Here is a 144,179-nt window from a genome sequence, read left to right as displayed (position 1 = left end):
GCACCATCTCGGCTCACTGCAAGCTCCGCCCCCCCGGGTTCACGCCATTCTCCTGCCTCAGCCTCCCGAGCAGCTGGGACTACAGGCGCCCGCCACCGCGTCCGGCTAATTTTCTTGTATTTTTAGTAGAGACGGGGTTTCACCTTGTTAGCCAGGATGGTCTCGATCTCTTGACCTCGTGATCCTCCCGCCTCGGCCTCCCAAAGTGCTGGAATTACAGGCTTGAGCCACCGCGCCCGGTTGGCAATTCTTGAATTACAATCACTTTTGAAAGAGGGACTAGGTTAAGTGAAAAGATCCCATAGGTATGAAGTGGTTGAGTCTGTATTCAAACACAGTTTATCTCTGTCTAACTTGAAAATCTTTACTCTTCCCAAAATGGCAAATGAAAGAAGAAGAAGACAGATTCATAAGCCAAGATGATGTCAAAGACAAAGAATCACATAGGTTTACAAATATTTAGACAGTAAGCAAAAGCAAAATTTTCTGGACTTTGAAAAGTAGAGATGAGTAGAAAGATCTTGACTCTAAGGCAGGAGCAGAAACGAATCACTGGAGGATTTTTGTGGATAGAAGTCACACAGTAGGATTAGTGTTTGGAAGGAACTATTATGGTTACAACTTACTGAATACCTATGAAATCCTAAGAATTTTCAAATATTATTTAATATAATAACTTTATGAAATAGTTTAATCTCACTTGAGGCTCAGAAATTTTAAGTAATTTGCTAGTGCTTTCATGGTTGGTAAAGAGTATATCCAGAACTTAAGATTCTGATCTAACTGGAAAGTTCATGTTCTTGCCTTCCTTGCTAATAAATGTTATAGGGATATAGATCAGATCAGACAACACTGCCAGATTGAGAGTGATGGAGGCTGGGCAAAGTGACAGCAGCTGGCAGCAACAGCCAATATCAATTTCATTTCACATGAGGGGACATAAAGAAACTCATAGTTTTTCTGGTTGGCTCTTTCTTTATTTTCCTTGAAAAGGCTATAGATGGTATAGTCTGAATTCTCTGAATTTTCTAGCAGTATGTGGGAATGCTTGAGCTCATCTTTTTTTTTTTTTTTTAACGTGAGCTTGGCACATGATCAAGAAATGTGGTTTTTAAATGTTTGGGGGAAGGAATTACATCAAAATTGAGAAGTGTTAAAGCTTCAATCGGGTCTTGAGAGATAGAAGATGTTTAAATGAGATGTGATGAGAAAATGGATGACTTAAAAGTAATTAGCACATATGGATATTTAGAAGGGGAAAGAAGTCTAGGGCAAGAGTTAGAATATATGTGGTTTAGCCTAGTCTATGACACTTCCTAGAAATTACATCCTGAAATTAATTCTTTCGAGCTATCTTTTCTCAGACACGAAATTCAAGAAAAAATATTTCACAGAGCTGTTAGAGTTATGAATAATTGAGTTGAAAACATTGTATGGTATCTGGGACTAATATTAATGACAAACTTTTTTGGACCGGGCAACATCCACAATTTTAAATACATTCTAGGTATTTAAATTTTTAAATGTTAGGAAGACAAGAAAATAAAAAACAAAATCCTTATCAACAAAAATTTGTTATCTTTGGATACTCTTAGGTATTGTGGTTACAGAAATGTATAAGACATTGAATCTGCACTGTTAGATACATAGCCATGAAAAGAAAAAGCAGTTCATAATTTAGTAATTAAAATATTGTATTAAATGAGTGATCTAGTTGACATGTTTCCTAGAGGAGGTTTGAGGAGAGAATGGTTCCTGAAGCCTGGTGGAGAGAGAACTTTCCTTGTAGCAGATGAAACTGCTCTACTGCAACGTTAAGGGAGTAGGCAGATTCCTCAGTTGATACTCTGCTCTTGTAATAACATTGCATCATAAAATCGGGAAGAAAATCAACTAGTCTTTCTCCCTCATTCCACAGATAGGGAAACTGAGGCTGAGAGAGTGCAATTTTCATATGATCTAACTTTTTTTGATGATAAAATCAGTACTCAATTCTAAATTTACCTGACTTCTGGATCATTGTGCTTGCCACTTCTTCCCTTTCTACAGGTAATTGTTTCCCTGGAAGACTGCTGAAAGAGTGAGCTGTATTATGTTCATATCACAGTTTATGTCCATGCAGTGTGATTTAAAGTTTGAGTTGTCAGTCTCAAATACCTTTTAGAACAAGGTGGGGTGGAAATAAATTAGTAAGTGAGCGTAAACAGACATGAGTAGTCCTGGATAAAATGACATTCTTTAAATCTAAGGGAATCCTATGGGATGAATCACACCTCATGCTATTCACAATTTAATTTGCCCTGGGAGAGTCTGATGAATTTTAGGGACAATGTTGTTTAATTTTTAAAAAGGAGGTGATGGCACTTGGAATGAAGAGGAAAGAAGACAATCATTCATTGAATACTTTTTATTTGCCAATTACTGGGCTAAATTCTGTTTAACTTTAATTCTCAAATTATTTTATGAAAACAATGTCATTATTTCTCCTTCCATATCAATGATATGCCAAAGTGATATGCCACTCTTAAGTGGAGAAGGTAGACTCTAAATCATGTACCCTCTCCTCTGCACTGGTTTGCTTTGCACAGTCTCCAGATTGGATGGGATGTTAGGTTTCCTCATTTATAAACAGTAATGATACTAACTTTCTCATCTGTTTCTCACATTGGAACAAGTGAAGCAGCCTTATTATCCAAATGGGCTAAAGATAGAGTATTTTGAAAAATATTACCTTATTGTTTTCAGTTAGAAATGGGGGATCACAGACATTTAGGACTTTAAGCTGGAAGGGTCATGATGGCAAGGCTTTGTGGGCAAACCTTTTGGGGATTGAAGCCGGTCTGTGCTACTCCTTAGTATCATGGTTTGGGGTAAGAATTTTATCCCTCCAAGCCTCAGTTTCTAATGTTAAAACGGGGAAATGATACTTCATAGGTTTTGCCATTGAAAGTAATGGCAAACACTGCAATTACTTTTGCACCAACTTAGTAGTGTGTTGGTACCAAGGAGAAGAGATTTTACCCAAGCTACTTCTAGTAATGGGAATATATTGTGAGATAACATATGGCAATAAGAAAGAAAAACCCTAGAGGGAAAATGGGATATATATATACACATACTATGGAATACTATTCATTCATAAATAAGAAGGAAATTCTGACATTCTACAACATGGATAATCATTGAGGGCTTTATATTAAGTGAAATAAGCCAGTCATAGAGACAAATACTGCATTATTCTACTTATGTGAGGTATATAAAGTAGCTGAACTCATGGAAACATACAGTTTGGTGGTTGCCTGGTGTGGAGGGGATTGGGAAATAGAAAGTTACTGTTCATTGGGTATAGCATTTCAGTGATGCAAGTTGAAAAAGTTCTAGAGATCAGGTGTACAACAGTGTTTAGAGTTAACAATACTGTACTGTACACTTAAAATTTTGTTAAGAAGGTAGATCCCATGTTATGTTTTTTTCTACGACAATAAAAAGATGGAGGAAGAAGAGCAAGAAGAGGAGGAGGAGGAGGTAAAGAAGGAAGAGGAGGAAGAGGAGAGGGAGAAATCCTAGGGCAACTCTGGAATGGCTTTGCAAAATAGATCAAATAAATGGAAGACTGATAATATGCTTAAGGACCTACAAAGCTGAGGTACCAGAACATTTTTATACAGGTTTTGATATTTCATTATAATTAGAGTATAGTCATAAAGGGAAAACACAAGTGTGTTAGGCTGCTGAACACATGTTTTAGTGTTTAGTGATTCACAATTTTGAATTCCATATTTTGTTGAGGGATGTGTCAATATAATCACAATACTTAGGATTTCTGCCTTCCTCTCTGGGAGCAATGGATTTTTTTCTATACATTTTACTATCTCTTCTGACTCTACTATTCTCCTGGCCTTGGCTATCTTCCCTTCCTTCTCCTCCTCTCTCTTCTCCTCCCCTCTCCTTCCCCTCCCTTTTCTTTTCGACTGAGTCTTGCTCTGTTGTCCAGGCTGGAGTGCAGTGGCGTGATCTTAGCTCACTGCAACCTCCGCCTCCCAGGTTCAAGCAATTCTCCTACTTCAGGCTCCCTAGTAGCAGGGATTACAGGCACCCACCACTATGCCTGGCTAAGTTTTGTACTTTTAGTATAGACGGAGCTTCACCATGTTGGGCAGGCTGGTCTTGAACTCCTGACGTCAAGTGATCCACCTGCCTCAGCCTCCCAAAGTGCTGGGATTACAGGCACAAGCCACTGCACCCTTGGCTATCTTTTTGTCTTATTTCTTTTTTTTTCTTATTGCCAGTTTGTTGATTTTCTCCATATTATACTACTCAAATTCTAGTGGGGTAGAGAGGTGTTGTTTAGTTAAAATAATATCCATTGCCTTATTCATCAGAAGGCTTTGTGCAGCCTACGGATAGACTGCCCTTGGACTAGGTATCCACCCAAGTGCAATTAGTGGCTATTCATCCTCACGCTCAAAAAACAGCCCAGAGCTTCTTTTCATCAAATAAATCAGGTAAGGTAATTTCCCATAGACTTGTCATGTCAGGCATCATAGAAGATAAAACTACCATTGTCATTACTTGAAATTAGAAGTCTTTTGGTTGATTTTCTACAGTGAAGAAAGAATATCTGTCATGAGAGGAAATGTAATTTGTCTAAGACTAGATGAGTTGCAGCCAAACTTATAGTACAGGTTCTCTGGATTTTCAATTTCAATGTTTCTCCTACACCAGGTATTATGAGCATGTTAATCAGCCTTGTTAAAAAATAAAAATAACAACAAAAACAAAACTAGCCAGAGTCAAACACTTTTTCTGAGCAGAACCAGTCTATTATTACATTTCTCATAGCAACTGTTACCACCAATGAATGTTTGAGCAGATAGATAAAAAAGATAAGTATAGATGGATATAAATATATATATATAGATTTATAGATATGTTTAAAAAGCACAAGTTTGCAGTATTCTTTTAAAGCAACTTTGATACATTTTTGTTTTACTTTTTTCAAATTATTATTTGTACAGCTGGACTAATTTCCAGTAAAACTGTTTACTGCAGTTGCATTTTGAAATGTAGTTTGTGTTACCTTTTACCAAACTTTTAATAAAGCTATATCCTTCCACTGATTACATTTTCTAATTTATGGAGGTAAGGTATGAAGAGTTTACTCCTCAATTTGGCATGCAAGAATTTGGCCATGCTCAGTAAATATTCAAAGCAGAATAGTTAGCCAAGATGTTTATTTTGATATAACATTAGCCCAGCATATTAACTTCCTATAAAGAAGAGATTTGCTAACAGAAAATATCAGATAGAAAAGCCATGAGAAATAAAGCAGGATCAGCCTTAATGATCCATGTATTGTTTCCTTTGCATTTTGGACTCACATTTTTTATAAGCGTGTCTATCATTATTTTTATTCACCTTTGTTACAGTCTAAACTCTGCAATATCACTTTCACCACAACTATTCTCCTTGGAGACTTACCCACATATCTGTGTCCAGATCATTCATCTCTTAAGGTTTCTGTCAAATTTTATTTGTCCTATATGGTTTTTTTAAATCTGTCAGCGAAGAGTAAATCCCCCCAGTCCAAATTCCCATGGGACTTTATTTTTTGGCAGTTATAACTTTTCACTTCAAAGTAGGTTATATTGAGGATATGCCTTCTCCATCTTATTATATTGTAAGCTCCTTTAGGGCAAGGCTTGTATCTGATTCATCTCGAGTAACTCCCACAGCACTTTGAAAGTGATGCTAAAAAGTTACTGAATCAGTGAATGAGTAAGGGTTTTTGATAGAGGAAATGAAAAATGAGAAGTGGATTTTAAAAATGAAGAAAGGGGCAGCAGGTCTGAATAATGGGTTCAGTGTAGAAAGATACAATTTTTTATAACGTGAGAAATATTCAGCTGATATATGACATACGTCAGAGCAATTGAATACAGGAGAAAATGTGGCAGGGAGAAAGTGTTCACAATTGTCATTACTGTGATTTTTAAACTCTTTATATGCCTTTTTTCTTTCTCATTTTCACCAGTTAATCAATATATCAATAAATATGAACATACCTCTTTGCATGTCCTTATTGTGCTAGATCCTGGATAAACACTGATGATTTAAAAAGTTATGTTCCTTGAACTTGTGATAAAGGAGGAGGCTGGCTGAAGCACCCTGTTCTCATCTCTGCTTGAACGCATAACACTTCTATTTATTATGTATATTATGGTTATATTCAAGGAGTTATTTGAGCACATTTTATTGTTTAAACATGAAATTAGATATATTAAAGGCACAAACATTGTAAGTCTCAAAGAAAGACCGGAAGACAACTAGAAAGGTTCTAAATGATCAAGTAGAGAGGAAGTGAGGAATGTAAGTCTTGGAACCCAAGTTTGAGATAGACCATGGTTGTAAGCCTTGTTCCAAGGCTTACATTTCTAAAGAGTCAGTAATACAAATAAAGCCCTAAAATGTGACAAACTGTGAGTCTCTGAGTAGCTTGTTAAAGTTTTAGCATAGGTGGGAAGCCATTCAAAGAAGAAAAGATAGGGTTTAGAAATTAGATCTCAGAGAAATTAAGCTGTAGAGATGCTAGAAGACATAATCGGAAAACTTAGAGGAGACAGGTAGAAAGACCAAGGTGAAAAATCCAGTGCTCAACATCTTTGAAATGGTCCTATCTCTGGCTGAAAATGGGTAATTGATGGATTCAATATTTTTTGAGGGGCATTCTGCACTCACTAGAGTAAGGATTTGATTTTTAAAATCAGAGATGAAAAACTGGCCAATCTAGCAGATTTTTCAAAAATAAGTGTTGGCTGGGCCCAGTGGCTCATGTCTGTAATCTCAGCACTTTGGAAGACCAAGGTGGTTGAATCACGAGGTCAGGAGTCTGAAACCAGCCTGGCCAACATAGTGAAACCCTGTGTCTACTGACAATACAAAAATTAGCCAGGCATGGTGGCAGGCGCCTGTAGTCCCAGCTACACAGGAGGCTGAGGCGAGAGAATCGCTTAAATCCAGGAGGCAGAGGATGCAGTGAGCCAAGATGGTGCCACTGCACTCTAGCTTGGGCTGCAAAACTAGACTCCATCTCAAAAAAAAAAAAAAAAAAGTGTTACTTGGCTTTTTCCATCCATACCTACATCCCCTCTAAGTAACATATCAGTGTCCCTTACAGAATTGACTGTCCAATCACCAAGATAATTAACAAAGCTTTGAAGCTAATTCTGGTTATTAAGCAGAGAAACGAGTTTCTTTGCTCACCTCTCTATCAACATTTCAAATGCGATGATTTTTCTTTTCGGGGATAAGGGTTTGTCCTGAATATTGTAGGGTGTTTAGCAGCATCCCTGGCCACTGTCCACCAGATCCCATAGCACCTCCCCAGTTGTGACAACCAAAAATGTCTCTAGACATTGTCAGATGTTCCCTGAAGGGCAAAATTGCCGCTAGCTGAGAGGCACTAAAGTGGAGCAAAGCTAATAAAAATGCGAACTGGAGGTTAAACCCATGACATAAAATGCTGTATATGAGATGAGTGTGTTTGTCCTCTGGAATTCAGGGTGATGAAAGAAGAGTTAATCCCCAAAATCAGGCATGAGTGGAAGATTGAAAAAGAAGCTGTGGTTTGGGAAAACCACCTAGGACTGGGAGTCAGGAGAACATGAATGAGTTCCAGTTCTGCCACTTTCTAGCTATTCTTGAATCAATGACTTACCCTTGCCAGAGCTTCTTAATAAAATGAAAGGATTTAAATATTCTCTACTAGAATATACTACGGCCCATTCTAGATCAAAGGCTATGGTAAGTTTGTGATTCTTCATAAATCTATACTTGGTTCTTTGGGTATTGAACTCTCTCTAGAACTATGCTCTCAAGAAGGCTGAGTATGTTTTCTTGTGAGAGCCCAACTAACAGGTTTTCTGCTTTTCATTTTTCCTTGTCTCACAAGGCTTATTCCTATATCCATCCTCACTGCTCAATGAGAAATGGAGGTAGAAAGTGTGATCTGGCAAAGGCAACTATTTTGCCCTAAAATGATAGTCATTTTTCCCCTTGGAGAACAGGCCTTAGGCTAAACAGTTTCCCTGGAGTAAGCACTATTTTTCTGAGCTCGGAAATATAACCTAAACAGGCAAGGAATCAAGAGTAAACTTCATGGGAATTGTAGAGCCCAGATCTCTACATATGCCTCTCTTAGAAAATGGACGTCAGATGATATTCACTATTTCCTCCATAAGTAGGCTGCCATTTTCCCATTGCATCACAGCTCTAAGGTGAGAGATTACTTTGACTCCCTAGCTTTATTTTCCAGTTCAGCTTCACGCATACCAGCTAATTAGGCAATATGACAACAGGGTGGAGCGATACTTGTATTCTGGATGTCTCCACACCCACAGATTTGGCCTGGTGCCACTGCCAGCCACCCTCAGAGCAGTGGCATCTTACAATGCAACCACGCCCAGACACCAGCAAATTGTACTTTTTAAAGATTCATGTGAATTAAAAATTGTATATTATTAATGAATCTGTAGGCAAAAAAGAAGTGTCAGCTCTTTCTTCCCTCTTCTCATCCTCTACCTTTTTTGAGATTTACAGATACAATGAGCTAGCCGTGTAGGTGAGTATACCTGATGAAGGCAGGAGTTGAGGCGGCTTGACCCTCACAATGCCAATTTGGACTAACCCAGGTTTTTGGCATATCAGGATCATGGGCTAGCTTTTGCTTGGCACCTTATAGCTTGTGGAGTATGTTCATTTACAGTGTAATTGTATTTTCATGACAAAACTGATATATGGGTGGCATTATTATTTATATTTTATAAATAAGAAAAATGGGCTCAGATGTAAATAAACGTGTCAAAAATCACACACAAGTTGAGGGGCCCAGTTTTGACCCCCAAATCTCATTATTTTGTCACTCTTTTCATAGCTATTTTCTATGTAACTTAATGGTGGAATGTTCTGGTCTAAGATGTCATCAATTAATTCTGTATATATTGAGGGCTATTATGTTCCAGGTACTGCTACCTGAAGAGGCAATATTTTTATTACATTGGCTGATATACTCGACAAGTACGGTTTAATTGTCTGCCTTCTTTTTGTCTCCTTGTTCCATTTCCCAGTGTGCCTCACCTCATGAGTAATTTAGGAATGTAATCTGTGCTCACAATCTTGCTCCAGCTAAATGTGAGGGCTGGAATTAAAACACAGACTTTCTAACTCCATAACAAATATTATTTCAAATACAGTCATGACCTTGCTAGAAAGTTAGAGAAATAAGAGGGATTGATAACAGCATGAAAGGACATTTTTTTTTTTCAATAAGACATTTTTTCTCTTTAAGGAAGAGAAGGTGTTTGAATATTTAAGAGCTTAAAATGAGCTGTTTGATTTTCTGAACTATTTGAAAAGGTGTCATTTTTTCATGACTCAAATGACCTGTCAATCCTTCCAGCCATGTGTGGCTATTGTTCATTGAAGGTGAACCAATTCCTTCCAAAGACGTCACCATTTGTAGTATAATACACTGTCCAAAGGAAGGGGCACTAACAAGTAAATGATTTCTCTACCCTGGAGGTAACTAATTTGTACCCTTAAAATGAGACATGTTTTTTGGCACTTCCCACAAAATATTCAGCATTTCAAGAAACTTAGAGGTGAATTGCCTCACTATGATCTCTAGTTCGATATAATCTACAGTCTAACAATTAAAAGACTTCTAATAATAGCTAACATTGAGCATTCCCCATGTGCCAAGTATCATCTAAAGGCTTTACAACATGAATGAATTAACTTGATCTTTGTGGCAATCATGATTACCACCTCTCAGTTTAGTGGTGAAGAAATTGAGATAGAGGGTTTAGGGAAATTGTCTATCCTCACACAGCAAAGAAGGCAGAATTTGACCCCGGTAACATTGCTCCAAAGTCACGCACTGAACTTCTGAATTATGCTTCCTTCTCAAGAAGGCTTGGCTATGTATAGCTTGACTGTTACCCATAATAGTTACTTCAGCTCTGTAATGTAATCATCCCAATCTGCTCAACGGTCCTATCAAGTGGATGATACTCATGGTGATTTGCCTGAGGTCAAAGTGTTAACTTGTCACACATTTCCAAAATGTCACTAATCTATGTATGGTGCAGACTGGAGAAGTGATCTCTGTTGACGCACTGTCTGGGTCAGTCTGGAGAAGACAGTCCAGGAAAATCCTGAAATACAGTCATACCTCAGAATAGACCAGGATTGATTTTCAGGACCCCCGCACATACCAAAATCTGCAGATTCTCAAGTCCTATAGTTACCCTACTGAATTTGATGTGATAAGTCAGTACTTGGTATAGGCCGGTTTTATATCCTTCAAATACTGTATTTGCAGATATGCCTTTCGGTGAAAAAATTCTGTGTATAAATATCCTGTGCAGTTCAAACCCAGGTTGTTCAAAAGTCAACTGTACTTTACTTTGGAATTATGGTGTGTGTGTTTTAAAAGGATAACTATCACCCTTACTCTCCGTCAAAATAAATCATGATGTTTGTAGTTGAATCATATCAGAGAAAGGTGGCATTGAGGATGTAGGCTGCTTATTTTTAAACTTGAAATAACTAGGAAATGCACTCTATTTGATTTAGCCCTCCTATGTTCATCTGTAAATTAAAGGAAAGAGGTGTGCTGGATGAATTTCAATATTCTATCCAGCCCAAAATATATATATTCACTAAGTTAAAGACAGCATTTTTGTTCTTAAAAATAATACTTAATTTGTGCAGAAAATTTATCAGGCAAGAAAAGTAGGAAGAGAAACATTTAAAAAGTTGTAAGTAATTCCACCCATCAGAGATAACAAATGTTAAGATTTTTTGAAAACCCGTTTCTGTCTCCCTTAATACAGACATATATAATGCTTTAAAAATAGTATGAAATGAATATGAATTTTTTTCTAAAGTTAGGTTTACTGAGACACATTTTATAAAAGCAAAATTTACAATTTGGGTGTGCAGTTACATGACTTTTGGTAGACATAATCACTTATGCAACCACCGGCAGTGAAGATACAGAGTAGTTTCATTACCCCCAAAGCTGCCATGCATACCGTTGTAGTCAGTCCCCTCCCCTGATCTCCAGCAAATGGCAAAAACTGTTCTGATTTCTGCCCCTAAAATTTTGTCCATTTACAAATATCCTATAAATGGAATCCTAAAGTATGTAACATTTTATTTCAGGCTTCTTTCACTTAGAATAATTCTTTTGAAGTTCATCTGTGTTGTAGCAGGTATAGTATTTCTTTTTTAAAATTCTTGAGTAGAAATTCATCATGTAGATGTGCCAGTTGGTTGACCTATTCATCAGTTGATGTACATTTGGCTTGTTTACAGTGTTTGGTGATTATGAATCAGGTCATTATAAATATTCTCTTATGGGTTTTATATAGACATATGTTTTAATTTCTCTTCAATAAATAACTAGGAGTTAGATTGCTAGGTCATACAGTAAGTGTAGGTAGGATTTTAAAATATTCTTTTGTAAAAACTTGTTTTAAAAATATTTTACTTCATAATTTTAAAAAATATTTGTTGTAAAAAAGATTTACAGGAATTTGGAAGATGGTACAGCAATGTTCTGTGTACACTTTACCCAGTTTCCTCCAACAGTTAAGTCTTTTTTTCTTTAGATTTTCTTTATTTCTAATTCATTTGACTCACAAAACAAATTGGTGCTACCTACAGCAGTTACAGTAGTATTATTCATACTACACAGAAGAAACTGTGGGTCATTGATAATATCAAAGTCTCATTCACTTACATTGAACTTCCAGAATCTTCTGTGCCAACTGCCTAAAATACTAAAAATGTAGAATACTACAAGTTAAAAATGAATACTTCGATAGGCATAAATGACCAAAGTAAAAACAAGATTTATAGAGAGTCAATTAATTAAAAATCTTCCACAAAGAGAAGCCCACAGCAACATGGGTTAACTGACAAATTCTATTAAATATTTAGTGAAGAATTGATGCTAACTCTTCACAGACCCTTCCAAAAAATAGAGGAACACTATTGGGAACACCTACCAATTGATTCTGTGAGGCTAGTATTACCCTAATACTAAAGCCAGACAAAAGCATCACAAGTAGACAAGTATGAATAAATATCCCTGATAAACACACACAGAGAAATCCTTAAAAATACTAGTGAAATGAGTCTAGTAACATATAAAAATGACTGTACACCATGACCAAAAATATTATTTCATGAATGCAATGTTGACTTAACTTCCAAAAACCAATCAATTTAATACACAGAACTAATAGGATAAAGAACAACAACAACAACAAAAACAAAAACAACAAAAAGATCTCTTCAATAGACACAAAAGAGTGTTTGACCAATCCAACACCCATTCATGATTAATTTCTCTGGAAATTAGGAATACAAAGACACTTCTTACATCTGCTAAAGGGAGTTTATAAAAAACCTATAGTTAATACTATAATGGTGTAATACTGGATGTTTTGTCTTGACATTTGAGAAGAAGACAATAATGTCTACTCTACTATTATTTACAATAAAACTAGAGTTTTTTTGGAAATTACATAAGAAACATAAAAAGAAGCGGTTACTATTGTTTTTAATTGCAGATGACATATAAAAGTTTATAAGAAATTCACTAACACCCACTAGAACCCAGAAATGAGTATAACAGCATCACCAGATACACGACTGATATACAAAATTCAACCATGTCATCTGCAGAGGCAATTTCACTTCCTCTGTTCCTATTTGAATACCCTTTCTTTCTTTCTCTTGCTGATCTTTGACAAACCTGACAAAAACAAGAAATGGGGAAAGGATTCCCAATTTAATACGTGGTACAGGGAAAACTGACTAGCCATATGCAGAAAGCTGAAACTGGACCGCTTCCTTACACCTTATATCAAAATTAACTCAAGATAGATTAAAGACTTAAATATAAAACCTAAAACCATAAAAACTCTAGAAGAAAACTTAGGCAGTACCACTCATGACCATGCCCAGTCATGGGCAAAGACTTCATGACTAAAACACCAAAAGCAGTTGCAACAGAAGCCAAAATTGAGGAATGGGATTTAATTAAACTAAAGAGCTTCTGCACAGCAAAAGAAACTATCATCAGTGTGAACAGGCAACCTACAGAATATGATAACATTTTTCCAATCTATCCATCTGACAAAGGTCTAATATCAAGAATCTACAAAGAAACAAATTTACAAGGAAAAAAATAACAAACAACTCCATCATGAACAGACACTTCTCAAAGGAAGACATTTATGTGGCCGGCAAACATGAAAAAAAGCTAATCATCACGGGTCATTAGAGAAATGCAAATCAAAACCACAATGAGATGCCATCTCACGCCAGTTAGAATGGCGATCATTAAAAAATCAGGAAACAACAGACGCCGCTGAGGACGTGGAGAAATAGACACTTTTACACTGTTGGTGGAAGTGTAAATTAGTTCAACCATTGTGGAAGACAGTGTGGTGATTCCTCAAGGATCTAGAACCAGAAACACCATTTGACCCAGCAACTCCATTACTGGGTATATACCCAAAGGATTATAAATCATTCTCCTGTAAAGACACAGACACAAGTATGTTTATTGCAGTGCTATTCACAATAGCAAAGACTTGGAACCAATCCAAATGACCCTCAATGACAGATCAGATAAAGAAAATGTGGCACATACATACCATGGAACACTATGCAGCCATAAGAAAGGATGAGTTCATGTCCTTTGCAGGGACATGGATGAAGCTGAAAATCATCATTCTCAGCAAACTAGCTCAGGAACAGAAAACTTAACACTGCTATGTTCTCACTCATAAGTGGGAGCTGAACAATGAGAACACAGAAACAGAAAACCAAACACCACACGTTCTCACTCATAAGTGGGAGATGAACAATGAGAACACGTGAACACAGGGAGGGGAATAACACACACTGGGGCTTGTCAGGTTGTGGGTGTTGGGGGCAAGGGGAGGGAGAGCATTAGTACAAATACCTAATGCATGTGGGACTTAAAACCTAGATGACAGGTTGATGGGTCCAGCAAACCACCATGGCACATGTACCTATGTAACAAACCTGCATGTTCTGCACATGTATCACAGAATGTAAAGTTTAATAAAATTTTTTTAAAAAATACAAAAATTAGCTGGGTGTGGTGGTGCACACCTGTGATCTCAGCTACTCAGGAGGCTGAGACACAAGAATCACTTGAACCTGGGAGGTGGAGGTTGCAGTGAGCCAAGAACATGCCCACTGCACCCCAGCCTGGGCAACAGAATGAGACTCTGTCTCAAAAAAAAATTGTATAGTTTAAAATCCACTTATTCTATCATAGAACCAGATAGCAGCAGCTTGTTTAAAGGATCTGTAAGTATAAGCTCTAATTTTTCTGCCATCTCCAGATAAACACTTGCTTTATTTCTAGTCAGATTTTACTATTAGACAGCTGTACCTTTCAATGGAGTCATACCTGTCTCTAATTTCAATCAGGTTCTACCCATGCTTTCTTGGGTTATATGAAGTAGAACTAACTGTTGTTGTTTTCTGCTTGATCCTAAAGAATTTCAAGCCTTTCCTGAGTGTTCAAAATGCCAATGGGTAAAAGTTCGGGATTAAAGTTGATTATAAACAGATTCTATGAATTCTCTATATATTATGTGAATACTTTGTTTTCATCAAGGAAAACATTCTCTCATCCAATTTTTGTAACTCTTGACTATCTCTCATTTATTATGTACAAACCATTTAGAATTGGAGTGTCCTCTCCATGAAATGATTCTTTATCATCACGAAATGATTCTCTTCATTCCTGGTGATATTCTTTGCTCTGGAATCTACTTTGTCTGATATTAACATAGGCATTCAAGCTATTTTTTAAATTTGTGTTAGTATCATATACTTTCTCCCATTCTTTTACTTTTAAACTATTTTTGTATTTATATTTAAAGTATGTCTCTTTAGGCAGCAAATAGTTTGGGCTTCCTTTTTAAAAAATCTAATCTGTCAATCTCTATCTTTTAATTTGCATATATAACCTATATTTATGTATAATATATTTACACAAAGTATATTCTTACATTTAATATATACATAATTTACGTAAAACAGATTTACATATTACATAATCCATATGGTCAGATTTGCATCTACCATCTTATTTTTACCAGTTGTTTTCTAATTTTATCACCTGTTTTCTATTTTTACTACTTTTTTTTTTTTTTCTGAGACAGAATCTGACTCTTTTGCCCAAGCTGTAGTGCAGTGGCATGATCCTGGCTCATGGTAGCCTCGACCTCTCTAGGCTCAGGTGATCCTCCTACCTCAGCCTCCCAAATTACTGGGACTACAGGCAGGCACCACCATTCCTGGCTAATTGTTCTATCTTTTGTAGAGACGCGATTTCACCATGATGCTCAGGCTGGTACCATCTGTTTTAATTCACCTTTCTTCTTTTCTGCTTTCTCTTGGATGAATCAAGTGTTATTATTGTGTCATTGTGTCTTCTTTTGTTAATTTACTAACTATAAATCTTTGGTTGTTGTTATTATTGTTTAAACAGTTGGTTATTTTTAAAAGAGATTTAAATAATAAAAAAACTTATGTTTATCCATGCAGCTACTCCTTTTAGTGATTTCCTTTCCTTTGCATAGATTCATATTTCTATCTAATATATTTTTTCTTCTGGTTGCTTGAAAAATCTTCCTTTAACATTTCTTCCAGTGCAGGTCTGCAGTAAGTGCTGAATTCTTTTAACTCTTTTATGTAAAATAGTCTTTATTTCACACTCACTTTCAAAAGTTGATTTCATGGGACATAGAATTCTAGCTGATAGTTTTTTGCTTCAGTCACTTAAAAATATTGCTTCATGTCCTTTTCACCTAACATTTTTTAAAAATCTGGTATTATCTTACTTTTGATTCCTTTGTATGTAACGGGATTTCTCCCTCACCTCTCTCAGCCATCTACCAGCTGATTTTAAGACTTTTTGTCTCAATATTTTTGAACAATTTGATAATGGTGTGCCTTGATATAGTTTACACACACACACACACACATTGTGCTTAGGATTCTTTGAAATTCTTGGACCTGTTTATAGTTTGAACAAATTTTGGCTGTTATTACTTCTAACTTTTTTTTTACTTCCCTAGGCCAACTTTCAGGGACTATAATTATATTAGTCTGCTTACCGTTATCCCACAGTTTGCTGTTGCTCTTTTTTTTTCTGTTTCATTTTGGATAGTTACTATTGTATACCTTCAAGTTTATTAATCTTTTCTTCAACAAGGTCAAATTTATTGTTAATTACATTTATTATATTTTTAATTTCAGATTCAGTTTAATTTGTTTTGTTTTTATGTCTTCCTTGTCTCTGCTTTACATTTTTGAATTTATGAAACAGTTATAATAACTCTTTTAATGTTCTTATGTATAATTCTAACATCCGTAACAGTTTTGAGTCATTTATCCTACTTATGGATCATATTTCCTTGCTTCTTGGTATGTCTAGTAATTTTAGACTGAATGCCAGACATTGCTAATTTTACATTATTGAGTAGTGAATGCTTTTTGTATTTCTATAAATATAGAGTTTTGTCCTGGAACACAGATAAGTTACTTGGAAACCATATAATCTTTTTGGGTCTTGCTGTTAAATGTTTTAAAGTAGAACCGATGGCTAATTATCCCCTACCACTCAGCCGCAGCCTGGTCTTCCAGGAATCAGAGCTGTCTCCTCAACACAGAGTCTGTGAGCCTGTGCCTGAGCTTCTTCTCCATGCTCTAAGGCTTAGACATTTTCTCAGGCCAGTAAACTGGAGCAATTTTAGAGTTTACCGTGTTTGTTTACTATCTCATGGATGACTTTTCTTCAAAAGACTGATGTCCACAATCTTGAAAATTGTTGTTTAATATATTTTATATTTGTATTTGTTGTTGTTGTTGTTTGTTTGCTGCAGGCAGGAGGGTAACCCCAGTCCTTGTCACTTTATTTTGGCTAGAAGAATACATCCAGACAGTTTGTTCCTACGGATTTTGCTTCTTATTACGGGATTATTTTCCTATTTCTTTGTATGTCTGGTATTGTTAAATTTTCTGCTAGACATTGTGATTTACTTTGTTAGGTGATTGATATTTTTTGTATTCCTGTAAATATCCTTGAACTTTATTCTGGGACACAATTAAGTTACTTGGAAATAGTTTGCTTATCTCAAGCTTGTTTTTAAGCTTTGTTAGGTGGAAGCAGAATAGGCTTTGAGGTTAATTTTGCCCCACTACTGGGGCAACATATTTCTCTAATCTGTAAATGAATGGCAAGGTTTTTCTTTCCGACTGATAGGAACGCAAGTTATCTCCTGTCATATGTTAAGTTCTGGATATCGTTCCCTCTAATCCTTAGAGTGATTCTTTCTGCAGCCTGGAATACTTTTCTCTCATACATTTACTTGTCAGTACTCAATTGAAGATTCTAAATAAACTATGTGTCACAAATCTCCAAAGGTTTCTCTCTGAATCTTTCCCTTCTTGTTAGCATGCCATGGGAATATTACCTCCTTTGGTCTCCCAGACCCTCAGCTTTGTATGATCATCTCAGGGAAGTTTCTGGGAGCTACCTGGATTCTCCCTCTCTGTACTACAACCTGGCAACTTTCTCCGGGCAATGAACTGTGGCAATGTAGGAATCACTTGGTTTGTTTCCCCTCTCCCAAGAATCACTCCACTGTACTATATCATGTCCAATGTCAAAAACAATTGCTTTTGCTTTTAATTTTTTCTCATGGCTTCATGTGAAAGAATAATCTTTTTTCTGTTATTCCATTTATGTCAGAAGCAGAAATCATACTTATAATTTAAAAATAAACTGGTGTATTCCTTAACCCACACCTCAATTTGTGTTTCTGTTTTCAAGATATAAAGCAGGCATATTAACATTCTCATTTCCCCAATTAAAGCCTTCACATTATTTGATTCCTAACAAAATTATAAAAGCTATGTCTTCAAGCATCTTTAACATTGTTAAGAAAGGTGAAGGACATAGGGAAAAGGCAGAATGTTGATTTAATAGACTTCTATCTGATTCTAATTATCACTACTTACTATTTGTGTCTACGGGGAAGTTCCTGTATCTCTCTAAATTTCAGTAAATTGAGAATGGTAATAATGATACATGTCCAACCTATTCTACAGGCTGATCATGAGGACAAATTAGAATGCATACAGAAAAACACTGATAATTTGTAAGCATTTTACATATATTAATATTTATCTTCATCAACCAAGACTAGTTTAAGTTCCTTTTTCTCTTTCAATGCATTGATGTCTTTCAATTCTCTTTATTTTTCTAAAGACATACCTCTCCTTTGGACTCACTCCATATTTTCCTTTTCTTTCATATCCTAATGTCACTGAGTAGGTGTTTAAAACTCTGTTGAATAAGAAAGACCAGGAAAAAAATATATATCAGAACATGAGTCAGGAGGCCTGAGTTCCTGTCTCAGCTCTTCCATTCATGGCTAATAGATTTGAGATAAATTAGTCAATCATGCAGATCTTTAAACTTCTCATCCATGAAATGGAAATAACACCTTCTCTCCTTAACTTAAAGGTGAGGATCAACTATAAAAATAAATAGAATATAAATATTTATATATTAACACACACATATTGTGTGCAAATTGGTATTATACAAGTTATCCTATACGCACTGTTCTATAATAAATTATACAATATTGTTCTATAATAATATAATAAACAAATGCTGTTAGTAATTCTAGTAACTGTAAGAAATACTTAAATAATTTTCTATACAGTTTTTAAGTACTTTCCCCAGCAGCATAACTAGTATTTTTTTAATCTAGAAGAGACAGAAAAATAGTGCCTATACTGTAGATAAAAGATAGTTATTACTTTTTCCAGGGTTTTTTATGTGGATGACAAATAAATGTCCACTATGTATAGTTTCTTGCTTAGAAATGTTAAAATTAAAATTTGTCCTCTCAGAGATCAGAGATTCTATCGTGTTTTCTTTTTCCAGAAATTTAACACTGGGCTCTAGCACAGTGCCAGGCAAATGCAGGCATTTAGTTAATATTTGTCATGTTCATGTGGAGACCATTATGGAGCTTATCTGGAATACCACAACAATTTCTCAACTTTGGGTTTGGATTTTTAAATTTTTAAGTTGTATTTTAGTAAGTTGGTCCCATGCCTGAGAATTCCCTGATTTTAGAGTTATTACTCATTCACTTCCTCCTTTTTTTTTCTGTCTAATGAATCAAAGTTGTGGTGTGACACAATGGTTAGTGCTGTTTAACTTGGCACATTCTTAATTTTTAAACCATAAGACCTGGATTTGAATCTCAGCTTGACCTCTTACAAGCCATGTGGCCTGCTGTGAGTCACTAAGCCTCTCTATGTTTTTGTTACCTTCCTTTTAAACCAGCCTTCTTTCTTAAAGCAACTGAGATGAAATAAAACAGTAATTGTGGAAATTTGTTGTAGATTATAAAGCTGAATTAAGCTTTTAGGTTGTTTTATAGTCCTTCATTTATTCCTTTCATTAAAAATATCATTTATATAATTGGAGAGATAGAAAAGTCAACTGACAATTGCAAGACTGTGTCATGAGTGCAAGATATGGAAGTAGTAATGGCACCGGGTACGGAGGGGCAAAGAGTAAGAACACTCTATGAAGGGTCAGGAAGGGAGCCCCTGGGAACACACAGTCTAAGCTGAATCCTACAAACAGAGATACACAAGTAAAGAAGGAAAAGATCATCCTACAAAACAGAGAAGCAGTATGTGAATGCTTTAGAAGTGGGAAACATTATCAAGTAAACATTTTTGGTGGATGGTATTTGGGTTAAAGCAAGAGAAGTCAGGAAGTCTGTCTAGCTCTGTTACACACATTGTTGAAGGACATCAAAATGTGTGCATTAAAGCCCTTGAGAGTAAAAAAGATAAAATCTATACAAAGGAGCCAGCTGAGTGATAACAAATGCAATATGTGAACTCCAACCTGAAAGTTTGTTAACCAGTTGGTTTTCTACTTTATCTAATGGCAAAGATTATTTCTTTGACCAAACTTAATCAGATTCCTCTGAACCCTCTTTTTGACTAGGCCTTAACCTTGGGAACTGCAAACCTATGAGAACTGCAAATTCCTAGCCCATATGATGTTGTCTACCCCCTTTTGTACTGAGAGGCTTGAACAAATGTTACCACAGTTTATAATACCTCAAGAACATGTTCTTGATGACCCAGCCCCTGCTTAAGCTCCTGTCTAAAAAGCTCAATGCTACTTAAATAATTTACTGTTTACCTGACTGTAGACCCATGACCTCCCATTTCTTAGAGCATTTACTTTAGAAAACTTGCAGTTGTAAATTAGCACAATTTAAAACACAAATGGCCTAACCACAATGACCAACCTCCCCTGCCACCCTTTTGGTACTTTTCCTTTAGCACATGATATGGTTTGGGTCTGTGTCTCCACCACATCTCATGTTGTAGCTCCCATAATTCCCATGTATTGTGGGAGGGACCCAGTGGGAGATGACCGAATCATGGGGGCAAGTCTTTCCAGTGTTGTTCTTGTGATAGTGAATAAGTCTCACAAGATCTGATGGTTATAGAAGTGGGAGTTTCCCTGCACAAGCTCTCTTTGCCTGCTGCCATCCATGGAGCAAGATGTGACTTGCTCCTTCTTGCCTTCCGCCATGATTGTGAAACCTCCCTAGTCATGTGGAACTGTAAATCCAATAAACGTTTTTCTTTTCTAAATTGCCCAGTCTTGGGTATGTCTTTACCAGCAGCATGAAAATGGACTAATACAGTAAATTGGTACCAGGAGTGGGGTGTTTCTGAAAAGATATCCAAACCTGTGGAAGCAACTTTAGAACTTGGTAACAGGCAGAGGTTGGAACAGTTTGGATGGCCCAGAAGAAGACAGGAAAATGTGGGAAAGTTTGGAATTCCCTAGAGACTAGTTGAATGGCCTCGACAAAAATGCTGATAGTGATGTGAATGATAAGGTTCAGGCTGACGTGCTCTCAGATGGAGATGAGGAACTTGTTGGGAACTGGAGCAAAGATGACTCTTGTTATGTTTTAACAAAGAGACTGGTGGCATTTTGCCCCACCTTAGAGATTTGTGGAACTTTAAACTTCAGAGAGATGATTTAGGGTGTCTGGCAGAAGAAATTTCTAAGCAGCAGAACATTCAAGAGATAACTTGGGTTATCACATAGCAGCCTGGCTATGTGATTAAAAAAAAAAAGAAAATCCATTTTATGAGAAGAAATTCAAGCCAGTTGCAGAAATTTGCATAAGTAACAAGGAGCCTGATGTTAATCCTCAAGACAATGGGAAAATGTCTCCAAGGCATATCAGAGGCTTTTGTGGCAGCCCCTCCCATTACAGGCCCAGAGGTTTAAGATGAAGAACTGTTTCTATAGGCCAGGCTTAGGGTCTCTGTGCTGTGTGCAGTCTAGGGACTTGGTGCCCTGCATTGCAACCACTCCAGTGGCTGAAAGGGGCCATGGCTTAGGCTATGGCTTCCAAGGGTACAAGCCTCAAGCCTTGACAGCTTCCATGTGGTGTTGAGCCTGTGAGTGCACAGAAGTCAAGAACCGAGGTTTGAAAACCTCTGCCTAGATTTCAGAAGATGTATGGAAATGCCTGGATACCCAGGCAGAAGTTTGCTGTAGGGGCAAGGTCCTCATGGAGAACCTCTGCTAGGGCAGTACAGAAGAGAAATGTGGAGTGGGAGCCCCCATGCAGAGTCCCTACTGGGGCACCACCTGGTGGAGCTGTTAGAAGAGAGCCATCATCCTCCAGACCCGAGAATAGCAGATCCACAGGTAGCTTGCACCATATGCCTGGGAAAGCCACAAACACTCAATGCCAGCCTGTGAAGGCAGCTCGGAGGGAGAGTGTATCCTGCAAAGCCACAGAGGTTGAGTTGCCCAAGACCATGGGAACCCACCTCTTGCATCAGCATGATTTGATATGAGGCATAGATTCAAAGAATATCATTTTGGAGCTTTAAGATATGACTGCTCTACTGAATTTTGGACTTGCATGTGATCTGTAGCCCCTTTATTTTGGCCAATATCTCCCATTTGGATCAGCTGTTTTGACGCAATGTCTGTACCCCCATTGTATCTAGAAAGTAACTAACTTGCTTTTGATTTTACAGGATCATAGGTGGAAGGGACTTGGCTTGTCTCAAGGCGTGGACTTTTGAGTTAATGCTGAAATGAGTTGAGACTTTGAGGCACTGTTGGGAAGGCATGATCGGGTTTGAAATGTGAAGATATGAGATTTGGGAGGGGCCAGGGTGGAATAATGTAGTTTGGCTCCGTGTTCTCACACAAATCTCATCTTGTAGCTCCCATAATTCTCATGTGTTGTGAGAGACCTGGTGAAAGATGATTGAATCATGGAGGCAGGTCTTTTCTGTGATGTTCTCATGATAGTGAATGAGTCTCATGAGATCTGATTGTTTCAAAAATGGGAGTTTCTCTGCACAATCTCTCTTTGCCTGCTGCCATCCACATAAGATGTGACTTGCTCCTCCTTGCCTTCCACCATGATCGTGAGGCCCCCCAGCCATGTGGAACTATAAGTCCAGTAAACCTCTTTCTTTTGTAAATTGCCCAGTCTCTGGTATGTCTTTATCAGCAGCATGAAAACGAATGAATACAGCACACCTCAGCATTAAAAAAGCATCTTGCCTTTGGTTTTAGAAGAATTGAGCTTGGTTTATACTGGAGTTTATTCCTCTATTGGAATAGCCCAGATAAAGTGAGTCTTGCCAGTTTTAATACATTTTCAGCTCTGTTTCTCTTTGACACTACTCTACAGGATCATAAGTTTAATGTAACGGTTACTTAAAGAGAAAGGAGCTTACATAAGACTGCATTCTCAACCATATAACTGTGTCTATACATTTTTACACAGTTTGCTTATGAATGGGTCAATACATATGGTGAGTGTATTGTTTGCTAGGGCTGCCATCACAAAATACCACAGACTGGGTGACTTAAACAACATAAATTTATTACATTTTCACATTTCTGGAGATTGGAATTTCAAGATCAAAGTGATAGCAAGTTGGGTTTTCTCTGAAGCTTCCTTCATGGTTTATAATAGGCAACTTCCCACTGTGTCTTCATGTGGTATTTCCTGTGTGTGTGCGTCACTAGTGTCTCTTTTGTGTGTCCAAATTTCCTCTTCTAGTAAGGACATCAATCAATTTGGTCTAAGACGTAACCTTATAAGCTCATTTTAACTTCACCACTTTTACTTATCTCCAAATATAGGCACATCCTGAGATAGTGGCGTTTAAGGCTTCAACATATAAATTTTGGGCTGACAGAGTTTAGCTCTTAACGCTGAGTACCTGAGATACGTTAGTTACAGTTGTAGGTAATGTGGTTACTACAGTGTGTAGTGTTTAAGAGGTTGGGCTCTGGAGTTTGAATGCCTTTATTACGTTGACTGTCATCTTTTGCAAGATCACTGCTTACAAGCTGTATGACCTTGGAAAAGTTATAGAATCTCATCAAACCTCAATTTCTTTACCTGTAAGAATAAAATGATACTTAATCTTTATATTTATTGCTGTACCTAACTGCATGAAAAGTGTTAGCAAATTTTATGTCTTTACAATTTTTTTTTTTTTTGAGATGGAGTCTTTCTCTGTCACCCAGACTGGAGTACAGTGGTGTGATCTTGGCTCACTGCAAGCTCTGCCTCCCGGATTCAAGCCATTCTCCTGCCTCAGTAGCTGTGTCTACAGGCACCTGCCACCACGCCTGGCTAATTTTATTATTTTTAGTAGAGATGGGTTTTTTTTTAGTACAGACAGAGTTTCACCATGTTAGACAGGATGGTCTTGATCTCCTGACCTCGTGATCTGCCTGCCTCAGCCTCCCAAAGTGCTGGGATTACAGGCGTGAGCCACTGCGCCCGGCCTGCAAGTTCTTTTATAAAGATAGATTATCTTTTTCTAACTTTGCTTATAAATCTAACAGTTTCATTCTTGCTTACTGTAAACACACACACACACACACACACACACACACATTACACATATAAAATTTGCAATGCTCTTTTGCTAAAATTAGGTAGACTCTTAGCTATTTCAGAATTAATTCGTTATGATTTATTGAAAGACTGTAGTTCCTCAAACCTCTGTTTTCTATTGTCAGGATAAATCTTAGGAGACTTTAAAATGCACTAAATTTTTAAATGATAAACAGTGTGGGGCCATGGGTCAGGGGTTCAATTAATATCAACTGTAGGGAGAAGCTGATTGTTGTTTCTAAAATAAAATATAAACCATATGAAAATGTTAGTACAATTAAAAATTAAACATTGAAACTCCTGTCTTCTTAATCCTAATCTAATAAAAGCAATAATTATGTCTATAAATAGCAGGGTCTATATACTTAGTAAACAAACAATGCCCATCCCATTCTATTATTAGATAAAATGAGATGCCTATCTCTATAGTTTCTTAGTCTTTCCAGACAAACAGAAAGGAATTCCCACAGAGGGAGTGAAGTTAGTTGACAATGGAACATTACCAGACAAGAAGGTGAGTAAAGGCTGTTTTCCAGTTAGTGTCTTTTACAAAGTAGAATATAGACATGTTAAATTGATGGGGGAAAATACTAGAATTATAGAAAAGGAAATTTAAAAATAAGCAAAATGAAAAAGAAATTATTTCATCGTTTAAGATATATTAGAATATATAAATTCTGCTCATGGTCGCAACATACCTCTTTCTGCCCAAGTGATTGTGTGTGTGTGTTTGTGTGTGTGTGCATACACAGGGCTGTATCTAGTTAAAGCACTATAATGTCTGGATTCTCTTTGAACTGTATAAAAGTCTGTGAGATGGCCATGGGGAAACTCAGAGAAATTAAAGTTATAAAAAGTGAGAAAGTGTCAAGGCTGAGATGACCATCCCAGCTAGCTCCTACTGCAGGTTTCTTTTGTGACACCAATTTTGGCAGGTAAAGAAAAGATAATAACACCTAATTGGCTGCCTCACAACACTGCATAAACAAATCAAAAGAGCTAATGAATGGCAGGTTGTTTTGAAAGCTGTGGAAGGTGATCTAATCATAAAAGAGTATAGTTATTTATTAACTCTTATAATCATCAAGGATCCCTCTGTATAGAAAAAGAGAAGACTTTAAGAATGATATGGTAACTTTATATTTTGGAAAAAACCTTTGTTTGTAGTAACATTACTGATCTACAACAATTTTTATAATTTTCTCATTTCCTCCCCCCATATCAGTATCCTTCAGATTCTGGCCAACCTTATAAATGTGTAAAATTGTAAAGTTCATAGTTTTTATCATCTAAGCCCACTCCTTTCTAATGAGAGGAAGAAAGTTTCTACATGTTTGATGAATAATTGAAAGAGTTAAAAACAAGGATGATATTTTGAGTTAGAAGAATACCCTGATAACCTAACTCTGACCCAAACCCGAGTTCTCCAAAACTTCAATCCCATTCATTTAAATTTAATATTCATGGTGATTTTCAGGAATGAGGAGTGATTAACAAAGCATGCGATGAATCACCTCTGGATTTACAACATTCCTAAAATGAAATGGAGGAAAAGCCCTAATGAAATGAACCAGCTGATGGGTACTTCCAATTTGGGGGGTACTCACTGAATCTTCTTTTTACTACTTTCCCCATTTGGAAAATGTATCAGTTTCAAACTTTTTATTTGTCATTTCAGAAATGGCTGGCATCACTGAGGAGCTCTTTTCCAGTAAGAAGGAAACCAATGTCTTCAATGTTTCCTCATAGTAGAGATTCCTAAGACAGGCAATCATCTTTTGGTTCTTCTGTTCCACCCTAGTACCACTTCCACTCCTGGGAATATTCTCCATTTGGGCTAGACTAGGGATCACTAGAGCATAATACACAGTCATTGATTCCATTTTAAGGCATCAAACTGTTTTACCATCAATAACAAAATATATGGTTGGGACACATTTAGTATGGTCTGACAGGGCAGATGAAAGATAAAAAATTAGTATTGATATGTTAATATTTAGAAAAGGCTTTTAGAGAAAGAGACAAAAAATCAGTGCTGGTTGAAACAGAGCAATGGTTTTGGTAAGTTTTAACAGGTAATGTTTTGGTTTGTTTAGGCATTATGGTTTAAAATACAATTAAAAGGGAAAAAGTGAACATATATCTTTGTAGTTTAATTTCACCTCAAAATGTGTTTGGGTAGTTATTCTACGCTGAGTAAATGTAAATCTATGGGTGAAATCCACCATCAACAGATGTTGACTTTTCTTGGTATCTTAAAAATTATCTAGTACAACCACATTATTATAATTATGTAAAAATCATTAACTATCAAGCTTATCACATAAACTTGATATTTGTTCTAAGCACCTCTCGCTCTCTCTCACACACACACATGCATTATATATATGATTTATCTCTAATCCTCTTAACACTAGTACAATGTAGGTGTTATTATTTTTATTTTGCATATTAGGAAAATGAGGCTTAGAGAAAATAAGTGACTTGTCCAAGGCAACATGGCTAACAAGTCAAGATTTGGACCCAGATCTACCTTGCTTCAAAGCTGGGTTCATTTCTATCCCTACATAGTTGAAAAGACTACATAGAATAGAAACAGATTTCTGAAACCCTGTCTCATTCTCTTTCCATTAAGCTATGATGGACTTTGATTTTCTAACCTGTAACAGTCATGGAATTTGAACTCACTCTCCATGGTCAGTAATTTTACTCTTCCATTGGAAAGGAGCCAAGTTACAACAATAGTGCAGACCTTGAAACCAATGATTATATATATGTGTGTGTGTGTGTGTGTGTGTGTGTATATATATATATATATTTCTTTTTTTTAAGATGGAGTTTCTCTCTGTCATCCAAGCTGGAGTGCAGTGGTGTGATCTCGACTCACGCACCCTCCGCCTCCCAGGTTCAAGTGATTCTCCTGCCTCAACCTCCAGAGTAGCTAGGACTACAGGTGTGCACCACCAAGCTCATCTAATTTTTGTATTTTGTATTTTAATAGAGATGGGGTTTCACCATCTTGGCCAGGATGGTCTCGATCTCCTGACCTCGTGATCCACCCGCCTCTGCCTCCTAAAGTGCTGGGATTACAGGTGTGATCCACTGTGCCTGGCCCAATGATTATATTTTTATAGGAAATAATTTCATGATAGAAAAAAGAAAGGACATATTATCTCACTGTGATAAATCTCATAATATTGGCATACTCCCTAAGTTGGGCAACCTTGATCAGTTTTCTGGAACCATCATAAAAAGGCCTTTAATTGATAAAATCTTGAACTTTTCTTCTGTGGATGTGAAGACCCTGAGAAATACTGGAATGAAACAATTTGGCTCTGGTTTCAGTCATCTTCACATGTTTCTTCAGGTGCTTTCTTAAGCTATTGGGGCAAAATAAGCTGGTAGAAAAAAAGGTATTACTTGTAGGATGAAAGAAGGAATTAAGGAGAAGAAACTTTCTCTAGAAAAATATCACATTTACATATTTATAATTGTTAACAACTTTTTTCTTCTTTTCTTTTTGGGAGACTAAATAATGGGACGATACAGGAAGAAATCTAATTTAGAGAAAACTGAGCCAAATTTTTCAAACAGTAATATGGGTAATCATGGTAATCACGGCCTATGGAAAGTTAAACTGAGTCTCCAGTGTTTATGATTATGATGTTTGGCTGGAATATAAAATAAGGCTCCAGAATATAAAATATCCTGCAGATTGAGAAATTTTAAAAGTAGTTACATGCAAGTTTTATTTTTCCAACGTTTCTGCCTTTTCTAATGTCTAAGAGTGAAGCGGTGTACAGAGAGGAAAGAATGCTGTATGTGTGGTTTGCTTAAAAGTGCTGGATGCCTCCTCTGCCTGCTCCAACTAAACTGTCTGCTTATGAGAAAGCCATTGCTCCTCTGAGTTCCTGCCTCCCCATATATTCAACATTAGAACTTTGCTAGGTTATGTTTTAGTGTCGTTCAACTCTAACATATATATGAATCTGTGACACTGAACTCAGACACTTCAGAACATCTACAAATGAAAGGCACAGGAACCCTGGGTTTCTCTAGATGTGGAAATCTTTATATCTATACCTGACTGGTAGGACAACCAATCTGTCTTCTTTTCCTCTCTCTTCCCACTTATGAAGGGAGTCCAGTCAAAAACATGTTTATCTACAAGGTAGTATATCTGGTATTTCTGAGAAATTCAGTTCTTATATAGGATTATAGAATATTCAACTTTGAGTAGGGTCTGTGGACTCAATCCATTGCGTTCTGGGGGTGGTACCGTGAAAGCACATTACTACTTTAGAAATAGATATTCTCTGTTCAAACCTGACACCCTGTCGGGATCCTAAAGGATAGAAGCTAAAGTGGTGTGGTAGATGAGTCCCATGACCTTGAACAACTGGTTTTATGTGGGTGTCGCCAGTGCTTTATAAAAGTAAACTGCATCTCCCCGAGTTCAGTCATACTGCACCAGCTGAGCAATGCACGGAGTGGACCTGTAGGCAACTTGCATCATCTTCAACATGAAGATAGCCACAGTGTCAGTGCTTCTGCCCTTGGCTCTTTGCCTCATACAAGGTGAGCAATTTGTGTGTAATCTAAGCTTCTTGCCACACAACTCAAAGCCCTGGGGAAGGGACTTTTCTCCCCCTACTCCTGCCAAAAAACGTTTATGTATGTATATATAATCCTGAAATATCTTGCCAGACACAGAGTTCTGAAGATTTATATATGTGGCTTTATAATTATGTTGTTATCTTTAGAAATGGCAAGTAGTTTGAGATCATCTGAATTTTTTAACCATGAGAAATTCTTCCATTAATTCTTTAATTCTGAAAACTGAATAGATTCTTCTTCATCTTCCTCTTACTAAATGTATCAATTCAGAGTACATATACTTATCTACATAATAGACATTTAAAACTTAATTGTAAATAATATATGTATTTTAATGTTATAGGCATAAATGAAATATTTTTTAAAATTCAGTCATCTGTTCTTATTTTAAAGCAATAGAATCTTCTAGCTTATTTTAGTCTTGTGTTTTCAAGTGCTAAATGGGTTGAAAGCATTTCTTCCAAAGAGTGAGGGACTTTTGTGGGAGGTGGAGGGTAGATTTTTATATTTGCTATTTAACCCTAGGAGAACACAAATTTCCTAGACTTATGTTGCTCTGAAACATTAAAATTTTAAAAAAGAGAAATTCAGAGATAATCTGAAATCATATACAAATAATGCCCACTTTCCTAAAATAGGTGTGTAGGTACAAAAGAGCCTATGTTAATGAGAGAGTATAATAGCCTGTGATCTTAATCTTACCTTCTGTCAGATCTCTAACTTTTGTAGCTGTAATAAGGAGGTAGAGCTGCCAGAATTCAGAAAATTAAATTGTATGTATATATCCTATAAATGTAATCCTATATTATAGTTTCAGTTGAAACTATAATATGGTTTCAAAATTATAATTGGTACAGTATTTTGCATGTATGTTATGTTGCAATTTTAAAAGGGAGGCTGCCATTTATTGCTCCAAAAGGACCTTTTGAAGATGAGTGATTTTGATGGGGTTAGAATTCACATAAATATTATTTTCCAAAGTAATTGTAACTTTCTGAGTGATTAGACCTTTGTGAGCATATATACTAATCTCCTGGTCCAGCGCCCTTCTTTTATTTGCCATGGTAAATCTTAATGTGTTCAAAAACAATTTGTGGTTTTACAACATATTGTCATTAAAGCAATCAGGACACTACATTAAATGAATTGTTTTGTTTATTAAATATTGTACATTTCCTTAACTTTGGTTTCTATATTTTCATCCCAGATGCTGCCAGTGAGAATGAAGATCAGGTTAGTCCTGCTTTTTCTGTTCATTGAATTCATTCCAAGATTCCCAAAGAAAAATGGTTTGTGACCAACACCTTCATGTTAATAATACAAACGTATTATACTGGTAGGTGCTAATAGCTTTTGTTAAAAACACAGAAACAGACTTTTATGAATCAAGACATGAATCTTTCTCTCTCTCTCTCTCCCCTTCTTCCTCTCTCTCTCTCTCTCTCATACACACACACACACACATGCACACACACACAGACACACACATGCCCAACGTATTAATGATGATGGATATCTGCAAGAGGCAATTTATCACGTTAAATGAGCACTTTAACATTTCATAAACAAAAAATAAATCAACTGGAAAACTACTGTTGTTCCATTTAACATCTGAACAAGCCATGATACACCACATAGGAAGCTAAAATAAATTTTCTAGTAATCATTATGCAAAAGAGGGTGCTCTGTGTCTTAAATATAGTTAGTGTATATAGTTCATCTAATAAATATTTATTGAGCATCTATTAGATGTCAGACCCTGTTTGAGATGCTGGTGATATTTTTAAGTAAACAAAATAAATGAAATTCCTGCCCTGAAAAATTACATTTTAGTGTAGGAAGACAGACAAATTTATAAGTAGCTTAGCAAAACATATGGTACATTAAATAATGACAAATGTTAGAAGAAAAATAAATCAGGAGGCATAATAGGATACCAAAGAATGGAGGTGGTATCCATTCTCATAAGGATAATCAGGGAAGTTCTCTCTGGAGAGACAGTATTAAAATAGGGATCTGAAGGTCATAAGGGAATGAACCATGAAGGTATTTGCAGTTTACAGCAGACCAGACAGAAGCACCTGTGAGCACAGAGGCCCTGATGCAAGAAGGTGCTTTACCAACTCTTAAAACTCTTTTGTTTGATCAATTAAAAAATAATTTTCTACTAAAAGTTAAATTTTTTCATCTATTTGAAAGCGAAGATGACCAATTACTCTCTCCCACACATTTTATATATTTATATACACACACACTGCTATGCATGCTCTTTCAGCACTTAAAACACAATTTTAAATGTTTTGCTGAATATGTGTCAAAATTTGCTGTATCTCTGGCCATGAACATTAAAGGAATAAAAATGTGAAACAGCTATTCTTTACGTTGAAACTCTGAGAACCATGGTTACAATACTCTCTTGACGTATTTTGTTGCAATTATTTGTTTTCTTAAAGAAACTTCTTACATGAGTGTTCTAGATAATTTTATCATGCTCTCTACTATTTCATCTAAGTTTACTGATTAAGGAGAAGTCCAGAAAGTGCAGTAGAGTAGAAAATAAGCTAGACTTTTGGGAAGCAGAGAGTATGCTCACTTGGATGTTTTATCCTGGAAAAAAGAAGGATGTTATATAAGTATCACTGTGTATAAAACCATCATTTTCTTTTTCAGAGTCCGTGATGATGGTTGGTGATTTGTGGCAGATACTGGGACTTTTACACTGATATTTTTCATAGCATTAACCTCCATTTCACTGAAAACCATTTTAAAAACAAATTTAGTGACTTCTTATATTTGGTATTAAAGGCAAGAACACAAAGAAGTAATTATTTATTTGGAAGCCTTTCTAATCAGGGTTTTCGGATACTGTGTCAGAAATGAAAACTATTGATGTAGTCTTTTTTATGATGCTGAGATTTGGTTATTTTCCAAGTTTAGTAGCTTGGGTTCTTTTCAGCATGATAAAAGCATGTTAAATGTCATAAACATGAACCTAAACAGCAGGGAAAAGCACTGCAGCAATCTGCAAGGATCTTAAGCATGCTTAAATTTGTCATCACCTAAGAGTCATTCTTCAGGCAAAAGCAAGCTGGTCAGTGCTCTAACACTGAGATAGGGCAATGGCACTCCTGGAGGGTTTTATTGTAATAGCTGGAGGTGGACAATAGAAGACTGCAAATTAGGCCTCAGCCAGTGAGGGAAACAGGAAGAACTTGGCCCTAGAGGGCTCCAGTTTTCCTGGGACATGCTGAGAAAAAGAGAATAATGGCAAAAGTAACAAAACAAAACAAAAACAGGACAGGGACTGGAAGTTACCCTGCAGGTAAACAGTTGCTGAAAAGTCATCTACTCAACTCAAGAGGGCTTTTGGTCTAAATATGCTTCTGTTTCAACCCTCTCTATTGTGGCCATTGAAAGGATATTCCATTTTGCTCAGAGAAAAACTCAACTGCTGCTTTCCATTTTTATGGTCTTTTCCTGTTTCCCAAGAGAATACATTTGATAATTTCATAACTCAGGAAAATAGCACTGAATCTCATCTTAACTAATTAATCACTGTGAACAAGTTTCTTAACCTATTATTTGGGCCTCTGATACTCAGTTTGTAAGAAAGGGAGTCTTTCTAGAAATTACGCTCTCATCTAATAGTGACATTGGATAAGTCCAATTTAGGGATTATTCTGATTGATGCAACTCTTTAATTATTTTTTTGTAAGTAGAGACAAGGTCTCATTATATTTCCCAGGAGGGTCTTGAACTTCTGGCTTCAAGCAATTCTCCTGCCTTGGCATCCAAAAGTGCTGAGATTACAGGCATGAGCCACTGCACCTGGTCTGATGCTACTCTTATGATAAACATTCAAAATTATTTATAGCTTTATTCCAGGATTATCATGAGTCTTCTATACACTTTCTATAAGACTTACTTAATAAGGGATTTTTTTTTATAACAAAGGCCTCAGGCCCTTCTCTGATTCTACTGTATGGATTTTAGGATCAATTATATTCGACAAGGTAAGCACAACTTGCAAAGTTGGCATTTGATACTGTAGAGTCAGAGATCAGACAGATCTCAAGATGCCCAGTAATTAATCTGTGTCCAGAAATTACTACTGTGCTACTCTGATGGAGTTACTGTGTAGTGATAATAATCTTAGATACGTTTTAGCATGCCCATCCTTAGCAAAATTTCCCAGGGCTGGTCTGTGATATTTTTTAGTGATTCTCCTTCACCATTAATCATTTTGCAAGTGCTACCAACTGCCTACCATTTTTAAGAGGCTAGATTAAGTACAGCATTATTCATCCAGGAAAGTATACTTCTGTTCTACTTACCTAATGCTGTATCTATGGCACCTAGCAAAGTATAGTAATCTAATAATAAGTAATTGCTGGCTCATTCAATGATGATCATAAAGATATAGGAGACTACCAGAGTTCAAGACCAGCCTGGGTGACATAGTGAGACCCTGCATCTCCAATAAATAAATAAATGAATAAGAAAGAAAGAAAAAGCACAAAACACCCCAGATATAGATATAGGAGTCTAAATAGAAACCTTTAGTAAATTTTTTGGAAGAGGTTGTGTTTGTCAGAGTTGAAGCAAAAGCTTTGTTTATTTGTTTCCTGATACAAGCAAATTGAAGCAGATTTTTTTAAAAAATCAAAACAAAAACCAACGAAAATCCCCTTAGATTCCGAAGGCTTGATCTAAAGATCTTGTGAATTTTCACTGGGTACAGAGGCAGATGCTTTTAATCCCAGCACTTTGGGAGGCTAAGGCAGGTGGATCATTTGAAGTCAGGAGTTCAAGACCAGCCTGCCCAACATGATGAAATCCCATCTCTGCTAAAAATACAAAAATTACCCAAATGTGGTGGCATGCACCTGTAGTCCTGGCTACTCAGGGGGCTCAGGCAGGAGAACCTCTTGAACCTGGGAGGCAGAGGTTGCAGTGAGCTGAGATCGTGCCACTGCACTCCAGGGTGGGCAACACAGCAAGACTCCATCTAAAACTAAATAAATAAATACCTAGTAAGTTTTCTAAATTAAAAGGGAATATAACATTTTAAAGTTATACTTTACTAGGTAGCACAAATGCACCATATTTTAAACTCCTAAAAAAGAATGAGTGATGTATAGCAGCACTTTCATAAAATATATTGAATGAATGAAAAGAAGGAATTACCACTTTTGAAGGTCATTCTACTTTCTTTTTCCCCACCAATTCTATTATTTAAAATGTTTCCACTGTCCTCCTTAAACTTTGTATAACACAGTTATTGGTATTTACAAAACCAAAATCCCAAAACAAATATAGTAGGATTTTAGTTCCAAATGATGTGTCAAAAAAATTACGAGAGAGAGATAAAGGCTTATGCAATTATTGAGAAATTTCCTCAGTACTTCCATAGATTCACAAGGTTTGATTCTGATGGTTGTTATAGTAGTGTTGATGGCATTTGTGGTGATGGTGGTGGGGGTGGGAATATGGGTTTTTAAAAAAATATAACACAAATTTGAAAATGCAAAACGGTTAGGCCTCTCCCAGAACCTCGGAAGGGGGATGTGACAGTGAAGGGCCCTGAATCTTAAGCTTTATTAGCTTTAAGGTCAGTCTGCCTGTGCTCATAGTCAAATGATAGATCAAGGGACGTGAAGTTCTTTTCAGAAAATAAGCCAGCCTAGAAATTTGTTTTCCAAATATATAGAACCAAGAAATCTTTTTTTCATTTAACACTGTTAAAATTTCTAGGAGCTGATATGTTGCAGTACAACCATGGGGAAATGTAGGCAGACATTTTATAGTGTTCAATGCTCAAATACCTTGCCTTAGTCCTTCAGCAACATTTTCATATTCCTTTCGCGGCAATTACTGTTGGCCCACTGTGTACTAGGTACTTTATATATACCATCTTAGCATATTCCAGTAATAATAAAGACAATCACCACCAACAACAAAACAATAATAATAAAAAAGGAGGAGGAAGGAAAGAGGATAATTTATTAATTGAATGCCTACTATGTATCAGGCATTCTTTGAGGGCTTTACATACTTATAGTTAATCTTCATAAAACCTTTGAATTGTGTGCATATATATGTAGACATATACATATGTCTACACATATATATATGTAGACATATACATATATCTACATGTGTATATATGTAGACATACACATATATCTACATATATATCAAAACAAGGCTTTGTTTTGATGTAATTTCAGCTAACACAGCTTTTTTTTGGCATTATCTTAGGAAATATGCCATGAATTTCAGGCATTTATGAAAAATGGAAAACTGTTCTGTCCCCAGGATAAGAAATTTTTTCTAAGTCTTGATGGAATAATGTTCATCAACAAATGTGCCACATGCAAAATTATACTGTGAGTAAAGTTTTCTTTCTTTCTTTGCAATGTTTGAGTTAACAGCTAGTCTCTGAACTGGTAAATGTATTCTTTTTCTTTTCTTTCAAGTGCATTTTTCTAAACCGAAATGGTTAAATAAAAGTGCTGAGCAGATCACTCTGACATCTTCCATCATATAAAGTTGGATAATTGCCACCCACCTGGAAAGATTTTAATAATCACTCAAACAAGATTCCAAAAGCATTCCAGAAGGCCCGGTATCAATACCTTCTATAGCACTCTATAGTCGTTTGAGGATGTAGTTCCACTTTGAACTTACTGGTTTTGGAAAAAAATGAAGTTGACAAAGAAAGTCAGATTCCCTGGGCCTGTTAAGACTTGATTCTGTTGCAGCCTAGGGGCTGAGAAGATTGGTTTAAGCATAATGACAGACTCTCCTTGTGGCAGCCAACCAGCAGAAGGACTTAAGCAAGGTATACCCTGATTCTGTGAGCTGCCAGTGTCTTTAGACACCTAGCATTATTCTAGGATGAGATAAACTAAAGGGTAGATGATAGTTTCCGACTCCTTGCAGCTCAGAAATTATTAGTATCCTGGTTTTTAGCAATCTCTAACCAATGCTTCTTAACTTGATTTCTTTCTCTCCATTGTCACCCTAAAGGTAAAAGAAGGCTTGTGTTATCAACTGCAAATCCTCAAACCAGAATGTCCTAATTTGTTTTTGAAAAGGAAGGTTAGCCTCAATTTCTGACCACTGTCAAAACTTCAACAGTGGTAGCAAGCCAATACTGAGCTTACTCACTTAGGATAATTATGTTATAATTGGCTTTTTAAATGTCAGGTTGGTGTGTGTCACGGGATTTAATTTGGGGATTGACGTAGTCAATCATATTGGGATAATGAAGCTCTGATCGTTTGATCATGCACTGCTTCTAGTGAAGAGATTGTGAGACTATAAAGAAGCCAGGACAAGATTTAATAGAGGATAGGAGGCCTAGGGTTGCTTGAATAATTCTTTCTTCTTTTGAAAGCTGAATGTAAACCAGCAGCTATATTATTTATTATAACATTTTCTTCTTGTTTCATAAGATATTTTAATATGAGACTGAAAGTATGAATATAATAAATTACTGAAAATAATGTAAAACAAAAATGAAATGCCTTAAGAGTCTGAAGACAATTTATTATTTTGAAGTTACTCATTCAGTTATTATTTTTATGACTTATGTAAATTACGTTGGAAGAAAATTGTTTTGTTTTTAACCTGGAAAGAAGGAGGCTATGCAAGGCATAAAAGCTGTCATCAGATTGCTAAAGAACTGCCTTATGGAAGAGAAAATTGATTTGCTCTGTGGGTCCCTAGATGTTGGAATTAGAACCAATATAAGCAGGTTCAATGTGAATATTCTCTTTCAAAAACTACATTCAAAGAATGGTGCAGATAGCTTTGAGAGTTGATGACCACCTGGCTGTTGGAAGTATTCCAGGAAGGTAGTCTGTTATGCAGTTAAAGTTAGAGATTCTTGCCTGTAATAATACCATGTTCAAGATATTTTTCAATGTTGAGGGGAGATCTGAGGTACTGTGTCCATTTCTGAACATGCTACCCATTTTGACATGCCAGTCTAGGCTGAGGAGGGCAGTCAAAATTAAGTCTACCATGCTAGCTGTTATTCCTAAAAGTTGAGCAAACAATGTTTAAACTATGCTATTTCTTGTCCTCTTCCAGGGAAAAAGAAGCAAAATCACAGAAGAGGATCAGGCGTTTAGCAAGAGCTACCAAGGCTACTGCCACAACAGAGGTGAGACTATTTGGAGCCAACCTGTTTACTTTTGAGAGGATGTTTGACTCTATTTAGAGCTATCTGTTTATTCCTTAAGTACTAGGTCATACCTGTTTTGAAGCCAACAACTTAGAAGGGAGGGAACATGGGTTAGTCCAGGGGTGGGCTAAATATCTGGTACATCTTGTCCATAGGCCCAACCCATGACCCAACTCTAAAAACATTTTAGGCACTGACAGAAACTAAGAGGTGGGGTGAGCCAGTGTGATGTCTGCCTTCCAAGGCCATCATTTCTCATTCCTCTTGTCCTGTCTTAGCCCAAAGAAGAGCTGTCCTGGGGCTGTAGAATTAATTTCAAATCAGACTTCTTATTGCCTATGTAACTTGGAAAATTTATGTATCTCTGGATCTCAATGTTTTCATCTATAAAATGAGTTTTAGACCAAATGGAAACTAAGTTCTAAAAGCCAATCTCAGGGTTTAACATGTTCTAGCAGGCATTTGACTCATTCTATTTCCTTTTTCTTTTGCTCTTTTGCTTTTTACTGTATATGTTCCAGTACCTGGAGGGTCCTCCTAATTCAACTAGAGTTGGTTGTTTATATCTACTTTGCAGACAGGGACTCAGGCTAATATTTTGTTTAAGAAAAGTGTTCCAATGAGATACCATCTCACACCAGTTAGAATGGCAATCATTAAGAAGTCAGGAAACAATAGATGTTGGAGAGGATGTGGAGAAATAGGAACACTTTTACACTGTTGGTGGGATTGTAAACTAGTTCAACCATTATGGAAAACAGTATGGCGATTCCTCAAGGATCTAGAACTAGATGTACCATATGACCCAGCCATCCCACTACTGGGTATATACCCAAAGGATTATAAATACTCTACTACAAAGACACATGCACACGTAGTTATTGCGGCACTATTCACAATAGCAAAGACTTGGAATCAACCCAAATGTCTATCTGTGACAGACTGGATTAAGAAAATGTGGCACATATACACCATGGAATACTATGCAGCCATCAAAAAGGATGAGTTTGCGTCCTTTGTAGGGACATGGATGCAGCTGGAAACCATCATTCTTAGCAAACTATCACAAGAAGAGAAAACCAAACACCGCATGTTCTCACTCATAGGTGGGAATGAACAATGAGATCACTTGGACTCGGGAAGGGGAACATCACACACTGGGGCCTATCAGGGGGAGGGGGGAGGAGGGAGGGATTGCATTGGGGAGTTATACATGATATAAACGTTATGCACATGTACCCTAGAACTTAAGTATAATAAAAAAGAAAAAAAAAAAAAAAAAAAAAGAAAAAAAAAAAAAAAGAAAAGTGTTCTCCGGTAAAAAAAAAAAAAAAAAAGGGTCATAAAACAATAAGAAGTAATGTAGAAGGAAGGAAAGAAACTGCAAATTTATCCTACTATATAAACCATTTCACTTTATAATTTTTTTCATTTGTAAACATTTTAAAAACCTATACGAAATTATAAAAATAAAATTAAAAAAATAAAAAGTTGGGGCCCAGATTGGTGGAAATATGTATCTAGCCTACAATATCTCACAAATGGGTTATTGACAAAGCTGGGACTACCACCAGCTATTCTAACCACCACTCACATCGCCCCAGGTCTCCTATGCAGTTTCTTCACTAATTTCCTCTTTCTTTTCCTTCTCTGCTGGTCCCAACACATATTAAAATAATCAGTGAAGGTTAGTACACCTTAATTACTTATAACATCCATGGTCTAACAACGCTGACATCTTTCTTGACAGTATTAGCCAAGGACGTCTGAGAACCTCAGCCTCCATAGTAAACATAGTCTACTAAATTATTTGCCTGGGATCAGCCAGTCTCACTTTTAAAACAGTAACAGACATCACAAAATTGATCAATAATTGGAAACTCTTTATCTGTAGCAAAAGAGAGCTACTTTTATATTCTACAAAATCTGAAGTGGCAACTTCATATGTGTCTTATTTGCCACATTCAAAGAGCGGCTCACTTTCTAACATCCACTGTCCTCTTCCTCCTCTGTCTTCATCATTAAAAAATGATATATATATATATATGTGTTTAAAAACATAAAATATGAAGAAATGACAAAAAAGCAAAATACACACAAACATACCGATTTTAACAAACCTATCTAAAAAATATAGATAGTTAGATGTTTCCATATGTAGACACAAAAATATTGAATTTTATCAAGTAGGAGTTTTAAAAAAATAAAATCGCAGTCTTAAGAAATAAAATTACTCTTTGTTAATATATTATGCCTGAGTGACACACACACACACACACACACACGCACACACAAACTGTAAAAAAAAAAAAAAAACCCTCTAGATGAAACTTTTATAGCGATGTGGTTCACTACTTAGGAAACTACTTACATAACTAAGTAGTAACTTACATTAAGTTAAGGCAGTTAACATTTGGCTGTGTGCCTTTCAAATAAATTCTGTCTAAATTTTTCCTTGTCTCTATATTTAAAAGGATTCATCCAATTATACCATGTGTTTTTTCTTGTTGTTTTTCTCTCTACTGTAAAACAGAACAATGTGCTCATTTTTTCTACTTAGATTCTTCCCATCAAAAATCAACCCTGCTACTCACTCTCAGAATAAGGTGCTCTGCATTTCAAGGAGTTTCCTCCTACAGACATCCTCTCACTCTCTCTTTCATCACTAATTTTCTTTTCACTAGTATGTCACCCTTTCATTTCCCGACTCTAGTATTCCCTCCATTAACAAGTCTTGTTGGTACTGCCTCCAAAGTCTAACTCCTTTTCTCCATTTCCATGCCTACCATCTCAATCCAGTCATCCATAATTTCTGATCTCTGGTGTTTTGGTACATGCAAAGACTTGTTTTTTAATTGATGAATTCATTCACTCAATGTTTCTCATGATTTAGGTTGCCAACTTTATAGAATATTAAGTTCACACGAGTGTATGTGTGTGTTTCTGAGGTCCCTCTTTTTTCAGATTCATTTACTGCTTTAATAACTAGTATGATAAGTCCCCCTTCTTAGTTCATGCTGTTAAAAACTGATGGACCTATGCATAGATATATGGTTCCCACATACATGACATGTTAGAGATAAAAATAACTGAGTTTATAAAAACTTCAGCTTGAATTTGGTAACCCAATGTGTTTAGAGATACAAAGAATTTGTAAATTAATTTGGGTAAAATTGACTTTTTACAGTATTAATTTTCTCAACTCATGAGAGTAGAATAGTTTATGAATAATTCATATAATTTTGATCTATTTTATAAAATTTGTAAAATATTCAGAGATTTTTTATAATTTTTGTTAATGTTTTAAAAATATGTAAATTTATTACTATTTTGAATATATTTTGCTTTTTATTGTATTTTATCTGTTTATTGCTGATATGGACAAATTCTATTGATTTCTTCATGTTAATCTTATGTCAGACAAATTTGTCTTTGTTCTTGGTAGTTGATCATATTATCTACATATAACGAGAGTTTTATAATATTCCTTTCAATCTTAGCACATCTTTCTTTCTTTTCTTATATAATTGGTAAAGGATCCAGACTTCAATAGTTAAATACTAGTGATAGTAATGAACATCAAATAATCCCCTTGCCTCTTCATATTAAAGGGAATATCTCTAAAGTTTCTCTATTGAGTGTAATATTTATCATAGTGGTTTTTACCTATACACGTTAGCAAGTTTGGAAAATTCCTTTCTATTTTTAGTTTGCTGAATATGTGTTGCTTGTTATTAAAAGTCTTTTTTGCAACTATTAAAATAATTTGATTTTTAGTCTATTAACATAAATAAATATATGAATATAGTTCTTAATGTTAAACTATTATTGTTTTCCTAGAGTAAATCATACTTTATAATATATTAAAATAAATTTCTGAATTTGGATACTAACATCTTATTTAGAAAATTTGCAATTATATTCTTAAGTAAAGTGAATCTCCACTTTTCTCTTGTAAATTATTCTTATCTGGTTTGGGAATTTACATAAAATTATCCTAAGGTTTAACACTTTAGGCTATGACTAAATGAGATGGTCAGCAGATCCTCTCCTCAGGAAGCAGCTATGAAGCTAGACATAATTGACCAAAAAAAGAAAAACATTTTAGCAATCTGAAAATTGATCAGTAGCCTATACCAATCTGAGAATCATTTGTCTTGAAAAACTGCTGACTTTAGGAGTAAAAAGAGAGGTCTGTGATGTTCTTGCTCAGGGATATTCCCATTTCACCCCCTGGCTTGGTTGGCATGGAGGTTCTATACAGGGAAGGGCACAGATGTCAGCAAAGGCATTGCCATTGTTGAAGAAGGCTAGCCTAATTTGGAGTGATGAGCAAAAGCCGTACCCAGAGGTGTTTTCAGTGTAAGCGATAATCTTCACCAAGAGTAAGGAAAATGACCTGAGGCTGCAATCCTAATTGAAGCAAGGGTATTCCTGGCTGAGTCTTCACACATGGTTGAAAGAGCCCAAAGAGGGTCAAGAGATTCGCAAACTCCTAACTGACTATAAAGCTGTGCATATCCACTTAATAATCAATCACAAAATGTCCCCGTGAGAAGCAAATGCTGGGGTAGATATAAAAGTGGCCTGAACTTTGCATGCCCTCCCCTATAGACAAAGGTCTATCTGAGAGGATGAAAACATTGTTAGCTTGAAGTATTTGAACACAAACTGTGTTAAATCCTTAGCTGACCACTAAGCTACAAAAATACAGGGGAAAAACATAAGAAGCCAGGCTTAAAAAATAACTACGATAAAAACTATCATAATTTTCTTAGCAGCACATCAGCAGTTGCAATTATGAGAGAGGAAGATTTCAAAGACTTAATCCAGCCACAGAAGCAAAAAAAAGAATAAAAAAGCAGTGAAAACAATGTTTAAAGAAAAAATTGTAAACCTGAGCACTTATCATCTAAAACGTTCAGTTTTTATAACCAAAATGTTCAGTTTTTATAATCCAGGTTAGTGAGATTAAAAAAAAAGTTTTCATCAAAAGTTATAAAATTTTCAAAGTAACAACAATATACAACCCATACTCAAGGAAAAAAATTAATGGAATTTGTCTTTAGCTGTGTACAGATGTTAGGTTTGGCAGACAAAGACTTGAAGCGACTATTAAAAATATATTCAGGATACCAAAAAAAAAACTATGTTTGAGGGTTCACAAGAAAGTATAATAACAATGAATATACCAATAAAAACTTTCAATGAAAAGATACAAATAATTTTTCAAAAGACCCAGTGAAAATTCTGGAGTTGAAGGGCACAGTAACTGAAATGAAAAGTTACATAGAGAGGCTCAAAAGCAGATTTGTCAATCCTTACAAAAAAGAATTACCAAACTTGAAGAAAGCTTAATAAAAACTAACAATGGAAATACAGAGACAAACAATAGAGAAGAAAAATCAACAAAATTATACACTTTTTGAGACAGCAGCAAGTAAGCCAACATATGCCTAATGCGAATACCAGAAATAGAGGTGAGATAAAAAGGAATACAAAAATTATTTGAAGAAACAATGGCCTAAGATGCTTAAATTGGATGGAAAAAATTAATGTTAACATTTAAGAAACTCAATATACCCCAAATAGGATAAATATGAAGAGATCCATGTGTGGCTCATCATGATTAAAATGCTGAAATAAAGAAAAACAGAGAGAAAATTTAGAAAATGGCAAGAGAAAAATTACACATCCTATATACAGGCCATATAAAATTAAAAGCTGGCCCCTCATCTAAAATAATGAAGGCCAGAAGGCAGTAAAATGACATGTTCAAAATGCTGAAAGAAGAAAGATTAAGTAATATTCTGTATTCTCTAAAAGTATCCTACAAAAATTAAAACAAAATAAAGATATTACCGTACTAAAGAAATCTGAGAGAGACTTTGTTTTTAACACAACTACCTTAACAATAATAATGAGGGAAGTCATTTAGCTGAAAGGAAATAACTACCACCTGGTAGCTTGGACCCACAGACAGAAATGAAAAGCACCAGAAACAGTGAAAATTGGGTTAATCTCTTAGCCTTTTTAAAAGAAATAATCTTAATATATAAGGCAACAATTATAATGCTGTTTTATCAGGTATATACATATATGACAACAATAGCATAAGGGGTGATAGAGAAAATAAAGCTTTATTAAGGCAAAGTTTCTGTATTTTACCAGGATTAAGTATTATTCTGAAGTAGTTTGTAATAAGCTAAGGTGCATATTGTAATTACTAGAGTAGTTACTACGAAAATAACATATATAATAAATATATAATATCAACAAAGGAATTATAAAGGTGTACTAGAAATATTTAACCCCAAACAAGGTAGTAGTAGAACAATAGAGAAGCAAAAAAGGACAAAAGCATATTGAAAACAAATAGAAAAATAGAAATGTAAATACAACCATATCAGTGATTATATTAAACATAAATGGTTTGAACATCCCAATCAAAATGCAGAAACTGACAAATAATAACAAAGGAACTATAAGCTATCTCCAGTAGATGCTCCTTAGATTCAAATACACAAACAGTTGAAATGATAAAATATCGGTACCATGCTAAGTTTAACCATAAGGGAGCAGGATTGGCTATGTTAATATGTGATAAAATAGACATTAAGGCATGATTAGAGACACATAGGGGTGTTTTATACCTTTAAAAGTGCTAATACATTAAGAAACATAACAATGATAAATGTATACACACCTAACAGAGGCTCCAAATTTATATAACAAAAAATGCTATAATTAAAAGAAATAAAAAGAAGAATTCAAAAATAATTGCTAGGAATTTCAATACTCCACATAAAATACTGATACAACAGCTAGACTAAATATGATCGAACAGAATACTTGAAGAATACTATCAACTAATTCAAGCTAAACTGAAATAGAGTGAGTGCTTCTACATTGATTGTAGAATATGTGTTATTCTAAAGCAACAGAGGAACATTTTCAGGATACACTATATACTGAGATACAAACATAATAAACTTTAATATATTAAAATCATATATAGTATTTTTTTTTTTACCGCAACAGAACTGAATTCAAACCCAACAAGGAAAATGAATCATGAAAATCCCCAAATATTTAGAAATTAAACAACATGCTTCTGAATAATTGGTGGGTCAAAGAAACAATCTATGGAGAAATTGGAAAATAATTTGAATTGAAAGAAAACAAAAAGACAACAATTTAAGACTTATTGCACTCATCAAAAGCACCTTCTAGAGATTTAAATGGCTTAAGCAGAAATAAGAGATAAAATTCAATAATTTAAGCCTCTACCTTGAGAAGATTAGAAAATGAAGTTTAGCAAACTAAACCCAAAGCAAGCAGAAGAAAGGACATATAAGGATTAGAGCAGAAATTAATAAAGCACAAAACATACAAATAATAGAAAAAATTAGTAAAACCAATGCTGGTTCTTTGAAAAGATCAACAAACCTGACAAACCCTTAGTTTTATTTTGCCTTCAAGAAAAGAACAGAAGACAAAGATTACCAAAATCAAGACTGAGATAGGAGACATCAGTATGTGCCCTGGAGAAACTACAAGGCTTATGATGAATATTATGAAAAATATTATGCCACCACATTAAATAACTTAGATGAAATAATCAAATTATTAAAAAATGACCCAAGAAGAAATGGAAAATCATAATAGACTTATAGTATAAGTAAAATAAATAAATAATTAAATTTAAAAAATGCCCAAGAGCAGATGACTTCATTGGCAATTTCCATTATATACCGAAAGGAGAAATAATATGAATCCTTTACAGATTCATTCAGAAAGAAGAGGAGACACTTTACAGCTCATTATATCAGTCCAGCATTATTCCGATACAAAATGTAGAAGATATAACAAAAGCAGAAAACTGCTGACAAGTATTCTTCATAAACATAGACAGAAAAATCCTTAACAAAACATTGGCAAACTGAATGTGCAATACGAAAAAGAAAATAAATCATTACCAAATAAGAAGTATTCCAACAAAGCAATGTTGGTTTAGGAACAGATAATCTATTAGTCTAATACACTATATTAATGGAATAAAGGGCAAAACCACATGATTATCTTAATAGATGTTGAAAAATCACTTATGAAAATCCAGCACTCATTCAAGATGAAAACTCATACAAATGTCATCGATAGAAGTAAACTTTTTCAGTCTGTTAAAGAACGTCTGTGAAAAATCTACAACTAGCATTATAATTAATGGTTAGAGAATGAGTGCTTTGCCCTTAAGATTGAGAAGAAAGCACAGGGTGGTTTACTGTCACCACTACTATTCAACATCGTACTGGAGGTTCTTAGCCAGTATAAGGCAAGATTAATTAATTAATTAAATACATTTTTTATTGGAAATGAAGCAACTGTCTTTAATTCCAAAACATGATACCATATGTGAAAAGTTCTAAGGATCCACAAAAAGAAAAAATACTAGAACTAATAAATGAGTTTAGTAAGATTTCAGTGTGTAAGATTAATAATACAAACTCTATTGTATTTCTATATACTAGCAATGAACAATTTGAAAATTTAAATATTAATTTCATTCACAATAGCATAAAAATGTAGAAATAAATTTAACAAAATGAGTATAAGACTTATACACTGAAAACTATGAAATGGTGCTGAGAGAAATGAAAGATCCAAATAACTAGTGAAATAAATAGTCCATGTTCATAGATGAGAAAACTCAATATTGTTGAGATGGCAATTCTCCCGATATTAATCTATAAATTCAACATATTCCCAATCAAAATCTCATCAGGTTTTCTTTTTGGTAGAAGTAGAACAGTTGATCCTACTATTTATATAAAAAATGTTGGGACACTTAACAGTAACTGAATTTAAATTTTGTTATAATGCAATAGTGATCATAATAGTGTGCTATTATTTCAAGATAGGCATAAAGACTAGGGGAATAGAATCGAGATTACTTACTTTTATGGTCAGTTAATAGTTAACCAACATGTCAAGATAATGCTGAGAAAATTGAATATAGTTAATTTTAAAAAACAGAATTTTACCTTATATCATACACAAAAATTAAATTTTATTTTAGTACTAATTGTAAAAGCTAAATATATAAAACTTCTCAAGTAAAATATAGGAGGAAAAAAATCATGAACTTGGGTTAGGTAGAGCGACTTCAGATATAAAATCAGAAGCATGATCCATGAATACAAAAGTAATAAAATGAAATTGTAAAAATTGCAAATTTGTGTGCTTCAAATGACAACAAGAAGTCAATGAAAAAGCAAGTCATAGGGAGAAAAGATAGTCACAACTTATAAAGTAGGCAAGGATTTAAATCGACAAAATATAAAAACCTCTTACAACCTTACAAGGAGACAACTCGATTAAGTATAGATATTATACCAAAGATAATAAGCACATAACAAGTTGTCCAACACCATTTTTAGGAAAATGCTAATTAAAACCACAATGGGGTATCACTACACGTACCCACTAGAATGACTATAATCACAAAGACAGAAAATACAAAATGTTAAGGGTGTGGAGAAACTGGAACACATATGGATAGAACGTGGTAATATACAAGGTTACAGCCACATTGGAACACAGTTTGGGAACTTCTTAAAAATTTAAACAGATTGGCCATGTGATCCAGAAAATTCAATCCTAGGTATTCAGTGAAGTGAAAATACATGTCCATAGAAAGTCAGGCATGTGAATATTTATAGCAACATTTTTTTAAATAGTTATAAACTGAAAACAATCCAAATGTCCACTGCTGGATGGATAAACAAAATGAGTATATTTATACATTGAAATATTATTCAGCAATAACAAGGGATGTGCTACTGACAATTTTGCGGTATGGATGAACTTCAAAAACACTATGCAAAGTGAAAGAAACTATAATTAAACAATTACATATTTATAATTCCGTTTATATGAAATGTCCAAAAAGGGCAAATTTACAGAGTCAGAGAAAAGTTTAATGATTGCTTGAAGCTGGAGCTGGGAGCTGGGACATACTGTACAGAAGCACAGGGGAATCTCGTGGGGTGATGAAAATATTTTAAGACCAGATTCTGATGATGGTTGTACAACTCTATTCATTTACTAAAAATCATTGAATCACTTTCAATCACTGTAAATGGGTGACTTTTACAGTATGTAAGTAATACCTCAATAAAGCTGTTTAGAATTTTATTTTTCAGTTTATATAATTGTAACTACTTTGGAACGATTTGTACATTACTATTATTTAATACAAGTTTTCCTAGACCTTCAGAAAAATAGACTGTAAATCTATTGGGACTGAGTTATTTTGGGGTGGGAATATCTGAGACCAATATATCAATTGGATTAATGTTTATTGACCTGTTATAACAAAGGTAGTTATGTTATACTTTTTTTGTAGTCATATATCCAATTTGGTTTTCAAATGTATTAGCATACTGATACTCATAAAATGCTTTCATCATATTAATGTCTCAACATTTATTTGGTTATTTTTAATTATCATTCCATATATTTTTACTTTTCATATTGCTTTTCTCTTTGGTCAGTCCTACTAGAAATCCTTTATAACAGGTTTTTTGATAATATGCTCTGTTGTTTCTGTTTTCTATGGTGTTAATTCTTGTTTCTTTATGTTCGTTGCTGTTTATTTTACAATGGGATTGAGGAATACTTTAAATTTAATTTTTAAAATATTTCTGACAAATATATTTAAAGATATTAATAATTTTGTATCTCAGGATTTATGCTTTAAGTATTTCTATTTATCATTATTTTCCAAACACTTCTCTTTTTTTTTTTTTTTTTTTTGACACGGAGTCTGGGAGTCTGGCTTTGTCGCCCAGGCTGGAGTGCAGTGGCAGGATCTCAGCTCACTGCAAGCTCTGCCTCCCGGGTTTAGGCCATTCTCCTGCCTCAGCCTCCCGAGTAGCTGGGACTACAGGCGCCCGCCACCTCACCCGGCTAGTTTTTTGTATTTTTCAGTAGAGACGGGGTTTCACCGTGTTAGCCAGGATGGTCTCGATCTCCTGACCTCGTGATCCGCCCGTCTCGGCCTCCCAAAGTGCTGGGATTACAGGCTTGAGCCACCGCGCCTGGCCCCAAACACTTCTTAATTTCTCTACCCCAATGTTATTTAGTAATAGATTATCTAATTTTTAAATATGTGGAACTTTTAAATATTTTATATTAGCTTTTAATTTTATTAAATTTTGGTCAGATAACATAAATAATGTAGTATTGATTATTTGTTATTTCTTAATACTTTGTGACCTAACAAATATTCTGCTTTTATGAATGTTTTATATATTCTTTAAAAAATGTTTATTTTCGGCCGGGCGCGGTGGCTCAAGCCTGTAATCCCAGCACTTTGGGAGGCCGAGACGGGTGGATCACGAGGTCAGGAGATGAGACCATCCTGGCTAACACAGTGAAACCCCGTCTCTACTAAAATACAAAAAACTAGCCGGGCGAGGTGGCGGGCGCCTGTAGTCCCAGCTACTCGGAGGCTGAGGCAGGAGAATGGCGTGAACCCGGGAGGCAGAGCTTGCAGTGAGCTGAGATCCGGCCACTGCACTCCAGCCTGGGCGACAGAGCAAGACTCCGTCTCAAAAAAAAAAAATGTTTATTTTCTGTTTCTTGGCTGTAGTTATCTATAAAAATCTAATGGCTTAAGATTCTTTTTATTTTACTTAATATGTAAATTTCTGAGAAGTGTTTGCTTAAATCTCTAACTTCAGTTATTGATTTATTTAATTCTATTACATTCTATTTGTATTGTTTGACATATTTAAAGTCTATATTATTAGGTGAATATATGTTCATGATTGTTATACTTTCTTGTTCTTGTTCTTATCTTTTCTTACTTCATATACTGTCCTTTTTGTCACTTATGACACATTTTTGGACTAAATTCTAATTTTTAAGTGTTAATTTGCTGCATATGTTCTCTTCTTATTCATTTTTGTCTTGTATATTTTTATTATCTTATTGTTTTGATACTTGCATGCCTTTTAGTTTTAATTTTTCTCAATACATGGGTTGATTCTTTTTTAAACATCCAGTTACCAATTGTCTTTTAATTTTTAGATATAGCCCATTTGTATTTATTGTTATTTCTGTTATAGTAAGACTTGGTTTTTTCGTTTTAAAAATATTTTCAGTTACTATACTTAGTAGTTTCTTGTTTCTAGCTTTTTTTGGGTGGTGATTTACTTTCGTTCTTATCATGACTATCCCTAAACAAACAGCCATTGTTTGATTATTTATTCTATTGCTAATATCTGTGTCTGTTGTCAATATCTTTGTCTTCTCTCCAAATGTATGTTAATCTGCTCTCCATATATTTTCTGTAAACACAATTTTGTTATTAACTTGATTTTAGTTTAAAATTCTTACTGCTTTTCTCTCTTTTCTTCTTTTTGTTGTTGTTGTTGTTAATTATAGAAACCGTTCCTTTCTTCAGGTATTTCTTTCTATATTTATTTCCTTCGTTTGGAGACTTCTAATTCTATTTTAGATGTTCTTTAGCATTTCCTGTTTTAGAAAAATAGTTTCTTATTTCCATTGCCTTCTAGGAGAATTCCTTGATCTGATCATCTGGTTTACAGGTTCATTATTTATTTGTACCTATCCCATCTTTATTCTTTATATTGCTAGATTTATTATCATTTGAATATTTTCCATATTCAAAATTTCCACTTTGTTTTTCCTTTAAAACTTGTTTCTTGTTATTGTTTTACATTTGTTTATGCAGATATCTTCTCTTATCTCTCCACAGCGTAGTTAGACTTGATAAAATATTTTTCTGCCCGTTCCAATGTTTCTACTTCAATTGATACGTTATTTAGTATATTCTATTTTTTAGTTGTCAGATATACAGATATTTTTATTGTGATATTCCGTAATGGCTGTATTTATTTTTTCTGCTAAATTCAGTTAGGTCATATTTAATGTCAAGCTTCAGTATGTAGCCCTTCCGGTGAGTATAAGGATAGAAAAGAGATAAGACCCAGAGCTGGAGGTTCTGAATCCACTCTTTTCAACTCTAGTTTGCTGCCCCTTCACCAGGTCGGGAATCCATGGTAAGCTCTCAGGCATTGTCAACATTAGGAAGAGGTGTTTTCTATAGGTGGTGATTCACCACCTAGGGGTTTGGAGGGAAAGGAGGTGTAGTCATAAATCCTTGCACCTGTTTTCATCATCTCTCAGCTGGCCTTTTGACTTGCGCTGTCATTCCCCTGTCTACACCTGTGACCTAGTTAGTACATTGCTGTTGATTTTCTGGTTAAGGGGGATAGTAGTGATTGTTTTGAGTTAATTACTATTTGCTGCTATATCTAAAATAATCCCCATTCTGATCACTATTGTATTTTTCTGTTTATTTTTGAAAGCACTTACTGTAATCTATAGTTGTTGTACGTATCTGTCTCTTTCGATCAGAATGTAAGCTCCTTAGAATATGTATTCCATTTTTTTCTTCTCTCTCTCTCTCTTTTATTTTATTCTTTTCTGTAGCAGCTTCTCAATCCAGAAGAGTGCTAAAGTGTAGCTAATGTGTCATAAATTTGTGGAAAAATGAACAAATAAATGAATGAAACAACATATATGGCCACTGTTTATCTTATGTTCAATGTATTTTTAACTTCTTTCTAAACATATCAATAGTGGAGTATGTTCTTTAGCTTTTCTTTTCTATTTTCAGTTCTTTTCCTTCTAGATAAGAGCTTCTCAACCTGATCTTCTGTATCCTACTTTTATTCTTTATATTGTGTGATATACTGATTCATCATAGGTCTACATTCTAAGTGTTTCATATTTTTCATTAAAATGTCTTTATTTTGACAATGATGACATGACATTGTATTTTGCAATGTGATATTCTAAAGAAAAATTCTCCAGTTTTATTATTTGGTTTTAGATAAAAGTTAAATTCAAGTTAACTCTGTATCTTTTCTAGCTAGATCATTTCACAATAATAAGTTGCCAAATAGTGTTTCATAAGAATTCACTTGATCCTTACTGCAAATCTGGAATATAGGTAGGGTATGAATTTCCATTTTTCTGATGAGGAAAGTGAGGTGCAAAGAGGTGAAGTGAGTGGGTGGCAGGTCTGAGACTTGAACGCTAGTCTTCAGTTATTACTTTGTGCATTTGTTTTTCTTTACCATCAAGTTTGTTCCTAAGTATATGTCAGGTTATTAGAATAGAGATTTGGGCTTTCTCCTGCCATACCTAAAAGACGTTTAGTTTTCTTGGCTTGTCAGCAGAGAAAACATTGAAAACAGCAACAACAACAACAATAAATGGTTCTGTGCCAGGCACTGTTCCAGGTGCCATACATGAATTCACATATTTAAATCCCTACATAGTCCTGAGAGGTTGACGAAATTATAACCATTTTGCAAATGAGGACACTAAAGTGGAGAGGTGTTAAATAACCTGTGCAAGTCCAACAGCTTAAGCGGCAGACTTAGAAATATGAAACAAACAATCCTGCTCTTAATTACTCTCCTAATCTATAATAACAGAAACTTTACTGTCGTTTATAGCTTACTAAGAACTTTCATATCCATAATCTACTGGGCCTCACTACTACTCTGTGGAGAAGGCAGGCAGGATTGGACAGACAAACAGTATGCCAAGTTTCAGAGCAGTGACTTGGCCTACTTTGCCCAGACAGCAAGTGGCTGAAGTGATACTGAAATTCTTTCTTTTGAAATCTAATTTTACCTCTGTTCTTGGATCATGCTTTATTGCCCATAAATTTATTAGCTCACTATAGCCTTCATGATATGTTTTTTCTTCTCCAGCAATTTACATTATTGTGGGCTTAAAATGTTAATCTATTTATACATCTAAGAACTACTTTGTCTCTTATATTTTGATGTTCCTTGATCATGTCTTTTGCAGCTGAATTGTGATGATTTTAAAAAAGGAGAAAGAGATGGGGATTTTATCTGTCCCGATTTTTATGAAGCTGTTTGTGGCACAGATGGGAAAACATATGGCAACAGATGTGAACTGTGTGCTGAGAATGCGTGAGTATTCTCTGAAGTAGGCTTTCTCCCTAAAACATGTTCTCTCTATAATTACATGACACAGTTTTTCCTACAGTCTTTAAGATAACGATTCTTTGTGTGGGAGTTAGCCATTCCTAAATTATTAGTACCACTTCTTTTACTACTCTGAAGACAAATAAAGGTGTATAGCATAACACTTTATATTTTACAAAGCACTTTTATGTAGGATTTATCAGATGGTTATCACTTTATGAAGTAGACAGGATAGGGAGATTATACATTATATGTTCATAATCTATAAAATATAGATTTTATATTTAAAATGGATAATAAAATATAGATTTAATATAATAAAACAGAGTTAATATTATAATAAAATATAGATTGACTATTTTATAATCTATAAGATATAGATTATATGATTATAATATATAACAGAATATAGAATACATTTATGTAGACACACATACATATATATGTATATACATACATACATCTATCCATCATCTATCATCTATTTGTTTATGTATGAGTATATCCTTTTTCACAGAGAATTATTTCATCATCAAAGTATGTTTATTAAGTGCTTAATAATATGTAATATTAAAGTAGATAATTGGGACTTTCAATATTAAATTTCTTCCCATTTCTAAACATTTACCAAATAGCTAAGGCATCTTATTGTCCTATATCTTGTCTGTGTTTTGTTCTTTCTCCACCCTAAATGCTAGGTTTGGTTATCAACTGTCTTCACCAACAAGGTGACATACCTGCTTTGCAGGTTCTGGCTTGTGACCTCAATCTTGAATTGTCTGGTCTTAAGGCTTTGCAAATATAAAATCCCATGTTTATATAGGCTAATGAGGGATATTATAATTATTCACTTTCTGAGATCCTGCAAGCTTTAGCTCTCCTTGCAATAAATATTTTCAGCAAAGTAAAACTGTGTTAAAACACTCTCATCCTTTGCGTGATGGTATTTTCAGAAATGCACTAATTTATGTCCTCAACTCTCAACAAGGGTCAACATAGAGAAACAGAAAACAAACACAAGTATATGAAGAACATACAGATTTTTATCAGATATATATTGTGTAGCACAAGTATGAGCATGCTATATATTTAATTCTTACCATGTCTTTATGTGGGGAATCCTATTATAAGTCTTTAAATCTCTGGTCCAGGTGTAAGTTTCTCTCCCCTAATTTCTGGTATATTTCTTTCTACTATGCGATGAGAATCATACTTCTCCTTGTGTTGTTTTCCTCACAGCTCTGGCTGCTAGGAGGCTCTATAATAAAATTGAAAATTTGATTTTTATAGTGCTCCCTCAGCTGATATCCTTTGAAATAACTTTCTTTCTTATCATTTTTAAATATTTAGTTTTTCTCTTTATGTTGCTTTTACTAAATTTTTATTGTTTTACAGATATCATTGTCATTCGCTTTAACTTTTGACAAATTAGGAAATATCTCTTACATTTGCGGTTCTGTGTTTTCAGATATACTTTAAAGGTCTACTAGACTGAACAAAACTAATTATCAAGACTTTATGTACTTTCCATGAAAAATAAAATACTAGTCTTCATAACCCAAATAAATAGTAGTATAATGGGATGTTACATAATACAAATCTGACTTTGTTTATTTAAAACAACAGAGTTCCTTGGGGACTGAGGGGTATCTATTAGGTAGTTACAAGCTTTACTTTTCCCCATCTTCTGATGTGGATCCCTCCTCTAAATAAAGGTTTAAAAAAGATTGCTGTAAATAATACTTACAAGTCTGAATCTTTACCATCTCTTCCATGTTAACTACATTTCTTTGACTTTACGTTATAAACAGTGGTTTTTATTAGAAAAAGTAATGAAATAATACTATGTGGCAGCTGTTTTCGGGAGCAAAGGATAATGAAAACGCAATGTAGAGCGGTTAGGTTTGAATGGTGGGAAGTTCTGTGATATTAAACTGCTGTGTCTACTAACTTTTGATTCTAGGAAAACCGGGTCCCAAATTGGTGTAAAGAGTGAAGGGGAATGTAAGAGCAGTAATCCAGAACAGGTGAGGTCAAATGTCAGTGTGATGGGAAATACTGGGAGGCTAACTTCAAATAGGAAGTAGGTGCTCTCCTCTTCCTTCTTAGGTGGGAGCCTTGGAAGGAAGTAATTCTTGCTTTATGTGAAATGGAATACCTGGTACTGCCCACTAATATGAAAAAGCTAATTATAGTCTCTGAAACTGGATCACATTACTCTGGTGGTTAGAGCTTTCAATCTATTTCTGCTTTCGAAGAAGAAGAAGAAGAAGAAGGAGGAGGAGGAGGAGGAGGAGGAGGAAGAAGAAGGAGAGGAAGAAGAAGGAGAGGAAGAAGAAGAAGGAGAGGAAGAAGAAGAAGGAGAGGAAGAAGAAGAAGGAGAGGAAGAAGAAGAAGGAGAGGAAGAAGAAGAAGAAGAAAGAAGAAAGAAGAAGGAGAAGGAGAAGGAGAAGGAGAAGGAGAAGAAGAAGAAGAAGAAGAAGAAATAAAAGGGAAACTACATATGCAGTACACTTCAGTCACTTAGCCTGAGTTAAAACCCTAGCAGTGTCACTTCCTGTTCGGAGAACTTGGACAAATTGTTTAACCTAAAATGAGATTTGAACTAAATAGATTTTTTTCTATGATACAATTTTGTGAGCCTGTGATGGTAGGGGAAGGGGAAGGAAGAAAGGATCTCATACATGTCACACTTGTCTTTTTCCAGGTGAATGATTTTCCTAATTTTCAAGGTCTGATGCCCTTTTTACAAGCTTCCAGAGCACCTGAGGTTACTTCCACCAAGTCATTTAGCATCATGCTATTTTAAATGTCTCTTTTTATCACCTAGGAGATTGGGAGCAAGTTAATGGCAAGGACTGTGCTCTGTCTGAGTTCTGGCACACAGTGGGTTAGCTGTTTACTAAATAAATGAATAAACAAGTAAAAAAGTCTTTTATTTAACCACATGAATTATAGAGTACTTACTGAGCTACATCTACACATGAGCTACATCACACAGCTGGTACTGCTCTAAGTGGCCCACAGCAATGTCAGCGGGACTGAGTTCTACAATATTTCTGAAAACGGTGTTATCAGCATTACAATCTTGGTAACTTTCCAGTTCTTTTCCCTGTTCTTCAGGATGTATGCAGTGCTTTTCGGCCCTTTGTTAAAGATGGAAGACTTGGATGCACAAGGGAAAATGATCCTGTTCTTGGTCCTGATGGGAAGACGCATGGCAATAAGTGTGCGATGTGTGCTGAGCTGTTGTAAGTAGCATCTTCCCCTGGTGGACTTGATGATGATGCTCTTGGTTGCTGCCCTGAGAATCACTCTGCAGGGAGATAAAATCCTTTTCATGCAATTCTTTGTCTTTACAATGTAAAATAGCCTTTCTCACAGAATGGCTTCTTTTCTTTTTCTTCATATCATTGATTGAAGTTTCTTAAAAGGAGAGAATGGGGTGGTCATGTTAGTTATTAAATTCAAGATTCTTATTTCTTTTAAATTACAGTAATTTGAAAATGCATAGTGTTTTATAAGGCACAATATTTTAAAATTTACAAAGCACTTTCTTATGGAATGATCTAGGTCAGTCGTTTGACATCCATTGCTTCATTTGGGCAGATGTAGAGACCCTTCCTGAGTAATGTGAGGCTAATTAAAATAGTAATAGTAATAATGCCATGTGTCCAAATCTATTTATTAGTTTAAAAGGTGGAACATGAATCATTAGGAAAGGAAGGACTATTGGGTTAATCTTTATCTGAGTGCCTGGCAGTGCTTGGACATTGAAGAGGCAGATGCGGATAAGATCTAATTAGTCTGTCATATTCTGGCTGTTAAACAATGTTTAGATTATCTAATTCATGTGCCAGCAAGCCTTAAATTGCCATATTTATATCACTGGAACTTTACTGATTAGTAAACATCACACCTGCCTTTGAAAATTACAGTTAGTCCTTGTAGAATTCAAGGACATGTCCATTCAGGTTTATAAAACGGTGATGATAAGTGGTTTCCAGACAGGAAATCAGCCTGATTTCCACTTTCTTATCTAGGAGACATGTTCTGTCAGTTTCAAATCTGTCCTAATTCTGTGTTTTTTTTTCTTTTTATGCATTACGTGAAAAGGGGAATTTGACCTCTCTAACTCCTCGTTTCTTCCTCTGGGGAACTGATATAGCCACACGTATATCCAGGATGAGATGCTAATCAAATGATAGATGTGAAAGGGGCTTAAAGCTCAATTCAAATGTAGCTTTTATTAACAACTTAATATTTTTACATGAAAGCAAACAAATACTTTACAAGACATACAACGTTATACTCAAGGGTGTGGATGGCAATGCCTCAAACGCTCAGTTTGGTTTCACCCTTGTCACAGCATTATTTTAAAGCTCTTGGTTCTGCCTGTTAAAGGGAATTTTCCTGACAATCTTCTGTTTGTCAATCAAGGTGTCACTCACACCCATTCAGTTTTTATTTTTTTTTATTTTTTTATTTTTAACTTTTTAAAAAATTATAACTTTTGAAATGAATATACAATCACATGCCCCTTAATGTTGGGGATACATTCTGAGAAATGCATCATTAGGCAATTTTGTTGTTGTGCAAACATCATAGAGTGTACTTACACAAACCTAGATGGTATGGCCTGCTAGACGTTTGGGCTATAACCCATCTCTGGTATAGCCTATTGCTCCTAGAGTACAAACCTATACAGAGTATTACTGTACTGAATACCTTAGACAGTTGTAACACAATGTAAGTATTTGTATATCTAAACATAGAAAAGGTATAGTGAAAATATGGTGTTATAATCTTTTTTTTTAATTTGTATAATTATTATTTTTTTTTATTATTATCAGTTTTACAGAACAAAGTTTCTAATTGACTGTCAGTGAATCAGTTTCACACCCTTTCTTACTATAGGCAAGAAAGCTAATTTACAGAAAGCAAGTTTCCCAGATCCACTATTGCTGTCTTTCTACTTTTTCTTATCTTTGGCAATTTCTCTGGCTCAGGCATTGAAGACAGGGAAATGCTTGTCTCTCGTAAGTGGATCATTTTCAGCAAGTCGTAGCAGAGGGTATGAAAGTGTTTAGCATAGGACTGAGGATACTGAAAATATGATTGAGTCATAAACTGACCAACTGTTTACTTTTCTTAACAGTTTAAAAGAAACTGAAAATGCCAAACGGCAGGGTGAAACTAGAATTCGACGAAATGCTGAAAAGGTAAAACGACTCACCAACACAATTTGGTTCTTGTGGTCATAAATATTAACAAATTTATGCCTAAACCTTTGAGTAATGAAATAAAGTCATTGTCTTTTATTATTATATATTTTTCTTAATATCAAAATTCACCATTGACTGTTCCTGGAATATTAATCATTAGATTCAGATTGAAAACAGCATTTCCTACCTAAGGCCCAAAATGTGCAATTTCCACCCGTGTTTCTCCAGTCCTCCAGCCCCCAAAAGAAGGTATAAGATAGAAAGTTTATACAAACCAAATTCTGCTTAATTTCTAGCAGCCTTCTTTTTGGTTTAGTGTAAACCCATTTTACTCTGAATGAATTGTTTAAAAATGGCAATATAATATAAATTAAACAGGAATAATTTTAAAATAGTGACAGTCTTTTAAACACTATATCTACTAGTACATTTTATGTGTAATTAAATTTACACAAGTTGAAGGTATTCACTTTTCCATTGTGATGATTCTGTTCAGAAAAACCTGCACTTATAAAGGTTTTGGTTCTGCTTAAAAAAAAAAAAGACAAATTTTTAGATTGTGTTTTTAAAAAGTCCTTAAAATATTTTTTTGAAATTACTTGATAATTTAATTATTCAATCTAGTATAAAAAGTTTTGAATAAGCACTTTAGGTAATACAGCCTGGATTTCTTAAATAACCTACTTTCAATGAGAGGGATAGTAGTTTCTTTGCTAAATGGCTAACCTTTTGTTGAGAAGTCAGAACACCTGAGTTTTAACCTTGGTTTTTGTCATGCTCTGGGTGTGGGAGACTAAGTAAATAATCATCCTGGGCCTTAATTTCCTTGTCAGCAAAATAAAGAGGTTGGATAAATGACCTGAATTTTACCTTCCTGTTGGACTGTGATTCTACATCTTGCACACTTTTGTGCGAATACAAGTGCACTCCTTTTTGAAGATCGTAGGGCTTATGTTTTCCTAAAGGAAGAAACAAGACCACCTTTTGGTAGTCAAGAGCTAGCCTTTCAGTTCATAATGCTTACTTAATGAAGCAATGCTCTCACCCTAAATAGGGTGTTAAAGGTTTACATTTAGGAAAACTAAGTAGAACCATCTACAGTTTATGCAACACTTGCCAAGGATTGAAAAGGAATTCTTTTGTGGTGGTTGTTAAATTTCAGTCTAAAACTTTGGGTCATCCTGTGATAGTTAACATTTTATTGCTTCATAAACACAGAGAGTTGTTTTCTTTTGCTTTTCATCAGGTCTCTCTGTGTTTCCCTCTTCCTCTCTGTGGTTAGGGTCATTGTTTTGGTGGGGTCACTGGGCATGATGGTGTGAATAGGACTGCTTTATTGTGATGGCTCAATATGTTCCCTATAATTAACTTGTCACTAGGTTGCGTACACAGTGTTTCTTCAGAATCTCCTTGGATGAGTCACAACTTATAAACTGAAATTATCATTGTTTCTTTTATGAGAATCATTGAGCATTAATTTTTTATGCCATGCTATGATTATCAGGTGACTGTCTTCTGTGTCTCCATTTCTAGATTGTTACAAACATGAAGTTTGGAGCACATCCATTGCTCCTCCAAAAATAAATATCTTCTTAATAGGAAGCAGTTAGGATTCTCTGTTAAAGCATCCCAATGGAAGTTGAATTATTTTTTTTAAAAAAACCAAAGAATGCTAGATCTAGAAAAGATCCTACAGAGCATCTGTTCCAAAAACCTCATTGTAGAAGTAGTAACGTTGTGTTTCCAAAGGAGAAGGGACTTTACTGTGGTCTCCCAGTTGGGTGAGAGGCACAGTGGCCCAGGTCATTTGACTCCTAACCATGCTCTTTATGCCCATGTTTTCTTGCCTGAAATGGAATGATGAAGGTCACACAGTTGAAAAGAAAGTTATAGACCAGGATTTTTTGTAGGTCATATTATACTACTATATCCCACCACAAAATGTGTAATGACGTAGAGATCCCCAAGCCTAGAGTAGCTTAGAGTATCACTTTTTTTGTAAAGTTTAGCCCTCATCACATGGTAGAGTTTTCAAAACACAGAAAGTAGCCTGAAAGTATTGAACCAAAGCATTAGGAAATCTGAAAACAAATCTTTCTTGGATTTTTTTTTTGGGGGGTGGGAGAGTCACTCCTTTTTTAGCTCTTCTAAATCAGTATCAGTCTTGATGATCTATCCATCTAAGGTGAGAGTGAAAGGAAATTAGATCTACTCTCTCTCTGCAATGTCAGAAATGATTATGGATAGAGAAGGCAGAATACACAAAAATTATCCACAGATCCATAGAGAAAATCAACTAAAGTAAATGTAACACTGTTGGATAGCATCTTGTTTCTTTATACTTACAAACTAGGTTGAATTATTCTTGACTTGATCCATATTAAGTCACTTTTAGACATCTCATCTTCTCACAATTATGTGTGTGTGTGTGTGTGGATTTGGCTGCTGCGTTTTGTTGTGTTTGTGCTAGAAGCTCATGAAAGAGATCCCCGGATGCCTACTGATTTGAAAGTTAAAAAGAAATACTCAGTTTTAATCCAAGAAAACTCTTGATCAGCCTTATTTTTTCCAAGGCTCTTTTTTACCTTATAATAAACATACCACATAATGCATACAAGTGCCAAGTAGTTGACAATATAATTACTATTTCTTAGTAGTTCTCATTAATATGTTGTATGTATTTGCCAACTTCTAGACCTGATGTTTTGTGGTAATAAATCCATTATAAAGTTTCTAGATTAAAAAGTAGAAAAATGGTAAATAAAATTACATGTTGACTTGATGTGGTGGTTCACACCTATAATTTCAACACTTTGGGAGGCCAAGGCAGGAAGATTACTTGAGCCAAGTAATTCAAGACCAGCCTGAGCAACATGATGAGATCCAGTCTCTACCAAAAAAGAAAAAAATTAGCTGGGTGTAGTGGTGCATGTCTGTAGTCCCATTAATTAGGAAGCTGAGGTGGGAAGATCTCTGAGCCTAGAGGTTAGAGGCTTCAGTGAGCTATGATCACTCCCCTGTACTCCACCCTGGTCAATACAGCAAAATCCTGTCTCAAAAAATAAAACATCCTGAAATGAAATGAAGTGAAATAAATATAATTGTCTTTTCAAAGGATTTTTGCAAGGAATATGAAAAACAAGTGAGAAATGGAAGACTTTTTTGTACACGGGAGAGTGATCCAGTCCGTGGCCCTGATGGCAGGATGCATGGCAACAAATGCGCCCTGTGTGCTGAGATTTTGTGAGTATAGAAGCAGTTTTTTCAGAGTGACTCAAAAGGTCGAAGTGTAGATTGATTGGATTGATGAGTAAAAATAACTTTGAAAGGAAGCTTTATTGTTGAGAACCATTTAAGCAGTTTTATGTCCTCCACAAATCATAATGCCACCTAGTGAGTAGGTGCTACTGATGTTTGTCTATTTCTGAGGGCAAATGGATTCCATTTTCCAGTTGAAATATTGACTTACGACATACTTCTTAACATTCGCCTGTGACCTTTGTGAACCTCTTTGTGAACTAATTCTAGTATAGAATAGGGGTAAAAGCAGGTACCAAGACTTTCATTGTTTTTCTTAAGTAATTATCCCATAGTAACAGTGTTGATGGAACACTCTTAGATACTTCAGGTTTACAGATTAATTGGATTAGTCTTATCTTTTTATCTGGGACATATGACCTTGGGAGAAGGGCAGATCTCACAACATACAAATTATCGCATTTATGAAGATATCTTAGATGACATCTCATGACACTTCCGGCTTCTCGAGCTCTACAAGCCCTTTCCTGTATCCTGTCCTATGCCAGTTCCTCCCAGTCTTGGCCAGCTGATGTCCCCTCCTCTTGTAGATTACATTTCAGATTATCTTTCCTTGGATAAGAACTCCTAAAGTCCCTCCCTAATTGAAACTAAATTCTCATAATCCTTAGTAATTGTCTTTTATAACCACCATCACAGTTGGCAATTATACAATTATTTCTCCAAGTATTTGTTGACTTTCAGTCTCTTCTACCAGCCTCAAGAACTACAAGAGGGCAGGGTATGTGTTTGTATTATATACTCCTGCATACCCAGGGCCCAGCCAACGCATGCGCAAAACACTATAATTACACACTAAATGATGAGTGAATGAATGAATTAAGATATGAATGAGGATCCCCCACTCTCAAAAAGCTTAAATTCAGTAGCAGAAATAAACCATGGACATGTGCACATATTTATATATTGCAAAATAGAATAAAAACCGTTGCATAAAAGAAGACTATTCAGATACAAAAACACAGCAATACACGTAGAGCTCATTTGTATTTGGGACCTGGAACGTCTTCTTCAAAAAGGTAGAATTTAAGCTGAAGAGTTTTAAATTTCTTTTAAGAAAGGGAGATGAGAAAAAAGATCATTTAGTGGAAGGAAATGGTATAACGGTGAAATTAAAGGGTCTTTTTGGGGATTTGAGGTGTTTTTAAAGTGTTTGTACTAAAGCTCAGGACAACTTAGATATTTTTCCATCTGTACCTAATGACTGTTTTGTAACATGAAGATCGGAAGCCTCTCTACTCATATATTTTATTTTTTCCAGCAAGCGACGTTTTTCAGAGGAAAACAGTAAAACAGATAAAAATTCGGGAAAAGCTGATGGAAAAACTAAAGTTAAAAGAGAAATTTTGGTGAGAATCAGTTTGATCAATCTAGTTACAACTTGTGTGTGGGGTGTGTGTGTGTGTGTGTGTGTGTGCGGGGTATGTGTGAGTGAGAGTGCATATTATGTAGTATGCATTTTCAATATTGTTTAATATTTTTCACACTACTAGTAGGTTTACTGGAAACTAATTTATAGTTATTGTTTTCTGAAACTTAGATTTAAAAATTGTGGCATTACAATTTCTAGCTGTGTATGGAGGAAATTAATCAAGTCACATTAATAATATAGTTTAGCACTCGTAAATGTAGGTGATATATCAAAACATTGAATTCAAAGTGTGACATGTATTCTTTGATGTGTGGTAGCTATTGTGAAGGTATTTATTTCAAAAACAATATCAATGTTGAATTTTAATGTGCTTCCTTTTCAATTATACTGTGCTCTGCTTTCTAAGCATCTTTTAACTAGTCACCTGACTGTTTTTCTACTGCTACCCTCTTAGTTCAGACACTTAATAGTTTTCTTTTGCATTGATGTATTGGCATCGTGCCTGGTCTGTACACTGTCGGTCTCCATCTTTCTCAGTCTTCAAGATTTAATTCATCCTTCATGTTATTTTCATATTTCATAGAATATGAAAACAAAAAACTATGGTTCCACTAGTCAGTGATGCTATAAAATTCCAATGTTTGAAGATATTCTAGAGCATATTCATTTCACTTCCTATAGAAACCCTAACTTATTTCTTACAGACAGTTTTCCAGACTTCTATGATGTGCAGTCAACAGTTCTCCTAAGTAAGCCACTCCATCAGGCCACCTTTTTCCTGTGTAACTCCTTCTTTCCTTCCTTCCTTCCTTCCTTCCTTCCTTCCTTCCTCCTTCCTTCCTTTCTCTCTCTCCCTCCCTCCCTCCCTCCTTCCTTCCTTCCTTCCTTTCTCCCTCCCTCCCTCCCTCCCCCCTCCCTCCCTCCCTCCCTCCCTCTTTCTTTCTTTCTTTCTTTCTTCTTTCTTTCTTCTTTCTTTCTTTCTTCTTTTCTTTCCTTTCTTTCTTTTCTTTCACATTTTATTTCTTTTTTTTCTCTGTCACCCAGGCTGGAGTGTAGTGGTGGGATCATGGCTCACTGCAGCCTTGACCTCCCACTCTCAAGCTATCTTCACACCTCAACTTTCCAAAGGGCCAAGATTACAGGCATGAGTCACTACACCTAGCCTAAGCCTCATTTTGAACTGCTTTCTTCCCCTTGGTCCTAGGTTACCAAGTTCTTTTAATTTTAATACTCAAATATCTGTCAACTATTTTATCATTTATTTCCAATTTTTCTCCTTCCTTCCCTTTCTTCCTTTCCTTTCTCCATTTTATTTTTCTCCTAATCTATCTCCCTATTCTTTTTTCTCTTTTCCTCCCTCTTTCTCTTTCTGTCTTTTTTTTATAATATAATTAGTGTCTCTAACTTCATTCCCTGGTCAATCAAATCCTCCACACATCTGGTTGATAATCTTTGTAAAACAAAGATTTGATTTTGCCATTTTCTTCTATAAACATTTATAATTTTCCCATTGCCTAAGAGTAATATCCAAACTCCTTTGAAAGTTTAGTGGTCTTCGATTTTCAAGGTCTCCTTTTGACCATTTCCCAAATATTCTTCTCTTTATCCAACTAATTATTTAGCCACTATATTCATATATATGTTAGTTACCTAAAAATAACATGTTCTTTCATGCCTCTGTGTGTTTGCCCATTTAATTCCTCTTGGATGGCCTTTTTACCACATTATGTTCCCAAATACATTCTCAAGATAGAACTTAGACATAAGGTCTCTGAACTTCCATGAATTATTCTTTTCATTGTACTTGTACATTCTTAATTCATACTAGTGTTATATTTCTTAGCTTTTTATATTGTACTTACTTATCCTTTCCATTTGACTAATAAAGAACATAAATATAAATAAATCATATTTCTATTTATATATTCCTAACTTAAACATTCGTTGAAGATGTAAATGGATATTACAAGGAGAGAAATATCACAGTTTTTGGATGGGCCTAAATATTAAAAGTTTTATTTTTCATCCTTAATTTCTCTTTTTCAATTTCTTTGTAAAATAACATTTAACGTTCATACATAGAAAACAGAACTATATCTAAACTTTCTCATATTCATTATTCAGAAACTCTGCAGTGAATATGAAAATCAGGCGAGGAATGGAACACTTTTCTGTACCGGAGAAAATGATCCTATTCGTGGTCCAGATGGGAAAATGCATGGCAACTTGTGTTCCATGTGTCAAGCCTACTTGTGAGTATAGATTTTTTAGAATGTCAAAGAAAGAAAGGATCTTGCAGGCAATTTAATAGAAACAGCTTGTTTCGTAGATGGGGAAACCGTGGCTCAAGACAGGGAAGTGAGTTGAATACGTTACATGGAAAAGATCAGTAATAGAGCTGGGAGTAAGTACCTAGAGTTGGTTGTAAGAAGCCTTGTTCCTCTGGCACTCCCTCTTTTAGCACTGAAATGTCCTGACAAACATGAACTTGTACAAATATTAGTTGCTCCCTCACTCCTGAAACTTCACATGTTAGCTAGCCTGTTTTAGCAATTTATAGGTATCTCATCTTCCATGGGAGTTAAGAGTTCAAAGCTTGAGCTTAATGTAGAAATGGAATAAAGTCAAATGTCCCATGAAATAACACAAAACTCCTATAAAATTACAGTGGGTATTATTTTATGTAATGTAACATTTCTCAGTAAGTTAGAATGGACAGTTTTCTTTCAAAATTTAAGAAAGTTCTCACTTTTTTTGGCTGAGCTCAAATTAAGTATTTAACTTATATTTAGAATCTATGGCTTTTTTTGTTTTGATTGACAACTACACATGGTTGTAATATCATCAGTTAACTGCACATACTGTGCAATTCCATTGTACAAAGCAAATTTAGACTTATTTGTTTTATCCGTATATGGAAATTATTGTGTGTGTGTTTTTTTTTTTTTTTTTCACATCTTGTCCTTTAGATGAAGCAGCTATGAGTAAGCAAAATATTTAAGTTTAAAGCAAAGCTAGGGTACACATGGTGTGGTAGATAGACCATGGTCTGGAGGGAGGAGACCTTGGTTGTAGTCATATCCTGAGATGTAGCCAAGGCCCTCTCTACCTCTCATCTTCTCTGGTTAACAAGGGGATGAGTAGATGTGCTTTGTTAAGGCCACTTTCAGCCTTCAGGTTATGTCACTATGATTTGGGATCCTTTTCTTACTATAGGCAAGAAAGCTAATTTACAGAAAGCAAGTTTCCCAGATCCACTATTGTGTCTTTCTTTCAACATTAAAAAGACATTTTGAAGAAATCAGAACACCATACTATCCTGGAGGATATTTTGTTGCTTCTCATTGATACATAGTGATAAAGGGACAAAATTGCTCCAGTCTAAGGAGGGAGAACAGTTAACAGTGCAAGGATGTGGAGAAATCATGGCATGTGTTTGTTTCTAATGGATCTGCTTCTTTTTCCTCTTATTCAGCCAAGCAGAAAATGAAGAAAAGAAAAAGGCTGAAGCACAAGCTAGAAATAAAAGAGAATCTAGAAAAGCAACCTCATATGCAGTGAGTGGAATCCATCTGAAAAATCCTACTTGGTGCTATAATTTGACCAAATTTTAAGAGCCTAAAGGGTGAGATTTTGTCCTGCAGAAATCCCCAGAATGTCTTAACTCTTCAATCTGGGGATGGTATGGAGATAATTTATATGGGAAGATTGATCTATTCTTGCTGATTCAAAACTAACTCTGAAAAACAACAACAACAACAAAACCAAAAAAACAACAACAAAAAAACCCAATTGTTTAAAAGCTGAAAAACTGAGCTCTACTTCTAGTTTTATCACTTACAGACTGTTAGCTTTTGCCAACTACTTTCCAGAGAAATTCTACATGTATGCTTTCTACATATGAGTTTCTGATATTTCACGTCTAATTTGAGATAAAAATACCTTGATTATCCCCCAAAGCATGATTTTTATCCCTGAAATATTACAATATTAGTTTCCAAAGCCTTGGCTCAGTTATCATCCCCAGTGGTTTTGATGATAAAAGTCTCCTAACTTTCCCTCTGGATTCTATCCTTTCCCTTGTCCAACCAGTCTCCCTAACATTGTTTGAGCAATGTTTCAAAATGTAAATAAGATCATAATATTGCTTTACTTCAAACCCACAAGCAGCTCATCATCAAATACAGGATATGCTTTAATCCCATTCTCTCTCCTCTTATTTGTGTCCTTAACTCCATTCAAAAAATCATGCTCTGCTATGTGCCATGTCTTTTCCTACCTGTGTTTTTCAGCTAATTTTATTTTCATAAACCTGTGTGCATATTTCCCAATTCATTTTTTCCGCTCAGTCAAATCCTATTTACACTTCCACAGTCTCACCTACGTTGTTCTTGCTCCCTAACATCTTCCCTGGTTTTCACAGTCAGATTTCATGGTTCCAGCCTATGAGTTCTCAGATTTCTTGTACCCTGTATGTTTGTACTTATTTTACTCTGTTTAGATTATAGTGGAATTTGCTTACATATTGCAGGTATTATATCGAGACATTGTACTATGTTTTATTTTTTCCTATCTCTTAGCATATGATGTTTTTCTTGTTGTTTAATTGAATTTTACATCTGAGAAAAACACAATTAAAATCCTCTGCTCAAGGAGCTGCAACATTAGTTTCTGCCAATGTAGATGTTTGAACCTTCTGCTTTAAGTAGAAATAAAATATATGGCCAACTTACTTCTTCTGTCTTGGCAGGAGCTTTGCAGTGAATATCGAAAGCTTGTGAGGAATGGAAAACTTGCTTGCACCAGAGAGAATGATCCTATCCAGGGCCCAGATGGGAAAATGCATGGCAACACCTGCTCCATGTGTGAAGTCTTCTTGTGAGTAGCCCTGCAGCTGGGAACATGAGGAATGATTTTGTTCTGTCTATTTCATTTCCATGTTCAATCATGGGAGGGCCACTTCAACATAAAAATGAAAGAATTAAAGAATATTTAGAGAAACTGTCTGATTGGAGACATGTATTTGAAAATCCATGTCCTTTGAAGATTGTTAAGACTTCACACTTAAGCAAGGAGACAGCCACAATCTTGAAATACTCAAGTAGTTTTGGTTTTTAAGTGTGGAAACAGGACAAGTTCTAACTTATCTCCATGAATAAAAGTGAGGCCAATGGACCAATGGATGAAAGCTCTGGAAGACAGGTTACAACTGGATGCCAGGAAGAACTTCCTAACACTTTGAGGGTTTCAAAGATGGATGATTTACCATGGAATTCCAAGGATGATATAAGTACAGGCTTTACAGGCAGATTAAAGCAAAGGCTTGAGAGTCATTAGAGATACAGTAATGAGCACTGGAAATTTAGGAAACCATCTCTGGACTAGAATTTAAATCCCAAGTCTGTACCTATTATTTCTACATCTTCAGGCGAGTTATGCATTCTGTCTGTCAGTTTATTTGTATGCTGGGGCTATAATAGTAGTTTTATAATGCGATTGTGGGGATTTCACAGTGCAAGCACAGGGTTAGGCATATCACACTAAAACAATTTAATCATAGTTAAGTGTAAAATTAAATTACATTTGAGATCACTTCTAATATGGAGATTCAATGATTTTTACTCATCTCTTCTTAACCATCCTTTGTTAGCCAAGCAGAAGAAGAAGAAAAGAAAAAGAAGGAAGGCGAATCAAGAAACAAAAGACAATCTAAGAGTACAGCTTCCTTTGAGGTGAGTGTATCTCCTCCAACAACTCAGAGGGATATGGCCCTGAGGCTCCACAGATCATGTTCAGGGAACACGTACATTCCTTAAAACTATGAAACAATTGTACAGTTTGTGTTTTCGTGTGTGTTTGCATGTGTGCAGTTATACATATGCATATGTGACTATTTCTTGGTTGATGGGTTCATTGTTTTTATCACTTAAAAAATCCATGCCTTCAAAGTTAATCATTCTAAAATAAGCCAATTGCTAATCCTCATTTAAGAAAAAAAGCACAAGCTTTAGCTATTTTTGCAATCTGATTCAACCTATGTTCAACACCTTCAACTTCCCTCCTCAATTTCACAGGAGTTGTGTAGTGAATACCGCAAATTCAGGAACAACGGACCACTTTTTTGCACCAGAGAGAATGACCCCATCCAGGGCCCAGATGGGAAAATGCATGGCAACACCTGCTCCATGTGTGAGGTCTTCTTGTGAGTAGAGCAGTAGCCCCATAGCGTCTGAGGATTGAGCAGTGGGAATTTCCATGGGAAGTTTTCAAACCATTGTGAATAATACATTTTCTTCTTCCGTGTAGCTTTCAGTTTTGGGGGTCATATTTAAATGGACTAAAAATGAACAACAGCAACAATAAAACAAGTGGAGGGCTTTCTATTGTGATATAAAGAGATGCACAATAAGCCAGACACAGAAAAACGTATAATGTGTGACCTCTCTTATATGTGGGATCTAAATAAAGCTGACTAATAGTAGAGAGTAGGATGGTGCTTACCAGAGAATGAGGGTAGATAAGGGTGAGGGTTGGGAATGAGGAAATGTTAATCAAAGGGTGCAAAGTTTTAGTTAAGCAGGAGAAATAAGTTTATAGGATGTATTGGACAGCATGGTGACTACAGTTAATAATAATGTATCGTATATTTCAAAAATATTAAAAAAGTAAATTATAAATGTCCTTACACCTTCCCAAAAAAGAAAAGTATCAAGAGACAACTATGTAAATTGGTTGATTTAATCATCACAATGTATACATATACCAAAACATCACACTGAATTCAATTAATATGTGCAATTATTATTTGTCAAGGAAGAACACAAGTTAAAAAAGTGAAGTGCAGAATATGACATTTAAAAAGTAACCTAGAATCATTCACCCAGAGAAGAGAATACTTCATGATAATTATACTAATTGCTTTTAGTCTTTTGAAAACATTCTCAGATGAAATAGGAAATACATATGATTACATGTAAAATATTACAATGCATGGAAAATTTGTGAGTTTTTTTGTTCACTATCTTTCTTCCTACTTTGTGTGATTTTAAGGAATATAATTAAAATGGAAAAGAGCTATGGGAAGAAAGATTTGGGCTCATGATGAAGATTGACTTTGTAATAAAGCAGAGAAAGACAAGAATGGAGATTTTATTATGTAGGAGTTGGGAGTCTATTTATAGGGTGCCTAAAATAGGTCTTTAGAATGAATGTCATGATATGGCCGGCCCTTCAAAAGCGTGACTAGGCTTTTCTTAAACTCTCGATTTTTGACTAAAAAAAAAACCCATTTTATTTCCCATGTGCCAAGAATCTTAGAAAGGACTTAATTTATGTAGTCTTCCCATATAGAAAGTAATATAATCCAGCATATTTTCCCATAGCATTTGAAGCTTGGAGCACTAAAAATCTATTAGAAGGAAAGTTAAGATGATGACCATATAATGATCACAGCAAATGTTTGTTGAATGCATATGATTATATGACACTTGCTAAGAGCTTTGCTACCTAATCTCATTTAGTCTTTGCAACAACCATATGAAATAGATGAAACCAGATAAAAAGCAAAAACAAAAACAAAACTAAGGCCCAGAACAGTTGAGAATGATGGAAAAGTCAGGATAGGATGTGGGACTTATAGATGAAGAAAAAGTTAGTGTATTTCTTGATGTGGGAAATAATCACTTAGCAAGGCCTTTCAACCTGTTTTTTGTTCTCCCTTACATTCATCTTTCAGTAGCAGGAAACTAATTCTGCCACTTAGTGATTATCTTTGCTGCCTCCTCTGACAATTTTCCTTTGAGGAAAGAAAATGCTGTTTAAATGTTTTAGTCAACTTAGACTTGTGATAAAGGTTAGATCAGTTTTCATATAAAGATGTATGAACAATCCCATAATTTTGGATCTATTTTAGTCAGTTTATTTCATAAATATATATATATTCTTTATTGAAAAGAAATAACCTTTATCACCTCATGTTTTATAGATATGTTAACAAAGGTGACTGATTTTTTTTGAGAATTATTCTGTTTTTCACACTTTTATACCATGTGAAAAAAATCTTTTCAATTTTCAAAAAGTTTTAGTTTGATCTATGTGCAAGTCTTTTGTTGATTGGGACACATTAAAACATTTTCACAAATTATGTAATTTTTTCTACATTTTGAACTATTTGTGTTATCTATCTAATTATGTTGTGGATCCAATCCACGAAGCTCAATTTGCAACACTGTTAGTTATCCAAAATGTAACAGCTATCACTTTCAGTTCATTTCCATCCTATGCCTAGTTTTGGAAGGAAAGTTTCCTTTCAATAATGACAATAATGATGATATCAAACCTTTATAACAATTGTACCAATTATTTTATTATGTACCAGGTATTGTTCTAATTGCAATACATGTAGCAACTCATTTAATGTTCATAACATTCCAATAAGAAAGGTACTTTTATTACTTCTTCTATTTCTCCTTCACACACACTTAAAGATGAGGAAAGCACAGAGAGGTTAAGGTACTTCTTGTTTTCCTCATAGAATTTGGCTCCAGGGTCTTTCTTCTTAACCACCATGCTATACTGCCTCTCAGAAGATAAAATATTACCTCTCTATAGAGAGTAATCACACATGCAAAAGAATCAGCAAATAAGAAAGTACTATTGCAGTACATATACTGGGAAGTTAAACAGGTTTACTCCCTAATTCGGGGGCTTTCTCTTGCACACCATTCTCTTGAGGTAGAGTGAACCATAACTGTTTATTGTCTAATAGAATTATAAACCACTATGGGTGGATATTTGGCATTGTTTGAGAATAGTCAAAATAATAAATGATCAAGCTATGAAAGTTAAGGATCTATTCTACTATATTAAGATCCATTTCTGGCCAGGCACAGTGGCTCACACCTGTAATCCCAGCACTTTGGGAGGATGAAGCAGGCAGATCATGAGGTCAGGTGTTGGAGACCAGCCTGACCCGCATGGTGAAACCCCATCTCTACTAAAAAAATTAGCCGGGCATGGTGGCACGTGCCTGTAATCCCGGCTACTCAGGAGGCTGAGGCAGGAGAATGGCTTGAACCCGGGAGGTGGAGGTTGCGGTGAGCCGAGATGGAGCCACTGCACTCCAGCCTGGGTGACAGAGTTAGACTCCGTCTCAAAAAAAAAAAAAAAAAACCAACAAAGATCCATTTCTTCTCTCTTTTTTCTTTTCGGTTTCTTACAGTCAACAAGAAGAAAGAGCAAGAGCAAAGGCTAAAAGAGAAGCTGCAAAGGTAATATTCTCAGGAATGCTGATGCTGTGTCCTGACATTTTTCATTTCTTTACAATTCTTTACTTATCTCATTAGAATAAATGTTTTCTGCTTAATTTTCATGCCTGAAACAAATGAAGAACATTTTTAACCTGAACAAAAACGGTCTTGCTTAGAAGTGTCCAGGGTACCAATTTTATTTCATAATTATTCAAATTTTGAGGTTTATTTCATAAAAAGTGGAGTGTTAAGTTTTTGTAATGAATTTTCCCCATATTTGGCTTTTATTAGATTTCTCTTGTTAGAGTATTAACTTATGCCATTTACTAATTTCAATTTACGTTATTCATATCTCTGTTATTTGAAATAGAGAGTATAAGATCTCAATCATTCTAATTTACAAAACAAAAGTACATATATTATCATATTTGAGCTTTTTCACCACCCAGCTATGGAGCAAGTAGTAGTTTTCTTGCACCCAATTAAGTTCATTAAGTAGGGCCTCTGACTTTCCAGTTATTTTTAGTCCACTCTCCATGCTTTTATAATTTTATGCATAGCACAGCCAAATTTATCTGTGTGGAAATGTTGAATTATTCTCATGTAATAACTACATACAAGATTTATCTTTCTTTATTCCCTTTCTTTCTTTCTTTCTTTCTTTCTTCCTTCCTTCCTTCCTTCCTTCCTTCCTTCCTTCCTTCCTTCCTTCTTTCTTTCTTTCTTTCTTTCGACGAGATAGAGTCTCGTTGTGTTGCTCAGGCTAGAGTGCAGTGGTGCAGATCTAGGCTCACTGCAACCTCCACCTCCCGGGTTCAAGCGATTCTCCTGCCTCAGCCTCTCTAGTAGCTGGGGTTACAGTCTCATGCCACAAACGCCCAGCTAATATCTTTTGTATTTTTAGTAGAAACGGGGTTTCACCAGGTTGACCAGGCTAGTGTGAAACTCCTGACCTCAAGCGATTCACTCACCTTGGCCTCCCAAAGTGTTGGGATTACAGGTGTGAGCCACCGCACCCGGCCTATTTATTCTATTTCTTAACAATAGGCACAACAGTACACACTTCATCATTACTTGGGGAAAAGTTGACAGAGTTTAAAATTTACCTTCTTACTGACTCATTTTTTTTTTTTTAATAAGTGTTTCTGCTAGGGGAAACTATCTTTTCATTGATCATTTAGAATTGAAAATTTGTTTTCATCCATTATGTTTAATCGGCTGCCAAATCCTCTTAGATATTTCCAGTGATAACATATTCCCCCTTCTCTCCACTCCTGTTTTTACCCCCTTGCTTCAAATCCACATCTCCCATTCCTAGTTTTTAATTTTTTTAAATCAATTTACTCTCAGAAATATGTCAGTTTCTCCAGGGATCAAACTTATTCTCTTCTCTATTTATAAAGACATGTCTTTTTAAATTTATTTATTTATTTTTGAATCAGGTCTTACTTTGTTGCCCAGGCTGTAGTGCAGTGGTGCAATCAAAGCTCACTACAACTTTGAACTCCTGGGCTCAAGTGATCCTCCCACCTAAGCCTCATGAATAGCTGGGACTACAGGCACGCACCACCATGCCTGGCAATTTATTTTATTTTATTTTTTTATTTTGAATTTTTCTGTAGACAGAGTTTTGCTGTTATGTCCAGGCTTGTCTTGAACTCTTGGGCTCAAGTACTCCTGTGGTGACCTCCTAAAGTGTTGGAATTACAGGTGTGAGCCACCATACCTGGACAAAATATATATGTATTGCTTAGATTAAGCAAGTTTTTTTTTCCTTTCTCAGACCCCTAAAGATAAACCACAAGTGAGCAATATTTTCATTTCCTTCAAGGCTTCTCATCTAAGCCTGCCTATGGAATCTTCCCACCTCTGATCTTTCCTAGCTTTTATAGACCATGGTATGCAACACAACACACACATGTATGTTTTTGATGATAAATATTTTCAGATTTGCTATAGTGCCGGGACAATTCTGAGTTGACGACCGAAGCTTTGTAAATACTTACTGATTTACGAGTACATGTTATCACTTTTCTTTTTACTTTTTACTCTACATTACGTATTCCTCATAATAGGAAAAGATGCAGGAAGGATAAAAAACTATTCTGAGAAAATATTTTCTTCATTTCCCAGGAAATCTGTAGTGAATTTCGGGACCAAGTGAGGAATGGAACACTTATATGTACCAGGGAGTATAATCCTGTCCGTGACCCAGCTGGCGAAATGCATGGAAACAAGTGTGCCATGTGTGCCAGCGTGTTGTGAGTGTCCACCCCATCTCTCCCACTGAATTTCTTCACCCATGATCGCCCCTGAGTCTCAGATCCTTCATGCATGGGCAGAGTATAGACCATGGGTTATATGTTAGAAAGGTTTGAAAGCAGATGGATGAGACATTAAGTAATATTAAATCATAAAGTGACAATACTATTCTTTATTCAATTATCCTTCTATTTTCTAATGAAGTCAAGGGAAAAGCCTCAATTTAATGCTTTTTTTAAAAAACACTTGATAAACTTCATTTGTAAAAAAGAGAGAGCAGAAGTTTCATGATTTGGATTGGGTGATCTTTTTGATGTCCTTCCCACTCCTGACATTTTATGATTTGTTAGTCTATTCAGATAGGAGCTCAGGAAAAGCCAGCTGGATGGAAGTCTGTGGGATCAGTACATAAAGACTATTAAAATAGCCTGAACAAGAAATGGAATAGGGAGGATTGTTATTTATCCTTTCAAGGACATTACTGTATAATGCATACATTCATAAGTGGCTCAGTGTGGAGTAAAACCTTTAGGAAACGGGTTCATACCCTAAATGTTTACTAAAACGTCTCCCTGTTATGCCAGGTTCAGGGTCTTCTAAGGCCTTTGTTTTGCTGAGTGGTGTAGGTAAGCCTGTGACCACAGCTCCATACTGTGGGACAATATAGAAGTTAATTATTATCACTTCTAATTCTCTTCCTTTTTAAGTTCTTAATCTGCTCCTGAACTTAATCCTAAAATAAATGCTGAGAAAAAGACTTATTTAAATAATACCTGTTGAGGTGCAAAGTTAATGCCTCCTAACTTTCACATGTCTTGATCCAACCTGAAGTGGATGCATACAATTCCCTAAAAGGAGAGGTTGACAGAGTAGAGCACTAGAAGAAAAGTGGCCCGAAATTCAAGAAGCCAGGGTTTTTCTCTCACCCGTTCAATTTGCTGGTGGTGTGGTAATGACTGAATGTAGTAAATGGTAAGGATTTTCCAGCATTAACATGCTATATGTCAGTAGAAAATGGCAAGAATACCAGAATATTAGACTTGTGTTCGACCCCCAAAGATTAGCAGTTGAATCTAACTGGACTTGAATCACTACTGCAATCCAAACCTTGAATTTCAGCTTCAATATTAGCTCCATTGAAATAATATTAAAAATTTTTAGTTTAGAGTAAAACATGGTTTATAAGCCCGTCATCTGACTTAGCATCGCCCTTTGCTTTTATCACTGATATGGTAGTTACTTGGAGAGGAAAAGTTTAACAAGTGAAGTAAAATCAAGACAATTGTAGCTTTATTCAGAATGTTAATTAAAATTAGCAACCTATGAAAAATAAGATCACCTGAGGGCCACAGACTGATAAAGATGCATGCTTGCTTTATAATTATTCCTCTTTAGAGGGGGAATGTAAACAACTAAATTTATCTGTACTATTGGTCAAAGCAAAAGCACCTCTTAGACTAGATAAATTTGTATTGAAGACTGAATCTGACTATTGGTTTGGAAGATCCTCATTCCTTTTAAAAATGTACTACCAAAAAGAGTAAGGAATCATATTCAGTCTATATCTTCTTTTTCTATTACAGCAAACTTGAAGAAGAAGAGAAGAAAAATAATAAAGAAGAAAAAGGGAAAGTTGAGGCTGAAAAAGTTAAGAAAGAAGCAGTACAGGTAGTTGTTTGAGATCATCAGAGTCACATAAATATTTAGTGATCACTCTCCCTAGGCAGGGCTCCTACTCTCTCCCCGTCATTCCAGTATTCTTAGTGACTTTGCAAACTGGAAAAATGTGTTTGGATCCCCATATACAAGAGTACTCCCCTTTCCTTATTCAATTTATTCACACTAAATCTATTAATTGCTTGCGCAGTAAAGAAATCAATCACCATTTTCTCCCCTGAAAGAAGTACGTATAGATTGTTATCTTACTGTCTGAATGCAAATTAATAGAGACAGATGTTCAGATTTTTCTCAAGTACATTTTTGAATATGGGTGTTTACCTTAAAACAGCGACAACTAGGTTTTTAATCCCACTTAATTCTCTGTGAGATTTTGAGGAGATAAACGCATCTCTGAGTCTTGAGTTTGCATTCTTTAACATCTCACATGATGGTGATAACAATGATAATTGTACATTCATTGCTACTGTATGTATCATGGCATAAAGTTTTATGACTGATATTTGTAGTAGCCATTGAAGGTACATATTATTATCTGTATTTTATAGAAGAGGACTTGGAAACTGACATAAGAAGTTAAGAAATATATTTAATTAATTACATATAATGTAATTATATACTAATATATTATTTACTATGTATTAACATAAACATTATATGATACAAATAATATCATATATAATTATAGTTATATGTGGTTAGTAACTTGAGAACCAAGAATTGAACCACAAGTTCTGGCTTTAAGCCCCATGATGCACATTAGATTTTACATGCTTCTGCCATTTGTATTATTCCTGCAGACTGTGCCTCAGGTCCTCATGATTCGTTTTTGTCTTTGTGTGATTTAGAAGATCTCATTTCTACTTCTCTTACCTTTGCTCTCTACAATCTACTCTCAACTCTTAAGCCAAAGTAATTATTTAAAACCATAAGGCAGGTCATACTACCCAGTGACTTCTCATCTCACTCAAAGTAAAAATCAAGGTCCTTGTAGTGTCTGGAAGTGCCATACACGGTCTGATCCCTGCCACTTTTCACAGGTCACATTTCCTATTATTCTACATTGTTCTCCATGTGCCAGTTATACTGGCCACCTTTTGGTTTCTTGGACATCCCAAGCATTGATTCATGACTTTCCATCATGTGGTCACAAAAACAATGTGGTTAGAAAACTGGGCTCTAGGCTCAGACTGCAAGGGTTCAAATCCTTGCTTCATTTCCCTACCAGTAAGGTCCTACAATTAACATCTTTGTATATTAGCTTTCTCACTTATAAGATAAGGACATTATTATTATGTATATTATTTGTATGAGGGCCCAAGAAACTTATTAATGTATAACAGCACAGTGTCACACATATCTTAAGTAGTCACTCTGTAATATTATATTTAGTGCTGTTAATGTCTTTATTGGTCTAATCTCATTGTCCAGTGGGGTGTTCCACATTGGACAGTTCACCAATTCTTCAACATACAATGAACTTTACCTTTTATATTCCATTACTCACAGTCAGAATATCCCTCTTGTCTACCAAAATTCTGGTCACTTTTCATGGCTCAGATTGTGTGTTAACTGCTCCCTAAAGATTTTCCCATTTGTGCAATATACTTAATAACTCTATCACTTGATATGTCAACAATTTAAAAAATATTTTAGTTATATCATTCATTTTATTGTAACTTATAGTTGCCTCTATGTGTTTTCTTCAAAGAAATTAAAAACTCTGTATTAGTTTTCTATGGTTGCTATAACAAATTAGCACACTTGAGTGGCTTAAAACAACATAAACTTCTCTTTGTTCAACTCCCACTTATGAGAGCACACGGACACAGGGAGGGGCTGGGGGAAAGGGGAAGGAAAGCGTTAGGATAAATACCTAATGCATGAGGGACTAAAAACCTAGATGACAGGTTCATAGGTGCAGCAAACAACCATGGCACATGTATACCTATGTAACAAACCTGCATGTTCTGAACATGTATCCCAGAACTTAAAGTAAAATAAAAGAAACCAATATAAAATAAAAAACAATGAAAACAACAACAGCATAAACGTCTTATCTTATTTCGTAGGTTAGAAGATTAAAAAGGATCTCACTTGGCTAAAATCAAAGGGTTGGCAGAGCTATATTCCTTTTCTGGAGTCTGCAGGGGAAAATCCATCTCTCTTTCTCCAGATCTAGAGCCCGCCCATGTTCCCTGGTTCTTGGACCCCCTTCTCTATCTACAAAACCAGCAATGTTATATCTCTCTGACTGTTCTTCTGTGGTTATATCTCCCTCTCACTCTGTCTTCTGTCTCACTCTTGCAGTTTTAAGGACTGATCCTTGTGATTGAGCCTTACATTGAGCCCATTATGGCAATACAGGATAATCTCTTAATTTCAAGGTTATTTACCTAATTATATCTGCAAAGTCCTTTTTGCTATGTAAAGTAGTATATTCTCAGGTCTCAGGTATTAAGACTTAGACGTATTTGGTGGAAGGGTATTATTCTGCATACTACAAATTCCTTTACCAATTTAAGAGGCCATACATTATTCTTCTCTGTATCTTTCACAGTACCTAGTGCAGAATAATATTTGACCTGAAGGTTTTCTAAGAGATAAATAACAGCAATCTATGTTCCAAATAATGTGTGACCTAGGTCTCTGAAAAGCATTTTGGCTAATATTAAGCTTCAACATCACCTTTTCCATGCAATCATTATGTTTTAGTTTTTAAAGGGGTAACGTGGAGGAAGATTTCTAGTGTTTAGTTATTGGATTCTTAAAATCTCCTTCATTTGGCAGGAGCTGTGCAGTGAATATCGTCATTATGTGAGGAATGGACGACTCCCCTGTACCAGAGAGAATGATCCTATTGAGGGTCTAGATGGGAAAATCCATGGCAACACCTGTTCCATGTGTGAAGCCTTCTTGTGAGTGAGAGGCAGCCACTGCTGCTACTGAGTGTAGGAGAAGATCAGCATTGGGTGGGCAAGAGGGGTGACATTGGAAGTTTTCTCCAGGAGGTAGATAATGAAGGCTATCTTTGCATTGGGTTGGAAATTTACTATTATAAAGCCATACATTCAGCCCATTGACTTCTGGTGTTCTTCAATAGTCTGAGAGGTACTTGAATCACCATCATGAAAGGACCATGTGCTAAGAGCAAAATTACCCAGGAGTTAATGGCATAAAAGGACTAGGACTTCTGTTCTCTGCAGGCATAGGTCACTATCAAATAATCCAAAGGTGTAATCATTAGGTGCTAATAAATTGAAAATGAGTTAATGTCTAATGATATCTTAGATGCTTTCTGGGGAGAAGAACAACATCTTTATTTTTCAAAAGAGATATAGTCATAAAAATTTATGTGCTGGTTTGCTATGGCATGTGTGTCTTATTCTTTAAACAACAATAAGAACAAGAACAGCTGGGCGCGGTGGCTCATGCCCGAAATCCCAGCACTTTGGGAGGCTGAGGTGGGCAGATCACAAGGTCAAGAGATCAAGACCATCCTGGCCAACATTGTGAAACCCCATCTCTACTAAAGATTTAAAAATTAGCTGTGCGTGGTGGCATGTGCCTGTAGCCCCAGCTGCTCGGGAGGCTAAGGCAGGAGAATTGCTTGAACCCGGGAGAAGGAGGTTTCAGTGAGCCAAGATCGTGCCACTGCATGCCAGCCTGGCAACAGAGCGAGACTCCATCTCAAAAAAAAAAAAAAAACAAAAAGCAAACAAACAAAAGAACAAGAACAATGATGTAGAGGGGTGTGTATTTACCTTTCTACTCCAAAGCTAAGTTGGTGGAGGTATAGAAGTAATGGACCATTTTTATGTAGAGACATTTCTCCTTTAGGATAGTATGTACTGGGTGCTAGGAATGACTATTTTGTCCTCCCTTTTCTTATAGCCAGCAAGAAGCAAAAGAAAAAGGAGCTGAACCCAGAGCAAAAGTCAAAAGAGAAGCTGAAAAGGTAGTGATCCTGAATGTTTACACTGCAATGAAAGTATGAGGTTTGGCAGTATCTCTGTAAAAATAACTATGGAATTACTGAAACCCCAGTTGTGAGGGAACTAGAGGTTCCTTTAGTCCAGGGGTTGAGAAACTCTTTCTTAACGGAACAGATAGCAGATATTTCCATTTTTGTGGCCATATAGTCTCTGTCACAACTACTCAACTTGCTGTTGTGACTCTAAGACAGCCCTAAACTGTATACAAACATATGGGCATGACTGACTCCAGTACAGTTTTATTTATAAAAACAAATGGCTGGCCAGATGTAGATCACAGGTCACAGTTTGTAAACCCCTGATTTATTCCGTTCCCATATATTAATATTAATATTTAAAATTCAGAGGCTGGGCACGCTGGCTCGGCCTGTAATCCCAGCACTTTGGGAGGCAGAGGTGGGTGGATCACGAGACCAGGAGATCGAGACCATCCTGGCTAATATGGTGAAACCCCGTCTCTACTAAAAACATAGAAAAAATTAGCCAGGAGTGGTACTGGGCGCCTGTAGTCCCAGCTACTTGGGAGGCTGAGGGAGGAGAATGGCGTGAACCCGCGAGGCGGAGCTTGCAGTGAGCCAAGATCGTGCCACTATGCTCCAGCCTGGGCGACAGAACAAGACTCCATCTCAAAAAAAAAAAAAGAAAAAAAAATTCAGAGAAAAAGAATAACTTGCTTATAAAGTTAGTGGGAGTATGAGTATCAGTATCAATATCTTCATACTTCAAAGTTCTGGAAACAATAGAATTCAATCCTAGACTTCCTGATACCAAAACCAGCCTTCTTTCTAGCACACAGTGTGTTTTTGGATTACCACATTTGGTCAACACATGTGTTCCTTGTTTTACTTGTGGTTATATTTTCGTGCCGACATTTGGGAAAAATATTAAAAAGTAGCATCCCCAAATAATATTTTCTCGGATTCAAAAAGGCTGGCTCCAAGTAGTTTATTCCAAGTTGTGGTCATTTCCCTACCCCCATCAAAGACTATTGATAATAAATACCACCTCTAAAGAAGTATTGCCCTGGAATTCTGTATGTTTGGCTTGTTTACAGTTGTATTGCGCAGTTGTAATTCTAAATTTAAAAATAATAGCAGTTCACATGATAAACAGATTCACTCTTCAACATCTATAAGAGAAAATTCTTCAGTATGAAATAATTTCAGATTTCACATTACTATTACAGACAAACTCTCCTCTCATATTATTTTTCTTTTGCTAAATATGATTAATTAGGGGATCTGGCAATGAACTTTTAAGCAGAGCTAGGAGAAAAATTCCCTCTTTCATTTTCTTTGAATTTCAATTTAAGCTAAAGAATTCAGAATAAAATACAAAATCAATTGCAACTGCCATTTGTAATTAACTCTTTGATCTTAAGTGATTGCTTACTCTTTCTCAATTCCTCACATAACCCTAAACAAGGAGTGTGCCCAGTCATCAGAGAACTAAGTTTATTGAGAGTTCTGTGTATGGTTGCAGGTTTAGTCTGGATTTGGGGGCTATCATGGAAAAAGAAATAGAGCCTTCTTCTTAAGTCCTGTGTGCTTAATAGAAAGTGAACACTATAATTGCCAGAAAAAAAATTCTCAGGTCATTTTCTCTCTCTCTTTTTTTATTTTTTCATAAAGCACTTAGTAGCAACCCAGTAAACTAATTTCCAAGAAGATACTCAAGTTTTCTCCTTTTTGTTTCCTTTTAGGAGACATGCGATGAATTTCGGAGTCTTTTACAAAATGGAAAACTTTTCTGCACAAGAGAAAATGATCCTGTGCGTGGCCCAGATGGCAAGACCCATGGCAACAAGTGTGCCATGTGTAAGGCAGTCTTGTGAGTGTGCAAAGAAAACCGCTACTGTGGGATGGTGGAATTGGGGAAGCAATGAGCCAGGCAAATAATATGTATTGTGTTTGTCCTTTCCTTACATGTAATAGAAACAGAAGGTTATCTATAAAGCATTTGAAAGAAATCTTTTCTTTATAACGGCCAAGATTCACAGTTCTAGAGATAAAAAAATATATACAACTAAGTTATTACATTCCCTGTTAGCTCTGGGGTAGACTCTACCAGTAGATCACACTTCCTGGATAAAATTCTCAAGCTATTTGCTATCAAGTGGATCCTTTCTCTGGATTATCTCGCAATTCACGTTGGAAAGAAAACATACAGATTTTAATGTCAAAGTCCTCACCTACATTGTTGAAAATAACACATTTTCAGAAAATGAAAAGTAGGTCTTTACACAAAGTTTGGAGTACACCTAGAATATTTAAGTCATTCAATAGCGTTTACCAAACATCTACAATGTACAATGTGTATAATGATTATACAAAGGTGAATGAAATAGATAATCTTCTCAGAAATCATGTAGTCCACTGAGATTAGTGTTGGACATAAGGTAATATAATACAAAGGAGGAACTGTTGAATGAAAAATTTGTCTGTGGTATATTATGGTACTTCAAGAAAGGGACAGTTAATAGAAAGTTTTATGGTGGGATAGAACTGGACCTTATAATTTAGATAAAATGTGGACATGACAGAAAGTAATGAGAGGAGAAGAGGGGAAAAGCAAGAGTAAGGATCTAAAATTAGGAAAAAAGCAAGTCATTTAGTTTAGTCAGAACTTACCAACTTTATCAACCTTGAATGCACACCACAGATTTTGAGGTCAATTCTATATGTAATGGGAAACTGCAAAAATTGTTCAGATAGGACAGTAAGTGGCATAAATATTGTTCCTTTAGGAAGATTCATTTATCAGCAGTAAACAGGAGAAAAAAAGAAAGAAACTACTAAACTTAAGAATTGCTACTCATGTAGAGGGGAGGAGCTGCAATAAATAACCTAGGAAGAGGCAGCTATGCAGAGCAAGGATGTAGGCTAGAAGGCAAGTGGATCAAGGTGGGGGATGCTGGGAAGGTGAAGTCAATGTCATGTGGCAACAGCTATGCAAGCTGGAGGACAGTGAGCAATTACAGATGATTCCACTGTTTTGTGTTGGTTTTTTGTGAAAGGTAGAAAATCCAGGAGAAAGAATACATTTGGTAGAGAAGATAATGATTTATCTTCTCTTGATCATTAGGTATTTATGATAAACACAGCTGGAGATCCCTAGCGAACATTTATGAAATGTTAGTTAATTGTCCATCTTGTCTTTTTTTTTTTTTTTTTTTTTGATGTGGAGCCTCACTCTGTCATCCACACTGAAGTACAGGGATGCGATCTCGGCTCACTGCAACTTCCGCCTCCCAGGTTCAAGCGATTCTCCTGCCCCAGCCTCCCTAGTAGCTGGGGTTACAGGCATGTGCCACCACACCTGGCTAATTCTTGTATTTTTAGTAGAGACGGGGTTTCGCCATGTTGGCCAGATTGGTCTTGAACTCCTGACCTCAAGGATCCACCCACCTCAGGCTTCCAAAGTGCTGAGATTACAGGTGTGAGCCACCACATCCAGCTTTACTCATCTTGTCTTGTTTGTGGTGATGTATATGTGGTGTTCTTTTATTTTAATGAGACCCCTTCCTGGCAAAGGACTCCATATAATTTATATTTTTATTTTCAGAGAAGGACTGCAGCAGAGTAGATGTTAACTCAATGCTCGATAATTCTATACATATGTGATTTGTTCATATAATGAGAAACTCAAAGAAATGCACACCATTGTCTGTAATCTATTATTCCCTACCTCCCACTTTCTAATTTCCAGCCAGAAAGAAGATGAGGAAAGAAAGAGGAAAGAAAAGGAAGATCAGAGAAATGCTGCAGGACATGGTTCCAGTGATGGTGGAGGAGGAAACACTCAGGTGAGAGCCACCTCTAATTTCAATAACTGGGGCGGGCTCAACTCCTTGACAACAGGACTATGACACAACATATATAGTCTATGGTAAAGGCAGTTTTATACAGTGCTGAGTCCTTGGGAGAACAGATAATTTTCTCCTGAAGTTTGCAGGTAAGATATCAGCACATTTTCACTGCTCTGGGGTTCATTTTGACTTCTTTACACCTTGAAATAATTAACAATATATAATGACCTTATCCCAGTCTCCTGAGCCCTCTGTATGGTAATCTAGACCTCATATCAATAGTTGTTCTCATCACCATCACATGCTCTTCATTTTCTTTCATTATTCTTTCTTGCCTTGGACAGAGCCACTTTTCTGAGGTGTCTTTTCTGTTGATCCAAGGCAGCAGGACAGGACAAAAGAGCACAGGCTTTGGAGTCAGATCGGGGTACGATCCTGCCCCTACTACCTGGACGTGTGAGACATTGAGTAAATTACTTCGTCTCACTGAATTCTACTTTCCCTGATTTTGCAGTACTCTTCCAGGGATAACAGAAAATAATTTAGGCAAAGGTTTAGCATGTTTCTTGAGGCATTTTGAAGTGTCAGCATGGCAATGTTGCACAGAAGGTCACTCCTTGGGTCACTGAACACAGTTTCATAAAATTGCAGTCACCTTATTTATCTTTTTACAACCTTGGAATATCAAAACCATGTCTTCACTTCCAGATCTGACAAAGGCCCAATATTTACCTTTGATAAACTCTGGCTGTTCTGTTTTTTTCCATCTTTCTTGCTTTAGGAGGCTGAGTTCTCTTCAGGAATAGCCCTGTTGATTAGACTTGTCTGATAAACATTTTGTCTGTCTTGTTCATAACTTGGTCAAACCTACCTTCCTTGACATTTTGTGTAACTTTGGGTTTTCCTCCAGCATTTTTCTCTCTCTTCTATCTGCACTAGAGATCTGCACATTTTTTTTCTGTATAAGGCCAGATAAATACTTTCAGCATTGCGGGCATTGCGGGTCATATAATGTCTGCTGCAACTATTTCACTCTGCCATTGTTGTGGGAAAGAAGCCAAAAAATAGTATCTGAATAAATGAATGAGGATGTGTTTCAGCAAAACTTTATGTGTAAGAGCAGGCAGCAGGAAAGACTTTTTCCTGTGGGCTACACAATTGACCCTTGAACAATGTGGGTTTGAACTTCCCAGGTCCACTTGTATGTAATTGTTTTCAAACAAACTTAGATAAAAAATACAGGATTTGTGGGAGGTGAAACCTGCATATCTGGAGGACTAACTTTTTGTGTAGGTGAGTTGTACAGGGCCAACTGACAGACTTGAGTATACATGGATTTTGATCCTGGAACCAGTCCCCTAAGTGTACCAAGGGGAAACTGTAGCTTGCTGACATTTAATATATGCTGTTAAATTCAGTCATATTTACAATTTCCTTGTATAGATCCTTAAAAGCAACATTAGTAGCCATGATAACTCATCTCTTGTAATTAGAACATGGGTGATTTTGGTCCCTTTTTCTCTGTGGATACCAGACCTAGATTTTTTTTTTTTTTTTGTGACTGAGTCTCGCCCTGTCACCCAGGCTGGAGTGCAATGGCGCAATCTTGGCTCACTGCAACTTCTGCCTTCTGGGTTCAAATGATTCTCTTATCTCGGCCACCTGAGTAGCTGGAATTACAGGCTCCCGCCACCATGCCCAGCTAATTTTCGTATTTTTAGTAGAGATGGGTTTCACCATGTTGTCCAGGCTGGTCCCGAACTCCTGACTTCATGATCCGCCCGCCTTGGCCTCCCAAAGTGCTGAGATTACAGGCATGAGCCACTGTGCCCGGCTGCTGCCACCCAGGTGCCGAGGCAAGAGATTGAGGGCACGAGCTGTTCCACTATAATAAAATATATGAAATAAGAATAGTTATACTAGATATAGATAATAGATATGATTATGTATGAATATAATTAATCATTAGTTTGTAGCAATTACTCTTTACTCCAATATTATAATAATCCTTGCTCTACAATTATAACTTAGGAAAAACCAGGCCATACAGAGATAGGAGCTGAGGGGACATAGTGAGAAGTGACCAGAAGACAAGAGTGTGAGCCTTCTGTTATGCCTGGGCAGGGACACCAGAGGGCTCCTTGGTCTAGTGGAACGCCAGCATCTGGGAAGATGCCCGCTGCCAAGCAGACCGTGGTCTAGTGGTAGCGTCAGTGTCAAGGAAAAACACCTGCTACTTAGCAGACCAGGAAAGGGAATCTCCCTTTACCCGGAGTTCAGAGAAGACTCTACTCCTCCCATCTTGTGGACGGCCTGACATCAGTCAGGCCCACCCACAGTTATCCGGAGGCCTAACCGTCTCCCTGTGATGCTGTGCTTCAGTGGTCATGCTCCTAGTCCCCCTTCATGTTCCATCCTGTACACCAGGCTCTGCCTTCTGGGTTCAAATTAGTAACAAATTAGTGAAAGTAATAAAAAGTTTCTGATATGCAGAAATAATGGCGTAAGCTGTCTCTCTCTCCTCTCTTTCTCTCTGCCTTGACTGCCAGGCAGGGAAAGGGCCCCTGGTCCAGTGGACACATGAGCCACGTGACTTTACCTATCATTGGAGATAGGTAATGTCCCTTTGTCTTGTATCCAATAAATATCAGCGCAGCCTGGCATTCAGGGCCACTACCGGTCTCCGCATCTGGTGGTAGTGGCCCCCCGGGCCCAGCTGTCTTTTCTTTTATCTCTTTGTCTGTGTCTTTATTCCTACAATCTCTCATCTCCGCACAAGGGGAGAAAAACCCACTGACCCTGTGGGGCTGGACCCTACACCCGGCGGTGTTATGTTTCTTATAAAGAGAGGTGAAAGAACTTCTCTTACTCAGCTTGTTAAAAACATTTACTAAGAATACAGTAGACTAAGTAATCCAAGGGGACTTCATTCTTCTCTGTTTTCAGGATAAATGTGCTGAGTTTCGGGAACAAATGAAGAATGGAAGACTCAGCTGTACTCGGGAGAGTGATCCTGTACGTGATGCTGATGGCAAATCGTACAACAATAAGTGTACGATGTGTAAAGCAAAATTGTAAGTATTTCTCTCAAAAGGCATGTCTAAAACATAGTCACATTCCTCTTGAATGAATGGCTATTTCTCATTTGCGATGGCTTTTTCCATGCAAATTATTCTTTTTGCTAATTTCCAAATATTATATTTTTTCTCTTGCATTCTCTAAGGAACAATGAACCTTTGCAAGGGCAGTTAACCAAGTGGCTGATTTCTATTGTATTTTCGATTACAATTCTGTGAACTCTAAGTCCTATCATGGTAGACCCTTGTTCTTTATTGCGCCAGAATTCTAGGAAGACTTTGTGATGGCCATTTGGAATCATTGACCAGCACAGTTGAAGAAAGCTGGCTTCTTGTCATTTGCACGGGACACACTTACTGCATAATCCAGGGTCAATATGTGTTAACAAGATGAATATTGACTTTTTTCTCCTCCAGGGAAAGAGAAGCAGAGAGAAAAAATGATGATTCTTACTCCAGCTCAAATGGGACTGGATCAGAATCAGGAAAGGTGAGTTATTACTTGGGTTTTGGCAAGAATGTTCTTTCTGTGAGTCAACAGTTGGCGATCAAAACTGCAGAAGAAGGTGCCAATATGATCAAGCTAGGGCTTGCCCTTAGAAGGTCAGGAGTTACCAAGTTATCAGTGATTATCACTTTATGAGGCACCTTTATAAATAATGGTTTATTAATTATTTCAACAGCCTGGTCAAATATGGCCTTTTAACCTTACTTTATAGATAGAGAAAACGAGGTTTTGCAAGTATACTGGTATTTATTTTTGTTTTTGTATTATTTTGCTGCTATTATAAGTTACTACAAGCAGTTGCTTAAAATAACACAAATTTATTATCTTATATTTCTGGATTCCATAAGTTTTAAATGGGTCTGATCATGCTAAAATGAAGGTGTCGATAATGCTGCACTCCTTTGTGGAAGCTCTGGGTGAGGATCTGTTTCTTTGCTTTTTCTAACTTCTAGAAGCTACTTGTATTCCTTGGCTTGTGGCCACCCTTAAGCCAGTGATGGCCAGTCAAGTCCTTCTCATGTTGTATCATTCTCATACTGACTCTCCTGCCTCTGCCTCTCTCTTTCATGAATAAGAACCCTTGCGATTACCTGGGTCCCACTTGGATAATCCAGGGTAACTTCCGCATTTTAAATTCAGCTGATTAGCAATCTTAATTCCATATTCAGCCATAATTCCTCCTTGCCAGGAAAGCAACCTATTTGGAGGTTCCAGGAATTAGAACATATGTCTAAAACAGAGTCTGATTCCACAGAGGACATTGTGGAATGTCCTCTCTGTCGGCCATTATTTTGCCTACCACAGCAAGGTTACACGGCTGCCTGACTCTTGGAAAGAAATCCTCTGATTCTCAAATCTAATCAGATACCATGTAAAAACAGCACTTCCAATATAATCTTTCCATCTTTTCAGGATACATGTGATGAGTTTAGAAACCAAATGAAAAATGGAAAACTTATCTGCACTCGAGAAAGTGACCCTGTCCGGGGTCCAGATGGCAAGACACATGGCAATAAGTGTGCTATGTGTAAGGAAAAACTGTGAGTATGTTTCAAAATGAGCTTTTGACTGTGAGTCTTAAAGTACAATAGTCATTTCTTACCAGTTTGAGAAAATGACAGTTGTCTTAGAAGCAGATCTAGTAATGAATGAGGTGTTTGTTCACTTTGATTGAAATGGTTCATTGTTTTCCCCCCAGGGAAAGGGAAGCAGCTGAAAAAAAAAAGAAAGAGGATGAAAACAGGAGCAATACAGGAGAAAGGAGCAATGACAAAGAGGTAATAGATGTTAGACACTCTAATACCTGAATTCAGTTAGTTCACTGTATGGTAAATTTATTCAACAAATATTCATGAAATGCTGACTCTGTCCCAATCATTGGCAATAAAATGGTTAACAATGAAGTCATGGCCAGATCTTGAAAATAAATAGCATGCTCTTCAATTCCCCAAGAGTGACTCTGATGCAAATGTAGAACCAGTGACAATTGTTAGATTATTGTAGTTAGCCAGTGAATTTCATTTTTGAATTTTTTCTTTCCTTTGAGACAGGGTCTTGCTGTTGCTCAGGCTTGTCTTGAACTTCTGAGTTCAAGCGATCCACTGGAGCTCAAGTCTCAGCCTCCCAAAGTGCTGGGATTACATGAGACATCACACTTGGCTGTTTCTGAATTTTTTAAACAAATAAATATCAAACAATCAGATGCCAAAAATTACAAAGAAAATTAGTATCAAAAGTTCGGAGTTTGAGGCCAGGAACGGTGGCTCACGACTGTAATCCCAGCACTTTGAGAAGCCGAGGCGGGCGGATCAGGAGGTCAGGAGATTGAGACCATCCTGGCTGACACGGTGAAACCCCATCTCTACTAAAAATACAAAAAATTAGCCGGGCGTGGTGGCGGGCGCCTGTAGTCCCAGCTACTCGAGAGGATGAGGCAGCAGAATGGCATGAACCCGGGAGGCAGAACTTGCAGTGAGCTGAGATCGTGCTACTGCACTCCAGCAGCCTGGGCGACAGAGCGAGACTCCATCTCAAAAAAAAAAAAAAGAGAAAGAAAAAAAGTTGGAGTTTGAGAGAATAAATTCTTGATCTGGCATTTCATTGCCACCTAGTGTTCAGTTTTGGTCTTCATAAATAGTATTCAACACTACAACACCAACACGTAGAATATTACACAGCACAATTTCTTTTAATCCACCGACGGACTCCAGTTAGAACAGAAAAATGGTAAAATTTCTCTAGGAAGATTTTTCCTATTAGTAGGGCAACTTTTCATTAAGCCTGTAGTGACTAAAGAAAATGAAACATTAATAGTAATTATCATTATTTAAAAATATTTTGGGAACTTTATTGTACAACTTCACATGATCTTTAAAGGACATCTATTTAAAATCTTGGTAAATTTTTAATTTTATGATCCTTATTTAAAAAATTTCAGGCCGGGCGCGGTGGCTCAAGCCTGTAATCCCAGCACTTTGGGAGGCCGAGACGGGCGGATCACGAGGTCAGGAGATCGAGACCATCCTGGCTAACATGGTGAAACCCCGTCTCTACTAAAAATACAAAAAACTAGCCGGGCGACATGGCGGGCGCCTGTAGTCCCAGCTGCTTGGGAGGCTGAGGCAGGAGAATGGCGTAAACCCAGGAGGCGGAGCTTGCGGTGAGCTGAGACCGGCCACTGCACTCCAGCCTGGGCGGCAGAGCGAGACTCCGTCTCAAAAAAAAAAAAAAAAAAAAAAAAAAAATTTCAAACAGAAGAATGCTATCTGTATGTATATATAGAAAATATTGAGTGAAAAAAACCAACAACAAAGAAAATACGGAGGCAGGGTGTGGTAACTCACTCTTATAATTCCAGTGTTTTGGGAGACCAGAGCACGAGAATTTCTTGAGCCTAAGAGTTCAAAACCAGCCTGGGCAACATAGTGAGACCCTGTCTCTACAAAATAATAATAATAACAACAATAATAAAAATGGCCGTGCATGATGGTGCAAACCTGCAACTCTAGCTACTGGGAGGTTAAGGTGAGCAGATCACTTGAGCCCAGGAGTTCAAGGCAGCAGTGAGCTGTGATAGCATTATCGCACTCCAGCCTGGGCAACAGAGTGAGAACTTGTCTTAAAAAAATAAATAAAAAGAAAATATTGAGATTGTGTGTGTGTGTGTGAAATAGAGAACTACAGTTTTATCTACACATGCAAAGTTAAATAAGGTTTACCAATAATTATATTTAAACCTCCCCCAAAATCTATGCAGTGGGTAATATTTTTCCAATTTTTTAGAATTCAGGAAAACTTAAGAGAAGTTAGCTACACATAAATAATGAATAGAAGAACCAAAGACTGAATTGCAGGGTTGCAATACAGTCAGAGGAGTGCTATTATAAACGTATGTGGTATTCTGAGCACCTGGAAAAGAAAATACTTCCAGTAATTTGTGAAAATGGTGGTTGTGAGACATTTAATATGTTGATAGGTATTTAATTCCAGAGAATTTTTTTAAATGCTGCAATAAAAAGTAAGGCCTGGAATTGTTTGTTTACGGACATCACAATTTAAAGAAAGAAGGGTAAGTACAATCTAGGTTATTGTGTTATATTTTAAGGTAATGTTTCCATATCATCACTTTGGCTCTTTGGGCTTAAACGAAGTTCCAGTGACTTCTGTAGCTCTCTGAAGATTTTAATACATTCCAGATCCTGTCTGTAGACTCGGTTCTATTGGCTTCTTTTTACGATCATTATGTTTCAATGAACACAAAAGGCAGCTCCATATACTTATCCACAGATAGGAGTTTTATTCTCTGTTTTGTAAAAGCAAATAAGTAAAAAGGTATAGCCTGGTGGTTAGCAGGTTTCTGACCACAAATTCAACACTGACTTTATTTAGTATCGCTGAGATTTATTTTTCTCATCTGTTAAATGGGAATGATGAGTATTTATTTATAAGATTTTTACAACCACTAAAATAAATCTGTTAAGCCACACAACAAAGCACTTTGCACAATAAAAATGCTTTTTTTTGTTTGTTCTTGGTAAATTGTTGTTGAGAAATGAAGCTGAAAGTTTACATGTTTTTATGTTTTGCAGAAGAGTGTCTTTTAGTTCATTCCAGGGCTTTTGAAGTAGACTTTTTATGTGTGGAATACTGAGTGCACTCATGGGGAGACGGGTTTGGGGCTCCGCCTCATAGAAAATTGTATTAAAATGAGATGGGGCAGGGCACTGGGGGCTCATGCCTGTAATCTCAGTGCTTTAGGAGGCCAATGTGTGACAATTACTTGAAGCCAAGAATTTAAGACCAGCCCAGGCAACTTTTTAAAGAGACTCCCGTCTCTACAAAAAATTTTAAAATATTAGCTAGGCACCGTGGCACATGCCTATAGTTCTAGCTACTTAGGAGGCTGAGGTGGGAGTGTTGCTTGAGCCCAGCAGTTGGAGGCTGCGATGAGCTATGATTGCACCACTGCACTCCAGGCTGGACAACAGAGCAAGATCATATATATATATATATATACACACACACACACAAACACACACACACACATATATACACACACACACGCATATACACACACACACACACATATATACACAGACACACACACACACACACATGTAGTTTTTAAAGGAATAGGCTGCTTTAGGCAGTACTGAAATTCCATTAGGGCAAGACAATCATTTGAGAGAGATGCAATGAACAGATTCAAACTTCTTACGTAGAGATTGAATAAAGTCCCTTTAAAACATATTTCTTCTCTGAAATTTTACTTTCTCTGTTTTTTTTTCCTGTGTTATGAGTTTATGTCTAATCAGTCAATCACGTTATCAGGTTTTAAAGATTATACCATGACAGTAACATTTTTTTCTGCTACTGTTGGTAGGATCTGTGTCGTGAATTTCGAAGCATGCGGATAAATGGGAAGCTTATCTGCACCAGAGAGAATAACCCTGTTCGAGGCCCATATGGCAAGATGCACATCAATAAATGTGCTATGTGTCAGAGCATCTTGTACGTAAAAAGGTTTATCAATAAATTTGATAGTTGTGCCTGTTTGCCAGAAGTTAGTTCTTGTTACCTTTAAAACCTAAGACACTTGGCATCACACATTAATGATACGATAGCTCCTCTCTTTTGAAGAGACAATTTCCGAAGCCCTTTCACAATAATTTTTTTATTTTGATGTTGAGAAGCATAATCACACCCAGAACCTCTGGGGTAGGAAGAGGTAGCTTATCAGCTACGTAACCTGGGACAGGCCAGTTCATTGTGCGGAGCCTCAGTTCCTCCTGAGGGAAAAATAACTGCACAATATAGTTTTGTGGTGATTCGAGGACATTTTAAAAATGCTTCTGAACTTCAAAGCATTATACCTATGTAAATAACAATCAAAACTGTGAGTTTAGTTATAATTTAATTAGAAAAGTAAAAATGAAAATTATAGAAACTTTCTAGATGAGAGTCATAAGTCTGTTACATTAAGGAAAAATAAAGACCTTTTAGGATCATATTTTTCTGGATAAGAGTATAGTAACAGCATCTATGATAGTTGATAGCATTGCCACAAATATATTATCATGAAAATTCCAACAATCAGAACTGATTAGCTTACAGAAAAGTATTCTTAGAATTTTATTTTCAAGTATAAGAAAATAGTGTTAGATTTGCTAATGTTTAGCATTGAAGAAACACTTGGTTAAAGACAATTCAGTAACAACCCTAGAAAAATTACCCTATCTTTTTTTTTTTTTAAATCTGCAGCGATCGAGAAGCTAATGAAAGAAAAAAGAAAGATGAAGAGAAATCAAGTAGCAAGTCCTCAAATAATGCAAAGGTTATTTCTTAAAGGATACCAGAATAACTGTCTTACTTTTCACCCTCAGAATTTTGCATTCTTCTCCAGTTTTGGGAATAATAAAGATACAAATCTCTTAACTTCAAAGAAAATTGATTTTGCTAGTCTTGTCACTTTGGATCATAACAAGATTTTCTGGGGAGCTTTGGGCTTTGATATCTTCTTTGATTTTGTAGAAAATTCTCTGAGACTGCGTGTCAATTGATGTTTTAGTCTTTCCTCCTTGGGAGAAATATGGATTGAAAAGTAGAGGGTAAAATTCTTTACCAACTCAACTGCATGCTTATCTTTGACACTTTAAGTGTGAAATAAGGCTTTGGGTAGCTCGTTGCTATTTATTTTAATAATTCAGGCAATATAATCTAAGTCTCCCTTTTAGCTTCCCTTCTGTTTTTACCAGATGATTTTATCAGCATTAAAGAATCAGTAGTGTGCGTGCATGATGCTTTCTTTTCTATTTCTTTTTCAGGACTACAAAGAAGACGTCTTCATTCAGTTCTTTAATAGTAACAATCACATTTGTAGAGTTAGATCCCTAAGCAATTGTCCTTTTGTCAAAAGCATGCTTCATCGGGAAAATAGGGGAAAGGAAGGATGGATGAACGGGAGGAAAAAACAAGAAGGTCTATCAAGTGTTGTGTTATGTTTCCCTACATTTTTCAGGACCAGTGCAGACAGGTTCAGAATGAAGCGGAGGATGCAAAGTTTAGACAACCTGTGTATTCCTTGGCCTCTGTTGCCAGGATAAGTACAGTGAGTCTGAGCCCCGAACTAAGAGAGGACTTCCTAAAACCACATTTGAAAAAATCACTAAGCCAAAAAGGGACAAAGTCATGTTCACTTTCCCTTTCTCATTTTCTAGGATGAGTGCAGTGAATTTCGAAACTATATAAGGAACAATGAGCTCATCTGCCCTAGAGAGAATGACCCAGTGCGCGGTGCTGATGGAAAGTTCTATACAAACAAGTGCTACATGTGCAGAGCCGTCTTGTGAGTAAGATGGTTCTGCTCCTCCTGCAGCTAGCAGGGGAAGTGCATTTTTAGAAACTGCTGATTGAATAAATTTGTGTATTTATGAACACTATGGGATTTTAAAAATAAGTCTTTAGAATTAAAGTCCTCAAATCGAGAACACCTGATATAGTAGAAAGAACATTTAGACTTGGAGACAGAAATTCCCTAAGTTCTAGCCAAGATGTATACTAACTGTGTCATTAAACAATTTGTTTTCAACTTTCAGCATCATAATTAGAAGAAATTCTTCAAGATCTTTATTCCACAACTAGATCAGACTCAATTGAGATGCCTCATAAAAATAAACACAAATTTTTACACCCCAAAATATATCAGAATCTTGGGGTGATGTAATTTATTTTTTAGAAAGAGTTTCTAGGTTATTCTATAAAGCAACTGGAAGTGGAGACCAATGGACATTATAAATGGTGATGATGATGATGGTTGTAAAGCGCACTGTGAACACAACAATCGTCAAATTTATTTAGCTTTTCATAGTGAGTGTTTTGAGAGAGGAATTACCAAATACTGCTCTCATTTTATGTTCTAGAAAATCAAAACTTAAGAACATTAAGCCACTTGTCATCTGTTAAGTGATGAAAGTTCTAAGCCAGCTCCTAATTGTGTAATTTTCTTAATATGTCATCCTGGTCACTATCTCAATGTTCTGTGATTATGATTTATTTATTTGTTTATTTATTTACTGAGACAGTGTCTCACTCTGCTGCCCAGGCTGGAGTGCAATGGTGCAATCTCAGGTCACTGCAACCTCTGCCTCCAGGGTTCAAGAGATTCTCCTGCCTCAGCCTTCCAAGTAGCTGGGATAGCAAGTGTGCACCACCGTGCCCAGCTAATTTTTGTGTTTTTAATAGAGACGGAGTTTCTGTTGGCCAGGCTGCTCTCCAACTCCTGACCTCAAGTGATTTGCCAGCCTAGGCCTCCCAAAATGCTGGGGTTATAGGCGTGAGGTACCATGCCTGGCATCTGTCATATTTTATGAGGATTGCTTAACTTCTCACTGAAAGTTATAGGAACTGTTTCTTATTTTCAGTTACTTTTTGTTTTCTTCTCTAGTCTAACAGAAGCTTTGGAAAGGGCAAAACTTCAAGAAAAGCCATCCCATGTTAGAGCTTCTCAAGAGGAAGACAGCCCAGACTCTCTCAGTTCTCTGGTAAGGAGGACTATTTCTGAAAAGCTACTTATCAGTTTAATTTTCTCGATTTTTTTTGACCTGTTGCTATTTGCTGTTTCCATGGAAGGGTCTGAAGTTTGCTGATTCAGTGCATCCTGAAGTCATTTGAGGACTGTATGCAGTTTATGCTTGGCAAGAGTTCTGGGGTTTCTCATTAGTGCCTTATTCTGTGCCCTTTGAGATTATTTGCCTTGCTTCAGTTTAGTACATTTTGAAATTTACAATGTGGGTGTGGAATAATTGTGACTAATCTCACATGTGGTAGAATACGGAGTCAGGTGCCTCAATTCTGTAATTTTAGCAGACCAACAAGTTTCCTCACCTAGCTTCCGCTTATTTCCCTCCTCCAACCAAATCTGTGTTCACATCCTGGAACTCTACGCCAAGCATGCTCACAGGTGTAAATTTCCACAAATTAGCAATTCACGGTGGCTAAAACTTCTTGTTTAAAATATAGGCTGAGCTGGGTGTGGTGGCTCGTGCAAATTGGGCTCTACATCAGGGATACAAAGGCAGGGAGAAGAGCTATTAACAAAATATGTTTTTTTAAAAAAATACTAAGGTATAATAGTCACATAAAAGAAATGCACACATTTCTTCTGTGATAGCAGCAAGAAATAAGGTATCATCAGCAGACTAGTAGCCCCCTCATTCTCCCTCATGATCTACAGTCCGTTTTGGAGCTGAGATTTCTTTTGGAGAAATAAATCTTTCATTATTCATTTCTTTTTATCAAGCCAGCAGTCCTTTTGTCAGTCTACAAATACTTATTGAGCACCCACTATTTTTCCAGGCATTATTTATGTATGCTAGGTTAATAGCCATGAACAAAACAGATAGCACTCATTACATGAAGTTCATAGTATATTGGAAAAGCAGATACAATAAATAATATAAATAAATAAATAAAATAATGCCAAGGAGGAAATAAGGCAGAAAAAAAAATGGTACAGTAAATTCTGAGATGGGGAGGGGAGGGGATACAATTTTACGTGGCATATATAGGGAATAACTCCTCAGAAGCTGACATTTACATTAAGACCTAAGGGTACTGATTCAGTAGGTATATATGAGGGGAACATACTCCAGGGAGAAAACATAGCAAACATTTAGTGTTGTTGAAATAGAGCTACCTCGGCTGTAGAGGAGGAAGTCAGGAAGCTAATGGGAGGCCATGGTATAAAGGGTTTTGTAGACAGTTTTAAAGACTTTGCCTAATATTCTGATTGACGGTTTTGAGAAGAGTAATATGATTTGATTTATATTTTAAAGGAATAACTTTGCCTGATATCTATTGAAAACACTGCAGGGAGGCAAGGGCTGGACAGCTAATTAGCTATTGCAGTAGTCTACAGAAGAGATGATGCTAGTTTATATCATGTGGTGGAACTTTTGAGAGGTGGTTAGATACTGGGTCTGTTTTGAAGGTGGAGTCAACAGAATTTGTTGAGTTGAAGTACTATGTTAAAAAAAATAAAGAGAGGGAGAGAGAGAGTAAGGAACATTGTAGTACCTTTTGAATATTATAGCACCAGTTACCTGAAAAAATACACTTGATATACCTGGTTGAGTCTAACCTTTGCCAGGGATTCATATAAGTTACTTATCTAAATTCTCCATGAATATTTCTACCAATATGGAACTCACCACAATCTAAAGCAATTCATTTAGGTGTTTGAATCATTTATCAAAACAAAGGAACAAGCAAACAAATACTGCTTGACTTCTCCAAAATGCGTATTAGCAGATATAATATTATTAAATTTTCTATGTCATCTTTGTGCCTGTTTTCAGTAAGTAGTTTTCAAGGAATTTATTAATTTCACCTATGTTGTCAAATTTTTTGGCATATAGTTTACATTTCTAAATTATTCTTTTAATATCTACAGCTCATATAACGATGACCTTTTATCTCTAATATTGGTAATATATGTTTTCTTGACTCTGGTCAATTTTGCAAATAGCTTATCAACTTACTAATCTTTTCAAGCAGTTAACTTTTGACTTTGTTCTGTTTTCTATTTCATCAATTTCTCCTCTTTATTATTTATTTAAAAATTTTTCTATGCTCATCATTGGCTAGCTTCTTCAGATGAAAGTTTAGATCATCCATTTTAGAACTTCCTTCTTTTCTAATATATGTATTAAGGCTATAAATTTCCCTCAAATTACTGCTTTGGCTGCTGGGATTTGACAGGTTATATTTTCTTTGTGATTCATTTCATTTCTAAATTCTGTGATTACTTTGAGTCATGAGTTATTTAGAACTCATCCCTTTACTTATAAATATATTTCTTATAAATATTATATACTTGATTCTTTTTGTTCTTCCAGTTTGATAATTTCTGTGTTTTAACTGGAGTACTTACTTGTTAATATTCTATGTAATTACTGATACCATTGGATTTAAGTCTTCCATCATCCTATTTGCTTTTGAATCCATTTTTCTATATTTTGGCTCTACTTTTTGTCTTCTTAAAAAACTAATCAAGTTCTTGTAATTATCATTAATTACTAAACTCATACTCCCAAAACACTACAAAGAGCAAATATGTTTCTTCTTTTACATGGAAAATATACATATGATTTTACCATGGAACACATACTGACAACTAAAAGTTACTGAACACTTAGTATGTGACCGATACTGTGTTAAGCATGAACTTACATGCATTATCTGTTTTAATCCCTTAAAGCAGTAATATAAAGTAAGGACTACTATTATTTATGGTTTTCAGATGAGAAAATTAAGGATGAGAAAAGTTAGATAAGTCACTTCTCTAGTTAGTGGTAGAGCTAGGACTCAAAAACTCATGCAATTTATGAGTATTGACCTCTAAGTCTTTCCTTTCGAGGCTGTGTATAACCAGTATCTTCACTTAAAAAGGCAAATATTATTTCTAGCATGCCTATCATTCTAGATTTCTTCTTATGGGCAGGTAATTGTGTCACATATAATAAAGGATTTTTGCTTTCTTATTGCTTTGCTATTCCTTGTTTCTTTGTTTATTTACCTTGTCTAGTTAAAAATGGCCAAATTCAGGAAGTTAAATTCACCTCATATGGTGCAAAATCAATCTTTGAGTTTGAATAACCTATATCACATTTATTCAAGTTGGATTAAAGAACTCAAGAGGTTTTCTTAAGCCCATCCATCTCCTTGAATGCCATAAAGTAAGTCTGCTTTATGTTTTGCTTCTTCAGGATTCTGAGATGTGCAAAGACTACCGAGTATTGCCCAGGATAGGTTATCTTTGTCCGAAGGATTTAAAGCCTGTCTGTGGTGACGATGGCCAAACCTACAACAATCCCTGCATGCTCTGTCATGAAAACCTGTAAGTATTCAAGTTGCCCCATCATATCTTCCAGTTTAGAACTTCTCAGCTAGAGTATTAACCCATAGTAACGCACCTATATAAATTCGAAGGGTGTTGCAAGTAATTTATTCATCATAGAAATTAAAAATTCAAAATTTGTGAATTATCTTTCTTATATGTAAAATAGAAAAGATTTAAGGCTATTCCTTTGGTAAATTGCTTACCTACATTGCTATATGCTCTATTGAGTAAAAGAGAACAAAAAAAAAATAGTGGGGTTACAATTACAGAACATAGGGATAAACCTGTGTACAGTCACAGGAGTGTGAACATCATTCATTCTGTGTGTAGTGGACAAAAACAGTAGAGAAGTACTGCTATATAAACCCAGCCCAGTGTATAATATCTAAAAGCTCCTGTGACTACAATATAGCTACAGATTCCCCATTTCTTTAACCCTGCCTCTTGAAAGAAGTAGTACCTTGCAAAAGGAAAGTGCACTGTATAAAAGAAAGCATAATAAGTAAATGGCTGATCTGATGTCTGCTCTCATATTTATGACTATCTGGGTATCTGGAGGCATATTATTTCATGATTCTGAATCTCGCTCCCTTCATTGGAGAAATGGAGACAGTTCTCTGACCTGCTGACTTCACAGATGATTGAGAAGAACTGCTAGATATAAAAATATTTTTATCTTAAGTTAAATACAAGGGATTCATTTTAATATTCTTATTATTGGCTTTAGTTTTGTTGTTGCTACTCTGCTCAAATGCTGTCTGAATTTTTAAATAATTTCCCCTTGCCTCTATGTGCATCCCTTCCCTTCTCCTGGCCACCATTTGGCCAGCTTTCAAGGAGAGAATGGTGACAAACCTTGTTTTTTCCATCTCACCTGACCCCAGACCTACATTGCAGTTCATGTACTACTTTATCCTTCTTAGGACACTGTAAGCAAGGCCCAGAACATGAGGATAGGACTCCCTGATATCCTGTTTTTTAATCCTGGAAAAATATTTTAAAGAAAAAGGCACTCCTCAGGTCATATGCTTAAAAGCATAAAATCTGAATATAATCCTTCATCTATAGGTAAGGTATGGTAGATAAGGCACTTTCAGATTTCAGTCACTGAATCCCTGCAACCTGCTATGGAATGTTGTTATCTTTATTACACAGAAGGTTAATCTGAGGCTCAGAGAGTCCAAGTAATTTGATTAAAGTTGCAAAGCTAGGAAGTAAATCAGACAGGATTTTGACCTTATTGATTTGGGCCTAAATACAGTTTTCTTTTTTCTCCACTTAAATTCCTTAGTTTTTCAAAGACCAAAGATTCCTTAGATAATATGAAGAAAGTCACCCCTTTCAAGAAATTTTAAAAAAATTATGTGATGTGAACAATCCACACACATAATATTCATAGGCTCATGGAGCACTTGAAATTCATCCATAGACCTTATAGGTTTTTAGGAATTAAGAAATTCTTAGCAAACTATCGCAAGAACAGAAAACCAAATTCCGCATGTTCTCACTCATAGGTGGGAATTGAACAATGAGATCACCTGGACACAGGAAGGGGATCATCACACACCGGGTCCTATTGTGGGGAGCGGGGAGGGGAGAAGGATAGCATTAGGAGATATACGTAATGTAAATGACGAGTTAATGGGTGCAGCATACCAACATGGCACATGTATACATATGTAACAAACTTGCACGTTGTGCACATGTACCCTAGAACTTAAAGTATAATTTAAAAAAAAAGAAGAAGAATTAAGAAATTCTTGTTTAAGCAATAAATATAACTGCCCAGGAATTCCATTACTATGTATACCTTATCTGCAGCCCAGAAATCCTTCAATTCCTCTTTGTTGTAAATGTCCGGACCTAAATTATCCATACAATTTTCTTCAACATTTTCATCAACTTTATAGACCCATAACAAGTGATCTATTTAAGGGAACTTTAGAGTAAGAAACTGAAATGATGAAAATATTAAGAAAGCATGCCTCACGATAGTTTGTTTGGTTAAGGGAGTTGGGAGTATATATTATAAAGAAGGATCAGGTTATCTGAGGCAAAAGGAAACAATATTCATTTCCAAGGTTTTAGAGAAAGTTATAGGAGAGCAATTTCAGCTTAAGCAATGCCAAAAGACAAATTGCACTGCCTTGATAGATAATGAGTTTCCCATTACTAGAAGCAAACAAGTACATGTCTGATTCATAGCATTTCTCCAGTGAAAGGCGTTAAAATTCATACTCCTTAAGATTCATTCCAACCGCAAAACTGAGACTGTATCATTTGTGTCTGGTTATATTTTTCCCCAAGTCATATTACTGGTATTCAGTATAGTCAAACATCTCTCTGGGATCTATTTCTCGCATCTGTAAATGCGAGATCACCTTTAGATCAGATGATCCCCAAGTTTATTTTCAACATTCTTTATGAAATATATCAGTGAATGAAATGTGACACGATAGGTCCAGGGCTAGGGGACAAATCTGGAGTAGAAGATAAACAGCCTGGACGATACCTACTGAAAATGAAAATAGTTGAATGCAGATCCCAGATCCTCCCTCTAAATGCAGTTTGGTTTGATACCAAATGTCCTGCGTGTTGGTCTTTATTTATTTTCTCATTATAACTGAGAACTTCCTCATTGTTGAAGCATCCTCTGATCTGTTTTAGGATACACCAAACAAATACACACATCCGCAGTACAGGGAAGTGTGAGGAGAGCAGCACCCCAGAAACAACCGCTGCCAGTAAGCCCACATCTGTAAGTACATAAGTAGACTGGCCTCCATGGTTATGTTGTGAGGAGTAGTGGGTTCTGGTTTTGTTCTCTTCCATTGAGTAACAGACATTTATCTGGCCAGAGAGGTAACACTAGGTCAGGTGACCCAGAATTGGTCACATTTTCACTATAAGGATAATTAAGTAATTACTGAAATAAGTGGAAATAATGCAGCAGTTAATATTGTAAACTATTTAATGGATTCATTAATAGATTGTTTATGAGCAATGTCTCCAATATAACATTTCTTATTCCAGGATAGGTTTTATCATCTGTGATCTACAATACAAAGATGAGACAGAGACCAAGAAAGGTCAGAGAGTGACAGAGTTGGATTTAAACAATTTCTATATAACGCCCATATTCTTGAACTTTACATTGTGTTAAATTATTTCCCAGCATTAAAAGTTGACCAGTTTCATTTAAACTCCTGAAAGGATGTTTCAACATACGTTACTGAATTTGACATTCTCCCTGGTGACTATTTAAATAGTCATCCTCAGGGAGATGGTATATTACATGAAAAAATAGGAATTTTCAAATAAGAGAAAAATGTTTTGTTATGGGATAAATATGAGTGCAAAGTTCAGTTTTTGCTGTGCTTCCTATATGAGACTCTTGGCAAATCACATAAATACTCTAAACCAAATATCCCAATGAACTATGAAAATATTCAATAAAGACTGACTTTTATACATTTGGCACAATGTTTGAAAAATTAATGTCACTATTATTACTATGCCTAAGACCAAAGTATGAATTTAGAAAAAGAGAAGAGTCCAAAGTATGAACTTTGATAAACAGACCATGGTATAGTGCTTATTTATTTTTAATAAATTATTTTCAATTGTAGTTTGATAAAATTATATGTAATAAACAGCATTTTAATGCATTATATTTAATAAAGCTATTTATTATTATTCACATTCTCTTTGCTCCATTCCACTGCCACAGAAAGCTTTAGCAATAATGGAATCAGAAACTATTCAGCCAGATTTGAAAATCTTAGTCAAGCAATATTACATAAGGCCATATTAAAAACGTCTACCCAACAATCTTTGTTATGGGAAACTGTGAAAACAAGAATCGTAAGCTAGAGTCTTCCTAGTTTCACATTAGCAGTTGAAAGCAGTGTAGAGGAAGCCGAGGACTAGAATGAAATCAGAAGACTTTATCTTTCTCATGTGGGCTTGACAAAGTTATTTACCACCCATTTAAAGACCTCTATTCTAGTTCTTTACCAGAATCCATAAAAAGAGAATTTAAACTTTAACTCTAGTCCCTATATTGTGTTTGCTGTCTCATTATATAGAAATTCTTAGTAGTTTGCTCCCATTTTATTGACAGAATATACTGTTCCCCCTCCTCACAAGCTCACCTTTACATATATCTCAGGAGACAAAGGTCAAAATAGCTTTATGCCAGTCCAATAGATGACACCTTAGACCACTCTTCCCTGTAACTCTCATCCTGTGTAGGCAACTTGGAAAAACTACTTTATAAAGAATTTGCCATAGGTTTATACTGGTAAGATGTATTTCTTTAAATAATGAAGAATCTTGCCGGGGCTCAGCACACAAGGTGTTGTAAAAGAGTGCCGTTCTTCCATTTCTGGGTGTAGGCTTTCGACTGGAGTTGCATAGCAGGCATTAATAATGACAGAAATTATTATGGTGTTAGTTAACAAAACAAAAACTGAAAGTGTCCTGGACACACGTGGAACTTCAGGTCCCTGCGTAAGATTCAAGGGTAGGATCTTGGGTACAGGTGGTACAGACTGGTCATGGCCTAGCATTGTTCTGATGACTAGTAAGGGTGTATATACTGGGGTTGAAGCCTCTTGTCTGAACTTTATTTCTGGGTGGAAGTTTCTCTAAGAAAGTCTGGAATCTCAAGAATAGAATAACAGTCCAGGCAGTCACAACTTTCCTGGAAAAGTACATTGAGTATCTTGGAACCCACACTTTTGTTGCTAAATACATAATACTTCCTATTATGCAATAACTATTATACAGTAACTACTAAGATTTACGTAGGTCTTTAGAGTTTTATGTACGTTTTCTCTTTGTTTCCTTCCAACAGTCATTTGATTAGGGCAGGGATCACTGTCTTTCCCATTTTACAGAAAATCATCTTGGGGGAAACTGTCACTTACTAAAGTCCCTCAGTATAATACATTGGGTTCAAAGTAGATATCCTGACTTCATTTCCAATGCTCTACTACCATTCCTTAGTTGTCAGGAGATTCTGAAAACTAAGTGCTCTCGAGAAGGCATTATCTCAATTAAAAGATGATTTGCTAGATTGGAAGGAAATTTCTATATTAAGAAAAATACCAATATTATTTTGTGAGATAAATAAATGACTATTCTTATCTCTATTTCTCAATGATTTCTCAAGTCTATGGATATCTTGCATTCTACATTATTATTATGTATTTTGATAGGTTCATTTGAAAATTCTTATCTATATCTGTCAATTTCATGACAGATTTTTCAAGGATTCAGGAAGACCAAAGCTTGCTACTTTCAAACCAAAGAAAACTGCCTGGAGTTGATATAGGCAATAAAGTGGAGATTTGAGTTTGGAGTGACAGTGCTGCTCATGCCCCAGGTGATACTAGTTGAAGATGTGCAGTTATGTGAAAGAAAATTCCTGAGGCTCTCACCCCCTATAAGATTATTTTTAAAATACTGATTTAATGTTTTAAAGGTTGATTTCAAATATATGGATGAGTCAGGCAAAGGAAGACAGCTGATTACATTCTAGTGGCCTACAACAAACTATAGTAGAAAAACATTCATGTTACAGGAATTGAATTCAAGTTATGACCTAACATGACAGTGACAAGTTACTAAACTTCTCTGAAGCTCAATTTCCTCATCTGCAAAATGGTGCTAATTACACCTACTTCTTTTTTTTATCAGCATGAAGACTGCATGTGATCAAAGGCAGAATTAAGCCATGTTCATTTTTGTGTCCACCTCAACACGTTGTACATACTAGGTGCTCAATATTTGTTGTATCAAACCTGATAAAATGTGAAACTGATTTTAAACTGTTACTTCTTTGCAGAATGCAGAATCTATGTATTTCTTTGATTAAGATGCAGCTATAAATATACAGCCCACATTTCTGCACTATCTCTGGGTTCTAGTATCTAACCTACACATCTTCTCTTCTAGGATGAATGACGGGAAGATTGTTGAAAGCCATGAGGGAAAAAATAAATCCCAACTCTGAATCACCTACCTTCACCTCTGTATATACAAAGAATTCTTTGGAGCTTGTCTTATTTGCTATAGAAAACAATACAGAGCTGTTGGGAATAGACTCACTGATTTTCAGTCTTTTCCATCTCTTTCCTCCTAGACTCCGTAATCTGAGGGTATAAAGAAACCTCCACCAAGTCTGAGCCCTCGAAATGTCCTGATTACAATGCTGTCTGTCCAACTGCCTGTTCAATAAAAGCAAACTCAGCAGAACACCCTTTCTGAGGCTTCTTTGTCACCGTCTGGATAATAGATATTTGCTTTTACAGAAACTGAATAAACTCTACCCTTTTGTGTTTTTGTCTGGCTAAACCCATTGGTGGACAGAGAATGCTCACTTTATTCCTGCTTAAGTTGCTGTCATAGCTGAGAAAGACTGTCTAGAAGAGAGGTAGGGAGATATGGGTTCCCAGCAGCCAACAGCTGTACAAAGTTAAACTAGCTATAAATCAGCTTCATCCTAACTGTTCATTACCATACCAGCTCCCCTTTCTACATTTTCATGAATGGGATAACTGCCTTTCAGTTATTTAGGTCCCATCCAAAGATACAAACCAGTAAGTTCTCATGTCTATTCATTAAGTTACATCTTGACAATTTCCTATGTCACGGCCTTGTACACATAATCTGGGAAGAACTAAGAAAATTAATTACCAATTTGTGTAAGCCTCTAAAGTGGCAATCTCCAAAAGAAATGTAATTTAAGCCATATATGCAGTTTTAAATTTTCTAGAGGCTACAAATAATTAATAATTATAAAATTATTAATTTCAATAATATATTTCATTTAGCTTAATATAGCAAAACGATTAATGTAATCAATATAAACTTTTAAATTTACTAAGTCATTGATTTTGGTGTATATTTTACACTTCTAACCCAGAAGGTTTACAATTGCATATATGCAATTTTAAATTTTCTAGAGGCTACAAATAATTAATAATTATAAAATTAATTTCAATAATATATTTTATTTAGCTTAAGATAGCAAAACTATTAATATAATCAATATAAATTTTTAAATTTACTAAGTCTTTGATTTTGGTGTATATTTTACACCTTCTAAACCAGAAGGTGATAAATAATGCTGAGATGAGACTAAAGAAAGCCAAAATACTTCTGTCAGCCCCACCTGTCCACTACTACCAAATACGTATTTTCTCTATATAACATGATCTTCAGATTTCATTTTGCATTAAGGGTTTTCAGAGATCTATCCCTTTCAAACTCCTTATTTTCTCACATTAGAAGTCCTCCTGAAGCCTTCCCATTTCTTTCAGGCATCAGAAATACCCAAGGATGTGGAGAAAAGAGAACGTTTTCACACTCTTGATGAAAATATAAATTATTTAAAACCCTATGGAAAACAGTATGGAGACATCTCAAAAAAGTAAAAATAGAACTACCATTTGACTCAGCAATTCCACTACTAAGCATCTGACCAAAGGAAAATCAATCATTATATTAAAAAGACATCTGCACTAGGATGTTTATCACAGCTCAATTCACAGTGGCAAAATCATGGAACCAACCTAAGTGTCCATCAACAGTTGATTGGATTAAAATGTGGTATATATACACCACAGAATCCAATACACCCATTAAAAGGAAGGAAATCTTGTCCTTTGCAGCAACATGGATGGAGTTGGAAGCCATCATCCTAAGTGAACTAACTCAGAAACAGAAAATCAAAGATTGCATATTCTCAGTTATAAGTGGCACTCATGGACATAAAGACAGATAATAAACTCTGAGAACTCCAAAAGGAGGCATGGGAGAGGGATGAGGGTTGAAGAATGACCTATTTGATATAATATTCACCCTTTGGGTGATAGGTACACTAGAAGTCTACCGTTATACAATATACCCATATGATAACATGCACATTTACTCTTTGAATCTAAAATTAAAAATGAAACAAAACATCAAGTTACTTCTGGAACCAACAGCAGATAATTCTGTAGTTGATTAGTAATTCCTGCCATAAGCACAGGGCAGAAGTGATGAAGGCAGGAACACCAGGTATTTGCCATCCCACAATAGGGCAGATACTTAGGAACTAAGCAGATCTAAGCTCAAATCCTAACTTTGTCACTCACTAACTCTATGACAATGAAAATGCTACTTTATCTCTCTGGGTCTTCATTTCTTCTATAAAAGGGGGGCTAATAATTTCTGCCTTACAGGTTACAATGAGGATTATATTATATAGTTTATGAATGCCATAAACTGAAGATCTCATATACATTAAGTGCTCAATAAATGCTTGTTATCATTATTTAATATAAAAACAGTAAGTTGTCAGAATTTGCCTATTCAATAAGCTCTTTAATTCAATTAATTTCCTTGTGATTTTTTTTCTGTTTTAACCTCAAAAATATCTTTGACACATAAATTTTAAAAAATTATAATTTTAGAAAATACAAAAGTATGCATTGCTCCTAATTTTCTTGAAACATACCATTTTCTTCATCAGTTTTTAATCTTTTCTTTTAAATAAGCACTCATGTCCTGTGGATATCTTGGATCAGGATTTGCTATTGTTTATTTGTACCTAGTTTTCACTCTGATAAAATGGATTAGGTACTATAGCACAGTATTAAAGAAAAAAAAAAGAAATAAACTAAAGAGAGCACTTGTCTAGACTATAGATCTCCAGACTTTTCCTGTGAAGAGCCAAATTGTAACTATTTCAGGTTTTATGGAATATATAACCTCTTTTGTGGCTGCTATTGTATAAACAAATGCAAACAAATTTATATTATGTAAGCATGTTCCCACAGTTATGTACCAATAAAACTCTATTTACAAAGGCACATGGTGGGTTGGATCTGACCCTGGGGCGGTGGTTTCCCTGGTGTAGACAACTAACTCAGCAATGGATGAATGTCTGGCTCTCATCCTTATTTGCAACTTGTCTTCTCTTTGCCCCTTTCCACACCTTCAAACACCAACAACATTCTTCATTTTATGATAGTAACAGTGATAATTTTTAAAGTTCCACTTTTATATAAAACTTAATATGTACTTGAAATCAAGAAAAACACATAGAGAAGCTCACATTTGTACTCCAAATCTATGTGCTATTTTATGGATTGAATATTGTTCCCTCAAAATTTACAGGTTAAGCCCTAGCCACCACAGTAACTGTATTTAGAGATAGAACTATTAGGGAAGTAATTAAGGTTAAATGGGATTATAAAGGAAAGACCCTTATCTAACAGGATCGGTGTCCTTACAAAAAGAGGAAGAAACACCAGAGATCTCTCTCTGAATGTGCACAAGGAAAGGTCATTTGAAGATATAGCAAAAAAGTAGCCACCTGCAAACTAGGATGAGAACCTTCACCAGAAACAGAATTTTCTGGCACCTAGGTCTTGGACTTTTCATCTCCAGAGTGTGAGAAAATGCATTGTTGTTGTTTAAGCCACCCAGCCTCTGGTAGTTTGTTAGAGGAGCAGAGCTAACTAGTGTAGTTGTGGCCTTCTTGATTGACTTTGACCAAGGTTACTCTAATACCTAACCCAGTTAGATCATGAATGAGTCCTCAAATGACACTTGCTGAGGACCTTACTAATAATGAGTGATGTTCCAAACTGTTCTTTTCGTAGAAAGAAGCAGAATAGGATGTGCTGTTCTTTCCTGGGCACCATCCTGGCACAGGGATCCCCTTTTCTTTCCAGTACTGAAATTAAGGTTTTAAATAAATAGGATACGACAATAAATCATTTTTCAAGCATGAAGAGAGAACAGAGAGAAAGATTGTCACTTTTTGATAGGTGCCTGGAAAAAAACATCAATTAAAATGTTTTTCTTTCGTGATGGAATTTTCATTTGACCATGTAACAGTTTTTCTTGGATTATTTTGAGGGATGATGTGCCGTCTTCCTGCAGGTCATTCTAGGTACTTTATTTTAATTTGCTATAATGATTTTAACTATTTCTCAAGTCTATGGATGTCTTGCATTCTACATTATGATTATGATTATGATTATTATGTTGTGATGGAGTTTCACTCTTGTTGCCCAGGCTGGAGTGCAGTGGCACAATCTTGGCTCACTACAACCTCTGCCTCCCAGGTTCAAACGATTCTCCTTTCAGCCTCCTGAGTAGCTGGGATTACAGGCGCATGCAACCATGCCCAGCTAATTTTTTGCAGTTTTAGTAGAGACAAGATTTCACCATATTTGGCCAGGCTGGTCTTGAATTCCTGACCTAAGGTGATCCACCTGCCTTGGCCTCCCAAAGTGCTGGGATTACAGGCATGAGCCACCATATGCGGCCTCTACCTTGTTTTTTAACATGGATTTTCTACCCTCTTTCTCACTTCAGCAGACTTTTGCAATATCCTTCTGCAATATGCTTGTTTGTAATATGAATAATACACATTCTTAGGGGAACGAGGTAATGGAAAACTTTCAGAATAAAGTTGCATCTTCACTGAGATGAAAAAAATTAGTATAGAGTTTGGAGTGACAAAAATTCTAAAATGGAAGGAAAAAAGGGAAGAGAAGGACCAGGAATGGATAAAGTGGTTATGCTAGGAAGAGGGGGCATGTGTAGAAGGGAAGGAGAACAACACAAGGGCTGTATCTTTTACAACTGGTTTGTTTTGAAATGACTTCTTCAAAACACAAATCTATTCAATTTCCCAACTCAAATTGGTTGAAAAATCCTACTCAGCAGCCAAACTTCATAAGAACAAAGCAAAAGTAGGCAAACCTGAAATCTATGCATTTTCCTTGTCTTCATCTTTCCCTTTTATCCTTCACGTAACCACAAAATTTGATAAACATTCGGTTCCAGCTATCATCCTTCTTTGCTGATTGACTACAACAGCTTTATAACAGATCTCAGTGCTGTACTCTTTTCTACTTCATTACATTCTCCCTGTGGTAATTACCTAAAGTTAGGATTTGATGGTATTATGCTTAAAATCTTGAAGTGGCTTCTTCTGACACACGAGTTCTCTGCTCACCTCTTCAGCCTCAACATTTGTGTTGCTCTCCTTCCCATCTACACTTGAATGATTTTCTTGAAATTGTTTCCACATGTCCCCTCTTCCTAACATAACCACTTTATCCATCCCTGCTCCTTCTCTTCCCCTTTTTCCGTCCACTGGAGAAATTTTCTCTCCAAACTCTATACTATTTTATTCATCTCAGTAAAGATGCTGTTTTATTCTAAAAGCTTTCCATGACCCACTTCTCCATATGAATGTGAATTATTTATTCATTTGTTATGCTCCTATAACACCCTGTCCTTACACCTATATTGCACCTATATTACTGTTACTGTTTACTATTTAGTTATTTACAGGTTGCCCTGTCTCAACGGAATGTGACTTATTTAAAAAACAAGACAGTTTATTATTGTTTTTATCCCTACTACTGACCGCAATGTTGGGCATGAAGCAATTGCTCATTAAAAGTGGTTGAGTAAACTTAGACCTTTAAGATAAGAATGTTAAAAGGGAGTAATATTTAGGACAGACACTCTCAGCTCTGATCAGTACCATAAAGCCTCTATAAGGATAGAGAAGGGAACTTATTTTTCAAAGAACTTAGGGATTCTGCATTCTCTTCCAGGTACAAATTAAAAATTATTAGCACTGATGGAAACAGCTGGCATTGTTGGAAATAAGCTAGCTCCATGAAATATGAACTTATGAAATGTTCCCATCTCTCCCTGAAGAAGGCTATAATCATGAGGTGGTTCTCAGAAATATTAGATAAACTGCAGCTAAAAAGGAGGGCAAAGAGTAGCATGACCCCAGAACAAGTATCCTGTTAAGTGTAATTTTTTTTTTGTAATTTACATTGTACTTTCAACTAATTAATTTTTTTTGTTCGCTAAGTATGTAATGTGTAGTTGACAAAGATCTCAATCAGGAAAAGGTATTTCTTTAAGGCTGATAAAATCCTGGAGTGACAGAACTGGAAGAGACTTAGAGATAATTTATCCAATATCCTTAATACATGGAGATCCTGAAGCAGAGAGGAACAGTGATTTTCTGAGCAAACCTAAATATGTATAAATCAGAGATAAAAATGTAAGTGAATGGCTTGTAATCTCATGTTCTTTATACCATATCCTTTAGCCTCATGAATCCTAGTCATGTGTTCTCTGTATAAATAATATTGTCTATCTGATTGAGTTTTCAGGCAAAAGGAATGGAATTTGTATTCAGTGATCTCAGAAAAATTGTCGATTATCTGCAGAAATGGTCACTTCTGCTTATTTATAGAGTATTTCAACTTTATATCTACAGGATACGAGGTAGAAGAAAGTACACTTGTAGATTTAATCCACATATAGCAATGAGGTTAGTGATAAAAAGTAAATTCCAATGCCTTGACTTACATGAAAGAAATCCATAGGGTCAGGTACACAATGAAAGGTTGTCAGCGATTATATTCTTACTTTGGAATCAACTTTGTTCTTACAGTTTTAAGTAAAAAAAGTTGCCAGAAATTGTACTGCTACGATCTCTAAAAGTGAGCTCTTAAACATATTTGCTTATGTTCTAGCCTTTGTTTATAGAACAGGCATTGAGGAGTTGAACAGGAAATGTCGCATCATTCTTTACCCAGAGCTATTCCTATACATGCAGAAGAAGCAGCTGGATGAGCTCTAGCTGTAAGAGTTTACTCTGGAACTTCTGGTAGGGATGCTTACCCTCAGATTAGCTGTCTTAGTTCATTTTGTTTTGCTATACAGAATATTTGAGGCAAGGTAAATTATAAAGAAAAGAGGTTTTTTAGCTCATTGTTCTGCAAGCTAAGTTCAAGAGCATAGTACCACATCTGACTGGCTTCTGGTGAGGCTACATTCTGGGTCAAAAGATGGTGGAGAAGCATAAAAGTGAGTGGCATGTTCAAAGAGATCTCATGGTAAGAGAGCAAGGAAGAGAGATGATCTAGGAAGCTGAACTCAATTTTATAACACCTGCTTTCTGGTAACTAATCCAGTCCTGCAATAGTGAGAACCCACTCACTCCCAAGGGAGGACATTAATCTATTCATAAGAAATGCATATATTTTGGGGTCCTCCAAGGCCCAAACACCTCCCACTAGGCCTCACCTCCCAACATTTCCACATTGGAGATCAAATTGCAACATGACCTTTGGCATATTGAAATGCCAAGTGGCTTAGCATGTGGTTTTCCTTGACAAATGAAGCAAATATCTTATCTTGAGTTAACAGACAATCATGATTGAAAAGGTCGGTCTTGGATGTGGGAGGTACTCTGCCTTGTGTGTGTATTTATACCTGTATGGGATAGATCACTCTTCTCTTTCTGGACTCCTTGGCTCAGAGCAGCATATCTCCATCATTGGCATTTACCACCATTATGAAGGGCTTCACTGCTTTTGCCATCCTTTCTCTAGCAGCCACTGCCTGGGCTACCTCTCTATCTGGCAAGTTGGGATTTCTTTCCAATAGTCACGCATTTATGTTAAGTGTAATATATTCAGCCTTCATTAAATTATAAATGTTAATAACTAAAGAAAATTTAGAAGGCATCTGTTTAAATTGACCTGATTAACAAAAGTGAGATGGGTCAGATCTTTAGTGTAAGGAAGAGAGACTGAGGAGAGGAATAAAAGGATTGTGGCTGTATGTTCCATTCCTGATCAGGATCCCTCAGGTCCTTTCAGAAACAACCTGTAAAGCTTTGGGACCATAACCCATCCCAACATACTCGGGGAATGCCCACAGGAACTCCTGGACATCTGTGACAGCCCTTTCTCAATAAGCAGAGCTTTCCTTACTGGATTTTTTTAATCAGAACCACATACATCTCTATCTTGATCCTGAGTTTGGACTTTCATAAAGAAATGGCCTCTTTTAGGGCTGGGTTGGGCAAGTATTGCTGGGAAGTGGGTTTTGGTTACCGTGAACAATGGGGATTTAGCTTTGCACTTCTAACTGTGCAGTTTGTTCTTTCTCCAACTCCTCCTCTTCAACTGACTCTTGCTTCGCTCTCTTCTGGTGATCAAACAAAAGGGACAAAGGTGAGTGCAACTGTCTCTGTGTGGTTTTTATAAAAATGAAGTCATAGTGAATATGCAAATAGAGCTGTGAAAGCAGCTAAACTGGCTCACAGTGAACTCACGTAATTCCTCTGGAGGTAAAAATATGTCTGCTCTGCACCTTCCTGGTGGTATTTCCTTCTCTAAAGCTTGCAGGAGGAACCTCTTTGTAAAAGAACTGCAGATAAAGTAAACTTTTATCTTTGTATGGCATTTTAAATTTTCTGAGCATTTTTCACATTCCTTATTCCTTTAGACTTTCATTAGAACCCTTAAAGGAGAGATTGATATTTCCTTGTTAAACAAAAAATTCCCTTATTATTTAGGGCATGTTCTGGTCTGTTTATTTCTGTAGCACAACACCTGGTTCATAGATCTTCCAGATGTGTTCATTGAAAAGCTGAAGAGGCTAATTCTCTTTCCACTTCCTTCCCCTTCACCATCTTGATATAAGAATAGGATTTAAGAATGCGAATACAGGACATTATTTTTTGTTCCAACTACAGGTGAACTGTTCCAGATACATTAAAGGCTTAAAGACTGCATGCCCAAGAGACTGGAGACCAACATGTGGCACAGATCAGAAAACTTACAGTAATGAATGCATGTTGTGCATGGAAAACCAGTAAGTGTTATACTCAATTTGAAGCCCTATCTCTTTTTTTTTTATGATTACAAAGCCCGCACTGGCCAAAATCCTCTTGGTCTTTCCAAATGCCACTTTTTGTGTGCTTCTTCAATACTCCATGGACATTGCTCTGTTCAAGTTATGAAAAAGAAAAGCTTAGCTATATCTCTAAAGAAATATACATATATGTATATACATATGTAAATATATATGTGTGTATGTGTGTGTACTTGTTAGAAGTAATGGCAAAAACTGCAATTACTTTTGTACCTATATATACGCACATAAATATATATATACACACACATATATAATATATTTGTTATTCAACCAAATTCTCACTACACTATCTTTGGGGTATTAGCTGTTACCTATAAGCATTTGATACCCACATTACATTTAAGGGAACAGTCCCAAGCAGGAAATACATATTGGTCACATTTTCATGAATCTCCTACGCTTTTCTTCCTCCACAGGAGAATTTTGAGGATAGCTATTTCTGTTTAGGCTGTTAGCCATAGACACATAAAGCCTTGTGAATTTATATGGAAATATATGACTTTGATCTATCCTTAAGAATTTGTGTTTCCTCTCACAATCGTCTAGAAAAGTTGAGGGAAGAGAATAATAGTACAAATGAATAGTTGGAATCAGCATATCCCCACCACTACCAGCCCTACAAGTTTAATATTAAGTCTTTACTTTTAACAAGATCTGAGACTTTAGAAGAATGAAACAATGATTATTACCAGCCTTCCAGTAGAATGAATTCAATACTTTATGATTCATGGTTAAAATCATGGGCTTTGGTGTCAAACATTCGGATTAGAATCCAGACTCCACTTTGTAGATTATGCAAATACCCAAGTCACTACAAGCTTCAGTGTTCTTATCTCTAAGACAGAAATTATAATAGAATTTAGGATTCACTGTGATAAAGCACGACAAACCTTAGCTAAGCGGCCAAGACAGAGTGCCTTATAGAAGTATGCTCCTTTTTTCTTATATTTTTCTTCCTTCTTTTCTCCTATTTTCTAGTCCTTTTGAAAATTTAAAGTCAAGTATAACAGCAAGTGTTATCCAGAATAAGGCCTCTCAGTACATGTTAGCTCATACAGTAACGCAACCAGAAGAGATTAAAATTATATTATCTAACATCCTGTTTTTAGAGAGCAGAAATCTAATATTTAGGAAGAAGTGACTATACCAAAATTGTATAGACTTTAAGTGGCAGAGAAAGATTTGGATGTATTTTCTTTTTCTTAATTCCAAAGTTAAGAATGTTTTCACGCTATATTATGCCTTAGATTCTCATTGAATAGTCACAGGATTTAAAAAAATATGCTCAATCTACTCTTAGTGTTGATTTTATGTTCTTATAGTCTCACTTGATTCAAAAGTGTTCATATATTAAAGATGTTTACCATCAATATTAACCAACTGGGATAGTAATTCAGCAAGAACTTCTCATTCTCAGTCTAGGTCAGACAACAAAGAAATAACATATGACCATTTTACTCTATAGACTATGAAATCTCAAATTATAGCATTATGCATTCAATAAAATATTCTCTTCCAGAGATCAAGAATTTCAACCCAGAAAACTTCATGAAGGTGAATGTGTAAGTATATGCAGAAATTTTATTAATTCTTAATGTAAAATATTACAATATGCCTCACTTTCATTGAAAACAGCTATTTAAAAATACATATTCTAAGAATGATATATGACTATTTATATTCATAGATAAGGCATCTGGCCAACCTAAGCAGATCTGAAATATAGCAGAGGAAGAGTTCACAAAACTAACTCATAGCCCTTAATTGGAATATATTGCTATCCATGTAGTTATTTTCTAACATTGCAATTAATTAAAAGGTGAGGATTTCAAGGAAAATTAGGAACTCAAAGACACTCGTATAACAATAAAAAAGTTATAAATAAAGTATGAAAAAATTAAAAACAAGTGTAGACACAATTAATTCAGGGGTAAAAAGCTATGTGTGTGGAGTGTCAATAATTCTAATGGAGTTTAAAAGGTGATATAAGATAATTGTAATCATGGGGATGTGACAATAAAGACGTTCATTTTTAGGATGGGCACCTAACCAAACTTGATGGATGAGAAAGAGAAGTATCATCATGAAACTGTTTTAAAAGTAGTCAAAATGACATTTATAGAAGGAGTGGGAGTTGTCCTGATGCATACAGTTGGCAAAGGTCAGGCAAGATAGGAAAACAGCAAGAGCAAAAGCACGAAGGTATCCAGGGGCAGGAAATACTTGGGAACTCAGTCCTGACGTTTAATTAGAGTAAGATGAGGAAGACATTGCAGACAAACCTGAAGAAATAAGCATGAGTCAGGAGAGGATTATCTCCTAATGGAGAATCAGTTAAGTATTTGAAGAGTAATATCTATTTTGCTTTTTAAAAGATCAGTCTGGCATCAGTATGGAAAGTGACTGAAATCTCAGATAAGCATAGAGAATGGGCAGAGAATTGGCAGAAAACTGGGGTCGTTTGAACAAGACATATTGAAGGCCTGAATAAAGTGGATGACAGCATGATGAGGAGAGGACTGACCCAGAAATGAAGTACCGGATAGAATCCACAAGGTGTATTCATCACTTAGATACAAGGAATTAGTGAGAGGGAGGGCCTGAACTGGACTGAGCTGTCCCTAGCTGTGACAAGACTCCCAGCCTTGTGGAGACAGAGTATGTAAGCTGCAGCAGCTATATTTTTTGCATATGGAATTCTGGGATGAATGGTCTTTTAAGATCTTTTAAAAGTTTGTTTTCTATGATTTAATGATTTGAAAGATAAAACATTGTTTGTTTGTTTGTTTGTTTGTTTCTGATGGGGCAGATTCAGTGTACCAGGTATTCTGAGGCATGTACCATGGACTACAAACCTCACTGTGGATCTGACGGAAATGTATATTCCAACAGATGTACCTTTTGCAATGCCGTTGTGTAAGTGCTGAATTTAATGTATTAATTGCAAAACTAGCCTCTCTCAGAAATAGCCAGAAACAAGCTTTGTTCCTAACAGGCTAGATGCTACTATGAAGCATAAGACAGTGATTATTATCATAATATTTTACAAAAATAAAGAAAATAAAAGAAGAAAAGAGAGAGGAAAAGAGGAAGAAAATATATAAGAAAAAAATTGATGCTAAGAAAATAAAAAATTTGATCAACATCACTAAGTGGCTGCTAAGAGAAAAATTTCCAGATTCTTTGGCTTCTGACTCTGGCTCTTACTACCATGAAAAGTCTCTTTTCTACCATGTTAAAGTTTAGTGATTAATTACTCATTTTTAATGCCATGTACTCATCTAGCTGGCTTAATCTAAAATATGAAACTTTTCATTTAATATTTCCAAAGCCATCCTTTTAAAAAATAATAATAATAACTTTTATTGTAGGAGGAGCCAAGGTGCAATTTGGTTGAAAAATTATGGATTGTGCTGAATCTCCCTGATGCTTAAGGATATCAAGTCTCCTTTGGCAGATTCCACTTAGATAACCAGTTTGTCATGGATGACTGAGGAGGCAAGCAATAATCTGGTACTAACATGGATTTGAGTCTTCAACAACATATTCTCAGCAAGAAACTGACTATCAGGCCTGTCTGTGGATGTGATTCTTCTCTTAAGGGGAATATCCATGGTCATTTTCCTAAGCTAAAAATCATATGGAAAGATTCTCTCTATTTCTACACAAATTGGGAACTACATATTATACACATAATGGTGAGAGGAGAATATGCTCATATCATGTTTAAAAGACTCAATTGTTTTAAGTAAACATGAGTCAGAGGATGGACCTGTCCATTGGTCTCATATTATCTTTGGCACACTAATGAAGAGTGAAAAATTTAGATTTGGAGAAAGTGAGAATCCAAAATACTATACACTAATCAGAACAGACCAGTAATAACACATATTTTAGGTGTCATCATTTAAAGAGGACTCAGTCACATATGGGAACATGCAAAAGAAGGCATTATGTTGAAAGGACGAGGACATTTAAAACAAGATCTGATTGATTAAATGTTGAAGTCACTAAAAAGACCTCAGGAAAATATGATGGAGGTGGGAAAGATGAGGATATATTCAAAACCATCATGAGGAAGAAACTCCAGAATTTTCTCGTCTAGCATGCCATAGAAAGCACCCAGAGAATTAATTCAACTTGCTGAGATAGATATTGCACCTTGAAAAAGAAAAGAATTTTCTAATAGTAAGTTTGGAACACAGTAACGCCCTATAAATTTAACTGTGGAGAGCACATGGTTTTTAAACACAGGTTGGTTAAATACATGCCAGATATGCTGTAGAGATGTGTGTGTGTGTGTGTGTGTGTGTGTGTGTGTATTCTAGCAGCACATATAGAAAAGTTATGAAGGGTAAAGCAATGTTTTGTGTGGGGAAAAGCAATACTGATGGGCAAGAGAGGAATCTATTTCATAAAGAAATTTTCACACTAGTGAGAGAGACACACTTTTAAGGAGTTAATTACTATACAATGTCACAAGGACCATACTATTAGAAGTTTAATCAAGACAAAAAGAAAGACATGAGGTGTTAATGATATACTATATCAATCAATCGATCAGTCTACTTGTTTCTCAGCTGTAACAAAATAACACAGACTGCATGGCTTAAACAATGTAAATTTATTTGCTCAAAATTCTGGAGGTTGAAAAGTCCAAGATCAAGGTGCTGGTTAATTCAGTTCCTTGTGAAGCCTGTTTTCCTGGCTTGCAGATGGCTTCATTCTCATTGTGTCCTCACATGATGTGGGTGATGGTGGGAAAAAGACAAGAAACAGAGACAGGAAAAAAAAAAAAAGAGAAAGAGAGGGTTATCTTTTTTTCTTATACAAGGTCATCAATCCTATTAGATTATGTGACCTCATTTAACCTTAATAAAGTCCTAAAAGCCTTATCTCCAAATACAGTCACATTAAGGGTTAGAATTTCAATATGTGGGCCGGGCGCGGTGGCTCAAGCCTGTAATCCCAGCACTTTGGGAGGCCGAGACGGGCGGATCACGAGGTCAGGAGATCGAGACCATCCTGGCTAACACGGTGAAACCCCGTCTCTACTAAAAATACAAAAAACTAGCTGGGCGAGGTGGCGGGCGCCTGTAGTCCCAGCTGCTCGGGAGGCTGAGGCAGGAGAATGGCGTGAACCCGGGAGGCGGAGCTTGCAGTGAGCTGAGATCAGGCCACTGCACTCCAGTCCGGGCGACAGAGCGAGACACCGCCTCAAAAAAAAAAAAAAAAAAAAAAAAAAAAAAAAGAATTTCAATATGTGAATTTTGGGGAACACAATTCAGTTTATTGCAGCTGGGTTACTAGAGTGTTATTTTTATCTTTTTTTATATGCATAAAGGATGGTACTTGGACAGGAGAAATGAAAGTATTCTATTATGAATTTCTTATACTGTAAGTAAAGTGATATCATACCATTTAGACTTACACAGTGAGAATACATATATTTTGGGGTCTTAGTTAGAAACTAAGATTGTATATTTTTAAACCCTAAAACAACATTAAATAGCCAATAAGGGAAATAAAATGGAATAATAATAGAAAAAAAAACTAAAAAAGAAAAAGAAAAACTTCAGTCCAAAGAAGGAAAAGAAAATAAAAAGGAAGTAATGAAGGAAAATAGATTGGACTAATGGAAAACAAGTGGCAAGATGATAGAATTAATGCAACTGTATTAGTCTCTATTAGTCAGGGTTCTTCAGAGAAACAGACTAATATATAATTATATATATAATATATAAATATATAATACATAAATAATAAAGAGAGAGAGAGAGTGTGTGTGTGTACGTGTGTGTGTGTGTGTAGAGGGAGAGAGAAGAGACAGAGAGAGAGAGAAAGAAAGCGAGAGAGAGAGAGAAAGAGAGAGAGAGCAACAGAGTAGGAGATTTAAGTCCCTGGCTCACACAATTATAGGGCTGGAAAGTCCACAATCTGCAAGACAGAGCAGCAGCCTGGAAATCCCAGAGGTGTATTGACATTGCTACTCAACTCTGAAGGTGGCCTGGAAGCAGAATTTCCTCTTCTTTGAGGGCTGCAATTAGTCCATTTAGCGTTGCTTATAACAGAATACCTGAAACTAAGTAATTTATAAAGAAAAAAATTATTGGGAGCCCTGCACAGGGCTACTGTACAGCACACTGAGATTCATTCCCAGCCCCCAACCACTCTGGGGGAATGATTTAGTTAAACTGGCAAGGAGCAACCTGTTCTCACGATGGGCTTCTGGAATCCTGGTGGGACAAGACCCCTCAACCACCATGGACATTTGAGTTGGCAGGGAGAGCTACTTAGTGAAGTGTTAGGGGCAGCACTGCACTTGGTGTAGAGCCCAGAGGGTTTGGTGTGGGAGTATCTGTAGTGGAGCTTGTCCAGGGATGCCCATACCCCTAGGCTCAACTTGCTCCTGTAGGAGGAGACTTTAGCCCTGGGGGAACTGCCAGACCTAAACTCTGCAGGGAGGTCTTGCTCATCAGACAGGGCCAGTCAACCTAAGCACCTTTTAGTCTGCTGGGCTCTCTTGGGGTCCCAGCCTTGCTGTGTCTGTTTGCAATGCAGACTTTAGTGCCCTGGAGACCCTCAACGTAGCTCTTGTACTGGCAGACTGCACCTGACCAGCACAGCAGTCTCTGTAGACATGCACCAGCCTGCCTGCTCCCTTCCTCCACTGCAGTTTCCCCAAGGTCCACAGCCACACCCCACATTGCTTTATTGGTATCCCCTAGCACCATTCTGCAGCTGATGAGCATGCACCCTGCCATGTTGTAGCTGCCACTACTGCTGGCACATGAGAACAATGACAGGTCCTGCCACCTTCACCTTACAAATTGCTTTGGCTATCACCACAAATCAGGGTGTGGTGACCAGTGGTCTGGAAGCACGTTGATCCCCATGCCCAGCATAATGAATTTCTAACCTCAAGGAGCCAGAGAAAAAGTTGGGGACTGATAGCAGTCCCCCAGAGTTAGAGCAGAAAATTCAGCAGTTGGTAGCTGAGCCTTTGCCCCCTAAAATCTTCCAATAATGAAGCCATGAGACTGAATCCAATTTACACACACAATCAAACCCTCAAGGTCATAAAATAGAATACAAGAAAAAAAAAAAATTCCAAGGGACAGAAGCTTCAAAGATTAAAGAAACGTCAGTCCACAAAAATAAGAAAGAACCAGCACAAGAACTCTGACAACACAAAAAGCCAGACTGCTTTCTTTCCTACAAACGACTGAACCAGTTCTATAGCAAAAGTTCTTACCCAGGCAGAGATGGCTGAAATGACACAAATAAAATTCAGAATATGGATAAAAAGGGAGATCATTGAGATGCAGGAGTACGTTGAAACTCAATCCAAGAAAGCTAAGAATCACAATAAAACAATGCAGCAGCTGACAGACAAAATATCTTGTATAGAAAAGAGCATAACCAACCTCATAGAGTTAAAAATATACTACAAGAATTTCATAATGCAATCACAAGTATTAATAGCAGAATAGACCAAGCTGAGGAAAAAAAATCTCAGAACTTCAAGACTGGCTTTCTGAAATAAAACAGTCAGACAAGAATAGAGAAACAAGAAAAAAAGGAATAAGAAAAAACTCTGAGAAATATGGGATTACAAAGAGACCAAATCTACAACAGATTGGTGTCCCTGAAATAAATGGAGAGAATGGAAACAACTTGGAAAACATATTTCAGGATATCATCCATGAGAACTTCCCCAACCTGGCTAGAGAGGCCAATATTTAAATTCAAGAAATGCAGAGCACATCAGTAAGATACTTTGCAAGAATATCATCCTCAAGACAGATAATCATCAAATTTTCCAATTTCAAAAATAGAAGAAAAAATATTAAAGGAAGCTAGAGAGAAAGGGCACGTCACTTAAAAAGGAAAGCCCATCAGACTAACAGCCGACCTTTTAGCAGAAACCCTACAAAACTAAAGAGCTTCTGCACAGAAAAGAAACTACCATCAGAGTGAAAAGGCAACCTACAGAATGGCAGAAATTTTTTGCCATCTACTCATCTAAAAAAGGGCTAATATCCAGAATCTACAAAGAACTCAAACAAATTTACAAGAAAAAAACAAACAACCCCATCAAAAAGTGGGCAAAGGATATGAACAGATACTTCTCAAAAGAAGACATTTATACAGCCAACAGACACATGAAAAAATGCTTATCATCACTAGCCATCAGAGAAATGCAAATCAAAACCAAAATGAGATACCATCTCACACCAGTGAGAATGGCAATCATTAAGAAGTCAGGAAACAACAGGTGCTGGAGAGGATCTGGAGAAATAGAAATACTTTTACACTGTTGGTGGGACTGTAAACTAGTACAACGATTGTGGAAGACAGTGTGGCGATTCCTCAAGCATCTAGAACTAGAAATACCATTTGACCCAGCCGTCCCATTACTGGGTATATACCCAAAGGATTATAAATCATGCTTCTATAAAGACACATGCACATGTATGTTTATTGTGGCACTATTCGCAGTAACACAGACTTGCAACCAACCCAAATGTCCATCAATGACAGACTGGATTAAGAAAATGTGGCACATATACATCATGGAATACCATGCAGCCATAAAAAAGGATAAGTTCATGTCCTCTGTAGGGACATGGATGCAGCTGGAAACCATCATTCTCAGCAAACTATTGCAAGAACAGAAAACCAAACACTGCATGTTCTCACTCATAGGTGGAAACTGAACAATGAGAACACTTGGACATAGGAAGGGGAACATCACACACTGGGGCCTGTTGTGGCGGGGGGGAAGGGGGAGGGATAGCATTAGGAGATATACCTAATGTAAATGATGAGTTAATGGGTGCAGGACACCAACATGACACATGTATACATATGTAACAAACTTGCACGTTGTGCACATGTACCCTAGAACTTAAAGTATAATTAAAAAAAATACTGGGAGCAATTTGTTAAGAGAAAATCAGAGCTTGTGTAAATATACTAACTTTTTCCATTTAAAGGTAAATAATTACTTATTATGAATTATATTTAAATGTATTAAGTAAGCCCAATCTATAAATTATAGATTATATATAAATATATAAAACTTCTTAACATTTAGGGACAATCAGGCACTGATGCAGACATATTGAAATGTATGGAGATAAGTTTTCTTACCAAAAATAAAAGCCCCAAAATCAGATATGACAGAAGATTTTAATATATGTAATTAAAAAATTTATTGGGAAGAAGTATACAGCTAGATGGAAAGAAAAAAACAAAAGTAAGGGAGGTAGGTGTTGCCATTTTTATTCTAGCACTGCAGAAGGTCAAGAGCATTCTCTTTCAGGGTGCTGCAACCTTTTATACACTTCAATGATTCATACACCTCTTGTGGGTGTACATGCATCAGCTATTACTTTGCAAGGCTGGAATTCTAAACCAGTAGACAGTCCTATTAAGATATGTTAGGAGTAGACAGGTGCGGTGGCTCACACCTGTAATTCTAGCACTTTCGGAGACCGAGGTAGGTGAGTCACCTGAGGTCAGGAGTATGAGAGTCTGGTCAACATGGCAAAACCCTGTCTCTACTAACAATAAAATAAAAAATAGTTGGGTGTGGAGGCATGCACCTGTAGTCCCAGCTACTCAGGAGGCTGAGGCAGAAGAATCACTTGAACCCAAGAGGCGGAGGTTGCATTGAGCCGAGATTGTGCCACTGCACTACAGCCTGAGTTACAGTGTGAGACTCCATCTCAGAAAAAAAAAAAAAAAAAAAAAAAGATAAAAAGATATGTTAGGAGATTGGTGCCCAAGGAGGTAATGAAAGGAAAGGCTGAAACTCACTTTGAGTTATTGGTATTTGCCACCACTGTTGTCAGATCTTGTATCAGGTTCTATGGATACAGTGATGCCCAAGACAATTTCTGCCTTTGTGGATAGTCTTCTTAGAGGTGAGTAACATAGAGACACAGAAACAGACAGGGAGACTGCCCAGAGATAAGGACATTCAGAAATAGATTTAAGAGAGTAGTGTTGTCAATAGCAGGAGATGGAAATAAAACAAGAAAATAAGAGAATAGAATATTGCCTTTATTCTTCAGTTTAGAACCCAAGGAAATGAAAGATTCTTATCTCAGAGTTTAAGTCCTCATTAAAATGGTCTTTCAAAAACATTAAAAATGAAACTGATAGAATATTCACTGTAGTGATATTTAGCTCCTTTCTTATTCTGGCAGGCCTGAAAGGGCTCCTTCTGAAAGTTGAAAGAATATAAACTTATTTTCTCCTTAGAAGAGGTGGACAGTTCACAGATGGTGAATTATTGTTTTCTTCCTTGAAGGTTAAATCTAGGGTAAAAATCAATGTGCTTCCCCTAGGAAGAGGTGTATAGATTACAGATAGCGCATTTTTGTTTCCTTGCTTGTGTTTGAGGCTTTTGAATTTTCTTGATTGTGATATCAGCATGTTCTTGCACTGCCATAAATAACTCCCTGAAACTGGGCAATTTATAAAGAAAAGAAGTTTAATTGACTCACAGTTACGCAGGCTGTACAGGAAGCATGGCTCGGGAGGTTTCAGGAAACTTAGAATCATGGCAGAAAGTGGGAAAAGAAAGCAGGGGAAGCAAGCACATCTTACACGGCTGGAAAAGGAGGAAGAGATGTGGGGAGGTGCCACACACTTTTAAACAACCAGATATCATGAGAATTCACTCATTATCATGAGAACAGCAAGGAGGAAATCTGCCCCTATGACCCAATCACCTCTTACCAGGTCTCTCGTCCAACACTGGGGATTATAATTCAACATAAGACTTGGGCAAATCCAAATCATATCATTTCACTACTGGCCCCTCCCAAATTGTATGTCCTTCTCACATTGCAAAATACAATCATCCCTTCTCAACAGTCCCGCAATTCTTAACTCATTTCAGCATTAACTCAAAAGTCCACAGTCTAAAGTCTTATCTGAGACAAGGCAAGTTCCTTCCACCTATGAAACTGCAAAATAAATAATGAGTTAGTTACTTTCAAGATACAGTGGAGGTACAGGAATTGGGTAAATATACCCAATCTAAAAGAGAGAAATCAACCAAAATAAAGGGGCTACAGGCCCCATGCAAGTCTCAAATCCATCAGCTCAATCGTTAAATCTTAAAGCTCCAAAATAATCTTGTTTGACTCCATGTCTCACATCCAGGCCACACCAATGCAAGGAATGGGCTCATAAGGCCTTGGGGATCTCTGCCCCTATGGCTTTGCAGGGTACAGCACCCTTGGCTGCTTTCACAGGCTGGTGTTGAGTGCCTGCAGCTTTTCCAGGATCACAGTGCAAGCTGTTGGTGGATCTACAATTCTGGGGTCTGGAGGATAGTATCCCTTTTCTCACAGGTCCACTAGGCAGTGCTCCAGTGGAGACTCTGTGTAGGTGATCCAATCCCACATTTCCCCTCTTTGCTACCCTAATAGGGGTTCTTCCTATGAGCCCTGCTCTTGCAGCAGACTTCTGCCTGGTCAAAGTCACTCAACAAGTCTCTAGGAAGTTTCAAACTCTCCTTCAACTTCTTGTCTTCTTCTGAGCCTTCCAAAACTGTCCCAACCTCTTCCCATTACCCAGTCCCAAAGCTGCTTCCACAGCTTTAGACGGCCAAAGCTCTGCCCCTTAGACATCCTATAAAATATTGTGGGCAGAATTTGTTGTCCCAGAATGAAGTGGAGAGAAGCAAGTAACTCTTTGGAAGGGATCATAAATGGGAAGAAAGAAGAATCAATTCAGACCCAGGTGAGTTTTCCATCAATGCCTACTTTGAGGATTTCTTATTTTCCTTCTCATTTCTGAGGAAACTTATCTCTAGGTTACAGCTTTTTAACTTTCCCCCTTCTTGATAATTCTCCTTAAATAATTTTATCATATTATTATCATTTTATGATATATAGATATTATTTATTATATTACGTTTATACTTATAAGTTTAGTATATATGTATGCATTTCCCTTTCCTTACTTTTTCTGTAAAGAAAATATTTACCCTTGTACATCCACGGACAGGAGTTTTAGGGAGAATGAAGGGTTAGGGTGGCTTTCTTTGCTCTACCTCTTGGTTAATCCTAATGGACAGGGAGTAGCAGCCCATGGTGGTGGTTGGAACCAGGGAGCAGGCCAGCAGGAACCAGCAGGGCAGTGACTGGGTAGTTGAGAGAGGCTCTCAGAATGACACAAAAAGGTACATAAACAGATAATTTAGGACAGGGAGTAAGGTTAAGAAATAGCATTTTTATTTTATGCTAGAAGAATTGCATATCTGAAAGGTAGAGAAGCTGACACTTGGATTATACAAGGTTAAGTATTGGCCCACTGATACGGTTTGGCTCTGTGTCCCCACCCAAATCTCATCTTGTAGCACCGATAATCCCACGTGTTATGGGAGGGACCCAGTGGGAGATGATTGAATCATGGGGGCGAGTCTTTCCCATGTTGCTCTCATGATAGTGAATGGGTCTCATGAGATCTGACGGTTTTAAAAACGGGAGTTTCTCGGCATGAAAATGAACTAACACACCCTCTAAAGGAGTTAGGGGAAAAGTAAAGATAAAACAAAACAGAAAATATTTTGGGTTTTTGTTTTGTTGCTCATGGTATCCAAAGAGAAAAGATAAGAAAATCTGTTATTTGGTGTGTGAGGTGGTTCTTCTGAAGCAAACACTGTACAAGACAAAGTTAAACAGGCAAGAATGGTTTTATTTAAGGTTATTGCAATCAGGAGGAGAGGCCAGAACTCAGCCTGAACTCAAGTCACTGAAACAAAGGAAATGGGAGGGTTTTTAAGGGTTGGGGTGAGCTAATGCCAACTACTGGAGGATATTAGGGGGAAATCATAGGCCGTCTGTGTTTGCTAATTGGCTTAATCCAAAGCAAAAATAAGCTCATATCTTTATGATAGGAGTTGTTTTTGCAAATTGGAGCAAGGTGCTTACCACCCTCAAAGGTAGCTCTCCACCCTCCTTCCACAGAAACTAGTAGATACAGGCACTATTTGCCTTAATGATTACATTTCAAAGGGATGTCCCCCAGGCCACTGAGAAAGACAGTCCTGGGTTGTTAAACTGGCAAGAGGCTTCTAAAAGGATTTACAGCTCAAATGGATATATAAAGAAATTAGAGTTATACATTCTAAAGTAAATGCTCCACAAAAAAAGGAGGTTAGGGGCCTAGAGTTAAGAAGCTTAAGGTTAAAGCCATAAAACCATCTTGGTCAGTCCAAATAACTGGTTATCCAAACCAATGGTCAAGACCAGTGCAGAAGAATGTACAAGTCTGGTTAATGCTATCCTGGGGCTTCCCTAAAATCTTTGAGAAGCGGAAGGCTTAATCCTACAGCCTGGATGGGACTGATTATTTGCGTGATATCTAGTGGGTTTTCTGTGAGGGATAAAGCATTGTTGCCACTTATCAGTACTGTGGTGGAAGTATAATTGGTCATCAGAATGAGGTGGACTATGAAAGTTATAACCATTGGGCAGTGGAGCTGAGATTTTCTACAGAAGGACAGTAGTAGAGCCTTAGATCAATCCTGTGACACTAGAAGATTTTACATCCCTGAAAGGTGATAAGAATCTACTTTGGACGACAGGAGGAAGCAATGGGTTTTGAAGATGTGGGTTTGAGGTGAAATTGGAACACATAAATTGAATTACTTCACAGCTAGGGAGGCTGGAATTCAATGACAAAGCCCTAAGCCGTAGCTTTTGGAATTAGACTGGGTGTAATAGATAATGACAAAATCATAGACTAAGGAGTCCCTGAGGGAGATATAATCCTTTAATCTTTTTTTTTTTTTTCTTTTTTTTTTTTTTATTATACTTTAAGTTCTAGGGTACATGTGCATGACTTTTATATCATGTATAACTCCCCAATGCAATCCCTCCCTCCTCCCCCCTCCCCATGATAGGCCCCAGTGTGTGATGTTCCCCTTCCCGAGTCCAAGTGATCTCATTGTTCAGTTCCCACCTATGAGTGAGAACATGCGGTTTTGGTTTTCTCTTCTTGTGATAGTTTGCTAAGAATGATGGATTCCAGCTGCATCCATGTCCCTACAAAGGACGCAAACTCATCCTTTTTGATGGCTGCATAGTATTCCATGGTGTATATGTGCCACATTTTCTTAATCCAGTCTGTCACAGATGGACATTTGGGTTGATTCCAAGTCTTTGCTATTGTGAATAGTGCCGCAATAAACATACGTGTGCATGTGTCTTTGTAGTAGAGTAATTTATAATCCTTTGGTATATACCCAGTAGTGGGATGGCTGGGTCATATGGTACATCTAGTTCTAGATCCTTGAGGAATCGCCATACTGTTTTCCATAATGGTTGAACTAGTTTACAATCCCACCAACAGTGTAAAAGTGTTCCTATTTCTCCACATCCTCTCCAACACCTGTTGTTTCCTGACTTCTTAATGATTGCCATTCTGACTGGTGTGAGATGGTATCTCATTGTGGTTTTGATTTGCATTTCTCTGATGGCGAGTGATGATGAGCATTTTTTCATGTGTCTGTTGGCTGTATGGATGTCTTCTTTTGAGAAATGTCTGTTCATATCCTTTGCCCACTTTTTGATGGGGTTGTTTGTTTTTTTTTTCTTGTAAATTTGTTTGAGTTCTTTGTAGATTCTGGATATTAGCCCTTTGTCAGATGAGTAGGTTGCAAAATTTTCTCCCATTCTGTAGGTTGCCTGTTCACTCTGATGGTAGTTTCTTTTGCTGTGCAAAAGCTCTTTAGTTTAATTAGATCCCATGTGTCAATTTTGCTTTTGCTGCCGTTGCTTTTGGTGTTTTAGACATGAAGTCCTTGCCCATGCCTATGTCCTGAATGGTACTACCTAGATTTTCTTCTAGGGTTTTTATGGTATTAGGTCTAACATTTAAGTCTCTGATCCATCTTGAATTAATTTTCGTATAAGGGGTAAGAAAGGATCCAGTTTCAGCTTTCTACTTATGGCTAGCCAATTTCCCAGCACCATTTATTAAATAGGGAATCCTTTCCCCATTTCTTGTTTTTGTCAGGTTTGTCAAAGATCAGATGGCTGTAGATGTGTGGTATTATTTCTGAGGACTCTGTTCTGTTCCATTGGTCTATATCTCTGTTGTGGTACCAGTACCATGCTGTTTTGGTTACTGTAGCCTTGTAGTATAGTTTGAAGTCAGGTAGCGTGACGCCTCCAGCTTTGTCCTTTTGACTTAGGATTGTCTTGGCAATGCGGCTCTTTTTTGGTTCCATATGAACTTTAAGCCGTTTTTTTCCAATTCTGTGAAGAAAGTCATTGGTAGCTTGATGGGGATGGCATTGAATCTAGAAATCACCTTGGGCAGTATGGCCATTTTCACGATATTGATTCTTCCTATCCATGAGCATGGTATGTTCTTCCATTTGTTTGTGTCCTCTTTGATTTCACTGAGCAGTGGTTTGTAGTTCTCCTTGAAGAGGTCCTTTACATCCCTTGTAAGCTGGATTCCTAGGTATTTGATTCTCTTTGAAGCAATTGTGAATGGAAGTTCATTCCTGATTTGGCTCTCTGCTTGTCTGTTACTGGTGTATAAGAATGCTTGTGATTTTTGCACATTAATTTTGTATCCTGAGACTTTGCTGAAGTTGCTTATCAGCTTAAGGAGATTTTGGGCTGAGACAATGGTTTTCTAAATATACAATCATGTCATCTGCAAACAGGGACAATTTGACTTCTTCTTTTCCTAACTGGATACCCTTGATTTCTTTCTCTTGCCTGATTGCCCTAGCCAGAACTTCCAACACGATGTTGAATAGGAGTGGTGAGAGAGGGCATCCCTGTCTTGTGCCAGTTTTCAAAGGGAATTTTTCCAGTTTTTGCCCATTCAGTATGATATTAGCTGTGGGTTTGTCATAAATAGCTCTTATTATTTTGAGGTACGTTCCATCAATATCGAATTTATGAGCGTTTTTAGCATAAAGGGCTGTTGAATTTTGTCAAAAGCCTTTTCTGCATCTATTGAGATAATCATGTGGTTCTTGTCTTTGGTTCTGTTTATATGCTGGATTACGTTTATTGATTTGCGAATGTTGAACCAGCCTTGCATCCCAGGGATGAAGCCCACTTGATCATGGTGGATAAGCTTTTTGATGTGCTGCTGAATCCAGTTTGCCAGTATTTTATTGAGAATTTTGCATCGATGTTCATCAGGGATATTGGTCTAAAATTCTCTTTTTTGTTGTGTCTCTGCCAGGCTTTGGTATCAGATCAGGATGATGTTGGCCTCATAAAAAGAGTTAGGGAGGATTCCCTCTTTTTCTATTGATTGAAATAGTTTCAGAAGGAATGGTACCAGCTCCTCCTTGTACCTCTGGTAGAATTCAGCTGTGAATCCATCTGGTCCTGGACTTTTTTTGGTGGGTAGGCTATTAATTGTTGCCTCAATTTCAGAGCCTGTTATTGGTCTATTCAGGGATTCAACTTCTTCCTGGTTCAGTCTTGGGAGTGTAAGTGTCCAGGAATTATCCATTTCTTCTAGATTTTCTAGTTGATTTGCGTAGAGGCATTTATAGTATTCTCTGATGGTTGTTTGTATTTCTGTGGGGTCGGTGGTGATATCCCCTTTATCATTTTTTATTGCGACTATTTGATTCCTCTCTCTTTTCTTCTTTATTAGTCTTGCTAGCGGTCTGTCAATTTTGTTGATCTTTTCAAAAACCAACTCCTGGATTCATTGATTTTTTGGAGGGTTTTTTGTGTCTCTATCTCCTTCAGTTCTGCTCTGATCTTAGTTATTTCTTGCCTTCTGCTAGCTTTTGAATGTGTTTGCTCTTGCCTCTCTAGTTCTTTTAATTGTGATGTTAGAGTGTCAATTTTAGATCTCTCCTGCTTTCTCTTGTGGGCATTTAGTGCTATAAATTTCCCTCTACACACTGCTTTAAATGTCCCAGAGATTCTGGTATGTTGTATCTTTGTTCTCATTGGTTTCGAAGAACATCTTTATTTCTGCTTTCATTTCGTTATGTACCCAGTAGTCATTCAGGAGCAGGTTGTTCAGTTTCCATGTAGTTGAGCGGTTTTGATTGAGTTTCTTAGTCCTGAGTTCTAGTTTGATTGCACTGTGGTCTGAGAGACAGTTTGTTATAATTTCTGTTCTTGTACATTTGCTGAGGAGTGCTTTACTTCCAATTATGTGGTCAATTTTGGAATAAGTGTGATGTGGTGCTGAGAAGAATGTATATTCCATTGATTTGGGGTGGAGAGTTCTATAGATGTCTATTAGGTCCGCTTGGTGCAGAGATGAGTTCAATTCCTGGATATCCTTGTTAACTTTCTGTCTCGTTGATCTGTCTAATATTGACAGTGGAGTGTTGAAGTCTCCCATTATTATTGTATGGGAGTCTAAGTCTCTTTGTAGGTCTCTAAGGACTTGCTTTATGAATCTGGGTGCTCCTGTATTGGTGCATATATATTTAGGAGAGTTAGCTCTTCCTGTTGAATTGATCCCTTTACCATTATGTAATGGCCTTCTTTGTCTCTTTTGATCTTTGATGGTTTAAAGTCTGTTTTATCAGAGACTAGGATTGCAACCCCTGCTTTTTTTTGTTCTCCATTTGCTTGGTAGATCTTCCTCCATCCCTTTATTTCGAGCCTATGTATGTCTCTGCATGTGAGATGGGTCTCCTGAATACAGCAGACTGATGGGTCTTGACTCTTTATCCAGTTTGCCAGTCTGTGTCTTTTAATTGGAGCATTTAGTCCATTGACATTTAAGGTTAATATTGTTATGTGTGAACTTGATCCTGTCATTATGATATTAACTGGTTATTTTGCTCGTTAGTTGATGCAATTCTTCCTAGCCTCGATGTTCTTTACATTTTGGCATGTTTTTGCAATGGCTGGTACCGGTTGTTCCTTTCCATGTTTAGGGCTTCCTTCAGGGTCTCTTGTAAGGCAGGCCTGGTGGTGACAAAATCTCTAAGCATTTGCTTATCTGTAAAGGATTTTATTTCTCCTTCACTGATGAAGCTTAGTTTGGCTGGATATGAAATTCTCGGTTGAAAATTCTTTTCTTTAAGACGTTGAATATTGGCCCCCACTCTCTTCTGGCTTGTAGAGTTTCTGACGAGAGGTCTGCTGTTAGTCTGATGGGCTTCCCTTTGTGGGTAACCCGACCTTTCTCTCTGGCTGCCCTTAAGATTTTTTCCTTCATTTCAACTTTGGTGAATCTGGCAATTATGTGTCTTGGAGTTGCTCTTCTGGAGGAGTATCTTTGTGGCGTTCTCTGTATTTCCTGAATTTGAATGTTGGCCTGCCCTACTAGGTTGGGGAAGTTCTCCTGGATGATATCCTGAAGTGTTTTCCAACTTGGTTCCATTTTCCCCCTCACTTTCAGGCACCCCAATCAGACGTAGATTTGGTCTTTTTACATAATCCCATACTTCTTGCAGGCTTTGTTCATTTCTTTTTCTTCTTTTTTCTTTTGGTTTCTCTTCTCGCTTCATTTCATTCATTTGATCCTCAATCGCTGATACTCTTTCTTCCAGTTGATCGAGTCGGTTACTGAAGCTTGTGCATTTGTCACGTATTTCTCGTGTCATGGTTTTCATCTCTGTCATTTCGTTTATGATCTTCTCTGCATTAATTATTAGTCTAGCTGTCAATTCTTCCACTTTTTTTTCAAGATTTTTAGTTTCTTTGCGCTGGGTACGTAATTCCTCCTTTAGCTCTGAGAGGTTTGATGGACTGAAGCCTTCTTCTCTCATCTCGTCAAAGTCATTCTCTGACCAGCTTTGATCCGTTGCTGGCGATGGGCTGCGCTCCTTTGCAGGGGGAGATGTGCTCTTATTTTTTGAATTTCCAGCTTTTCTGCCCTGCTTTTCCCCATCTTTGTGGTTTTATCTGTCTCTGGTCTTTGATGATGGTGACGTACTGATGGGGTTTTGGTATAGGTGTCCTTCCTGTTTGATCGTTTTCCGTCTGACAGTCAGAAGGACTGTCTGTTGGTCTGTTGGAGATTGCTTGAGGTCCACTCCAGACCCTGTTTTCCTGGTGTCAGCAGCAGAGGTTGCCGAAGATAGAATATTGCTGAACAGCGAGTGTACCTGTCTGATTCTTTCTTTGGAAGTTTCCTCTCAGGGTGACTCCACCCTGTGAGGTGTGGGGTGTCAGACTGCCTCTAGTGGGGGATGTCTCCCAGCTAGGCTACTCAGGGGTCAGGGACCCACCTGAGCAGGCAGTCTGTCCGTTCTCAGATCTCAACCTCCGCGTTAGGAGATCCACGGCTCTCCCCAAAGCTGTCAGACAGAGTCATTCGCGTCTGCAACGGCCCCGCTCTTTCCCCTAATGGACTGCAGCTGTGCGCTGTCCGCAGAGGTAGAGTCTACAGAAACAGGCAGGCTTCCTTGAGCTGCTGTGAGCTCCACCCAGTTCGAGCTTCCCAGCGGCTTTGTTTACCTACTTAAGCCTCAGCAATGGCGGGCGCCCCTCCCCCAGCCTCGCTGCTGCCTTGCGGATAGATCGCCGCAGACGGCTGTGTTAGCAGTGAGGGAGGCTCCGTGGGCGTGGGACCCTCCCGGCCAGGTGTGGGATATATTCTCCTGGTGTGCCTGTTTCCTTAAAGCGCAGTATTGGGTGGGAGTTACCCGATTTTCCAGGTGTTGTGTGTCTCAGTTCCCCTGGCTAGGAAAAGGGATTTCCTTCCCCCTTGCGCTTCCAGGTGACACGATGCCTCGCCCTGCTTCAGCTCACGCTGGTCAGGCTGCAGCAGCTGACCATCACCGATTGTCCGGCACTCCCTAGAGAGATGACCCCAGTACCTCAGTTGAAAATGCAGAAATCACCGGTCTTCTGTGTCGCTCGCGCTGGGAGTTGAAGACTGGAGCTGTTCCTATTCGGCCATCTTGCTCCGCCCCCCCCTTTAATCTTACTTATTGTCTTCTCCCAATGTTAGTTCAACTGAAACTTGGGGGAGTTTGGAAGAAGTAAAGATATTCTAGCCTTAATTCTTTCCTGCAGCACTTGGTTTTCCTCTGTGTGCTTCAGGATTAAGCAATGTTTATAGACCTCCCTCTGTTATCTTGTTTCTGCATCTATTAAATAGAGCCATAATATGCAGTTCTGTTTATCTTAGAATATTTTCCTTCAGTTTTACATAGTTAAAATATTGGATCTGTGGCATTTGATTGTTTGATTCCTCAATGTTAATATAAATGAGAAACAAAGGGGCCATCATTAATACCTAAATGTCACAAGATTCAGAAAACATAAATATTGGAAATTTCCTCCTCAAGTCTGCTTTTCTTGAATAATTATTTGTTTAATGGCTTTTCCTGTAGTGTGTCTAAGCTCCACTAGGGTAAGGATGATGCCAATAGTTTTCACAGCTGTACTTCCAGGGCCTCTCATAGTTCCTGACAAATCAGAGTCCCAGACTGTAGAAGGCCTATGGGAACTCACCTTATGAGTGATACTCTGCCAATAAAATTTGCAGCAAAACAAAGTAAAAAAATGTAAATTATTTATTCGCAGATGGGAAGTAATTTCACACGTATTATTTTTGAATATCATAAAATGAGTCCGTGGCTTTGAATTTACAACACTCACATCCATATAGTGGCTGAGAAGAAGCCAAATTAAAATAGCATTTATTGGGTGGCTTATCTGGCTCAGTTTTCAAAGCTGTTTAAGTGTTTGTTCAATTAAACCTCCGAAGAGCGCTTGATGGAATGTGTGATTACCCAATAGTGCAAATGGGAAAATTCTGTAGTCCAGATAGAATAAATTACTTTCCAGGTTGACAAAACATTATAACTTGATGTTCTGTTTCTGCATTCAGAATCCTTTCTAAACAACAGGATGCATCTACCTTTCCAAACTGGGGAACAAATGATTTACTCAGGAAGATAACAGGGTGTTTTCAAAATATTTCATGTAAGTATGGAGCCCAAAATTACAAGTATGGAGCCCAAAAATGGGATGAAAGCCACCACCTCTCTCATATTGTAGGTGACATAAGTTCTTCCTGGAAGTTTTCAGTCGGTTTATTTACAGACATTTATTAAAATGAAACATTAAAAGACAAATTAATTGATGTAAATAAAAATGTGCCTATGCTAGCACTATTAATAACAATAAAAATTGGCATCACTCTGAGCAACAATTAAAGAATATTAGTATAATTAAAATCTATATAAGTGATGAAATTTGAGACCAGACATCTCAATTCATATTCAATATAACTGTATTTAGAGATCAAGAAAATGTAATAATGCATTTCTAAGTGAAAAAATTATATTATAAAAGTCAAATATTGTAATAAAACATATATGTACATGTGTGATTATGTATATATATTAAAACTAGAAGAATATAATTATATATATATTTATATATATATTTAATAGGTACCTCTGAGCTGTGAGATTTTACACCTTTTAATTTTATTTGAATAATTTTTGTTTTGTATATTTCTATTTCATTTTGTATGTTTCTTTTTTTTTATATTTCTATTTAGCCATTTCTATTGGTATGTTTCTACTTGCTCCACCTCCCTCCCTTTTTTGTATATTTCTATTTTATAAATTTTCTAAGTGAGCATATATTTTCTTTGTATAAAAAAAAATAGCTTTTTACAGAAGGAATGGTAGAGGCCAGAAGTTCAGATAACAGGAAGAACTTAGCTATAATAATATATCTTCCCTTTTAAAATGGCAAAGGCTCTGGGTTACTACAGGCACAAGGCTGGATCTACTGCAAATGGTATCCAAGGATCTCAATCTGTCACTGCAACCTCCTGTACCAGCCTTCCCTTTCTTAGATGTTTCCACACATTTTTTCATTCTGGTCCTAATACTGGTCCTGGTCCTGATACTAATTATTGTTGTGAAACATGTTATATTCTTTCTGCTTGCTCTCTCCTACTGTGGTATGTTTTCTCACACGATTGACTCTCTTGAATTGCCTGCTAATGGCTGCCCTTTCCAGTGATCTGTTCTAAACCCTCTCAGGTCTTCCCCTGCTGAGGTTTGATGCAATCTGAAAGATGGATCTCCAGGGCCTGCTCAGTCCAGCACACCATGCCTCATTGACTTTTCTCTCCTACGCAGCAGTTACTCTATTTCCTCCTGGGGCCCTAGTACATGCTTCTTAAAATGAGCACATTATATTCCTCTTCCTTTTCTCTTCTTTCTGAGGTGGGTCAGCTGTGGCATGAGGGATGGAGAGAGTGGGCCTCTGTGTTTTGCTTTAGCTTTCTGGCTGCAGCTGAACTTCTATTGTTCCTGTTCCATTTCTGGAGGAACCCAGGGAAAATATCAGGATGAGATGGGGGTGTGTTTAGCCAAACATGGTGTCCCAGATTGTGTCAGGAGTAGGCACGGTAGGCAACCTTGCATAGTGTGCAAAGAACTTCAATCATCCTGAGAGTAGAATACTCTGGCTACATTTTAATGTCTTAAGTAACACCTGTCACATCATAGCATATCAGCAGAGTTTATATAAATTATCCATTGATATGTGTTGCAGACAGAGATAAAAGCCTAGAGAACATATGGAAGACCAGGCTACTTTTGTAGAATTAGGAATGGAGGAACAGTTAAATGTGGTCCTTGGTCAGACCCCGGAAACTGCAGATACCATTCTCTGGGGTCAGAAATGTTGCTACAAGGAAAGTCCATCCCGAGGGAGTATTTCCTCACCGACTTTTCCCATTCTGTGTCTGGATTAAAATAGCTGTGGGACCCCAGTGAGATGGCAGAGAATGATTTTTCTCCCTGTGAATGTCCTCAAAGAGTCTAGGATTCAATGTCAGATGATTCTCAGTATAGCCAAGAACGCCTGAATCATCAGAAATTTTTGTCTTAATCCAAAGAGATATTCTTTGCTTGATGAGCAAATACAGACCTACTCCATTTATTGAGAAGTTCATGTTGTCCAGGGACCTCAATAGCCCCATCTTTTTTTTTTGCATCCCCTCAAAAAATAAATTTAGGTGAAGTTTCAGATAAGGAGTTGCTTTTTCATGACATGTAAAATGTTTTTCCACTAAAATAATACAATTATGCCCATAGAGTAACCTATGATTTACTTCTGAGTATTCAAAGATCTGTTACTGGGCCCTATACTTTTAATCAAGATAGTTATTCAAAGTTTAAATTTTTAAACATTTGTTTCTGAGGAAGAATGGAATAGGCTTTCCAAATATATGGTACTGAGGATACAATGGGCAGAGTGGAGATGGCTCCTCATTGTAAAAGTCGTCTTAAATCCCGATTGTCTCTACTTCAGTGATTGTATTAGAGGGAAACAACCTGAGACAATATCTCAGAGCATCATTCCAAGGACACACCAGGAGGAAAAACGGCCAGATCTTTCCCAGCATTCTCACTTTTGTCCTTTGTCTTGATACATTTGGTGTTATCTTCTGGTGAGTAATTTAGCTGGCCTTGGCCAGAAGTTGAAATTGATTTGTGGGATTTTACATTGTAATCTGAGAGGGAATGCTTTGAAATTGTTCTTTAACTGGAATTTATATCTATATATACACACATATATATACATACACATACAAATTATCCACTGACATGTGTTGCAGACAGCATATATATATTTATATATATATTTATTCAGAGTATATATACATATATATGTATATATACACTCAGAGTATATGACAAAATGAAGGTCCCTGCCCATTGAATCAGTCTTGTAGACTCTCTCTCTCTATATATATACACATATACATATATATACACACACATATATATACTCTGAGTATGCTCAGAGTACATATATATACACACTCAGTATATTCAGAGTATATATATACACATACTCAGAGTATATATATATATATATATAGAGAGAGAGAGAGTGAGTCTAAAAGACCCTGATTCAATGGGAAGAGACCTTTGCTTTGTCATCTTTTGCATGCAGATTATGAGATTTAACTCATGAAGGCAAGGATGCTTGGGTAACTCACTGAGGTAACATGTAAAAGTGACTAACAATATAATATGCATACATCAGAGCACATCTTGAAAATTTAGAGTGTTTGAAAATGATTTGCTGTATATTTGACTGGACCATTATCTTTCATGTTCTCTTCTAGCGGAGAAATCACGTAGGGAGTCATGAAAAGGCCTAGCCTCAAGGGCTGCAGAGCTTGCTTTTTCACACATTTACTAAGAACTCCTGAGTATTACCCAGGTGCCTTTTCACTCCTAAAAACATGAGGATTGGGCCAAAAGTTACAGCATTGCTTGTTTCTTTCACACATACCCAGCTCTAAATCCTCTCAAGTCCAGACTAATTAGAAAAATTATTTAGTACATTGGACTGCCAGCCTTTATGAAACAGTGATACATCTATATAGTCCCCTGCTGATATCAATTAGGAGTAAAAGAATTATTTCACATTTTTAAAAAATGAGTGAATACATGTATAAATGAAATAATGTTTTCCATTCCTGCAAGCTTCCTTGATAATAAATTAGAACTCTTTTATTCTGCCGACAGATTAAGCTATGATTTAACAGGAATTAAATTCTGTAACTATTTTCATATATTCTCTCATTTCAGGCCCTAGACACTGGTGGCCATCACATGGAATTATTAAGGTAATCTTCCATTAAATTTCCCCCCAGGACTGACATTATAATATGAAGTCTTTTTTTTGGAATTGTTACTGTGGAAACTTAATGCATCAAGGTCACCTGTAATAGTCTTCAGGGCCTATTTGTATGAGGGTGGTGGATACACTGCTGAAACAGCCTGGAATCAACACAACATTCAGTCGTACATACACCAGAGAACCCTCTGTAGTGCCTGAAAAATGTGGAGTATTGACAATTGCCGGGAGCACGACAGGTTCTTAAGAGCCTGTGGACTTGGGTATAACATGGTCCTGGCTCTCAAGGAGCTCACAGTTAGATGGAAAGAATGACTTAAAAGAATGCTTCTGGCCCGGCGCGGTGGCTCAAGCCTGTAATCCCAGCACTTTGGGAGGCCGAGACGGGCAGATCATGAGGTCAGGAGATCGAGACTATCCTGGCTAACACGGTGAAACCCTGTCTCTAGTAAAAGATACAAAAAAACTAGCTGGGCGAGGTGGCGGGCGCCTGTAGTCCCAGCTACTTGGGAGGTTGAGGCAGGAGAATGGCGTGAACCCGGGAGGCGGAGCTTGCAGTGAGCCGAGATCCGGCCACTGCACTCCAGCCTGGGCGAGAGGGCGTGACTCCGTCTCAAAAAAAAAAAAAAAAAAATAGAATGCTCCTAAATATCTTGAGATGTACAGAGAATGCTTATGCAACTTGTGAATGCAGAAGGCAACTTCTGGATATGGATGGAAGAAAATGTTAAGAAACAGTAGATATCTTAACAGAGCCTCAAACATGTCTGCAACTTGGATGAGGGCAAAATGGAGACACCTTTTTCATTTTCGTCAACCTTTCTGAGCATTGCATATAATGTAAGGTCAATCGATATTTGATAGGTGAGGGAAAAGATGAATGAGGGATTAAACTTTTTCATTTTGATTCATATTTGCATCACTGTATTCCTTCTCTTTAGAAGTATTAGCACCTTAAGCTTTTGTCTAATTCATAAATTTTAAATTTTATTTCTTCTTTGTAAAAAAGTCGGTCATGAGTTGACTGTTGAGAAAGACATTTTGAGGGCAGCTCTACCTTCAAGAGACCTGGGATCAGAATGTGAAGCTTGTCAGAGGCCACTGCCCCAGGAAAAGGATCTGCAGAATTTGTCCAGGATTTATACCCTGGTCGCATAAAGTTCAGTTCTGGAATTTTCTTTTCAGAAGTTTACCTGCAGGATGAGTTCGCCTCATGCCCATAAATCCATAAACAATAATAAACGCAATCACTTTTACTTGTTTTCTTTAAAAAAATTTATTAATCACCTGTGCTGTGCCCTAAGATACACCATTGAGGAAAGCAGTTATATTCCTTTTCCTCATGAACCTTGCAGATAGCCAAAAAGGGAAGAAACCAGCTATAATTTATGGTAAATTTTATAAATACAAGAAATAAAATGGTATGATAGAGAATATCTGTTGAGCATAGAGATAACTACTATAAACAATGGGTTCAGGCAAGGTTTCTCTGTCATGTGGATATCTAAGGTGAGACTTGAAGGAAAAAAAGGAGCCACCCAAGTGGAGAGTGGGGAGAAAGATCTTACCTACCTGGGTCACTAATTGAAGCCCTGTGTGACTGGAGCACAGACAGAATCCCACAAGGGTGGGATTCTCACCTGAAGAATGCGTATCTTCCTCCAAAGAGGGAGAGAAAAAAAGAAGCTGTATTTATAGACAACAATAGAAACTGTTCTTTCTCTTGTCTTTGCTAACTGTATATTCCTTCAGATTCAACTATTTTACATCTCATTTATTCATTCGGCAAATGTTCATATAGCGATGACTAATGCCAATATATGTGCTGGGCACATAATGACTAGCCTAATCAGACATATCTTTCCCTTCTGGGCTTACAGTTCTTTGGGGGTGTGGGATTAGTTAAATAATTAAACAAATGCATTGTTACAAACTGATTGAAAGTATAAAAACAAATAACAGAGAGTTGTGACTGTATTTTAATAAATAGTTCTGAGAAAGTGGGTTATAACCTGAGCTCTAAAGATAGACAGAGTTTAGGCTGAGAAAAAATATATTTGGTGGGGTGGTCATGACACTTCAGAAGACCTTGAGGGGAGGGAAAGATAAAGAACTTATATATATAAAAAAACTAACTAACAAACTTACTAAAAGGACAGAAAGCAAGGTAGTATCAGGTAAGGGCAGAAGATTTGGGAGGTTCCAGGTCACACAGGGACTTTTATCTCATAATAAGAAATACTTTTTTATAATATGCAATGAGGTTCAATGAAAAACCTTAATCAAGGAAATAAAATTATTCAATAGAAGTTTAAAATGTGAAACTTCAGGAAATGAGGAATAAAGGAAATGGAGGGATTAGTTGGGTAACGATGTTGGCCTGGCATGATGGTGGTGTTGAATAAAAAGAAGGAAGAGGAATTTCTAAGTTAAAATATGACCCCCTTCTTTTCAAATTCCTAGCCAAAATTTTCTCCTACTTCGTGTGTGGGGTATTTTATCTGTACCAATCTTATGACACTTATGGAGCCCCTGAGAATACTAGCCTCAAGCTTCATAATCCCAGAGTCACTACTTCAATTCATCACCAGCACCGGCATTGTCCAGAGAAGAACTGCCAATGAAAACAAACATCCCTGAGTCCAGTTCCCTGAGGAGACATGTCCCTTCCTTTGTTTTTGACTTTTTCTACAGTGTCAGGGCAATAAGTATTTCAAATTAAGACACGTGCATTCTTCCATTATTGATCTTTCGTTTTCTCCGCTGAGCTGTCATAGAAAATCTCTAAGAATCTTTCCAGATCTAATAGTTGGGGCATAAAGAAGATTGAGAGAGAAGCCCCAGATAAATCATCTGTTTATCCACTCTTCTTCTTCTTTTCTTTTTTTTTAAACCATAGCATAGTTGGCCATTGTTCTCCTTTATTGAGAAGGTCCTGACAACCAGGGCATCATATTGTTACCAAATGGGATATATATAGATTCTAGTTCCATGGCTTTGTGGAGATGGGAAAGTGAGAGCTTTTGTGAGAGTGGAATATTGTCCTGTGCTTAGAATTTTTTTCTTTCTTTCTTTCTTTTTTTTTTTTAGATGGGGTCTCACTGTGTTGCCTAGGCTGGAGTGGAATAGCGACATCATTGCTCACTGCAGTCAAGTGAGCTTCCTGCCCCATCCTTCTGGGAAGCTGGGACTACAGGCATGCACCACCATGCCTGGCTAATTAAACAAAATTTTTTTTGGAGAGACAGGGTATTTCTCTGTTGCCTAAGCTGATCTTGAACTCCTGGGCTCAAGCAATCCTCCCACCTCAGTCTCCCAAAGTGTTGGAATGAAGGCATGAGTCACCATGCCTAGATTATGCTTAGATTTTCCTAGTAAAGTTCAAAGGTGACCTACCTGTCTAAGTGGGGTTCTAACTGTATAAATCTTTTCAACTCAATTTCAGGTGAAATGTCCGTATGAGAAAGTAAAGTTGAGTTGGTACCATGGAACAGTTAACCCCTGCCCTGGCTTATATCAACCCATCTGTGGTACCAATTTTATAACCTATGATAATCCCTGCATCCTGTGTGTTGAGAGCTTGTGAGTACTATTTGGGGAAAAGACGGGAACTGTAAATATGCTTGTCCATTAAAATACCATCTACCATTCCTATCAAGTACATCAACCTTGAAGCCAGGAATTTGCTCCAGTTCACACAGATAATAATCAGCCCCCATTCAGAAAAGCACATAGTAATTGAAAGTCCACTGGATTAGAAAGTAGACTCAATGTACCAAATGACATTCCTCAGGTCCATTCTGGTATCTGAGCCCTTACATTCCCATATGCCAATTGATTGCCTTCCACTTGAGAAACTCTCAAATATGCCTTCAGGTCCTGAATTATTTTTTATTTTAAGATAAATTGTAGTTTTGATTTCTCTTAAATATCTTCACCCTCTTATGTGTTTGAAACTCTGAACTACAATGATGAGTTAATTGCAAAGTTTGGATCTTTTATCTGAGACAGTGTTTAGATTTTTGGATTTATGTGACATAAATCAGTGATTAGATACTGAAATCTTACAACACAATGCTTTCAGCTTCGATTCCTATATCAGTGAATGTATTTCACAGAGAGAAAAATTTTCACCATGGCATCAGATTGGAGCCCTCAGCCCAATCATTTTTTAAATTTTGTGCAAGGAATAATGACAGGACTGTGCAAAGCTCAGGTCATCCCCATTAATGAGTAATTCAGCCAAAGTGTAAGAGTATTAACAGAATAGTTGAGAATTGATATGTCTCACACATCACAAACTCAGACTTGATTGCACAGCTTAATTTCAAAAAGAGTGTAGCATGTGTCATATCTCCAGTGGCATCTTAGAATCATGGAATGATAACTAGATAAGAAATCCAATAATATTGTCTTTTGTCATTAGTCAATTCCCTTTATACTCTAGATCTTAGTTTTTCCAAATATAAAAGCAGGTTTTAGATAAGATAATTTTAAAGGTATTTTTGTAGTTCTGACATTGTATTACTTAATGAAATGTTTGTTCTGATACTTCCTTTAGGAAATCTCACGGAAGAATCAGGTTTTACCATGATGGAAAATGTTAGCTGCATGGCCTTGAATGTGGAAGATATCTTCTTTTTTTTTTTCCCTCCATGTCTCCAATCTCTCTCTTGCACTTTTTACATCTCCTTGCATTTGTTCTTGACAACAAAGAGCTATCACTACTGAGCTTGTAGCAGATTGTTTAAAGTTCCTTCCATGGACCTCTCCCCTCACTGATTGATTGCCTTCCATAGTCTGCCTAATAAATAAACTTTTATGAAAGTCTGATTTGACTTGGGTGTCAGATCTAGGTCTAAAAATCTCAGAAGTAGAAGAAATTCAGAATTTGAGTCATGAGTCAAAGGCAAATATTGAGATTAATCAGCTCTCTAATGCTAATAACACTGAATTAGTCTATGTCAAGCCTCCGGATTGTCTTCCAAAGAACGTGACAGAAATTTCTTCCATATTCCTTTGACATTTAAAAAAAAAAAACAAGTAATGGAACTACAGGACATTGTATTCTGCTTTAGAATTCCTGTTGCCTAACTTCTGCAAACTCATCATTAAACATCCTCCCTTTTGGACTCAGCCTTGAGACAGAGGTATTTACACATGTGCAGCTTTGATCAACAGGGCCCCACATTCTCACCGATCCATTTTGTCTAGAAGAACACCTACATTGTTGGTATCCATAAATGTCCCATTGGTCATTAGCCTTTTTCTTAAATTCTCTGGACACATTTTAACCCCTAAAGCATATAGGGACACCTTTTTCTCTGTTATACTTCATATGTATTTTTTACTTCTATATGTACAGCAGACGAATAATATGCACTAATAGGCTCTCTTCCCTGCAGAACTTTGCTCCCTACTGGCTTGGGAAAGAGCACCTATTCTGCCTCTCACTACCTTGCAGGGCTGTGGTCAGAGTGTGTACATGTTCTGTTAGATCTTTGATCTTATGTCCCATGCTGATCACATGGTGAATACATGGCTCTAGTGAGAAGGAAACAACCACTTTTCTTGTGTCATATTTAGAGTTAATATCTCTGGGAAAAACTAGATATTCTCTAGCTTTATAGCATGCCAATTTCCATTGCTCCAAGTCCTGGGCTATGCAAGAACACCAAGAACTTCAGGCATCGTGGGAGGATTGTTTTCTAACATTATTGCTGTATCTTTGTTGGCAAATCTTTTCTTCTGCAATAATTAACTTGCTGTTAATGACATCAAGCAAATTCTTAAAAGTCTCAAATAGGCACTTTTAATAGCCTTGCATGAGATTTGAGCTCTGTTATCTCTAATCCTCTCTAATGACTCTCTCCTTGCTTTGGGTAGTTTCTTCACGCACAAGCACCAATTGTTAACCTTCTGATCCCTTTATCCAGCTCTCCTGTGCAGTAGTCCTGCAGATACCAGCCAGTTTAGTCTCTGTTTCTTTTCAGCTCTGTGTCCTCAACTCATAATTGCTTCATTGAGATTGCTCTTTCCTATTCCTAGAATCTCTTGCATTGCAAAAAGCAAGGCCAACTACAGAGTTTAACTTATTTATTTTCCATCTGTTAGGGATCTGTCCTTCAGTGCCTGGTGTCCTACTGTCATTGTTTTACATATTTGGTCTATTTTTGTTGTTTCAGGTAGGAGACGATATCTTATCTGGTTTTTCTTGGATCATATTGTTTGAAAGTAGACGTTGACTTTATCTTTTATCATGCCATTGTACTTATTTTTTGTACTTCTTTTTCCTATGATACCTCCTAAAGTCTAGACTAGAATACATTGTCATTATTCTACTTTTTCTAAGAATTCCAATGGATGAGATTTGTGCTCTATAATACTGCAAATCTTTTTAGTGGATAAGAAAGCACTGACTTAAACTGTCAAAGAATAACAGTAAAAAGATCAGTAAAAATAATATATTTTTCTGTCATTTGATAGTAGGCATTCCCAAAGAAGTGAAGGAGATCAGCATACATCTAAATGCAAGATGGCCTCCTTCTGATGCAACCCCCAAGGATAATTGTCACAGGTCTCTTAGGACTGCTAATGTAAAAGGAACGTCCCCCTTTTGTGGTCCTAGCTCTGACAGTCACTGCCTGTGCTCTCATTCTTTCTCTCTCTCTCTCCTTTTGTCTTTGGTAGGTGATTTCAAATTCCTCCCTCTGATTCCCTGTATATTTTATCCTTTGGTTATTGATTAGCCACAGGTTTTAGTCATTGCCATCTTCCAGCCCACCCTGCTTCCTCTGCATGACAAACCCACTCACATCTGTATTTACTCTGTTGCCTGTATACGTATAACTCACTTACCCACGTCATGAGACTGTACCCACATTCTTAGCATCAGACA

The 144,179-nt window shown here is 36.6% G+C and overlaps 2 protein-coding genes and 1 long non-coding RNA gene across 6 annotated transcripts; all 3 read left to right on the top strand.

Moving 5' to 3' along the window:
- The first annotated feature begins 28,560 nt into the window (after positions 1-28,560).
- SPINK5 (serine peptidase inhibitor Kazal type 5) lies at positions 28,561-104,158 on the top strand. Of its 4 annotated transcripts, XM_033180727.1 has the most exons (34): positions 28,561-28,715; positions 29,962-29,987; positions 35,016-35,143; positions 36,855-36,927; positions 51,865-51,992; positions 53,971-54,034; positions 55,131-55,258; positions 57,166-57,229; positions 60,348-60,475; positions 61,812-61,899; positions 64,047-64,174; positions 65,398-65,479; positions 66,673-66,800; positions 67,573-67,654; positions 67,997-68,124; positions 71,143-71,191; positions 73,304-73,431; positions 75,016-75,100; positions 77,900-78,027; positions 79,004-79,067; positions 80,807-80,934; positions 82,813-82,909; positions 85,859-85,986; positions 86,407-86,479; positions 87,410-87,537; positions 87,696-87,774; positions 91,380-91,507; positions 92,258-92,330; positions 93,015-93,104; positions 93,214-93,341; positions 94,440-94,536; positions 97,762-97,892; positions 100,563-100,653; positions 103,857-104,158. In XM_033180727.1, the coding sequence occupies exons 1-34, from the start codon at positions 28,661-28,663 to the stop codon at positions 103,863-103,865; spliced, it is 3,264 nt and encodes a 1,087-aa protein (XP_033036618.1). In that variant the 5' UTR covers positions 28,561-28,660; the 3' UTR covers positions 103,866-104,158. The 4 variants fall into 4 exon arrangements, with proteins under 4 accessions (XP_033036618.1, XP_033036620.1, XP_033036619.1 ...); XM_033180729.1 differs by lacking the exon at positions 93,015-93,104; XM_033180728.1 differs by lacking the exon at positions 100,563-100,653.
- On the top strand, positions 30,027-33,234 carry LOC117065652. Its single transcript, XR_004430009.1, has 2 exons — positions 30,027-30,090; positions 31,425-33,234. It is a non-coding gene; the product is annotated as an uncharacterized LOC117065652 (long non-coding RNA).
- Positions 104,159-135,236: 31,078 nt separating the features above from the next.
- SPINK14 (serine peptidase inhibitor Kazal type 14 (putative)) lies at positions 135,237-141,888 on the top strand. The gene is made up of 5 exons (XM_033181569.1): positions 135,237-135,300; positions 135,981-136,079; positions 137,227-137,270; positions 140,727-140,863; positions 141,843-141,888. The coding sequence occupies exons 1-5, from the start codon at positions 135,237-135,239 to the stop codon at positions 141,886-141,888; spliced, it is 390 nt and encodes a 129-aa protein (XP_033037460.1).
- The last annotated feature ends 2,291 nt before the right edge of the window (positions 141,889-144,179 follow it).

Source organism: Trachypithecus francoisi, unplaced genomic scaffold (genome assembly GCF_009764315.1).
Source record: "Trachypithecus francoisi isolate TF-2019V2 unplaced genomic scaffold, Tfra_2.0 Lachesis_group2, whole genome shotgun sequence".
In the NCBI taxonomy this organism is placed as follows: Eukaryota; Metazoa; Chordata; class Mammalia; order Primates; family Cercopithecidae; genus Trachypithecus; species Trachypithecus francoisi.
Note: the sequence above shows the minus strand (reverse complement) of the source record. Positions and strands in the feature narration are given on the sequence as shown.

Excerpts from the sequence above, each read along its gene's own strand:
- SPINK5 (XM_033180727.1), top strand. The coding sequence starts at position 28,661 with ATGAAGATAGCCACAGTGTCAGTGCTTCTGCCCTTGGCTCTTTGCCTC. Across the intron at positions 75,101-77,899 it reads TTAAGAAAGAAGCAGTACAG|GAGCTGTGCAGTGAATATCG; the intron begins GTAGTTGTTTGA and ends TTCATTTGGCAG. Across the intron at positions 93,342-94,439 it reads TACATGTGCAGAGCCGTCTT|TCTAACAGAAGCTTTGGAAA; the intron begins GTGAGTAAGATG and ends TTTCTTCTCTAG.
- SPINK14 (XM_033181569.1), top strand. The coding sequence starts at position 135,237 with ATGGAGGAACAGTTAAATGTGGTCCTTGGTCAGACCCCGGAAACTGCA. Across the intron at positions 135,301-135,980 it reads TGCAGATACCATTCTCTGGG|AGCATCATTCCAAGGACACA; the intron begins GTCAGAAATGTT and ends ACAATATCTCAG. Across the intron at positions 136,080-137,226 it reads ACATTTGGTGTTATCTTCTG|TTTCAGGCCCTAGACACTGG; the intron begins GTGAGTAATTTA and ends TATATTCTCTCA.